Source organism: Lucilia sericata, unplaced genomic scaffold (assembly GCF_015586225.1).
Source record: "Lucilia sericata isolate MDLA Ls3-8-SP2 unplaced genomic scaffold, ASM1558622v1 Contig000592F_arrow, whole genome shotgun sequence".
Taxonomy (NCBI): Eukaryota; Metazoa; Arthropoda; class Insecta; order Diptera; family Calliphoridae; genus Lucilia; species Lucilia sericata.
This window is the reverse complement of record NW_023994599.1, coordinates 51,194-195,372: the sequence shown is the minus strand read 5'-3', so window position 1 is coordinate 195,372 and position 144,179 is coordinate 51,194. Positions and strand designations below refer to the sequence as shown.

General features: G+C 30.3%; 1 protein-coding gene across 1 annotated transcript; it reads left to right on the top strand.

Moving 5' to 3' along the window:
- The first annotated feature begins 25,901 nt into the window (after positions 1-25,901).
- Positions 25,902-135,015, top strand: LOC119606485 (furin-like protease 2). The gene is given in 16 exon segments (XM_037960012.1): positions 25,902-27,186; positions 27,189-27,265; positions 55,164-55,268; positions 55,353-55,607; positions 62,773-62,907; positions 79,664-79,823; positions 91,161-91,464; positions 96,226-97,347; positions 99,132-99,319; positions 99,410-99,566; positions 118,975-119,249; positions 124,130-124,406; positions 125,555-125,754; positions 127,418-127,696; positions 127,851-128,104; positions 134,448-135,015. Coding segments are annotated over 16 exon segments (5,076 nt in total). The 5' UTR covers positions 25,902-26,303; the 3' UTR covers positions 134,853-135,015.
- Positions 135,016-144,179: the final 9,164 nt, after the last annotated feature.

Below are 144,179 nucleotides of genomic sequence, written 5' to 3'. Positions count from 1 at the left end.
AGTTCTAGTTCAGTTCTAGTTCTAGTTTAGTTCTAGTTCAGTTCTACTTCAGTTCTAGTTCAGTTCTAGTTCAGTTCTAGTTCAGTTCTAGTTCAGTTCTATTTCAGTTCTAGTTCAGTTCTAGTTCAGTTCTAGTTCAGTTCTAGTTCAGTTCTAGTTCAGTTCTAGTTCAGTTCTAGTTCAGTTCTAGTTCAGTTCAGTTCTAGTTCAGTTCTAGTTCAGTTCTAGTTCAGTTCTAGTTCAGTTCTAGTTCAGTTCTAGTTTCAGTTCTAGTTCAGTTCTAGTTCAGTTCTAGTTCAGTTAATAGTTCAGTTCTAGTTCAGTTCTAGTTCAGTTCTAGTTCAGTTCTAGTTTCAGTTCTAGTTCAGTTTTAGGTTCAGTTCTAGTTCAGTTCTAGTTCGTTCTAGTTCAGTTCTAGTTCACGTTCTCGTTCAGTTCTAGTTCAAGTTCTAGTTAACTTAGAATACCATTAATATTGGTTTCTAAATTAAATATTAGTTTGTCTTGAATTTTAATAATTTGTTAACAAATTATGAAGGGCAACCAACGTGTTTTCTTCTTTTCATGGGCTGGTCCCAAATTGATTAAATTGTGAAAACAATTATTTTTTTGAAACACAAAACAACAGATTTTAATCTTTAACAGTTTTGTCAACAACATTTAACGTGTGACCTTATAAAAAAGTTGAAATCAAACTATTCTGAAAAAAACACGAAAATAAAATTTGTATTAAATTTTTATTAATGTATTTTATGACTCAACCTAAGGGTATGTATGATGAATGGGTGTCCTTGTGTGATAAATTATACTATTATTTATTCTGAATACCTTTTTTGAAAGGGTTCTGAAGTTTTCAATTGGGTTGCAATATTTATCATTTACTTAGTAATTTCTATTACTACAAGGTGATTGAAATGTGAAAAACTTTAAAAACTAAGTTCGAAAATTTGCTGCATAAAATATTCCTTTAAGAGTATTCCATTTTAGACTTTTGCATACAATAAAGCTACAAAAAAGTTTATGCTATAAACTATGTATTTTATTTATGATTAAATTATTATATATTTTTATACTGATTTCCCAAGAGAATAACCCAAATACTTTAAACTCATACTTATTTAAACCTGTCTGTTGTATTTTCAAAAAAAAAAAAAATAAAATATGTATGTTGTTAATAAATCAACCCTACACCTGGTCAACTGGTGACAAAATAAAATGTTTATTATTTATATATTTTTATATTAAATATTTTGTCTGTTATCAAGGCAACACATCATGCTCTTCTATTTTCTCACATTTTTCCATTAATTTTTATTTTAGTATTTTTTTTTTTTTTTTGAATGACAACATAAACTAGACAGGATAAAAAGAGGTGAAAGTGGAGAAAAAAGGAATGTCAAAAATATGATGTTGCTTATATATAGTACATGTTGTCAGGTAGTCACGAAATGTTGTATGTTTGACTTCTTTCTGCTGCTGTACCTTATGTTGTTGTTGCTGCTGTTAGTCGGTAACCATTTCGCTGCTGTTGTAAATAAATATAAAGCTTTTTTCTGTCCAGATAATAAAAATGTGTTGATATCATTGTGTCATAACGTTTGCTGTTGTTGTGTGTCATATCTTTTGTTTTTGTTGATGAGAGCACATACATACGCTCATGACTATGATGCTGTTGTTGCTGCTGATTCAACTGCTGTTGACAATATCAAATATGGGCCAATGTGAGAGGAATAATTAAAGCCAGACTATAGGTCTTTATTTTCATTGTAGGTCAGTTCTGTATTATAGAACATAAAATGTATATGGCTGTATGTATAAATTAAAGAAATGGAAAGTTAATGGCTGTTGAATTTTTAAAGAATTCGGGAATATTTTAGTTCAGCTCTAGATCTATTTCAGTTTCTAGATCAGTTCTGGTCCAGTTCTTGTTGGTTCTAGTTTGGTTGTAGTTGGTTCTAGTTTGGTTCTAGTTTGGTTCTAGTTCAGTTCTAGTTCAGTTCTAGTTCAGTTCTAGTTCAGTTCTAGTTCAGTTCTAGTTCAGTTCTAGTTCAGTTCTAGTTCAGTTCTAGTTCAGTTCTAGTTCAGTTCTAGTTCAGTTCTAGTTCAGTTCTAGTTCAGTTCTAGTTCAGTTCTAGTTCAGTTCTAGTTCAGTTCTAGTTCAGTTCTAGTTCAGTTCTAGTTCAGTTCTAGTTCAGTTCTAGTTCAGTTCTAGTTCAGTTCTAGTTCTAGTTAGTTCTAGTTTAGTTCTAGTTCAGTTCTAGTTCAGTTCTAGTTCAGTTCTAGTTCAGTTCTAGTTCAGTTCTAGTTCAGTTCTAGTTCAGTTCTAGTTCAGTTCTAGTTCAGTTCTAGTTCAGTTCTAGTTCAGTTCTAGTTCAGTTCTAGTTCAGTTCTAGTTCAGTTCTAGTTCAGTTCTAGTTCAGTTCTAGTTCAGTTCTAGTTCAGTTCTAGTTCAGTTCTAGTTCAGTTCTAGTTCAGTTCTAGTTCAGTTCTAGTTCAGTTCTAGTTCAGTTCTAGTTCAGTTCTAGTTCAGTTCTAGTTCAGTTCTAGTTCAGTTCTAGTTCAGTTCTAGTTCAGTTCTAGTTCAGTTCTAGTTCAGTTCTAGTTCAGTTCTAGTTCAGTTCTAGTTCAGTTCTAGTTCAGTTCTAGTTCAGTTCTAGTTCAGTTCTAGTTCAGTTCTAGTTCAGTTCTAGTTCAGTTCTAGTTCAGTTCTAGTTCAGTTCTAGTTCAGTTCTAGTTCAGTTCTAGTTCAGTTCTAGTTCAGTTCTAGTTCAGTTCTAGTTCAGTTCTAGTTCAGTTCTAGTTCAGTTCTAGTTCAGTTCTAGTTCAGTTCTAGTTCAGTTCTAGTTCAGTTCTAGTTCAGTTCTTTCAGTTCTAGTTCAGTTCTAGTTCAGTTCTAGTTCAGTTCTAGTTCAGTTCTAGTTCAGTTCTAGTTCAGTTCTAGTTCAGTTCTAGTTCAGTTCTAGTTCAGTTCTAGTTCAGTTCTAGTTCAGTTCTAGTTCAGTTCTAGTTCAGTTCTAGTTCAGTTCTAGTTCAGTTCTAGTTCAGTTCTAGTTCAGTTCTAGTTCAGTTCTAGTTCAGTTCTAGTTCAGATCTAGTTCAGATCTAGTTCAGTTTAGTTCAGTTCTAGTTCAGTTCTAGTTCAGTTCTAGTTCAGTTCTAGTTCAGTTCTATTCAGTTCTAGTTCAGTTCTAGTTCAGTTCTAGTTCAGTTTAGTTCAGTTCTAGTTCAGTTCTAGTTCAGTTCTAGTTCAGTTCTAGTTCAGTTCTAGTTCAGTTCTAGTTCAGTTCTAGTTCAGTTCGAGTTCAGTTCTAGTTCAGTTCGAGTTCAGTTCTAGTTCAGTTCTAGTTCAGTTCTAGTCCAGTTCTAGTTCAGTTCTAGTTCAGTTCTAGTTCAGTTCTAGTTCAGTTCTAGTTCAGTTCTAGTTCAGTTCTAGTTCAGTTCTAGTTCAGTTCTAGTTCATTTCTAGTTCAGTTCTAGTTCAGTACTAGTTCAGTTCTAGTTCAGTTCTAGTTCCGTTCTAGTTCAGTTCTAGTTCAGTTCTAGTTCTGTTCTAGTTCTGTTCTAGTTCAGTTCTAGTTCAGTTCTAGTTCGTTCTAGTTCAGTTCTAGTTCAGTTCTAGTTCAGTTCTAGTTCAGTTCTAGTTCAGTTCTAGTTCAGTTCTAGTTCAGTTATCAGTTCAGTTCTAGTTCAGTTCTAGTTCAGTTCTAGTCAGTTCTAGTTCAGTTCTAGTTCAGTTCTAGTTCAGTTCTAGTTCAGTTCTAGTTCAGTTCTAGTTCAGTTCTAGTTCAGTTCTAGTTCAGTTCTAGTTCAGTTCTAGTTCAGTTCTAGTTCAGTTCTAGTTCAGTTCTAGTTCAGTTCTAGTTCAGTTCTAGTTCAGTTCTAGTTCAGTTCTAGTTCAGTTCTAGTTCAGTTCTAGTTCAGTTCTAGTTCAGTTCTAGTTCAGTTCTAGTTCAGTTCTAGTTCAGTTCTAGTTCAGTTCTAGTTCAGTTCTAGTTCAGTTCTAGTTCAGTTCTAGTTCATTTTAGTTCAGTTCTAGTTCAGTTCTAGTTCAGTTCTAGTTCAGTTCTAGTTCAGTTCTAGTTCAGTTCTAGTTCAGTTCTAGTTCAGTTCTAGTTCAGTTCTAGTTCAGTTCTAGTTCAGTTCTAGTTCAGTTCTAGTTCAGTTCTAGTTCAGTTCTAGATCAGTTCTAGTTCAGTTCTAGTTTAGTTCTAGTTTAGTTCTAGTTTAGTTCTAATTTAGTTCTAGTTCAGTTCTAGATCAGTTCTAGTTCAGTTCTTATTCAACATACATACTCTTTCCTTTATTTTTAAACAAAACGAGATAAATTTTCTCTCTTTATTAAGATACCAAGCAAATTTCACTTCAAATATGCAAAAGTGTATAAATTATTGCATAATTTAAGGGATAACAATTTATTCTTACGCCTTTTTAAACATTTCGAAAGGAAAATCCTTTTACAAAAATGTTACCTGTTCAAACTTAATTTGAACAGAAATAAATTTAAAGTTAAAGAAGATAAATATATCAGCACCTTAATGTTTTGTAAAAGAAAAATAAAATATAAGATGTTCTTTTTATATAAACTTGGCAAATAAATTTATAATTATTTAAGTTAATTGAATGTAAATAATATTTACGAAATAAAAATTAAAGATAAAGAATTGTAAAGACTAAACGAAAATAAATACAAAATCGAACAATTCATTTGATTTGAAGTAAAAAAGGATAAAGTTTGTGTTATAAGAAAAAGGAAAATTTAAAAGATAAAAAGAATTTAAAGTCATAATGGAAAGAGATTAGAAGTATCGTTTAAATGTTAAAATGATTAGATAATTTTAAAGTAAAAATTTTTTAAATTCTTGTGTCTATTCTTAAAAATATATCTTCTATCTCGATAATTGTTTTTTTTGTATGATTTTATCTTTCTTAAATTAAAATATCAATGTCACATTCTTATTAGCTGGCTGTAACCTGCAAATGTCTTAACATAAATGGCCAAAAACGAAATCGAAAATAAAATCAAACTTTTCCATTATTGGCAGCAGCAAAACTTTTCCTAACGAAATATTAAATTGTTATAAACACATATTTAAAAGAAAAAATCACAACATAATAAGCAAAAAAAAAAAAAAATAACAACGAGATTTGTAGCCGACACACACACTCATTGATGACAAAAACATATTTAATGGCCATAATTGATTTTCTCCTTCTGCAGACAAACCCGAACGCAAAATATTACTTTTTTTTTTGTATTGGAGACACAAAATAAAAAAATTCACATAAAAAAGAAGAAAGTATGTAAAAAGTCGTAAATGTTTACGATAATTTTTATAATACATTTTTCGAAATAAAAACAAGCTTACAGACATGGAACGAAAAGGAAAGTATACATTTGACAAATGTAAAAAAGTGAAAAAAAATAAAATAAAATTCGCATTTGCTACAATTATTATTATCATCATTTATAAGTGTATTTAGAGCATTTCCTTGTTCGCCAAAAAAAAAATCTATACTGGCAGATGGAAAAAAGGAATGTTGGTATGTGTGAATGTGTGTGTGCTCTTATAGAAACATATTTTTAATACGTATGTGTATATGACATAAGAGTGTTATACAGTCAGTGGCAATAACTATTTGTTATTTTTTGTCTACTATTTTGTAGGAAAATTTTCAATAATTCGCGGATTCAGTTCAAGTCCGAGTTCTGTTCTAGTTCTAGTTCTATTCTGTTCTGTTCTGTTTTGTTTGTTTTGTTTTGTTTGTTTTGTTCTGTCCTGTTCTGTTCAGTGTGTTCTAGTTCTGTTCTAGTTCTGTTCTAGTTCTGTTCTAGTTCTGTTCTAGTTCTGTTCTAGTTCTGTTCTAGTTCTGTTCTTCTAGTTCTGTTCTAGTTCTGTTCTAGTTCTGTTCTAGTTCTGTTCTAGTTCTGTTCTAGTTCTGTTCTAGTTCTGTTCTAGTTCTGTTCTAGTTCTGTTCTAGTTCTGTTCTAGTTCTGTTCTAGTTCTGTTCTAGTTCTGTTCTAGTTCTGTTCTAGTTCTGTTCTAGTTCTGTTCTAGTTCTGTTCTAGTTCTGTTCTAGTTCTGTTCTAGTTCTGTTCTAGTTCTGTTCTAGTTCTGTTCTAGTTCTGTTCTAGTCTGTTCTAGTTCTGTTCTAGTTCTGTTCTAGTTCTGTTCTAGTTCTGTTCTAGTTCTGTTCTAGTTCTGTTCTAGTTCTGTTCTAGTTCTGTTCTAGTTCTGTTCTAGTTCTGTTCTAGTTCTGTTCTAGTTCTGTTCTAGTTCTGTTCTAGTTCTGTTCTAGTTCTGTTCTAGTTCTGTTCTAGTTCTGTTCTAGTTCTGTTCTAGTTCTGTTCTAGTTCTGTTCTAGTTCTGTTCTAGTTCTGTTCTAGTTCTGTTCTAGTTCTGTTCTAGTTCTGTTCTAGTTCTGTTCTAGTTCTGTTCTAGTTCTGTTCTAGTTCTGTTCTAGTTCTTTCTAGTTCTGTTCTAGTTCTGTTCTAGTTCTGTACTAGTTCTGTTCTAGTTCTGTTCTAGTTCTGTTCTAGTTCTGTTCTAGTTCTGTTCTAGTTCTGTTCTAGTTCTGTTCTAGTTCTGTTCTAGTCTGTTCTAGTTCTGTTCTAGTTCTGTTCTAGTTCTGTTCTAGTTCTGTTCTAGTTCTGTTCTAGTCCTGTTCTAGTTCTGTTCTAGTTCCGTTCTAGTTCTGTTCTAGTTCTGTTCTAGATCTGTTCTAGTTCTGTTCTAGATCTGTTCTGTTCTGTTCTCGATCTGTTCTGTTCTAGTTCTGTTCTAGTTCTGTTCTAGTTCTGTTCTAGTCCTGTTCTAGTTCTTTCTAGTTCAGTTCTAGTTCTGTTCTAGTTCTGTTCTAGTTCTTTTCTAGTTCTTTCTAGTTCTTTTCTATTTTTCTAGTTCTGTTCTAGTTCTGTTCTAGTTCTTTTCTAGTTCTTTTCTAGTTCTGTTCTAGTTCTGTTCTACATCAGTGCTTGCTTAATTCTGTTAGCAAGTCGTCTGTTTTTTGTCACTGCCTGTATTCGTGACTCAAAACAGACGCCATCCATTTGAGTGTTTCTGTTTGTGTATGAAGATATGACTTTAAAAATTTCCGTTTCATTTGAGTGCGAATATATTATTTTGGCAATGAATAAGGCTGGGGCAGAGGATACTAAGACATGAGGTGTTATATATTTACAAAAATTCTTTTAAGCTCGAAAATGTTTTAAAAACACCCATCTCTCCTACACAAGCAATCATAGTTAGCTAAGGGCACACACATTACACTAAAAGTGGCTGCGAATGTTTGTTTGTGTGTGTGTATAATTTCCTGTTTACTTTCTTTTATCAACACACATACGCTTATTCATGCTCATTCATTTCATCCTAAAATATGCGCTAAAATGTTTATTAGATTGTAATAAAATGGTTGCTAAATGGAAACGGATATTGTTATTGTTCTCGATATATCGAATGATTTTTATTGTTATTTTACAACAGAACAGCAAAACGGAGGGAGTTTTAAGTTAGAAGCAGAAAGGTATTTCTTTTATGATTTTCTTTTTAAATGATGTTTTGTAAGGAGCCTGTATACAGGTACTGAAGTTTATGTGAAAAGTTATTATTTAGTAGTGAGGAAGAAGTTGTTAGCAGACAAAAAAATATGCTTTGCGTTGGAAGTTCAAAAAAAGTGTTAAGGAGTTTACGACTATGAGTAGATAATGTGTTGAAAATTACATATTTTTTGAGAAGAATACCTTCTTTTTATTGATATTGAAGAGTTATTTAAAGTTGAAAAGACATTTAAATTTTTTATTTTTTTAATATAATAAATAAAATTTAACGTGTTTTTAACGTCACTGCGATGAATGTAAAGTGAAAGAGAACAGAGTGGTAAAACTTTTTATTATTATTATGGTATTTGTTTAATTTTAAAAATGCTAAAAGAGATTATTGTTTAAAGTTTATTTGCTGATGAATGACTGTCATATTTATACGTCTATAAAAGGGTTATTGTTATTTGTAGTTTATTGGTAATATTTTTAGTAAAATTGCTATTTTATTAAGTCTCCAAAATTTTTATGCAGTAATTTTTTTATAAGCTGATATTTCAAGAGTTGCTACAAAAAGAAAAAGTATCTAAAATTTTCCACTAAAAAGTAAATTTTTTAGAATTTTTTCTTTTATAAAAAAAAAGTTCTCAGAAAATTTTCAATATAAACAGAATTTTAAGAAAATTTTAAGAGGAGAAATTGTTGAATATTTTCTATAAAAAGAGAAAAATTTCCGAAAATTTTCTATTAAAAAAAATACTTTTCTGAAAATTTTCTATAAAAAGAGAAGATTCCGAAAATTTCTTAAAAAATCAATTTTCCGAAATTTTTCTAAAAAAAAAAGAGACATTTTCCGAAATTTTGTATAAAAAAGTTCTAGTTCTGTCTAGTCTGTTATAGTTTCTAGTTCTGTTCTATTCTGTTCTAGGTTCTGTTCTAGTTCTGTTCTAGTCTGTTCTAGTTCTAGTTCTGTTCTAGTTCTGTGTCTAGTTCTGTTATAGTTCTGTTGCTAAGTTCTGTTCTAGTTCTGTTCTAGTTCTGTTCTAGTTCTGTTCTAGTTCTGGTTCTAGTTCTGTTCTAGTTCGGTTCTATTCTGTTCTAGTTCTGTTCTAGTTCTGTTCTAGTTTCTGTTCTAGTTCTGTTCTAGTTCTGTTCTACTTCTGTTCTAGTTCTGTTCTAGTTCTGTTTCTAGTTCTGTTCTAGTTCTGTTCTAATTCTGTTCTAGTTCGGTTCTAGTTCTGTTCTGTTCTAGTTCTGTTCTAGTTCTGTTCTAGTTCTGTTCTAGTTCTGTTCTAGTTCTGTTCTAGTTCTGTTCTAGTTTCTGTTCTAGTTCTGTTCTAGTTCTGTTCTAGTTTCTGTTCTAGTTCTGTTCTAGTTCTGTTCTAGTTCTGTTCTAGTTCTGTTCTAGTTCTGTTCTAGTTCTGTTCTAGTTCTGTTCTAGTTCTGTTTCTAGTTTCCTGTTCTAGTTCTGTTCTAGTTCTGTCAGTTCTGTTCTGTTTGTTCTAGTTCTGTTCTAGTTCTGTTCTAGTTTGTTCTAGTTCTGTTTCTAGTTCTGTTCTAGTTCTGTTCTAGTTCTGTTCTAGTTCCTTTCTAGTTCTGTTCTACTCTGTTCTAGTTCTGTTCTAGTTCTGTTCTAGTTCTGTTCTAGTTCTGTTCTAGTTCTGTTCTAGTTCTGTTCTAGTTCTGTTCTAGTTCTGTTCTAGTTCTGTTCTAGTTCTGTTCTAGTTCTGTTCTAGTTCTGTTCTAGTTCTGTTCTAGTTCTGTTCTAGTTCTGTTCTAGTTTTGTTCTAGTTCTGTTCTAGTTCTGTTCTAGTTCTGTTCTATTTCTGTTCTAGTTCTGTTCTAGTTCTGTTCTAGTTCTGTTCTAGTTCTGTTCTAGTTCTGTTCTAGTTCTGTTCTAGTTCTGTTCTAGTTCTGTTCTAGTTCTGTTCTAGTTCTGTTCTAGTTCTGTTCTAGTTCTGTTCTAGTTCTGTTCTAGTTCTGTTCTAGTTCTGTTCTAGTTCTGTTCTAGTTCTGTTCTAGTTCTGTTCTAGTTCTGTTCTAGTTCTGTTCTAGTTCTGTTCTAGTTCTGTTCTAGTTCTGTTCTAGTTCTGTTCTAGTTTGTTCTAGTTCTGTTCTAGTTCTGTTCTAGTTCTGTTCTAGTTCTGTTCTAGTTCTGTTCTAGTTCTGCTCTAGTTCTGTTCTAGTTCTGTTCTAGTTCTGTTCTAGCTCTGTTCTAGTTCTGTTCTAGTTCTGTTCTAGTTCTGTTCTAGTTCTGTTCTATTTCTGTTCTAGTTCTGTTCTAGTTCTGTTCTAGTTCTGTTCTAGTTCTGTTCTAGTTCTGTTCTAGTTCTGTTCTAGTTCTGTTCTAGTTCTGTTCTAGTTCTTTCTAGTTCTGTTCTAGTTCTGTTCTAGTTCTGTTCTAGTTCTGTTCTAGTTCTGTTCCAGTTCTGTTCTAGTTCTGTTCTAGTTCTGTTCTAGTTCTGTTCTATTTCTGTTCTAGTTCTGTTCTAGTTCTGTTCTAGTTCTGTTCTAGTTCTGTTCTAGTTCTGTTCTAGTTCTGTTCTAGTTCTGTTCTAGTTCTGTTCTAGTTCTGTTCTAGTTCTGTTCTAGTTCTGTTCCAGTTCTGTTCTAGTTCTGTTCTAGTTCTGTTCTAGTTCTGTTCTAGTTCTGTTCTAGTTCTGTTCTAGTTCTGTTCTAGTTCTGTTCTAGTTTGTTCTAGTTCTGTTCTAGTTCTGTTCTAGTTCTGTTCTAGTTCTGTTCTAGTTCTGTTCTAGTTCTGCTCTAGTTCTGTTCTAGTTCTGTTCTAGTTCTGTTCTAGCTCTTTCTAGTTCTGTTCTAGTTCTGTTCTAGTTTCTGTTCTATTTCTGTTCTATTTCTGTTCTAGTTCTGTTCTAGTTCTGTTCTAGTTCTGTTCTAGTTCTGTTCTGTTCTAGTTCTGTTCTAGTTCTGTTCTAGTTCTGTTCTAGTTCTGTTCTAGTTCTGTTCTAGTTCTGTTCCAGTTCTGTTCTAGTTCTGTTCTAGCTCTGTTTCTAGTTCTGTTCTAGTTCTGTTCTAGTTCTGTTCTAGTTTCTGTTCTAGTTCTGGTTCTAGTTCTGTTCTAGTTTGTTCTAGTTCTGTTCTAGTTCTGTTCTAGTTCTGTTCTAGTTCTGTTCTAGTTCTGTTCTAGTTCTGTTCTAGTTCTGTTCTAGTTCTGTTCTAGTTCTGTTCTAGTCTGTTCTAGTTCTGTTCTAGTTCTGTTCTAGTTCTGTTCTAGTTCTGTTCTAGTTCTGTTCTAGTTCTGTTCCAGTTCTGTTTAGTTCTGTTCTAGCTCTGTTCTAGTTCTGTTCTAGTTCTGTTCTGTTCTAGTTCTGTTCTAGTTCTGTTCTAGTTCTGTTCTAGTTCTGTTCTAGTTCTGTTCTAGTTCTGTTCTAGTTCTGTTCTAGTTCTGTTCTAGTTCTGTTCTAGTTCTGTTCTAGTTCTGTTCTGTTCTAGTTCTGTTCCAGTTCTGTTCTAGTTCTGTTCTAGTTCTGTTCTAGTTCTGTTCTAGTTCTGTTCTAGTTCTGTTCTAGTTCTGTTCTAGTTCTGTTCTAGTTCTGTTCTAGTTCTGTTCTAGTTCTGTTCTAGTTCTGTTCTAGTTCTGTTCTAGTTCTGTTCTATTTCTGTTCTAGTTCTGTTCTACTCTCTTCTGTTCTAGTTCTGTTCTAGTTCTGTTCTAGTTCTGTTCTAGTTCTGTTCTAGTTCTGTTCTAGTTCTGTTCTAGTTCTGTTCTACTTCTGTTCTAGTTCTGTTCTAGTTCTGTTCTGTTCTATTTCTGTTCTAGTTCTGTTCTAGTTCTGTTTCTAGTTCTGTTCTAGTTCTGTTCTAGTTCTGTTCTAGTTCTGTTCTAGTTCTGTTCTAGTTCTGTTCTAGTTCTGTTCTAGTTCTGTTCTAGTTCTGTTCTAGTTCTGTTCTAGTTCTGTTCTAGTTCTGTTCTAGTTCTGTTCTAGTTCTGTTCTAGTTCTGTTGTAGTTCTGTTCTAGTTCTGTTCTGGTTTTGTTCTAGTTCTAGTTCTGTTCTGGTTCTGTTCTAGTTCTGTTCTAGTTCTGTTCTAGTTCTGTTCTAGTCTGTGCTAGTTCTGTTCTAGTTCTGTTGTAGTTTCTGTTCTAGTTCTGTTCTAGTTCTGTTCTAGTTCTGTTCTAGTTCTGTTCTATTTCTGTTCTGGTTCTGTTCTTAAAAAAATAATGTGGAGCAATAACTGTTTTTCATATTAAATAAGTCGGCATTTTATTTTGCAACTTTCTTTTCCTAATTTTTTTTTTTTCTCAAATTATTTCCAGAATTTATTTCAAATTGTTTTTAGCTTTAATCTAGAACATTTTTTACATACTAACGTTTAACATTTCTCTAGAAATTCTCTTTTTTAGTTGACTAAAGTTGTAGAAAGTAAAACAATATAAAGGTAGAATTTTTCCTAGAATTGCTATTTTCCAAGTTATTCTTCTGGAGGAGGTTTATGCTTGTTTTTTTAAGTAAGTTTTAAGCTTTAGTATGCAATTATTTTTTATTCATTTGTCTTCTAATTTGTCCAACAGAAAAAAGTTTTATTTTTAGTTTTAATTTCTCGAAAATAAAAAAACCTTGAAAAAACTTGTGTTAAAGCATATGAAAAGTAAAAATATTAAAACTTTTTATTGCATTTAAGACTTTAATGTTTTTCCATTTTATTATCCCTATGTTTTGTTGTTTTGATAATTAATTTTTATTTAAAAATTTGTTTGGTTTTATTTTTCTGGCACTTGTTGTCCTTAAATGACATGACAGGACAAAACAACAACAACTACAATAGAAACATTTATTCATATTTATTTGTACGACAGAATTTGAATATTAAATTTAATATGTCATCAACATTTTCTTTTTTTCTTTCTTCCTTCCTCTCTCATTCTCTACTTTAAACAATCAGCATTACAGAAGCTTAACTTTCCAGTTTTTATAGTAGATTTTAGAGAAGGAAAAAAATATTGAAAATCCAGAAAAATGCTATATGAAAGAATTCCATATGAGTGTCTGGGTTCTAGTTATGCTGCCACTTGTGTGCCAAGAAAGTATTTCACAATAAAACGAAATATGCAAAAGAGAGACTAAATCTTGCAAATGGAAAATTTACATCCTTTTGTTTAACACTACATTATTTGTAAACACTTACTTTAAAGTTAATACCATTAAGTATATTACGCTAGAGAAATTTAAATATGTTCGACAATTTTAAAATAATCGCTGAGAATTTATGGAAAATAATATAAAAGAAAAAGAAATTTCTAAAAGTTTTCAACAGAAAGAGAAATTCTCTGAAAAATTGCAATAGAAATAGAAATTTTCCGAAAATGTTCTAAGAAAGAGAACTTTTACGAAAATTTTCTAAAGAAAGAGAACTGTTACGAAAATTTTTAAAGACAGTGAACTTTCCCGAAAATTTTCTAAAAAAAGAGAAATTTCCCGGAAATTTTTTAAAAAATAAGAACTTTTCCAAAAATTTTTTATCAAAAAGAGAATTTTCCGAAAATTTTTTACAAAAGGAGAAGTTTTTCGAATTTTTTTTATAAAAGGATAAATTTTCCGAAAATGTTCTATAAAGGGGTGAAATTTTCCAAAAATTTTCCGAAATTTTTTTTAAAGAGAGAAATTTTCCGAAATTTTTCTATAAAACGAGAAATTTTATAAAAATAGAAATTTTTCGAAAATTTTCTATAAAAATAGAAATTTTTCGAAAATTTTCTATAAAAAGAGAAATTTTCCGTAAATTTTCTATAAAAAAGAGAAATTTTCCGAAAATTAAGAAAAAGAGAATTTTTCCGAAAGTTTTCTATAAAACAGAGAAATTTTCCCAAAATATTCTATAGAAAAGAGAAATTTTCCCAAAATTTTCTATAAAAAAGAGAAATTTTCCGTAAATTTTCTATAAAAAAGAGAAATTTTCCGAATATTAAAAAAAAAGAGAAATGTTCCTAAAGTTTTCTATAAAAAAGAGAAATGTTCCGAAAGTTTTCTATAAAAAAGAGAAATGTTCCGAAAGTTTTCTATAAAAAAGAGGAATTTTCCGAAAATTTTCTGTAGGAAAGAGAAATTTTCCGAAAATTTTCTGTAGAAAAGAGAAATTTTCCGAAAATTTTCTGTAGAAAAGAGAAATTTTCCGAAAATTTTCTATAGAAAAGAGAAATTTTCCGAAAATTTTCTTTAAAAAAGAGAAATGTTCCAAAAATTTAGTTTAAAAAAGAGAAATCTTCCTAAAATTTTTTTAAAAAAGAGAAATTTTCCTAAAATTTTCTTTAAAAAAGAGAAATTTTCCTAAAATTTTCTTTAAAAAAGAGAAATTTTCCTAAAATTTTCTTTAAAAAAGAGAAATTTTCCTAAAATTTTCTTTAAAAAGAGAAATTTTCCGAAAATTTTCTTTAAAAAAGAGAAATTTTCCGAAAATTTTCTTTAAAAAAGAGAATAAAGAGAGAAATTTTCCGAAAATTTTCTATAGAAAAGAGAAATTTTCCGAAAATTTGCTATAGAAAAGAGACATTTTCCGAAAATTTGCTATAGAAAAAAGAAATTTTCCGAAAATTTGCTATAGAAAAGAGAAATTTTCCGAAAATTTGCTATAGAAAAGAGAAATTTTCCGAAAATTTTCTATAGAAAAGATAAATTTTCCGAAAATTTTGTATAGAAAAGAGAAATTTTCCGAAAATTTTCTATAGAAAAGAATTTTCTGTAGAAAAAGAAATTTTTCGAACATTTTCTATTAAAAAGAGAAATTTTACAAAAAATTTTCTATTAAAAAGTGAAATTTTCCAAAAATTCTCTATAAAAAAGAGAAATTTTCTAAAAATTATCTGTAAAAATGAGAAATTTTCCAAAAATTTTCTATAAAAAGGAAAAATATTTCGAAAATTTTTACGAAAAATTTCTATAAAAAAGAGAAAATTTCCGAAAAATTTCTATAAAAATTTAAAAATTAAAGAAGCTTTTGTAAAAAATTGTCATGTGAGCTTTTATATGGCAAGCTTTTTTGATAAGCTTGTAAAAAGTTTCCTTGAGTAAAACTTTTTATAGCAAATAATATCCAAAGTTTACTTGAAAAGAAGCTTTTGATAAAATCTTTCTTGAAATAGGCTTTTGTATAAAACTTTTCATTAAAAGAATGATTCGTAGCACATTTCTTATGAGAGGTAGATGATTTAAAGTAATAGAAATCTTAACTTTTATTATATGATAAATAAAAAGCTTTTATTATTTAATAAAACAAGTTCTTTAATAACAAAAAGGCATGTAAATATATTTTACACGAATAAAAATACTCCTTTTAATAAAGCTTTTTGAGTGATTTCCTCAAAATAAATCATCTTCAACCAACTAAAGCTTCATTCTTTCAGATTTAAACAAATCATCACAGCTTTGGAATTTTGTAACGTATTGAAGCAATTTACAAGAAAATCATTGATGTGATTTACATAGAATCTTGTTCTGGCGTTGATGTTCTTCTTGTTATTTTTCTACTACTTACAAACGAAAATCCTAACATTTCGATGACATTGTCACGTCTGTAGTGATATAATAATGACTTCTAACATTAAACTAATTTCAACTAATCTCTTAAATAAATATTACAATTTTATTAACTACCAAATCTGTGTGCTGAACTCTACTCTCTCATCTTGGTGCTTTTGCAAAAACAACAACAAGTAGTTAGTAATGGAAGGTACAATGTTGTTTTAATGTATTTAGAACAAAAAAAGAAAGAAAATAATCTAAGAAAAAATGTGTCATAGTAAAGTTCGAAGAAAATCATCATCTTCTATCAAGAAACTAATCATGCATCAAAAAAGAAATGTCTTTAGAATTAAATCCGCCCTTACCGCGTTGCTTCATGGAAAAACATATGAAGTGTAAAGCAGATATTTTTTGAGTTGTTCGCCTTTCAATACCAAAGGAATGTATAAAATATGTTAAGGGAAAAAATATTAGTTTAACACGTTTTTGAGATAATACTTAACATAAATGAGGAACACCTTAAAGAAAAAAAATTCTAGAATTTTTCGCACTAGGGAAACTATAGCAGGAAAAACAAAGTATGTGGGTTGCCACTAAAAGTGTTTGAAGTAGTAAATCTTGTTAATAATTATGCTTTTCTCTTAAGACATTTCTTTAATATGTAAATTACTTTTGCTTTCTTAAAATTTTATAGGGTGTCAATAATTCCAATTAGTGTTAAGCATTTATTTACTCCCCCCAAAATAGATTTTTTATGTTAAATTGCTTTGAGAGAGCGTTGTTAAAAATTGTTGAAAAAAAAAACAAATAGAAAGCTTAAGTTGGTTACATGTCATAGTCGTTAAGTAAAAGTGAGTGAATTTTTCAACTTGACATATGGTTAGTCCTAGGGGTGAAACTGTGGGACAGAGAAAATGTGTGACAGAAAAAATTAGCTAAAAAACTACATAACCACATACATTCTTATAAAAAGCTTTTTGTATAATGTTTGATTTTAGTAAGAAATCTTATAATGAAAGCTTTTTTGGAATAAAATCTTCTGACACAAATTTTCCGGGAATAGAAATTGATTTTGTCCATTTCTGACAAGGAATATTGTATTAAAAGCTTTCTTGAATAATAAGCTTAACAAAGTTCTCTTACTTTACTCTGAAGGAATATTTGTAAAAATTGTATATGATTTATTAATTTAATTATGAAGTAAAAGCTTTTAATTTCCATTTGTAAAAGCTTTTTCTGTTAAATGATTTAATGTAAAAAACTTTTTCAATAAAGCTCTAATACAAAAACACTTAATTTTAAAAATATTTCTTGTAAAAGGCTTGTTGTTGAAAAGTATTTTTATAAAAAAGTTTTTATAAAAAAACATAAAAAAAAAATAAGAAAAATATGCTTCTAATAAGCTTTTCATATTAAAAAGCTTTTATAAAAAAGATTTTCTGAGAAAAAAGGCTTTTTGTAGGAAAGTGTTGCTCTAGAAAGATTTTAATAAAAGATTTTTTAAGGAGCTTCTTCTAATAATTGGTCTATAAAAACGCTTTTTTCTTCCAAAAAAAAGTTTTTTTGAAAAGCTTTCTTCAAAAAAAAGCATTTTTATAATAGCTTTCTTTCAAAAAAGCTTTTTAGAAAAGCTTTCTTTCAAAAAAAAGCTTTTTGGAAAAGCTTTCTTCCAAAAAAGCTTCCAGAAAAGCTTTCTTCCAAAAAAAGCTTTTTTTAAAAGCTTTCTTTCAAAAAAAGCTTTTTTTAAAAAAACTTTCTTCCAAAAAAAAAAAGATTTTTAGAAAAGTTTTCTCCCAAAAAAGCTTTCTTCGAAAAAAGCTTTTTTAGAAAAGCTTTCTTTAAAAAAAAGCTTTTTAGAATAGCTTTCTTTCAAAAAAAGCTTTTTTAAGAAAGCTTTCTTCCAAAAAAGTTTTTTAAAAAAGTTTTCTTCCAAAAAAGCTTTTTTAGAATAGCTTTCTTTTAAAAAAGCTTTTTCTTCCAAAAAAAGCTTTTTAGAAAAGCTTTTTTTTTAATTTATTTTAAAGCTAAAGCTCTGTTAGTATTTCTTGTACAGAAGACTTTTTCTTAAAAGTTTATTTTAAAAAACATCTGTCTTTTCTTTAAAAAGTATTTTTGTAAAAATACTTCCTGAAAAAAGTTTTCTTATAAAATGCTAAATGCTTTTTTAATAATGTCTCAAAAAAAATATTGTTAAAAAGCTTTTCTCTGTAGAAAAACTTACTTGTAACATGTTCTTCATTCTTTTTTAAAAAAAATATATTACCTTTAAAACAGTTTTCTTCTAAAAAAGATTTTCTTGTTGAAGTAATTTTCAAGATAAGAACTATGTTGGAGAAAAGATGTTAAAAAATTATTTTTGAAAGAAGCTTTTTGTATAAATACTCGTTGAAAAAGCGTATTTTTTGTAAATAGTCTTCTTATAAGAGCTTTTCTGCTAAATTTTTTTCTATAAAAAAGTTTTTAGAAAAGTTTTACATAAAAGCTTTTCAGCTATTTGGAAAATAAAATTGTATTAAAACTCTTCATAAAACATCTTTTAACTTAAAAGGCCTTATGTGTTAAAAACAACTATTTTCTTATCCCTTCCTTTGACTAATGTGGGATAGACTTTTCTAAATCAAAAAACATCTGTCCTAAATATCACTTATCACTCTGTTAAGTAAATATATGAATGCATAACTCATACATTATTGCCTTAAGAGAAACAGAGAGCGAGCACGCGATTCATTTAGCTTCCGTTAAGGGAACTTTTATGTCTTTTTTTCCACGACTTACACTGACAGATTTTTTCCACTTAAATCACAGCTTTTTATGTAACAACATATGTATGCAAGTGTGTGTGTGTGTGAGTATGTTTAAGAGGAGGGAGTATTTCATATAGTTTTTTGCTTTCTGTTAAAGTATTTTCTTTTTTTCTGCTTCATTGCAATTTTATGACATGATTTTTTTTCTCTTTATTCATTTCTTTCTTCTGTTTTTTGCGATATGTTTCCACTTTTCAGACATTCTGCTGGAAAGTAAATGAGGGATTCTGCTTAGTACTTTTTTATGAAGCATAATTTGTATTTTTTCTTTTTGCGACTTTTGTGCAAGTCTACAGAAATGGGTATCATAAGGTATAAAAGTGTTTGTTTTTATGGCTAAAAAGACAGACAGACATACGCTTTGGAAGAGCAACACGTACTTTAGCAATTTAATATATTGAAAAAAGAATAGAAATATGCATTTATGTGACTGACTTTGTTTCCTTTATTGTAGTACTTATTTTGTTGGAAAAAAAAGATAGCAGGAAATGCTAAAAGCATTAGAATTTTTCATTTCAGTTTTAATAGTCAGCAATATTTTGTTGTAGTTCTTTGACAACAAAGTGTTATATTTTTGTTTTATGTAGGCTAATTTTAATTTTTTTATTTTACTTAATTCAAACATAAATTGAAAATATTTAGATTAGAGTTTTTTCGAGAATATTCCTGGAATTTACTTTTATATTATATTGTGCAATATGTTGCATAGTTTTAGGCTTTAATGAAAAATTAATTGAATATTTTTTTTTATTTTAGAAAAATACCAAATTAAATGGAAGAAATATTTTATTTATTTTTATTTATAAACTCTTGAATAAATATTTACAACAATTTATTGTTGAATATAAAAGAGAATATTTTATTTATTGAATATATTTTCGTGCTTTAACTATTGAACACATTTCACCTTAAATTTAATCGTTTTAAAAGCATTTTTCTTTTTATTTTATCTAAAATTATTCATAATATCAGCAACAATATTATTTGCTATTTGCCAGATAATCATTTGCAAATAAAATTTTTTTATAAATAAAAAATCTAAATGAAAAATATAAAAATCTTTTAACAACTATTTTACATAATTCTCCACATGGAATTCAAGCACCACTTAACACTTTCAACTGCAGACATATACAAAATTTTTGGCTCACTTGTTTACAGCAGGAACAATAACCTTTTTATAATACAAAATCTTTTTCTTTCTACTTTATTTAACAGATCAAAATAAAAGTATATAAAATTAGATTTACCCAGAAAAGTATGCTTTAAAAAAAAATAAAGCAAAAAATATACAGGAAGTCTCAAATACTCAAATAATATTTAAAGGAACATATAAAAATGTTCATACAACAAAAGTATTTATGTATATTTATCCAAAAGAAAAACTCATATGTATATCAAATGATATCCTCAAGGGTTTAGCAGACTAACAAAAAGTAAACTTCATGAGAAAATATTTACATATTTTCTTGCTAAATAAAGTGTTAAGGATGTGTGCAGTTTTTTGGGGTTTTTTGTTAAAATAAATACAAACAGTTAACTTTTGTGTTTTAAATATTTTTCCTAAAAATGTTCATAAACAAAAATTTGAATTTTAAATGCTTTTTAAAATGCCTGAGCTTCCTTTTGAAGGGTATACATTATTATGCATAATTTTATTAAAGATTAAAAGAATTCAAATAGCATTTTGTAAAATGTAAACAAATATACTTATATCGATATTAAAAGCTCCCTGAAACAAACTACAAGGTTAAATGTTAACAGTAAAAAAAAAACTATTTTTAATAATTTTCCTATGAAGGCTGAAGCTATTAAAGTACAAAACGGTTGGTATGAGTAATATTTAATTCATATATAAATTATTCTTGCTTATACGCTCCGGTGCACAAACTTCTACAATGTTTTATTATTTATTTTTCTTAAAATGTTCAATCAAATCTTGATTTTAAATATTTTTGTTGCTTTAATATTATTGCTTCTTACTTAAGTGTATTGCACTTGCGAGTCAAGCCATTGGCCTTTTTAAACACTTAAAAGCTCATTGCTCAAAATATAAAAAAGAACTAAGAAAATACCAGTTCGACAGAAGTCATCTACAAGCCATTGACTTATTTGATGGCTGTTGGAGCTTGCACACTTTGTCGACAGTTTGACCAAAGATAAGAGAAACAAAGAAGTATTACAGATGACTCGTAACCAATCTGTAGACTACAGGTGGAATTTTGAACGTTTAAACTAAATTCTCGTTCAGTTCTAGTTCAGTTCTAGTTCAGTCTAGTTCAGTTCTAGTTCAGTTCTAGTTCAGTTCTAGTTCAGTTCTAGTTCAGTTCTAGTTCAGTTCTAGTTCAGTTCTAGTTCAGTTCTAGTTCAGTTCTAGTTCAGTTCTAGTCAGTTCTAGTTCAGTTCTAGTTCAGTTCTAGTTCAGTTCTAGTTCAGTTCTAGTTCAGTTCTAGTTCAGTTCTAGTTCAGTTCTAGTTCAGTTCTAGTTCAGTTCTAGTTCAGTTCTAGTTCAGTTCTAGTTCTAGTTCTAGTTCAGTTCTAGTTCAGTTCTAGGTTCAGTTCTAGTAGTCAGTCTAGTTCAGTTCTAGTTCAGTTCTAGTTCAGTTCTAGTTCAGTTCTAGTTCAGTTCTAGTTCAGTTCTAGTTCAGTTCTAGTTCAGTTCTAGTTCAGTTCTAGTTCAGTTTCTAGTTCAGTTCTAGTTCAGTTCTAGTTCAGTTCTAGTTCAGTTCTAGTTCAGTTCTAGTTCAGTTCTAGTTCAGTTCTAGTTCAGTTCTAGTTCAGTATCTAGTTCAGTTCTAGTTCAGTTCTAGTTCAGTTCTAGTTCAGTTCTAGTTCAGTTCTAGTTCAGTTCTAGTTCAGTTCTAGTTCAGTTCTAGTTCAGTTCTAGTCAGTTCTAGTTCTAGTTCTAGTTCAGTTCTAGTTCAGTTCTAGTTCAGTTCTAGTTCAGTTCTAGTTCAGTTCTAGTTCAGTTCTAGTTCAGTTCTAGTTTCAGTTCTAGTTTCAGTTCTAGTTCAGTTCTAGTTCAGTTCTAGTTCAGTTCTAGTTCAGTTCTAGTTCAGTTCTAGTTCAGTTCTAGTTCAGTTCTAGTTCAGTTCTAGTTCAGTTCTAGTTCAGTTCTAGTTCAGTTCTAGTTCAGTTCTAGTTCAGTTCTAGTTCAGTTCTAGTTCAGTTCTAGTTCAGTTCTAGTTCAGTTCTAGTTCAGTTCTAGTTCAGTTCTAGTTCAGTTCTAGTTCAGTTCTAGTTCAGTTCTAGTTCAGTTCTAGTTCAGTTCTAGTTCAGTTCTAGTTCAGTTCTAGTTCAGTTCTAGTTCAGTTCTAGTTCAGTTCTAGTTCAGTTCTAGTTCAGTTCTAGTTCAGTTCTAGTTCAGTTCTAGTTCAGTTCTAGTTCAGTTCTAGTTCAGTTCTAGTTCAGTTCTAGTTCAGTTCTAGTTCAGTTCTAGTTCAGTTCTAGTTCAGTTCTAGTTCAGTTCTAGTTCAGTTCTAGTTCAGTTCTAGTTCAGTTCTAGTTCAGTTCTAGTTCAGTTCTAGTTCAGTTCTAGTTCAGTTCTAGTTCAGTTCTAGTTCAGTTCTAGTTCAGTTCTAGTTCAGTTCCAGTTCAGTTCTAGTTCAGTTCTAGTTCAGTTCTAGTTCAGTTCTAGTTCAGTTCTAGTTCAGTTCTAGTTCAGTTCTAGTTCAGTTCTAGTTTAGTTCTAGTTCAGTTTTAGTTCAGTTCTAGTTGAGTTCTAGTTCAGTTCTAGTTCAGTTCTAGTTCAGTTCTAGTTCAGTTCTAGTTCAGTTCTAGTTCAGTTCTAGTTCAGTTCTAGTTCAGTTCTAGTTCAGTTCTAGTTCAGTTCTAGTTCAGTTCTAGTTCAGTTCTAGTTCAGTTCTAGTTCAGTTCTAGTTCAGTTCTAGTTCAGTTCTAGTTCTAGTTCTAGTTCAGTTCTAGTTCAGTTCTAGTTCTAGTTCAGTTCAGTTCAGTTCAGTTCAGTTCTAGTTCAGTTCAGTTCTTGTTCAGTTCTAGTTCAGTTCTAGTTCAGTTCTAGTTCAGTTCAAGTTCAGTTCTAGTTCAGTTCTAGTTCAGTTCTAGTTAAGTTCTAGTTCAGTTCTAGTTCAGTTCTAGTTCAGTTTTAGTTCAGTTTTAGTTCAGTTCTAGTTCAGTTCTAGTTCAGTTCTAGTTCAGTTCTAGTTCAGTTCCAGTCCATTTCTAATACAGTTTTAGACATGATGAATTCAGTTTGGTTTGTAGTGGACAATACAAGAATAAATCTAAGTTTCATATTATTCCAGTTACAGTGTTTAATTTTACATGTTTTTTATACTGTACTCAGTTTCTGTTACACCTGTTGTATTTAAAAACTCATTGTACTTTCTCATTGTTTTCAATGTGTTGTCCTACAAGTACATATTTGTTTCTATGTTATAAAAATGGCTCATTTCTTCACATCAAATAATACATATGTATATATGTTTTTATAAATATGTATTGTAAGCATGAAAGTAGCCATGTATGTATGTTAAATATTAATGTGTCTGTAAAAGCTTGTTGATAGTAGTCGTATTGCTGGTAATGGTAGTTGAAAATGTTGTCATTACTATTGTTATTACCTTTATACATTTGCAAATACTACAAAGTTTATGATCTACATAGACTAATGCTTACATCTGTATGTATACATTTACATGTATGTATACGTATATCTAAAAATAATAAAAGAACATTTCTTGTTGCTTTTTTCTTTGTTAAATTTTCTTTTCTCCACTGCTGCTTTATCTGACACTTTATGTGAAAACATTTTTGCACTTACAACTACACAACATTAGCATTTATAGAAAATGTTAGTACAATAATAAAAGACACAGACACACTTTTAAAAAGGCATAAAAAACCAGGCTCACACCAAGATTTCTTTTAGCAGATATTCAGAATATACATATGTATGTATATAGTAGTTTGAGTCTGTTCAAATGCGTAACGAAAAGGTGAATGTTCTTTTTAGATTACCTACTTATACAATGACATGTAGACGAATATAAATACATACATATGTATGTATGCCATTACACTTGATTTTACATATGTACCTACATATATATATATATACATTTATAGTTTTTCATTACATTGACACAAACGCATAACCCGGCAGCCCGGGGTGTATCTACATAATTTTGAAGATCGACTGAAGCAAGTTCGTAAAAAATACTTTTTAAATATCACATGCCGTCTTCATGTTTTACTGGGAATGTAAGAAAAAGGTGTAATATTTGCTATACACTAACATTTATGTATATTTGATACTTAAATAGTATATTGAAGTAGTAGTACGACTATGTAGAAAATAACAAAACAAGAATGTTAGAAAAAGTATGCTAAATATTTATGTTTCACGCTCATGATGATGTTGATGATTGTTATCTTAGAGTAGAAAAGTTTTACATTGCTATTTTATTTGCGTTCTGTACCCTAAAATAGATGTCGGAGGATGAGAAGCCTTCATATGTTTCAACCGATTCCGCCAACAACTTAAAGTACTCTTACTTATAGCAGGAATTATTTACCTATAGCCCAACTCCTTAAGGAAATTCGATATTAATCTTTAGAATTTTAATGTTGGATTAATATGTCAATACATATATATATATATATTTTTTTTTTTTTTGTTACCTCAATTAAAATTTTACCCAACATTTTAGAGACAGAATTCTAAGCAGTATAGTCCACGTCACATTCTACCTAAACCACTTCTTCTCATAATATAAGATTCTTATTTATTTAAGTTTGTTTTTCCTTTATTTGTTCCTTTTATTATGACACAAACTTTTTTATTTACATTCCTCTTATAATTGTTGCTTTAGTTAAAGTAAGTTGTAAGGAATGCAAATAAAAGATACACAAATTACAAAGGTAATAAAATCTATGAGATTTAAATTGTACCGTTTTTTTTTAATGTTTACAAGTGAAAAACACAAAAAAGAATGCGACTGAAATGTAATAAATAGCCCCAAGGTATGCTGTTAGTTTTGTAGTTATGACACAATTAAGCTGTTGAGAGTTAGGATTCAGTGGAATTTTTGCAAAAGAGTAGTGTGTACTTAGACGTCTATTGAAATGAGTTGTTATTAAAATTCTTAGCCAGAGTAATGGGACTCTAAAGAGAATGACAAAGAACAAAGAAGATGAATTGCAACTGTATTGGAACTATTTAAACTAGAACTGTACTAGAACTGAACTAGAACTATTTACATTAGAACTGTACTAGAACTGAACTAGAACTGAACTAGAACTGAACTAGAACTGAACTAGAACTGAACTAGAACTGAACTAGAACTGAACTAGAACTGAACTAGAACTGAACTAGAACTGAACTAGAACTGAACTAGAACTGAACTAGAACTGAACTAGAACTGAACTAGAACTGAACTAGAACTGAACTAGAACTGAACTAGAACTGAACTAGAACTGAACTAGAACTGAACTAGAACTGAACTAGAACTGAACTAGAACTGAACTAGAACTGAACTAGAACTGAACTAGAACTATTTACATTAGAACTGTACTGAACTAGAACTGAACTAGAACTGAACTAGAACTGAACTAGAACTGAACTAGAACTGAACTAGAACTGAACTAGAACTGAACTAGAACTGAACTAGAACTGAACTAGAACTGAACTAGAACTGAACTAGAACTGAACTAGAACTGAACTAGAACTGAACTAGAACTGAACTAGAACTGAACTAGAACTGAACTAGAACTGAACTAGAACTGAACTAGAACTGAACTAGAACTGAACTAGAACTGAACTAGAACTGAACTAGAACTGAACTAGAACAGAACTAGAACTGAACTAGAACTGAACTAGAACTGAACTAGAACTGAACTAGAACTGAACTAGAACTGAACTAGAACTGAACTAGAACTGAACTAGAACTGAACTAGAACTGAACTAGAACTGAACTAGAACTGAACTAGAACTGAACTAGAATTGAACTAGAAATGAACTAGAACTGAACTAGAACTGAACTAGAACTGAACTAGAACTGAACTAGAACTGAACTAGAACTGAACTAGAACTGAACTAGAACTGAACTAGAACTGAACTAGACTGAACTAGAACTGAACTAGAACTGAACTAGAACTGAACTAGAACTGAACTAGAACTGAACTAGAACTGAACTAGAACTGAACTAGAACTTGAACTAGAACTGAACTAGAACTGAACTAGAACTGAACTAGAACTGAACTAGAACTGAACTAGAACTGAACTAGAACTGAACTAGAACTGAACTAGAACTGAACTAGAACTGAAACTAGAACTGAACTAGAACTGAACTAGACTGAACTAGAACTGAACTAGAACTGAACTAGAACTGAACTAGAACTGAACTAGAACTGAACTAGAACTGAACTAGAACTGAACTAGAACTGAACTAGAACTGAACTAGAACTGAACTAGAACTGAACTAGAACTGAACTAGAACTGAACTAGAACTGAACTAGAACTGAACTAGAACGACTAGAACTGAACTAGAACTGAACTAGAACTGAAACTAGAACTGAACTAGAAATGAACGAGAACTGAACTAGAACTGAACTAGAACTGAACTAGAACTGAACTAGAACTGAACTAGAACTGAACTAGAACTGAACTAGAACTGAACTAGAACTGAACTAGAACTGAACTAGAACTGAACTAGAACTGAACTAGAACTGAACTAGACTGAACTAGAACTGAACTAGAACTGAACTAGAACTGAACTAGAACTGAACTAGAACTGAACTAGAACTGAACTAGAACTGAACTAGAACTGAACTAGAACTGAACAAGAACTGAACAAGAACTGAACTAGAACTGAACTAGAACTGAACTAGAACTGAACTAGAACTGAACTAGAACTGAACTAGAACTGAACTAGAACTGGACTAGAACTGAACTAGAACTGAACTAGAACTGAACTAGAATTGAACTAGAACTTTGCATATTTGTTAAAGGAAGATCAATAAAAATAATTAACCCTTAAAAAGTACAAATAACAAGTTTTTAAGCATTTAAAAAAATTTCTATTATTTAAATTATAATTAAAAATATTTGTTCTATCTCGTTTCAGATTTTACACTCACTAACCAACCAAAATGACTGTCTAAACATATTTGCATAACAACGAAAACCAAAAATCTTAAAAATCAAAATTTTGAAAAGTTTTCTCTTTTCTAGAATTTACTTGAAAACTTATACAAACAAAAATCTGCACGCATGTTGTTGTTATCACTTTTAGATAAAACAAAAACTCTAAACACTCTCCATATGAACTGTTATAAATTTCAACCTATAGAAACCTTATATATCTATTAAAATCCCTACAAAAACCTGGAAGTAATCCTCTTTCCCCCTTCTCCAACGCAAAGTAAGAATAACAATACAAAATTTTGTAACCCTGAAGTAGAAACCATACAAAATTTTTCAACATTAAAACCAGAAAACATATAACCCCTACAAAATCTAACTAGCTATGAATTTACATCATAATCCAAATAACGATGATGAATGTGACAATTCAATATCATCACAAACACAAGAACAGCAGCAACAACAACAACAGCAGCAGCAACATGGCAACACAGTATGTAAGGGCCAACATGTTTACCAAACAGAACACAGGAATAGCAGTAATAGATTTTGCCAAACTGGTCAGTTATTACAAAAGAAAATTATAACAATGTCAAACGCATCCACAACAGCTGAAGTAGCAGCATCATCAACAACAATTAAATTATTAAATAATACCTGCCCCACAGTAGTAGATGAACGACAACAACGACATGGCCAACAGCATCAACATGTTCAACCATTACAAAAGTGGCTACAACGACCACGGGGGCAGACGCTTGCAAAGAATGCACCAGTGATATGGAATTTACTAAATAACAAAATGTTCAAATTACACAACAATGTCTGTAAATATTTCCTAGTGATGTTTGTCGTGATATTAACAAGTTTTCCAGCTGCCACCGTTATGGCTTTGCCCAGTCTACAGGACACAAATACTACTACGAATAATGTTATACAGCAAATACATCACGAATATAAAAATGATAAAATTGCCACAATTAGTCAAAGTGTAAATAGTACTAGTAATTACAACAGCAACAACAACAACAACGATACCACAACAAATTCGGCTGTTAAAATAATATTAAATGATTATAATGATGCATTTTTGCAAATGTTACCCATGACTGAACAGGAGCAACGGCAGCAGGAACAGCATCACTCAAACGCTGCTAAAAATCATTTATTAGAAATGGAGCCGGATGTTACTGTCATACATGATGATCTTTTGGATAGTTTTCGTGGCACACATAGCTTGCCTCAGCAACCCATGTATACGAATGAATTGCTGTTCATATACCGGCTGGCAAAGATATGGCCGATTTGATTGCCGATAAATATGGTTTTATTAATATGGGTCAGGTGAGTAATAGAAATTAGTTTAATTTGTGATTGTATATTTAATGAAGCCTGAAAATATGCAATAATTTTTATATTATTATTACTCCTTGAGATATGCAGTACTTATTAGTACAAAAGAAATATAATTAGAAATGAACTGTAACTGCAACAGTTATTAGTTGTTCTATTTTTACTTTCGAATTTATTTAAAATTTTTCCAATTATTTTTCATTTAAACTTCTATATTCAATTAAACTTTTTCTTTATTGTTTTAAAATCTTCCCCTAGCGATCTCAAACTGTTCATTTTTATACATATATTTCTCCCCCTTAGAAAATGTAAATAATTGCTCAAAAGTTTGAAAATTGATAAAAATCCAAATACCAAATATGTAAAAAAAAAAAAAAAAAAATTTAATATTTTTGTAAACACTCTTTGCAATTCAATTCAATTCTTTGTCTTATTTTCACAATAATAAATTTCCACTTTTAATACCAACACATACATAGAAACCTAACATTTCAAAAACAAGCAGACATACATACCCTAACACATGCATAACATAAAAAGGACTTTATAACATTTATGCCATACCATTTGCACACAAACACTCGAACATACATTGACTTGGACTCATACTTTTCTCGTATTTTATTCCCCAAACAATTGGCGAATAGTATGTGACCGAGTATTTATATGGTTTGTTTGATTGAGGAAAAAACACCAGATATAGCCAATGGTACTAGTAAAGGTACCAAATACTATAAATTTGGTAATTGTACCTAGTTTGGACCATATTTCCATATTGCAACACGATTATGGGTTCGTCTATAGTTTGACCAAAGTATTGCCATGATTATAGTCTAACTAATGAAACGGACTATAATCTGATAGTCTCGGCTTGAAACAGAACTATAGAATGGGTTATAATTCCTATGAATGTCGGGTTATAGTTTGTACTATAGTTCAGACTTTAGTATGAACAATAGTCGGACAAACTATAGTCTAAACTAAAGTCTGAAAGACAATCTCGGTTACAGCCAGAATTATAGTCTGAACTTTAATCTATACTGTGGAATAAACGGAAGTCTGACCTAAAGTCTAGACCTCAATATGGTCTAAAGTCTGAACTATAATCTGAACTCCAGTTTAAACTATTCGGTCTTAAATACAGTATAAATTAACTTTAATCTGAAATATAGTTTAGACAATAGCCATATAGTCTCAACATTAGTCCGAGCCCAATTATGAACTTTAGTCTGAACTATAATCTGGGCTAAAATATAGACTGTAGACTGCAGTCTAGACAATAGTTAACCTATTATACTACTCTGACTTAAAGTTTTGACTAAGATCTGGACTATAAACTCGTCTTTATCCGGTAGTATGACGGAGTCTAGACCTCAATACGGTCTAAAGTCGGAACTATAATCTGAACTTCAAAAAAAGTATTAATTAACTTAAATGTGAACTACAGACCGATAGTCTCAACATTAGTCTGGGTCATTTTATGAACTTTAGTCTGAACTATAATCTGGGCTGAAGTATAGACTGTAGTCTTAACTGCAGTCTAGACTATAGTTAACCTACTACAGTACGGACTTCAGTATGAACTATAGTCTAAACTATGGTCTAAAATATAGTATGGCTTATAGTTTAGACGAAGGACTGGACTTTGAACTCTTCTATATTCGGAATGTATTGTCTCCTCTTTAGTTTCTACTACTTTCATTCTCGACTAAGTACAGTCTGTCATATAGTCTTGCCTAGCCTCTAGTCAAGAATATGACAATATATTTCACACTATAGTTTGGACTACAATCTTGACTTTATTCTGAATTATAATTCAGAAAAATTTTCATAAGTACTTTTCATACATGCAAAAAAGGTACTCACGAAACAAATGTACATGTAATCCCTGATCTGAACACATAACTGCAAGTAAAAGTGTGAGTTCACTTGCCTTGCATGAGTATGTGTATAAAATAAAATATGACTTCCTTTTTATTTCACTCGATGTTGTTGTTGGCATTTTTCTTTGTTTTGTAATAGATATAAAATAAATTTACTGCATTCACTCATATGATGAGAAGTTGAAATTATTGCAAAAAAAAAAAACATATAGGAAAAAAATAAAATAAACAAAAGTTTATTTAAGTTCTAGAAGGCAAGTGTTAAAAAGAGAAGCAAATGGCAGCAAGTAAGACGAAAAAAGAGATGTAAGTGTTGTCTTTTCTTGCTGTTAGAATCTCCCGGGAATGCTTGAGTTTTACTTACAAAGTTATAAATCAGTAAGAAAAATGTTAAGAGACATGTGATAATACTATAACAACAGACATAAAAGTGCTAAAAGAAGAAGAAATATTTTAAACAAATAAAAAGATGAGTAGAAATTTATTGAACTTAAGTAAAATATATCGTTATGGAGAAATATGTATTTTTAACATAATGGAATTGTTATATTTTTCTTGGTAACATATAAGTCATCAGTAAACAGTATTGGATAAAAGGAAATATAAATAAGAATAAAGTGTAATAAAAATTGACAAGAATAGTATAACAATGTCCTCATTATAAAGATTTCAGCAAATTATTCTAGTTCGGTTCTAGTTCAGTTCTAGTTCATTCTAGTTCAGTTCTAGTTCAGTTCTAGTTCAGTTCTAGTTCAGTTCTAGTTCAGTTCTAGTTCAGTTCTAGTTCAGTTCTAGTTCAGTTCTAGTTCAGTTCTAGTTCAGTTCTAGTTTTTAGTTCTAGTTCAGTTCTAGTTCAGTTCTAGTTCAGTTCTAGTTCAGTTCTAGTTCAGTTCTAGTTCAGTTTCAGTTCTAGTTCAGTTCTAGTTCAGTTCTAGTTCAGTTCTAGTTCAGTTCTAGTTCAGTTCTAGTTCAGTTCTAGTTCAGTTCTAGTTCAGTTTTCAGTTCTAGTTCATTCAGTTCTAGTTCGTTCTAGTTCAGTTCTAGTTCAGTTCTAGTTCTAGTTCAGTTCTAGTTCAGTTCTAGTTCAGTTCTAGTTCAGTTCTAGTTCAGCAGTTCTAGTTCAGTTCTAGTTCAGTTCTAGTTCAGTTCTAGTTCAGTTCTAGTTCAGTTCTAGTTCAGTCAGTTCTAGTTCAGTTCTAGTTCAGTTCTAGTTCAGTTCAGGTTCTAGTTCAGTTCTTTCAGTTCTAGTTCAGTTCTAGTTCAGTTCTAGTTCAGTTCTAGTTCAGTTCTAGTTCAGTTCTAGTTCAGTTCTAGTCAGTTCAGTTCTAGTTCAGTTCTAGTTCAGTTCTAGTTCAGTTCTAGTTCAGTTCTAGTTCAGTTCTAGTTCAGTTCTAGTTCAGTTCTAGTTCAGTTCTAGTTCAGTTCTAGTTCAGTTCTAGTTCAGTTTAGTTCAGCAGTTCTAGTTCAGTTCTAGTTCAGTTCTAGTTCAGTTCTAGTTCAGTTCTAGTTCAGTTCTAGTTCAGTTCTAGTTCAGTTCTAGTTCAGTTCTAGTTCAGTTCTAGTTCAGTTCTAGTTCAGTTCTAGTTTAGTTCTAGTTCAGTTCTAGTTCAGTTCTAGTTCAGTTCTAGTTCAGTTCGTTCAGTTCTAGTTCAGTTCTAGTTCAGTTCTAGTTCCGTTCTAGTTCAGTTCTAGTTCAGTTCTAGTTCAGTTCTAGTTCAGTTCTAGTTCAGTCTAGTTCAGTTCTAGTTCAGTTCTAGTTCTAGTTCAGCTCTTGATCTTCTAATTAACGTCTTTATGATTACCATACAAATATATTTTATCCTTTTAACAAGGATTAGTCCAATATTCATACATTTAATACAAAGTGACAGCAACCAAATTCTACATTTCTTATACAATAGTATCAAACAACATTCATTAAAAATGTTGGTTGAAATTTAATCAAAAATGTATAGTTTTGTGATTCTAAAACACTAAATAAGTGTTTTCATGTAAGCATGTTGGGTAAAACTATAGAAATGGACAAAATTTTTCAAATTAATTTAAAAAAACAAGTCATTAAAAATATGTTTTGAGGAAATACAAAAACAAAAAAGGAACTAAATTGCCAAAGCAGTTGAAGAATTTACACATCCATATGTATGCATGTACCTAAGTGTTTGTATATACAAATAAACAATTCTTTAGTAAATGCTGTAGTATTTAGTTTGGTAAATATACAACTACACATACATATATTCACATACGTTTGTTTTCTAAAGTCTGCTAAATAAACCAACAATTTTAGTTGCATATTCAGACATAACTAACATACAAATATACATACATATATGTATGATTGTTGACGAATTCAACAGTAAATATGAACACATGCAATACTATCTAATTTATACATACGGTGTGTGTGTGTGACTCTATACTACAGGAACTTAAACATATACACTCACGTTTGTCTATTTACATACTTAACAAACAACAATGAAAACAGAACAATTTAACATGCACATTTATGCACACAATAATGTTGTAATTGTTGTTGCTGTGTATATGACTGCTTGTATTGCTGTTACACATATACATGTATACTTATAAAAAGTAGTGTCCTTGTTGCATGAGAGTTGTTAAAAGGAAAATACATTAAAACAAATACTAACCGGAAATACGACAAAACTATAGAGAATTCAGCAAATATTTATTAGTATACACATACATATATATTTACATACATATGTATTTACTATTACAGACATACTTGTGTGTAAGTATTATCAACACATTGACAATTACAGCTGCATGCAGTGATATTGGTTGGGGGAAGAAACACCAGAACTGAACTAGAACTGAACTAGAACTGAACTAGAACTGAACTAGAACTGAACTAGAACTGAACTAGAACTGAACTAGAACTGAACTAGAACTGAACTAGAACTGAACTAGAACTGAACTAGAACTGAACTAGAACTGAACTAGAACTGAACTAGAACTGAACTAGAACTGAACTAGAACTGAACTAGAACTGAACTAGAACTGAACTAGAACTGAACTAGAACTGAACTAGAACTGAACTAGAACTGAACTAGAACTGAACTAGAACTGAACTAGAACTGAACTAGAACTGAACTAGAACTGAACTAGAACTGAACTAGAACTGAACTAGAACTGAACTAGAACTGAACTAGAACTGAACTAGAACTGAACTAGAACTGAACTAGAACTGAACTAGAACTAGAACTAGAACTGAACTAGAACTAACTAGAACTAGAACTGAACTAGAACTGAACTAGAACTGAACTAGAACTAAACTAGAACTAGAACTGAACTAGAACTGAACTAGAACTGAACTAGAACTGAACTAGAACTGAACTAGAACTGAACTAGAACTGAACTAAAAACTGAACTAGAACTGAACTAGAACTGAACTAGAACTGAACTAGAACTGAACTAGAAATGAACTAGAACTGAACTAGAACTGAACTAGAACTGAACTAGAACTGAACTAGAACTGAACTAGAACTGAGCTAGAACTGAACTAGAACTCAACTAGAACTGAACTAGAACTGAACTAGAACTGAACTAGAACTGAACTAGAACTGAACTAGAACTGAACTAGAACTGAACTAGAACTGAACTAGAACTGAACTAGAACTGAACTAGAACTGAACTAGAACTGAACTAGAACTGAACTAGAAATATATTGCAAGCAAACAAAAGCTTACACTCATACCCAATATTTACTTCAAATGACAATTATTTTTATTGTCCTTACATACCAATAAACTTATTCAAACATTGTTTATCCCTTTCTCCTTTTTCACTTTCAAACATCACACTGACAGTAATTCAAAATTCATAAAATCTGTTATACAGTAAAAATTGCAGCAGCAAATGAAAAACTACAAAACTTTTGTTGTAATATTGTATGTAACGGAAATGTAATTAAATATTATGCATGTTTTTACACATCTACACAAACAACTTGTTCATTGTACTTTTGGCATAAAAAAGGATAAAAAAATCCTTGAAGACAGAATTTGAAAATTTGAATATTTATATTTCTGTTTGTATAAATTTTCTAAAATTTATTTCAAAACCAAAAAAAAAATCATATTATAAGAAAATATATAAAAGACTAGAATAATTTTGGAAAATATATAAAAAAGAGAGAAAATAAAACAGCATATATCTTCTGGTAGATTAATGTTACGGAAGTGTTGCATATTTATATGCATAAACACTTTTTCATTATGCATACATGCATAATAGTTCAAAAGTTTTACACAAACATACATACATGAAATGTGTATAATGACATATTACTGTGTGGGTGTGAGTGTATGTCATTTGTCTGACTAGGCAAGTTTAAGTTTCTTTTTCTGAGGGTGCCTCTGAGTGAAAAGTTTTAGTTTGCATTAAAAAATACAACAATAATGCTGAAAAACACATACATACATAGTTTTGTTTGAAATCCTTAACATTGTGACAGTTTTAATTATGAAACATTAGTTTTTGTTTTTTAGTTCATTTACTGGATTAGTTTTCTTTTTTGCATTGTGTATGCATATTGTGTCTATGTCAGTCGTAGTAAAAACTTTGACAATTTTGTAGTCAATTTCATATGCTTGGTGTAGTAAGAAGAAAAGTGGAGAGAAGGGATTTGAATTAAAAAAAAAAAAATTATATGCAAGTAATATATTTAATTTTTCAATTTTATATATAGAAATATGTATTTAACTCTAGAATTTTTAATAGAAAATTTGTTACAGTTAATTGACAAGAAACGAGAGAAGTATACAAAGTATTTTAATATTCTTGACATATGCTACAGATGAGGAAAATTTTTTAATATAAAATCTATTATTGCAGGAGAATGACAAATTTGTATTATTATTTTAAATTTAATAGCAATTTGAACTAGAACTAAACCAGAACAATATCCCATCATAACCCTCTCTTCTTGACAATTTAATGAATTATTTTATTTTAATTTTTGTTTTACTTTTAGACCAGAATGAAAATAGGTTTTAAAAATTCAAATCAGTCAATAACGTTTTTAAAATCTTTCAAAAATTGTTATAAAATATAAATCAATTTTAATTTCAATAATTTTCCCGAATATTCTTAGAATTATTCATTATAAAAATCTACAGCAAATGTGAGGCATACTTTTAGGCGAATCTAAAATATTTATATATTTCCATTGCAATATTTTTTTTCTCTCTTTAAAATTTATGAATTCAGCTGAATTCTGCAGCTCTAATAAAAAAATGAATTGTTATTAATTTATTTTTAAAACTACAGCTGTTTTACTAATTAAATAAATCCTTAAGTTAATAAGGTCCAAAGCATTTGTCCTTCATGTATTACTTTAAATAAATGAACTTATTTTTACTACTTTATATTATAACTTACAAATATAAACATGTAGCTACACTATCATTTATTTTTATATATATGTATGAATAAACTATGCATGTATATATGTATACTTTAGGGAAACATTTATAAAAATTTTAAATTATTGTACATTTATTTAAATACATACTTTTTATCTATGACAGCATTATTTACCTTGATTGCACTTTTTCATATTACACTATTAATACATAAATGATAAAAAAAAAACAAAAAATAATAAACTTTAAAAAGTGCAAACATATTTTTTTTAGCAACTTTTTCCCCATTTAAAATTCCCCGAAGTGGAAAAATATGTTAAAATTAAATTCCGGATTTTTTTAATGTATAATTTTTTAATGAAATAATATTTAATATGTGTATTTTAACAATGCAAATTTAGGTTACAGAAGAATTTCCATAGGGCATAATTTTTTGTAAAACAATTATCGATTGATGCTAAAAAAAAGGAAAATTATTACTTTTTTCAGGCAAACTATTTTAATAAATTTTAAATTTACTTTTTTGTGTAAAACAGAACAAGAACAGAACAGAACTAGAACAGAACCAGAACAGAACTAAAACAGAACCAGAACAGAACTAGAACAAAACTAGAACAGAACTAGAATAGAACTAGAAAAGAACTAGAACAGAACTTGAACAGAACTTGAACAGAACTTGAACAGAACTAGAACAGAACTAGAACAGAACTAGAACAGAACTAGAACAGAACTAGAACAGAACTAGAACAGAACTAGAACAGAACAGAACTAGAACAGAACTAGAACAGAACTAGAACAAACTAGAACAAAACTAGAACAGAACTAGAAAAGAACTAGAACAGAACTAGAACAACTAGAACAGAACTAGAACAGAACTAAACAGAACTAGAACAGAACTAGAACATACTAGAACAGAACTAGAACAGAACTAGAACAGAACTAGACAGAACTAGAACAGAACTAGAACAGAACTAGAACAGAACTAGAACAGAACTAGAACAGAACTAGACACTAGAACAGAACTAGAACAGAACTAGAACAGAACTAGAACAGAACTAGAACAGAACTAGAACAGAACTAGAATAAACTAGAACAGAACTAGAATAGAACTAGAACAGAACTAGAACAGAACTAGAACAGAACTAGAACAGAACTAGAACAGAACTAGAACAGAACTAGAACAGAACTAGAACAGAACTAGAACAGAACTAGAACAGAACTAGAAACAGAACTAGAACAGAACTAGAACAGAACTAGAACAGAACTAGAACAGAACTAGAAACTAGAACAGAACTAGAACAGAACTAGAACAGAACTAGAACAGAACTAGAACAAACTAGAACAGAACTAGAACAGAACTAGAACAGAACTAGAACAGAACTAGAACAGAACTAGAACAGAACTAGAACAGAACTAGAACAGAACTAGAATAGAACTAGAAAAACTAGAACAGAACTAGAACAGAACTAGAACAGAACTGCAGAACTAGAACAGAACTGGAACAGAACTAACACTAGAACAAACTAGAACAGAACTAAACAGAACTAGAACAGAACTAGAACAGAACTAGAACAGAACTAGAACAGAACTAGAACAGAACTAGAACAGAACTAGAACAGAACTAGAACAGAACTAGAACAGAACTAGAACAGAACTAGAACAGAACTAGAACAGAACTAGAACAGAACTAGAACAGAACTAGAACAGAACTAGAACAGAACTAGAACAGAACTAGAACAGAACTAGAACAGAACTAGAACAGAACTAGAACAGAACTAGAACAGAACTAGAACAGAACTAGAACAGAACTAGAACAGAACTAGAACAAACTAGAACAGAACTAGAACAGAACTAGAACAGAACTAGAACAGAACTAGAACAGAACTAGAACAGAACTAGAACAGAACTAGAACAGAACTAGAACAGAACTAGCAGAACTAGGACAGAACTAGAACAGAACAGAACAGAAGTAGAACTAAAACACAACTAGAACTGAACTAGAATAAAACTAGAACAGAACTAGAACAGAACTAGAACAGAACTAGAACAGAACTAGAACAGAACTAGGACAGAACTAGAACAGAACAGAACAGAAAAAACAGAACTAGAACTAGAACAGAACTAGAACGAACTAGAACAGAACTAGAACAGAACTAGAACAGAACTAGAACAGAACTAGAACAGAACTAGAACAGAACTAGAACAGAACTAGAACAGAACTAGAACAGAACTAGAACAGAACTAGAACAGAACTAGAACAGAACTAGACAGAACTAGAACAGAACAAGAACAGAACTAGAACAGAACTAGAACAGAACTAGAACAGAACTAGAACAGAACTAGAACAGAACTAGAACAGAACTAGAACAGAACTAGAACAGAACTAGAACAGAACTAGAACAGAACTAGAACAGAACTAGAACAGAACTAGAACAGAACTAGAACAGAACTAGAACAGAACTAGAACAGAACTAGAACAGAACTAGAACAGAACTAGAACAGAACTAGAACAGAACTAGAACATACTAGAACAGAACTAGAACAGAACTAGAACAGAACTAGAACAGAACTAGAACAGCTAGAACAGAACTAGAACAGAACTAGAACAGAACTAGAACAGAACTAGAACAGAACTAGAACAGAACTAGAACAGAACTAGAACAGAACTAGAACAGAACTAGAACAGAACTAGAACAGAACTAGAACAGAACTAGAACAGAACTAGTAACAGAACTAGAACAAACTAGAACAGGACTAGAACAGAACTAGAACAGAACTAGAACAGAACTAGAACAGAACTAGAACAGAACTAGAACAGGACTAGAACAGAACTAGAACAGAACTAGAACAGAACAAGAACAGAACTAGAACAGAAGTAGAACTAAAACACAACTAGAACTGAACTAGAAATAAAATTTGTCCTATAAATCCCTTTCAAAGAAACCCGTTCCCTAAATTTTATATTTTTCGAAATTATTACATTTATTTCTATTAAAATTTACATAACTTTTAAATTATTGAATTTATAAAATTTAAAATTTACCCCTCTAACTATACTATGGTTTTTGATTTTTCTTTTTAGTATTTTAAAAATTAGTGAAGCGTATATTTTGCACTAATGAAACAAATGTTTAGGCAATGCAGTTATTCATATTTATTGTAATTTTTGGTTTTTAAATTTTATTATTTATTTTATTTATATTAAAAATTTATAATTATTGAAGGGGTAAATATTTATATATGCTACAATGAATAGCAAAATTTTCCAATGCAAACAAATGTATATTATTTGTTTGAGTAATTAGCAATGCTGTTAGAATGAGCGAAAATACCTAGGGGACCTTTAGTGTAAATGTAGCATTTAGTAATAGGGAAAAAGTTAACAAAAATTGCTTAACAATTACTTTTGTTGAAATCATACAAATTAATAAAACATGATAAAATAAATATGCCTAAAAGCAGACTTTAATTTAATTTATTTGGAAAAGTTACTAACTAATGAACCCCCGGAAAACTTGTGGAAAAAATGTTGTTACTTTAACTCGTTGCCAAAAACTTAACTTGAGATTAGTCAATAATTTACCAAAGATTAACATAAAATTGTTTTAAATTGGCAAATGAGTTAAAAAGGGCCCCTAAAAGTCGGCTTTAATTTTTTTCATTTAGGTAATTTTCGCCATTGGCTTCATTTTAACTATTCCTTTGATAATTATCATAAACATTAAGCAATCATCACGTAAATAATGTTATACTAATACCCATATTCTTGAAATGTTTTTCCGCTTATTAGAAATGCCACACCAACTGGTGCCAGTTACCAGCAGCACTTAATAAATTTTTATTTTATGTTCTTTAAGGTGTGAAAATGTTTTTAATTTCACGCTAATTTCACAATTTTCACTTAATATAATTGAAGATTTGTTATTCGGCTTCAACCAACTGCCTAACAACGCCACTGAATTTGAAATTAAAATCCAAAAGTTAGTAGTTCGGTTTTTCTGCCAAGTGTATCAAATAAAATGCCATAAAATTACAATTTCTATAATTAGGCTGGAAAAATAAACAAAACAACGAAAAACTTTAATCAAATACACATTTACCGAAACCTACACATTTCGATGGAGTCAATGTTATTTGATAAGGACAACAGCACACACACACAAGTATTCATTTGTTGAGGTAGACATGAACATGGACGGAAAGACATAGATTAGTGTGTTGGTGTAAAATAAGTAGTAGGAGCAAAAACATAGAAATGAAATTTAGCTTAACAAATGACCTATAAATATAAAGTCATAAATTTTTATTTGATAATATTTTATGATCATGTTAACAACCATACCTATAATCAACAAAATAATATGGCTCATTTAATTTTAGCCTTCCATTTTTTGGTAGTAATCAGAGCCAAATAAGGAGTAATTTGGCTACAAAAGATCTAGAATTTTTACTGAAAACCAACTATTTCAGAGTCTGAATATAGGTTACCCTATGAGCTACTCCTTAGTATAGACTATAGACTACTCTATAGACTTGACTACTGTATAGTCTGGCCTATAGACTACTTCAAAGACTACTCTATAGACTATTCTATAGTCTGTAGTATAGACTACTCTATAGTTTGGACTATAGACTACTCTATAGTCTGGACTATAGACTACTCTATAGTCGGGACTATAGACTACTCTATAGTCGGGACTATAGACTACTCTATAGTCTGGACTATAGACTACTCTATAGTCTGGACTATAGACTACTCTATAGTCTGGACTATAGACTACTCAATAGTCTGGACTATAGACTACTCAATAGTCTGGACTATAGACTACTCAATAGTCTGGACTATAGACTACTCTATACGCTCTATAGTCTGAACTATAGACTACTCTATAGTCTGGAACTATAGACTACTCTATAGTCTGGACTATAGACTACTCTATAGTCTGGACTATAGACTACTCTATAGTCTGGACTATAGACTACTCTATAGTCTGGACTATAGACTACTCTATAGTCTGAACTATAGACTACCTCTATAGTCTGGACTATAGACTACTCTATAGTCTGGACTATAGACTACTCTATAGTCTGGACTATAGCTACTCTATAGTCTGGGACTATAGACTACTCTATAGTCTGGACTATAGACTACCTATAGTCTGGACTATAGACTACTCTATAGTCTGGACTATAGACTACTCTATAGTCTGGGACTATAGACTACTCTATAGTCTGGACTATAGACTACTCTATAGTCTGGACTATAGACTACTCTATAGTCTGGACTATAGACTACTCTATAGTCGGACTATAGACTACTCTATAGTCTGGACTATAGACTACTCTATAGTCTGGACTATAGACTACCTGTCTGGCACTAGACTACTCTATAGTCTGGACTATAGACTACTCTATAGTCTGGACTATAGACTACTCTATAGTCTGGTTTTGGCTATAGACTACTTTATAGTCTTATGAAAATATTTATGAAATTTCTCCCTTTTTGAAAAAGGTGTTTCACAGGATTATGACACGTGCTAACCCCTCATTGTGTGAAATTGGTATTTGTGCGTATGATTGAACAATTTATCGAAATACTAAAAATTCATTGGTCATTTTCTTAATGTTAAAAACCATAAAATTAATATTCTTTTATTTGGCCAAATTTTGCCTTCCTCCACACATATGCACACAATAGAAATACCTACACATGTGCTATTATTTATAGTAAATAGGTTACTTCCTCTCAAATATATGTATTTTTATTGTTGCTGTTTTATCCCCTTAATATTTAAGGCAATAAAACATATGCTTCTAACTATGAAATAAAAATATATATATATTTTTTATTAAATTAATAGAAAATTGATTTTATTTTTTATTACTGAACATCAAAAATTCTGATTTTTGCGTGTGAATTTTAGTGGTAGAGAGGTTTTGTTTATGAATATTTAAAAGATTTTTATGGAATATGTTTGCTATAAAAATTTTCTGAACTTTGATATGATTATACATTTGTAGTTATGTTGTGGAATATTTAAAAATATCTATATTTTCTGAATGCTAAATAACAATATAAAAATATTAAACGTTTAACTTTTTCGCGAATAAATCGAGAATTCGTAGACAATTAATTAATACAAAAATAATTGTATACTATTCGGCTTAGCATAAAAACAAATAAAAATCTAATATCTTGATTTTTAAACTTTCGAGTACGGTATTTCAGAATTGTCTTTATCATAGCATTTTTACCATATTAAATAGTTTTTATTAAATTCTGCTGATTGTATTAGTTTTAAAGAGAAAATAACAAATTGTGCTAAATAAAATAAATTTAATTTTTAATTATTTTAATTTGTTTTATGCAAAATATTACAAATGAATGATTTCGTGTTTGTATTTGAGTATGAGATAACAAAAAACCTCAAAACAGCTTAAATTTAAATTAAATATTTTATTATAACCCAAAAATATAATCTTTGTATTAAATATGATATAAACAAACTATTATTTTGGTTATAAAAACAACAAAAATAAAATAATTTTGTTTAAAATCAGATTAGACATTTTTTTAAAAGTTTATTGTTAATTTTGGTGGTATATATTTTTTTGTTTTGAAATTTGTATTAAAAGAGAAATACATAACTTTAACATATAAAGCATTTTTTAAATTTTATTATTGTTATTTGCATAAGCCTACCTAAAACGTTCAATCAGAACACAAAAGTCAAAGCATACTTTAAGGTGTTAGTCTAAATATTTTAAATCCTTTTTTATTTTCAATTTCTTTTACTTATAATCTTAACAATTTCAATAATTTTACACTTTGTTAAAGAAAAAAAATTAACTATAATGGAATTTAATTAAAAATTGCTATTATAGGGACCAAATAAATACATATGAATGTATTTGTTAATAAAATATGTATTATAAATAGAATTTATATACATAAATACATTTATTTTGAACAGGCCATAGACTATAAATTAGTCTAATGTCCAGACTATAGAGTAGTCTATAGTCAAGACTATAGAGTAGTCTAGTCCACACTATAGAGTATTCTATAATCTAAACTATAGATTAGTCTATAGTCCAGACTATAGAGTGTTCTATAGTCCAGACTATAGAGTGTTCTATAGTCCAGACTATAGAGTGTTCTATAGTCCAGACTATAGAGTGTTCTATAGTCCAGACTATAGAGTGTTCTATAGTCCAGACTATAGAGTAGTTTGTAGACCAGACTATAGAGTGGTCTATAGTCCAGACTATAGAGTAGTCCATAGGCCAGACTATAGATTAGTCCATAGTCCAGGCTATAGAGTAGTCTATAGTCCAGACTATGGAGTAGTCTGTAGACCAGACTATAGAGTAGTCTATACTCCAGACTATAGAGTATTCCATAGGCCAGACTGTAGATTAGTCACAGACCAGGCTATAGAATAGTCTATACTCCAGACGATAGAGTAGTCTATAGTCAAGACTATAGCGTAGCCTCTAGTCAAGACTATAGAGTAGGCTATAGTACAGAATTTATAGAAGTTTATAGTCCAAACTATAGAGTAGTCTATAGTCAAGACTATAGAGTAGTCTATAGTCCAGAGTATAGAGTGGTCTATACTCCAGACGACAGAGTAGTCTATAGTCAAGACTATAGAGTAGCCTCTAGTCAAGACTATAGAGTAGGCTATATTCCAGACTATAGAGTAGTCTATAGTCTAGACTAAAGAGTAGTCTATACTCTAAGACTATAGAGTAGTCTATAGTCCAGAATGTAGAGTGGTCTCTAGTCCAGACTATGGAGTAGTCTATAGTCCAGACTATAGAGTAGTCTATAGTCTATAGATAGACTATATAGTCCAGACAATTAACTACTCTAAAGTCTGGACTGTGGACTACTCTATAAAGTAGTATATAGTCTAGAATATAGAGTAGTCGATATTCCAGACTATAGAGTAGTCTATAGTCCAGACTATAGAGTAGTCTATAGTTCAGACTATAGAGTAATCTATAGTCCAGACTATAGAGTAGTCTATAGTCCAGACTATAGAGTAGTCTATAGTCCAGACTATAGAGTGTTCTATAGTCCAGACTATAGAGTAGTTTGTAGACCAGACTATACAGTGGCCTACAGTCCAGACTATAGAGTAGTCCATAGGCCAGACTATAGATTAGTCCATAGTCCAGACTATAGAGTAATCTATAGTCCAGACTATAGAGTAATCTATAATCCAGACTATAGAGTAATCTATAGTAATCTATAGTCCAGACTATAGAGTAGTCTATTGTCCAGACTATAGAGTAGTCTATAGTCCAGACTAGGGAGTAGTCTATAGTTCAGACTATAGAGTAATCTATAGTCCAGACTATAGAGTAGTCTACAGTCCAGACTATAGAGTAGTCTATAGTCCAGACTATAGAGTAGTTTGTAGACCAGACTATAGAGTAGTCTATAGTCCAGACTATAGAGTAATCTGTAGACCAGACTATGGAGTAGTCTTTACTCCAGACTATAGAGTATTCCATAAGCCAGACTGTAGATTAGTCACAGACCAGGCTATAGAGTAGTCTATACTCCAAACGATAGAGTAGTCTATAGTCAAGACTATAGAGTAGGCTATAGTACAGACTTTATAGTAGTCTATAGTCCAAACTATAGAGTAGTCTATAGTCCAGACTATAGAGTAGTCTATAGTCCAGAGTATAGAGTGGTCTATACTCCATGTAGTCTATAGTCAAGACTATAGAGTAGCCTCTAGTCAAGACTATAGAGTAGGCTATATTCCAGACTATAGAGTAGTCTATAGTCCAGACTATAGAGTAGAGTGGACTATAGACTACTCTATAGTCTGGACTATAGACTACTCTATAGTCTGGACTATAGATTACTCTATAGTCTGAACTATGGAGTAGTTTATAGTCCAGACTATAGAGTAGTATATAGTCCAGACTATAGAGTACTCTATAGTCCAGACCATAGAGTAGTCTATAGGCCAGACTGTAGAGTAGTCTATAGGCCAGACTGTAGAGTAGTCTATAGGCCAGACTGTAGAGTAGTCTTTATTCAAGACTATAGAGTAGTCTATAGTCCAGACTATAGAGTAATCTATAGTCCAGACTATAGAGTAGTCTATAGTCCAGACTAGAGAGTAGTCTATAGTCCAGACTAGAGAGTAGTCTATAGTCCAGACTAGAGAGTAGTCTATAGTCCAGACTAGAGAGTAGTCTATAGTCCAGCCTATAGAGTAGTCTATAGTCCAGACTAGAGAGTAGTCTATAGTCCAGACTATAGAGTAGTCTATAGTCCAGACTATAGAGTAGTCTATAGTCTGGACTATAGAGTAGTCTATAGTCCAGACTATAGAGTAGTCTATAGTCCAGACTATAGAGTAGTCTCAAGTCCAGACTATAGAGTAGTCTAAAGTCCAGACTATAGAGTATTCTATAATCCAGACTATAGAGTACTCTATAGTCCTGACTATTGTGGTATTTACTTATTTGGTTTTCTTTTGCTTAAAACCTCATTGAAATATTTATATACATTTAAAGTTTTTTGGTTTAAGCTTTTCACAATAATAACCATTAAGACTTTTTAGGAAATAATTTTTTTTAAAAAATTGTAATCAAATAACAAAATGTTCTTAGAATAGTTTTGCTTGAATTGTTTAAATATTTAAAAAAAAAAGAGTTGTGTTTATTAAGAAGTCCTGTATGTTAAAACCAAATATTTGTCTGTAAATAAATATTTCAGAAATTTACATACTACAAACAGACACTATTTTTACCAGAGAAAGTCGACTTTATGACACTGCTATTTCAAGGCATTCGATTTTCCCTGTAAAACCTTGCTAAAGGACCAATTAGTTCTAAGTTTTACTTGAAATTTTAACTTGATTGAAAATGTTCTTTTAATTTAAACCAATAGTTAGTCAATCTTCAATACAACTTTAAGTTTGCTTTAACTACAGCAAAAATACTTAAAGTTCTAAAGTTTACACAGCAGCAAAATGTAATATTTTTGGAAAAAACACAAAAACATACAAAAGAATCTATGTTGCATATATATCCATACATACGTATGTATGTATGTATGTGTAAGCAAAGATATTTGAACGAGTAGAGTTTATAGTATTTTTCATAGCATACTTTTCGGTTTTGCATGCAGCACACGTAAACAAATATTGTGCAAACATATACAAATAAACAATTCACAGAGAACACATAAACACACAAACTTTCCTACAAATACTTACAAACTGTTGAATAAATACTCAAATATCTTTCATTGCAAATATTTCCTTCTTAGAACCCTGACAGAGATATACTTTCATTTGTATTTAGTTTTCTCTAGTACTTTAAAAATATTTTAGCCTTGTTCCTGCTGATGTATTTACATACGAAGAACACATAGCAACAAATATACATTCATATATAGATATTTGTTGTTTACGTGTATTTCAAATAGCAAGAACAAAAATTGAAAAAGAGAAAATCTTTGTATATTTGCCCAAAAAGAATTTTATTGTTCAGTGTATAAAATTAGAGGTAATGTGTATATAGTACTATTTCAACAGAAATTATTGGTACTACATTTGCTGCTATAGAAACGTGGGTTTTCTAAAAGAAGCAAGTACTTTTTAAATTTAGTTTGTCTGCATTACCCAAAAAAACTTTGAGTCCCACCCTCCCAATATTCCCCGAAAAAATTAACAAAGTTGTTGCTAAAAATATACATTCTTTACAACAAAATATTTTTCCATTCAACAATTCTTCTTTGAAAATAAATATGAAAAAGAAAATGTTACAAGGATTTAAATGCATTTTTGCTATAGCGATAGCAAACACAGAATTTCAACAGAAAGCAAAAACTATTGCAAAATTTATTACCTCAAACACATGAGTTGAAATCAGCGGTACTAGTATTTACGATAAAATGAGGACTTCTTTTTTACATTGTCTACAGGTAGCAGAACTCTACACTAATATAAATTAATTACATACATATACATACAACAAATGTAACAGCAACTTGTAATGTTGCACAGAGAGAGAGAGAGAAAGTGCAGAAAAGCTTTTTATTAACATTCCCTTTGAAAAAAAAGTAAAATATCTTAACTTAATTAAAGCCAGAACAGCAGGTTTTTTCTTCACGAGAGTTGTGGAGGTACCATGCAGGCAATTGAATTTACCATTTGTGTTTTTTTCAAAGACTTTATAAAAACATGTAAAATAGAATTATTTTCCGCGAATTAATTACAAATGTCAGCTAAAAGAATGTGTGTAAAATAATTTATATTGAGGTAGAGAAGAATGTTTATGCAAAGTATTGTAAATGAAAGAAAATGCAGGAAAATATATACATAAATTCAAATTAAAATAACTAAGTAAAGTATGCTGGAGATATTCTTGTCAATTGTTAACAGCGGGTGGGTATGCAATTCTTTTTTACGTTTGAAATTCAATAAAAATCAAGAGATGATTTTTGTTCTTTTTACTTGTTACAAATTCAATACACATACAGCTTAGTTCTAGTTCAAGACTAGTTCAGATCTGGTTCATATCTAGTTTTGTACTAGTTCTGTTCAGTACTGTTCTGTTCTAGTTCTGTTCCGTTCTAGTTCAGTTCTAGTTCAGTTCTAGTTCAGTTCTAGTTCAGTTCTAGTTCAGTTCTAGTTCAGTTCTAGTTCAGTTCTAGTTCAGTTCTAGTTCAGTTCTAGTTCAGTTCTACTTCAGTTCTAGTTCAGTTCTAGTTCAGTTCTAGTTCAGTTCTAGTACAGTTCTAGTTCAGTTCTAGTTCAGTTCTAGTTCAGTTCTAGTTCAGTTCTAGTTCAGTTCTAGTTCAGTTCTAGTTCAGTTCTAGTTCAGTTCTAGTTCAGTTCTAGTTCAGTTCTAGTTCAGTTCTAGTTCAGTTCTAGTTCAGTTCTAGTTCAGTTCTAGTTCATTTCTAGTTCAGTTCTAGTTCAGTTCTAGTTCAGTTCTAGTTCAGTTCTAGTACAGTTCTAGTTCAGTTCTAGTTCAGTTCTAGTTCAGTTCTAGTTCAGTTCTAGTTCATTTCTAGTTCAGTTCTAGTTCAGTTCTAGTTCAGTTCTAGTTCAGTTCTAGTTCAGTTCTAGTTCAGTTCTAGTACAGTTCTAGTTCAGTTCTAGTTCAGTTCTAGTTCAGTTCTAGTTCAGTTCTAGTTCAGTTCTAGTTCAGTTCTAGTTCAGTTCTAGTTCAGTTCTAGTTCAGTTCTTGTTCAGTTCTAGTTCAGTTCTAGTTCAGTTCTAGTTCAGTTCTAGTTCAGTTCTAGTTCAGTTCTAGTTCAGTTCTAGTTCAGTTCTAGTTCAGTTCTAGTTCAGTTCTAGTTCAGTTCTAGTTCAGTTCTAGTTCAGTTCTTCTAGTTCAGTTCTAGTTCAGTTCTAGTTCAGTTCTAGTTCAGTTCTAGTTCAGTTCTAGTTCAGTTCTAGTTCAGTTCTAGTTCAGTTCTAGTTCAGTTCTAGTTCAGTTCTAGTTCAGTTAGTTCAGTCTAGTTCAGTTCTAGTTCAGTTCTAGTTCAGTTCTAGTTCAGTTCTAGTTCAGTTCTAGTTCAGTTCTAGTTCAGTTCTAGTTCAGTTCTAGTTCAGTTCTAGTTCAGTTCTAGTTCAGTTCTAGTTCAGTTCTAGTTCAGTTCTAGTTCAGTTCTAGTTCAGTTCTAGTTCAGTTCTAGTTCAGTTCTAGTTCAGTTTCTAGTTCAGTTCTAGTTCAGTTCTAGTTCAGTTCTAGTTCAGTTCTAGTTCAGTTCTAGTTCAGTTCTAGTTCAGTTCTAGTTCAGTTCTAGTTCAGTTCTAGTTCAGTTCTAGTTCAGTTCTAGTTCAGTTCTAGTTCAGTTCTAGTTCAGTTCTAGTTCAGTTCTAGTTCAGTTCTAGTTCAGTTCTAGTTCAGTTCTAGTTCAGTTCTAGTTCAGTTCTAGTTCAGTTCTAGTTCAGTTCTAGTTCAGTTCTAGTTCAGTTCTAGTTCAGTTCTAGTTCAGTTCTAGTTCAGTTCTAGTTCAGTTCTAGTTCAGTTCTAGTTCAGTTCTAGTTCAGTTCTAGTTCAGTTCTAGTTCAGTTCTAGTTCAGTTCTAGTTCAGTTCTAGTTCAGTTCTAGTTCAGTTCTAGTTCAGTTCTAGTTCAGTTCTAGTTCAGTTCTAGTTCAGTTCTAGTTCAGTTCTAGTTCAGTTCTAGTTCAGTTCTAGTTCAGTTCTAGTTCAGTTCTAGTTCAGTTCTAGTTCAGTTCTAGTTCAGTTCTAGTTCAGTTCTAGTTCAGTCTAGTTCAGTTCTAGTTCAGTTCTAGTTCAGTTCTAGTTCAGTTCTAGTTCAGTTCTAGTTCAGTTCTAGTTCAGTTCTAGTTCAGTTCTAGTTCAGTTCTAGTTCAGTTCTAGTTCAGTTCTAGTTCAGTTCTAGTTCAGTTCTAGTTCAGTTCTAGTTCAGTTCTAGTTCAGTTCTAGTTCAGTTCTAGTTCAGTTCTAGTTCAGTTCTAGTTCAGTTCTAGTTCAGTTCTAGTTCAGTTCTAGTTCAGTTCTAGTTCAGTTCTAGTCAGTTCTAGTTCAGTTCTAGTTCAGTTCTAGTTCAGTTCTAGTTCAGTTCTAGTTCAGTTCTAGTTCAGTTCTAGTTCAGTTCTAGTTCAGTTCTAGTTCAGTTCTAGTTCAGTTCTAGTTCAGTTCTAGTTCAGTTCTAGTTCAGTTCTAGTTCAGTTCTAGTTCAGTTCTAGTTCAGTTCTAGTTCAGTTCTAGTTCAGTTCTAGTTCAGTTCTCAGTTCAGTTCTAGTTCAGTTCTAGTTCAGTTCTAGTTCAGTTCTAGTTCAGTTCTAGTTCAGTTTCTAGTTCAGTTTCTAGTTCATCTCTAGTTCAGTTCTAGTTCAGTTCTAGTTCAGTTCTAGTTCAGTTCTAGTTCAGTTCTAGTTCAGTTCTAGTTCAGTTCTAGTTCAGTTCTAGTTCAGTTCTAGATTCAGTTCTAGTTCAGTTCTAGTTCAGTTCTAGTTCAGTTCTAGTTCAGTTCTAGTTCAGTTCTAGTTCAGTTCTAGTTCAGTTCTAGTTCAGTCTAGTTCAGTTCTAGTTCAGTTCTAGTTCAGTCATAGTTCAGTTCTAGTTCAGTTCTAGTTCAGTTCTAGTTCAGTTCTAGTCAGTTCTAGTTCAGTTCTAGTTCAGTTCTAGTTCAGTTCTAGTTCAGTTCTAGTTCAGTTCTAGTTCAGTTCTAGTTCAGTTCTAGTTCAGTTTCTAGTTCAGTTAGTTCAGTTCTAGTTCAGTTCTAGTTCAGTTCTAGTTCTAGTTCTAGTTCAGTTCTAGTTCAGTCTAGTTCAGTTCTAGTTCAGTTCTAGTTCAGTTCTAGTTCAGTTCTAGTTCAGTTCTAGTTCAGTTCTAGTTCAGTTCTAGTTCAGTTCTAGTTCAGTTCTAGTTCAGTTCTAGTTCAGTTCTAGTTCAGTTCTAGTTCAGTTCTAGTTCAGTTCTAGTTCAGTTCTAGTTCAGTTCTAGTCAGTTCTAGTTCAGTTCTAGTTCAGTTCTAGTTCAGTTCTAGTCCAGTTCTAGTTCAGTTCTAGTTCAGTTCTAGTTCTAGTTCAGTTCTAGTTCAGCTCTAGTTCAGTTCTAGTTCAGTTCTAGTTCAGCTCTAGTTCAGTTCTAGTTCAGTTCTAGTTCAGTTCTAGTTCAGTTCTAGTTCAGTTCTAGTTCAGTTCTAGTTCAGTTCTAGTTCAGTTCTAGTTCAGTTCTAGTTCTTGTTCAGTTCTAGTTCAGTTCTAGTTCAGTTCTAGTTCAGTTCTAGTTCAGTTCTAGTTCAGTTCTAGTTCAGTTCTAGTTCAGTTCTAGTTCAGTTCTAGTTCGGTTCTAGTTCAGTTCTAGTTCTTGTTGAGTTCTAGTTCAGTTCTAGTTCTGCTCTAGTTGTGCTCTAGTTCTGTTCTAGTTCAATTCTAGTTTTTTTATTTCTCATTATTAGCTTTAGAAAATATCATCGTTTCCAATAAACATACCACTTAATTTGTAATTCAATACACGTTTGAATAATAAATAAATACAATAAATAAAAATTAAATAAATATATTTCTGTTAAAAATTCGACAAAAAGGAAAACAAAAAATAAGTAGATACAAATCTTTCAAAAATGTTGTAAGATTTTTAAACAAGATTTGAAGATTTCATTTTATTTGGTTTGTCGTTTTTATTTCCACCAATACATACTAATGCGAAGTTTTGTAAAGATCGAAGTCACATACATACAAAAAAAAAAAAATAACTAAAACTAGTTTCTTTTTTCAGAAAATTTACGCATTTCCCGTTTCTTTTTTGCCATATTTTTAAAATAGACAAAGTTTTTTTGGTTGATTTTCCTCTTTGCAAATCTCTTAAGATTTTAGCACACATTTGTATTGACTTTGGAGCATATACCGGAAAAAAAAGAAAAATATTGTGGATGAAAATATGTTTAGAAAAAATTTTGCTTTAATTCGTTACTTTTTCGTTATGTACATACATATGTATGTGTTAAGAATACTGCTTTGTTAGTATTTGGTATTAAACTCAAAAAAAGAAAGAAAACTTGAAGAAAAAAATTCCCTTTAGAATTTGGTTTCTTTGGAAGTCGATGCTATAATAAAAGTGTCTGTGATTTGTTGGTGGCTTCAAATTTTAGCAATTGTATGTCTTTACCACTAACACTTTCTACTCCAACAACTTTTCCTTTGTTCGAAAAGAGGGTTGCTAAACCAATTTTAATACTCTAGTTATAACTTATTTTTAGTTAAAACTTGTTGTTGCATAGAAAAGCTTTTACTATATTGACCTTTTTTGACAGTATATCTCGAAATACATGCACAGCTATAAAAAAGCAAAGTAAATAGAATAAATACATAGTTAAGGTATTGATGTTTATATGTTTGAATTTAATATTTACTACTAAGTTTTATAAACTACTGTTGCTACTTAGAATAGTTGCGGACAGAGTATGCTAAAAATCGTTACTTAGTTTTGCTTGCCTTTGTCGTAACCCAGCAAACATTTTTTGTAGAAAAGAAAAGTTTCTGTTTAGTTTCCCTTAAGATATTCTTATCTAAGCAATTCTGCACACTTTTTCAAAAAAATGAAAAAAATTTTCAACTTTATTTTGTTGCATATTTTGCTGGGTTATCTTTCCACCCTCTGGTTTTTACCAAACAGTTTTAAAAACACTCCTTCTTTTCCTCTTCTATGACAGTGAAATTAAGTAGCAGTGGAAGGCAAAGAATAAAACTAAAGACAAGTTGCAGTCAAAACTTTGCAGTTGTTAAGGGAATTTTGTTGTGTGTAAAACTTTAGCTTTGAAATCTTCTTTAGTCTTTCGCTCTCTTAATCAATAAGATTTTCTGGTATTTTCAGTTAAGTTATAAAGACATTTTTCTTATTTCTGTTTTTTTTTTTTTTTTTTGTCGTATTTTCTTGTTTTTTTTTCCTTCTTCGAGATAAACGTATAACATGTACAGCTTAAAAAAAGATTTTTAAGAGAGTTATTTTCTGTGTTAAAAGCCACAGAAACAAACTTAATTTGCTTTAATTCAAATATCATTTTGTGGTAAAAGTAAAAATAATATTTACATGTATTTAAAAAAACTAAGGATTTTGCCATCAAGATAACTGACTGGCAGTTACGTTAAAAAGACCAGAGGTTTTGAGTGGGCAATCCTGATTGATAGCCAAATATTAATGTAAGCTTTTGTATAAATATTCCAAAATTTGTTTAACTGCTGGTAAGTTACTGGAAATAAAACTGGCAAAATATCTTCTTTACATAAAAAGCTTTTGTAAAATAATTTTGAGTCTTTTTATAAAAACTTTTTTTCTTAAAAAGCTATGATATTTTTATGAAAAGGTTTTATTTTTATAGAAAGGACTTTTAAAAAACGAATATAAGAGCTTTTTAACAAAAAAAATTATGAAAGCTTTTTTATATTTTTGAAACAAAAAGTATTGTTTACTAAAAAGTAGCTTGCAGTAGGAAAAACACTTTTAAATAAGATTAACAAATGAAAAGCTTTTATATAAAACGAGCTTTTTTACGATTAAAAAAAACAAACATTTATACATTTTTATGAAAAATATTTTTTTCACAAAAATTAGGCTTTTGTACAAAAATTAAACTTTTTTACAAAATTAAACTTTTTTACAAAAATTAAACTTTTTTACAAAAATTAAACTTTTTTACAAAAATTAAGATTTTTTACAAAAATTAAGGTTTTTACAAAAATTAAGTTTTTTTTTACAAAAATTATGCTTTTTTTTACAAAAATTAAGCTTTTTTACAAAAATTAAGCTTTATTTACAACAACATATTTTTTTACAAAAGTAAGCTTTTTTCCACATTTTTAGAAGAAAATAAGCTTTTTTATAAAACGATAAGTTTTACTTTCAAAAATAATGCTTTTATTGAAAATAAGTTTTTTGAATTTTAATTTTTTAGCAGAAAAACCTGTGAAAAAGCTTTTAAAAAAAACTTAACAAAAGAAGAGCTTTTAAGAAGAAATAAGCGTATAAGAATCCTTTTTCAACAGAAATATTTCTTAAGAAAGTAAGTTTTCTTACAACTTTTTTTTACAAAAAAACAGAAGCTTATTTCGCAAAAATTAAGCTTTTTTACAAAAATTAAACGTTTTTACAAAAATTAAACTTTTTTTACAAAAATTAAACTTTTTTACAAAAATTAAGCCTTTTTGCAAAAATATATTTTTTTACAAAATTTACACTTTTTACAACAGCATGTATTTTTTGACAAAAGTAAGCTTTTTTCCAGAAAAATAACCATTTTAAAAGAAAATAACCTTTTTTTTAAAACAATAAGTTTTGCTTTCAAAAAAAAAAAAAAACTTAGCAAAAGTAGAGCTTTTAAGAAAAAATAAACGCATGGAAAAAATTGTCCTACGACAATAATCCTTTTTCAACAGAAAAGCTTTCCTATAAAAATAAGTTGTCTTACAAATGTTTTTACCAAACCGAAAGAAGCTTTTTACAGAAACAGAAACTTAATTAAAATAAATAAGGTTTTGCACAAATAATATGATTTATATATGATATTTCTTAAACAAAAATTAGTTCGTTTATACTAAAAAGCTTTTTTTATTTCAATTTTAAAGGAAAAAAACTGTGAAAAAGCTTTATAAAATAGCTTAAGCTGTTATTTAAACTAAACTTTAAATAATTTTTTATATAAAAAACATTATTTTTACAAAAAAGAAAAAAAACAAAGCTTTTTAAAAGAAGAGAAAGCTTTGTTAAAAGAACTTATTTTTTTTTAGAAATAAGATGCCAAAAAAGTACTTTTTTGCAAAGAAAAGCTTTTTCTTAAAAAATAGAAATAATATTTTTCACAAAAAAAAAAAAAAACAATTTCACAACTTTATAGCAAAAAAGCTTCTTTTACAGAAAAAGCTTTTTGAAACAAAAAAGAGCTTTTTTGATTCTTATTGTTTAAATCGGCATGATTTTTTAATAGTAAATAAATTTATTCCATAGACATTTTTGTAAAGCTTAACAAAAAGAGCTTTTATAAAAAAGCTTTTCCATAAAAGCTTTTTTTCAAAAAAAAAAAAAAAATTCACAAGAAAACCTTACTTACAATTCCCTTTTTTCAATATACACTTCTCCTGCTTCAGTAAAAAGGAAGTTTTAAAATTTTTATAAGAAATTTTTTTTTTTCAATATTTGCGATTGATTATTGATTGTTAAATCTTTAAAGTTGTTTTTTTATTAATTTAACTCTAGAACAAATTGCTATACTAAATTCAATCACTAATAAAAACATAAATAAATTGATTTAAAAAATGAACATGTTGGTTGACGGAAATAAAATATATGTATAAAGATTTTTATATAACATTTCCCTCTCTCAGTGTTTCCGCTCAAAGAAAAAAATCAAAAAAAAAAAGTAAAATAAACTACATGCTAGCAAAAAAGAAAATGAGAAAACAAGTAAGAAATTGTAGTCGGGCCAGGCCGACCATATAATACCCTACACCTGTTACAAAAATAAAATGTGATTTAGTTTTCATAATAAAGCATTTAAATTGAATTGTATGTTGCCTCAGATATACTTATGCCATTTATTGTTGAATAAAATTGTGGACATTTAAGTCAAATTTTGAAGGGGGCTTTGTATAGGAGCTATGGCCAAATGAGACCCTATAATTATAAAATTCATGAGGGTCATCAAGGCTAGTATAGAACTTGATTATACAGCTTTTTGTCGAAATACGAGTATATTAAACATAATTATGAACTTAAGAGCCCTATTCGGCGGGTTCGGTTGTATGGGGGCTAGGTAAAATAATGGTGGGAACATAACCATTTTCAATGGGCTTCGTCTCCGGTATCATAGAAGATCGTGTGCCAAATTTCAGTGAATTATCTGTAGTTTGATTACAAAGTTTAAAAGCAGTATTCGGGGGTTAAGTTGTATGGGGGCTAGGTAAAATAATGGACCGATCTTAACCATTTTCAATAGGCTTCGTCCCTGTGACAATAGAAGATCATGTAACAAATTTCATTGAATTGTCTTCAAAATAGCTACCTGTAGTTTGATTACAAGGTTTAGATGGACAGACGGACGGACGGACAGACGGACGGACATAGCTAAATCGAGTCAGAAAGTGATTATAAGCCGATTGGTATACTTGGGTATAGGACCAATATTATTGCACATCAGCACAAACCCAATATACCCTCCCCAATAAAGTGGTGTAGGGTATAAAAAATCCTGTTGAAACAGAAAAATTCTCATTAAATTTTTAAGAAAATAATTCTTTAAATTTTTATGGTCTACATTTTCTATCAAGGGTTTCAAAACAATTTTATGTTTTTTTCGAACCACAATTGCTTTCAGCTTTATTATTACTTTTTTTGTTATTGTTCACAGTAATATTTACCTGATGACATTTTTAACAATTTAATTAACTTTTTTGTTGTTGCTGTTGTCGTTACATAATGTTGTTTACTTGTGGCTGGGTCAGTTTTTCTTGAAATTCATTTTATATTTTTTGTTAAAAGTGTAAGTATTAGGTATGTTTTACAATCATATTTTGTAAGTTTTCATTTAATTTGAAATTGATTTTCTTACATACATTCTTTCCATGTTCTAGCTATAAATTCTTCTTGGCAATAATTATAACTTAATTAAAAAGGAAATTATATAAAAAGAAAATAGATAAGGAAATCGAAGAGCAGGAAATTGTAAAATATCGTGAAGAAAGTATAGCATACTTTGAGGTTGTTTTTTTTTTTACTTATTTTAGGAATTTTTTCGTTTAATTGTTTTAGCAAAAATAATTAAAAACAAATGAAAATGTTTGTTAATATAATAATAGAAATTTTAAATAGAAACCTTAAATATTTCAAATATTGGGTCAAAAAAAGGACAGATTTACAATATGTTTTGTGTATCATTTCAGTAAATCATTTTAATTAAAAATATATTAATATAGGTTTTCCTTATTGCTGGAAAATATATGTATTTCTATTATCTAAATAAAGTCCTTTGTGAGATTTTTCTTTAAATATTGCATACTTTTAGGTTAACATAATTTATAACTTAAATATAAAGCATATTGTTAGAGTATTTTTCTAAACATTTTAATATAAATTTATTTTCCTTTAATAACTTACAGATTGGTTCTCTACAAGACTACTATTTATTCCATCATAAACGCATCTCAAAACGTTCCCTAAGAACTAGTGATGAACACCATAGCGCCTTAAATGCTGAACCTGAAGTAAGTCTTCTTAACATTTCTTACAATATTTTAAAAACATTCAACAATTTCAAATATTTATTTTTAAAACCCCTCCCCCTACAGGTTAGATGGTTAGAACAGCAACATGAAAAAATCCGCCAGAAACGTGATGGCTCCTTTAGCAGTATAGCCGGCTATAGTCCCTACGATGTTGTACGTCCCTCGACTGGTTTTGGCAGTATGCCCACTACACGTTTATCATATCATCCCACCTCGGTGTATCGTCCGTTAGTACCGCGGGCACCACGCATACAATACCGTGATGCCGGACCACACAATATCTTTCCCGATCCCTTGTTCAAGGAACAATGGTACTTGGTGAGTAAAGTATGTGTAAGATTTGATTTCTATCATTTTTGTTTGCTATCGTAGAAGAAGAAAAACGCACAAATTTAAAATATAGAAAAATATGCAAAACAGAAAATTAAAGGGTTGGCAATGGAATTCCTTAACACCATAGTGGTAAAATGTTATAAAACTGTTAATACACGGTATGCTTTTTGAAATAGAAATAACTATAATTATAATATAAATAGTAAGAACTAATACTTTTAAAGGTCTTCTTTTAATAATTTGATAACTATTAAAAAACGTACACAAATTATAATATTTATTTTAATAATCCTGAAATTAATAAAATAGTAAAATCAAATAGTTAATATGGAAAACTAATCGAAAATTAACAAACTATAGGTGTTACAGCAAATCCCTTAACATATGCAACACATAGATATATTTTATCTTAAATGTATACTTTACAGTTCCAGTTCAGTTCTAGTTCAGTTCTAATTCAGTTCTAGTTCAGTTCTAGTTCTAGTTCAGTTCTAGTTCAGTTCTAGTTCAGTTCTAGTTCAGTTCTAGTTCAATTCTAGTTCAGTTCTAGTTCAGTTCTAGTTCAGTTCTAGTTCAGTTCTAGTTCAGTTCTAGTTCAGTTCTAGTTCAGTTCTAGTTCAGTTCTAGTTCAGTTCTAGTTCAGTTCTAGTTCAGTTCTAGTTCAGTTCTAGTTCAGTTCTAGTTCAGTTCTAGTTCAGTTCTAGTTCAGTTCTAGTTCAGTTCTAGTTCAGTTCTAGTTCAGTTCTAGTTCAGTTCTAGTTCAGTTTCTAGTTCAGTTCTAGTTCAGTTCTAGTTCAGTTCTAGTTCAGTTCTAGTTCAGTTCTAGTTCAGTTCTAGTTCAGTTCTAGTTCAGTTCTAGTTCAGTTCTAGTTCAGTTCTAGTTCAGTTCTAGTTCAGTTCTAGTTCAGTTCTAGTTCAGTCTAGTCAGTTCTAGTTCAGTTCTAGTTCAGTTCTAGTTCAGTTCTAGTTCAGTTCTAGTTCAGTTCTAGTTCAGTTCTAGTTCAGTTCTAGTTCAGTTCTAGTTCAGTTCTAGTTCAGTTCTAGTTCAGTTCTAGTTCAGTTCTAGTTCAGTTCTAGTTCAGTTCTAGTTCAGTTCTAGTTCAGTTCTAGTTCAGTTCTAGTTCAGTTCTAGTTCAGTTCTAGTTCAGTTCAGTTCTAGTTCAGTTCTAGTTCAGTTCTAGTTCAGTTCTAGTTCAGTTCTAGTTCAGTTCTAGTTCAGTTCTAGTTCAGTTCTAGTTCAGTTTTAGTTCAGTTCTAGTTCAGTTCTAGTTCAGATCTAGTTCAGTTCTAGTTCAGTTCTAGTTCAGTTCTAGTTCAGTTCTAGTTCAGTTCTAGTTCAGTTCTAGTTCTGTTCTAGTTCGTTCTAGTTCAGTTCTAGTTCAGTTCTAGTTCTAGTTCAGTTCTGGTTCAGTTCTAGTTCAGTTCTAGTTCAGTTCTAGTTCAGTTCTACTTCAGTTCTAGTTCAGTTCTAGTTCAGTTCTAGTTCAGTTCTAGTTCAGTTCTAGTTCAGTTCTAGTTCAGTTCTAGTTCAGTTCTAGTTCAGTTCTAGTTCAGTTCTAGTTCAGTTCTAGATCAGTTCTAGTTCAGTTCTAGATCAGTTCTAGTTCAGTTCTAGTTCAGTTCTAGTTCAGTTCTAGTTCAGTTCTAGTTCAGTTCTAGTTCAGTTCTAGTTCAGTTCTAGTTCAGTTCTAGTTCAGTTCTAGTTCAGTTCTAGTTCAGTTCTAGTTCAGTTCTAGTTTAGTTCTAGTTTAGTTCTAGTTCAGTTCTAGTTCAGTTCTAGTTCAGTTCTAGTTCAGTTCTAGTTCAGTTCTAGTTCAGTTCTAGTTCAGTTCTAGTTCAGTTCTAGTTCAGTTCTAGTTCTAGTTCAGTTCTAGTTCAGTTCTAGTTCAGTTCTAGTTCAGTTCTAGTTCAGTTCTAGTTCAGTTCTAGTTCAGTTCTAGTTCAGTTCTAGTTCAGTTCTAGTTCAGTTCTAGTTCAGTTCTAGTTCTGTTCTAGTTCTGTTCTAGTTCAGTTCTAGATCAGTTCTAGTTCAGTTCTAGTTCAGTTCTAGTTCAGTTCTAGTTCTGTTCAAGTTCTGTTCTAGTTCTGTTCTAGTGCTGTTCTAGTGCTGTTCTAGTGCTGTTCTAGTGCTGTTCTAGTGCTGTTCTAGTTCTGTTCTAGTTCTGTTCTAGTTCTGTTCTAGTTCTGTTCTAGTTCTGTTCTAGTTCTGTTCTTGTTCTGTTCTAGTTCTGTTCTAGTTCTGTTCTAGTTCTGTTCTAGTTCTGTTCTAGTTCTGTTCTAGTTCTGTTCTAGTTCTGTTCTAGTTCTGTTCTAGTTCTGTTCTAGTTCTGTTCTAGTTCTGTTCTAGTTCTGTTCTAGTTCTGTTCTAGTTCTGTTCTAGTTCTGTTCTAGTTCTGTTCTAGTTCTGTTCTAGTTCTGTTCAAGTTCTGTTCTAGTTCTGTTCTAGTTCTGTTCTAGTGCTGTTCTAGTTCTGTTCTAGTTCTGTTCTAGTTCTGTTCTAGTTCTGTTCTAGTTCTGTTCTAGTTCTGTTCTAGTTCTGTTCTAGTTCTAGTTCTAGTTCTGTTCTGTTCTTTTCTGTTCTAGTTCTAGTTCTGTTCTGTTCTAGTTCTAGTTCTAGTTCTGTTCTGTTCTGTTCTGTTCTAGTTCTAGTTCTGTTCTAGTTCTGTTCTAGTTCTGTTCTGGTTCTGTTCTAGTTCTGTTCTAGTTCTGTTCTAGTTCTGTTCTAGTTCTGTTCTAGTTCTGTTCTAGTTCTGTTCTACTTCTGTTCTAGTTCTGTTCTAGTTCTGTTGTAGTTCTGTTCTTAGTTCTGTTCTAGTTCTGTTCTAGTTCTGTTCTAGTTCTGTTCTAGTTCTGTTCTAGTTCTGTTCTAGTTCTGTTCTAGTTCTGTTCTAGTTCTGTTCTAGTTCTGTTCTAGTTCTGTTCTAGTTCTGTTCTAGTTCTGTTCTAGTTCTGTTCTAGTTCTGTTCTAGTTCTGTTCTAGTTCTGTTCTAGTTTAGTTCTGTTCTAGTTCTGTTCTAGTTCTGTTCTAGTTCTTTCTAGTTCTTTTCTAGTTCTGTTCTAGTTCTGTTCTAGTTCTGTTCTAGTTCTGTTCTAGTTCTGTTCTAGTTCTGTTCTAGTTCTGTTCTAGTTCTGTTCTACTTCTGTTCTAGTTCTGTTCTAGATCTGTTCTAGATCTGTTCTAGTTCTGTTCTAGTTCTGTTCTAGTTCTGTTCTAGTTCTGTTCTATTTCTGTTCTAGTTCTCTTCTAGTTCTGTTCTAGTTTTGTTCTAGATCTGTTCTAGTTTTGTTCTAGTTCTGTTCTAGTTTCTTTTCTAGTTCTGTTCTAGTTCTGTTCTAGTTCTGTTCTAGTTCTGTTCTAGTTCTGTTCTAGTTCTGTTCTACTTCTGTTCTAGTTCTGTTCTAGATCTGTTCTAGATCTTAGTTCTTTCTAGTTCTGTTCTAGTTCTGTTCTAGTCTGTTCTAGTTCTGTTCTATGTTCTGTTCTAGTTCTGTTCTAGTTCTGTTCTAGTTCTGTTCTAGTTCTGTTCTAGTTCTGTTCTAGATTCTGTTCTAGATCTGTTCTAGTTCTGTTCTAGTTCTGTTCTAGTTCTGTTCTAGTTCTGTTCTAGTTCTGTTCTAGTTTCTAGTTCTGTTCTAGTTCTCTTCTAGTTCTGTTCTAGTTTTGTTCTAGATCTGTTCTAGTTTTGTTCTAGTTCTGTTCTAGTTCTGTTCTAGTTCTGTTCTAGTTATGGTCGAGTTATACGTCAGTCCTCTTTACAAAATCGAGAATGAAATAGCAAATACAAGTAATTAAATTTGACTACACATCTTAAGAAAATTAAATATCTGGTCTGTCTCTGCTTGTATTTGTCTCAGCTGTCTGTCTCTATTATTTAGTTTATATGTCAAATGCAAAATAACAATTGAACATTTCTATTTTTCATACGTATGTATGTACGTATTTTTTTTCTAAAATAATGTTTTACCAATTGTTGTTTTTGTTAAATTTTGAAAAACATATTAACATTTTTATATGCAACTCACATTCAGACCCACACACAGAAATGTACCAAAAACACATTTGTAATTCATTTGAAGTTTTTTTGATTTTCTTCAGCACTTTAGTAAAATATTTAACAAGAAAATTTCATTTCGAAAACCACAGACTACATGCTGGTAACAAGACCACATAATATGTATTTACTACATACCTATGTATGTGTATGTATTTAAGTATAACATTACATACATATGTACATAACTATGTACTTAAAATTCTACAAATACAAAAAAGTTGGTACATCTACACAAATAGAAGTACAAACTTACATATAGTTAGTTATAACTCTCGTTTAATATATTGATTATATTAATTTTTAATATATTGATTAATTATATTGATTAAATATACATTTAAAGGAATATAAAGGAATCTAAGAATAATATGTGTACTTTAGATTGCTTTTAGAATCCGTTTTTGTCTTATAATTTTTATATAATTTCAGTTACTAGTGGTTACTTTCATCAATATAAAATAAAACTCGTACTCTAAAATTGATTATCAAGACTCACAAACAATCGTTGGCCTTTCCATTTTTCTTCGTTATATGTATATTTTAACTTCCATTTTGTCCTTAAACTTCCAACATAAAAAGGAACTGCAAAAAAATTTTAGGACATATGTGGTGCCTTTATTATGTAAATCATAAATTAGTCAAAGCAGACTTACTTCTTATTATACTCACATTTTTATAGTCAAGCATATTTTTGTCTTCTTGTTCTAGTACCCACTTAAAACTTTTAAGTTATTAAAAATCTTTTTCCTCTTTTGTATTAAGTATAGTAATACATTGCAGTCATAATACGATTGCATATTGAAAGTTGACTACCACAACTATAAAAGCATTATGTTTTTTATTAGTTTTTTTATCTGCATTCCCTGCAGGAAGTAATAAACAAATATAATCATATGCATTTACATTAGTATGCATTAGTAAACGAAGGATAATAACAAACTGATTAATAAACAAATGAAGTACAAAACAAATTTAAATTGTATTGTATTGTATTGTAATTTGCTTGTTACTTTAAAAAAGCTGTAGAAATATTTTGAAATCTATTTCATTTTCGACGAAAATAGTAGAACAGAATTAGAACTGGAACAGAACCATAACAGAGGCAGAACCGGAACAGAAAAAGAACAGAACCAGAACAGAACCAGAACAGAACAGAACCAGAACAGAACCAGAACAGAACCAGAACAGAACCAGAACAGAACCAGAACAGAACCAGAACAGAACTAGAACAGAACCAGAACAGAACCAGAACAGAACCAGAACAGAACCAGAACAGAACCAGAACAGAACCAGAACAGAGCCAGAACAGAACCATAACAGAACCAGAACAGAACCAGAACAGAACCAGAACAGAGCCAGAACAGAACCAGAACAGAACCAGAACAGAACCAGAACAGAACCAGAACAGAACCAGAACAGAACCAGAACAAACCAGAACAGAACCAGAACCAGAACAGAACCAGAACAGAACAGAACAGAAACCAGAACAGAACAGAACAGAACCAGAACAGAACCAGAACAGAACCAGAACAGACCCAGAACAGAACCAGAACAGAACCAGAACCAGAACAGACACCAGAACAGAACCAGAACCAGAACAGAACCAGAACAGAACCAGAATAGAACCAGAATAGAACCAGAACTAGAACAGAACTAGAACAGAACTAGAACAGAACTAGAACAGAACTAGAACAGAACTAGAACAGAACTAGAACAGAACTAGAACAGAACTAACAGAACAGAACTAGAACAGAACTAGAACAGAACTAGAACAGAACTAGAACCAGAACTAGAACAGAACTAGAACAGAACTAGAACAGAACTAGAACAGAACTAGAACAGAACTAGAACAGAACCTTAGAACAGAACTAGAACAGAACTAGAAACAGAACTAGAACAGAACTAGAACAGAACTAGAACACAGAACTAGAACAGAACTAGAACAGAACTAGAACCAGAACTAGGAACAGAACTAGAACAGAACTAGAACAGAACTAGAACAGAACTAGAACAGAACTAGAACAGAACTAGAACAGAACTAGAACAGAACTAGAACAGAACTAGAACAGAACTAGAACAGAACTAGAACAGAACTAGAACAGAACTAGAACAGAACTAGAACAGAACTAGAACAGAACTAGAACAGAACTAGAACAGAAGTAGAACAGAACTAGAACAGAATTAGAATAAAACTAGAACAGAACTAGAACAGAACTGAATACAAAATTTAACCTTTTTTAAATAATTTAAAAAAGTTCCTTTATAAATTTAATTCTTCTTTGAAACAAATTCTATCTTTCAATTACATTTTATCTCTTTTACAAAAGCCTTAACGTAAGCACTAGACTAAACATGTAATTAAAAAGAATTTCTGCGAAAATATTTATATTTACGCTAATTAACGTTTTGGCAAAGTGACACTAAGAATCGTGTACTTTGTAAACATTACAAAATTAAAAGAAAATAATAATATTTATTTACAAACAAAAAGCAAAACGAGAAGATGTATAAGAAAAAAGATGCTAAAAGGGATTGTTTTAGTTGTCTGTTTGATAACATTATTTACTAACGAACAATACTGCTGCTAACTGTAGTCACGGAAGATGCTACTACTGCTAGTGGTGTAAAGTAATTAAAAACGTATTAGTAAAAAAGCAACAATGATAGAAAGTAAAAAATCCAACTACAAGAACAACACAACTACACTAACAAACAGACACATACTAAAATATAAAAGGGTTTTTGTTACTTTAAAAATGTGTTTTTATAAAAGAATTATACTAAAAAACTAAAACTTTTTTACACATACATATAAGTAGTGACTTTAACAAATAAATTAGTTTTTAATTTATATATTTTACAAGTTTCTTTTACATATTCCCTCTCTAAATTTTCTCTTTTTTCTCCCCCTATTTTTCATACAATCAATTTAATTTATTAATGCATACACAACCACGTTGACGACAATGTTGGCCACTGGTAACGGTACTTCATACCACTCGTTCTTACTATGTGATGTTTGTCTATATTGTTGGCTCGCTCTCTTAACCGGATGTGCTCAATTATGTGTGTATTTATGAATGTAAACAAAACAGAATGGTGGCGCCAAAGATGGTTTGGACATGAATATTGGACCTGCTTGGCAAAAAGGTTATACCGGCAAGGGTGTAGTTGTTTCAATCTTGGACGATGGCATACAAACAAATCATCCTGACCTTGCTCAAAACTATGTAAGTTTTTATATACAAACATACATACATATATATATTTTTTTTTTGCAAATTTTTCTAGGAAATAGTTTCATTTATAATTTTTCTCCACGATGCAAAAACATGAAACAAATCTGAAAAACTAACACTAAGCTGTTAAATATAGTTTTCATAAGTAAAGGTAGTAAATTTATTCAGAAGAAAATTATCTTTAACGCAACAACAACAAAATGGAATCGTGGGGAGAAGAAGATAATTGAAAATAAATTGATAGTTATATCGCTCATTTACTACTCGTATAATCCAAAAAGACGTTTCGAGAAAAACAGATTTAAATCTTTTATGATATTTTACTATTTATAAAATAACCTTTTAAACTAATTATCAGAATTCAAATATAAAACCAAGAGTTTTTATTTTTTAAATATTTTTAAAATACATAAACTGAACTAGAACTGAACTAGAACTGAACTAGAACTGAACTAGAACTGAACTAGAACTGAACTAGAACTGAACTAGAACTGAACTAGAACTGAACTAGAACTGAACTAGAACGAACTAGAACTGAACTAGAACTGAACTAGAACTGAACTAGAACTGAACTAGAACTAGAACTGAACTAGAACTGAACTAGAACTGAACTAACTTGAACTAGAACTGAACTAGAACTGAACTAGAACTGAACTACTGAACAGAACTGAACTAGAACTGAACTAGAACTGAACTAGAACTGAACTAGAACTGAACTAGAACTGAACTAGAACTGAACTAGAACTGAACTAGGACTGAACTAGAACTGAACTAGAACTGAACTAGAACTGAACTAGAACTGAACTAGAACTGAACTAGAACTGAACTAGAACTGAACTAGAACTGAACTAGAACTGAACTAGAACTGAACTAGAACTGAACTAGAACTGAACTAGAACTGAACTAGAACTGAACTAGAACTGAACTAGAACTGAACTAGAACTGAACTAGAACTGAACTAGAACTGAACTAGAACTGAACTAGAACTGAACTAGAACTGAACTAGAACTGAACTAGAACTGAACTAGAACTGAACTAGAACTGAACTAGAACTGAACTAGAACTGAACTAGAACTGAACTAGAACTGAACTAGAACTAAACTAGAACTGAACTAGAACTGAACTAGAACTGAACTAGAACTGAACTAGAACTGAACTAGAACTGAACTAGAACTGAACTAGAACTGAACTAGAACTGAACTAGAACTGAACTAGAACTGAACTAGAACTGAACTAGAACTGAACTAGAACTGAACTAGAACTGAACTAGAACTGAACTAGAACTGAACCAGAACTAGAACTGAACTAGAACTGAACTAGAACTGAACTAGAACTAGAACTGAACTAGAACTGAACTAGAACTGAACTAGAACTAGAACTGAACTAGAACTGAACTAGAACTGAACTAGAACTGAACTAGAACTGAACTAGAACTGAACTAGAACTGAACTAGAACTGATCTAGAACTGAACTAGAACTGATCTAGAACTGAACTAGAACTGAACTAGAACTGAACTAGAACTGAACTAGAACTGAACTAGAACTGAACTAGAACTGAACTAGAACTGAACTAGAACTGAACTAGAACTGAACTAGAACTGAACTAGAACTGAACTAGAACTGAACTAGAACTGAACTAGAACTGAACTAGAACTGAACTAGAACTGAACTAGAAGAACTAGAACTAGAACTGAACTAGAACTGAACTAGAACTGAACTAGAACTGAACTAGAACTGAACTAGAACTGAACTAGAACTGAACTAGAACTGAACTAGAACTGAACTAGAAAGAACTAGAACTGAAACTAGAACTAGAACTGAACTAGAACTGAACTAGAAACTGAACTAGAACTGAACTAGAAACTGAACTAGAAACTAGAACTGAACTAGAACTGAACTAGAACTGAACTAGAACTGAACTAGAACTGAACTAGAACTGAACTAGAACTGAACTAGAACTGAACTAGAACTAAACTAGAACTGAACTAGAACTGAACTAGAACTGAACTAGAACTGAACTAGAACTGAACTAGAACTGAACTAGAACTGAAAACTAGAACTGAACTAGAACTGAACTAGAACTGAACTAGAACTGAACTAGAACTAGAACTGAACTAGAAAAACTGAACTAGAACTGAACTAGAACTGAACTAGAACTGAACTAGAAACTGAACTAGAACTGAACTAGAACTGAACTAGAACTGAACTAGAACTGAACTAGAACTGAACTAGAACTGAACTAGAACTGAACTAGAACTGAACTAGAACTGAACTAGAACTGAACTAGAACTGAACTAGAACTGAACTAGAACTGAACTAGAACTGAACTAGAACTGAACTAGAACTGAACTAGAACTGAACTAGAACTGAACTAGAACTGAACTAGAACTGAACTAGAACTGAACTAGAACTGAACTAGAACTGAACTAGAAAAACTGAACTAGAACTGAACTAGAACTGAACTAAAACTGAACTAAACTGAACTAGAACTGAACTAGAACTGAACTAGAACTGAACTAGAACTGAACTAGAACTGAACTAGAACTGAACTAGAACTGAACTAGAACTGAAAAGAACTAGAACTGAACTAGAACTGAACTAGAACTGAACTAGAACTGAACTAGAACTGAACTAGAAACTGAACTAGAACTGAACTAGAACTGAACTAGAACTGAACTAGAACTGAACTAGAACTGAACTAGAACTGAACTAGAACTGAACTAGAACTGAACTAAACTGAACTAGAACTGAACTAGAACTGAACTAGAACTGAACTAGAACTGAACTAGAACTGAACTAGAACTGAACTAGAACTGAACTAGAACTGAACTAGAACTGAACTAGAACTGAACTAGAACTGAACTAGAACTGAACTAGAACTGAACTAGAACTGAACTAGAACTGAAACTAGAACTGAACTAGAACTGAACTAGAACTGAACTAGAACTGAACTAGAACTGAACTAGAACTGAACTAGAAAAACTGAACTAGAACTGAACTAGAACTGAACTAGAACTGAACTAGAACTGAACTAGAACTGAACTAGAACTGAACTAGAACAACTGAACTAGAACTGAACTAGAACTGAACTAGAACTGAACTAGAACTGAACTAGAACTGAACTAGAAGTGAACTAGAACTGAACTAGAACTGAACTAGAACTGAACTAGAACTGAACTAGAATTGAACTTGAGCTGAACTAGAACTGATTAAGATTTGAACTTAAGTCTACACATTTTACACCTCACCCTCGCTTCGCAAAATCTTCATATACATATAAAACAAACCCAGAACATACATATTTAATTTAGCTACATTGAATTATTCGGTTATATAAAAAAGAAGAAAATTGATTTATTGCTTCTTTTGCTCTTCATATCCAAACACATTTCCCCATTTCAGCTTATTTCCATTTTTCTGTCACTTTTATCAAAGTGTATTTGCCAGTTCGATATATTTTCTTTTCGCCCGTCACGCCCTTGAAAATCAATGTTCTTCATTATTTGTTTACAAACTATGAAATTCCTATATCCTGCTGTGTCTGTCACATCCTTTCTCTACATACAGCTTTTGCTGCTGCCGCTGCTACGAATGTAGATAGCTTTTGAATTGTTGCAAATGAAACTTTTTCCTAATAAAAATTCGTATTTGTATATTGAGTTTTATTTTTGTTTCTTTTTTTAATCTAACAGACAGCATGATAACTTTATTTATAATGTAAATGTTGAATGTATTACACTAAGTCGGGAAGAAAGGATGTTGATGATTTGTTGCTGTTTACGTTATCTTTCTTTGTGTGTTTGCTATAGCTAAAAGGAGCTTTGTACAGTGGAGATGATAATGCATAAAGAGAAAAGTTGACAAATTTGCAAAAAAAAGTAGATGTTATTTCGGATTTTTATAAATAAAGACGAATTTTTTAAAAATAAGTTCTCAAATATTTCCTAAAAACAAACTAAAAAGTATTCTGTAAAAAATTTTTGGAAATTCTCTCATTTTATAGAACATTTTCAGAAAATTTCTAATTTCATAAAAAATTTTCGGATAATTTTACTTTTTATAAAAAATTTCTCTTTCTGTAAAAAATATTCGGAAAATTTTCGGAAAATTTCTCTTTCTTATAGAAAATTTTCGGAAAATTTCTCTTTCTTATAGAAAATTTTCGGAAAATTTCTCTTTCTTATAGAAAATTTTCGGAAAATTTCTCTTTCTTATAGAAAATTTTCGGAAATTTTTCTTTCTTATAGAAAATTTTCGGAAAATTTCTCTTTCTTATAGAAAATTTTCGGAAAATTTCTCTTTCCTATAGAAAATTTTCGGAAAATTTCTCTTTCCTATAGAAAATTTTCGGAAAATTTCTCTTTCTTATAGAAAATTTTCGGAAAATTTCTCTTTTTTATAGAAAATTTTCGAAAAATTTCTCTTTTTTATAGAAAATTTTCGAAAAATTTCTCTTTTTTATAGAAAATTTTCGAAAAATTTCTCTTTTTTATAGAAAATTTTCGAAAAATTTCTCTTTTTTATAGAAAATTTTCGAAAAATTTCTCTTTTTTATAGAAAATTTTCGAAAAATTTATCTTTTTTATAGAAAATTTTCGAAAAATTTATCTTTTTTATAGAAAATTTATCTTTTTTATAGAAAATTTCTCTTTCTTATAGAAAATTTATCTTTTTTATAGAAAATTTTCGGAAAATTTATCTTTTTTATAGAAAATTTCTCTTTCTTATGGAAAATTTTCGGAAAATTTATCTTTCTTATAGAAAATTTTCGGAAAATTTATCTTTCTTATAGAAAATTTTCGGAAAATTTATCTTTCTTATAGAAAATTTTCGGAAAATTTATCTTTCTTATAGAAACTTTTCGGAAAATTTATCTTTTTTATAGAAACTTTTCGGAAATTTATCTTTTTTATAGAAAATTTCTCTTTCTTATTGAAAATTTATCTTTTTTATAGAACATTTTCGGAAAATTTATCTTTTTTATAGAAAATTTTCGGAAAATTTATCTTTTTTTAGAAAATTTCTCTTTCTTATGGAAAATTTTCGGAAAATGTCTCTTTCTTATAGAACATTTTCGAAAAATTTATCTTTCTTATAGAACATTTTCGAAAAATTTATCTTTCTTATAGAACATTTTCGGAAAATTCATCTTTCTTATAGAAAATTTTCGGAAAATTTATCTTTCTTATAGAAAATTTTCGGAAAATTTATCTTTCTTATACAAAATTTTCGGAAAATTTATCTTTCTTATAGAACATTTTCGGAAAATTTATCTTTCTTATAGAACATTTTCGGAAAATTCATCTTTCTTATAGAAAATTTTCGGAAAATTTATATTTCTTATAGAAAATTTTCGGAAAATTTATCTTTCTTATAGAAAATTTTCGGAAAATTTATCTTTCTTATAGAAAATTTTCGGAAAATTTATCTATCTTATAGAAAATTTTCGGAAGATTTATCTTTCTTATAGAAAATTTTCGGAAGATTTATCTTTCTTATAGAAAATTTTCGGAAGATTTATTTTTCTTATAGAAAATTTTCGGAAAATTTATCTTTTTATAGAAAATTTTCGGAAAATTTATCTTTTTATAGAAAATTTTCGGAAAATTTATCTTTTTATAGAAAATTTTCGGAAAATTTATCTTTTTATAGAAATTTTCGGAAAATTTCCCTTTTTTATAGAAAATTTTCGAAAAATTTCCCTTTTTCATAGAAAATATTCAAAAAATTTCCCTTTTTTATTGAAAATTTTCGGAAAAATTCCCTTTTTTATAGAAAATTTTCGGAAAAGTTTCCTTTTTTATAGAACATTTTCGGAAAATTTCCCTTTCTTATAGAACATTTTCGGAACATTTCCCTTTCTTATAGAAAATTTTTAATTTTATAGAAAATTTTCGGACAATTTCTCTTTTTTATAGAAAATTTTCGGAACATGTTATCACATTGTACTAAACCTAACTTTTTTGCGTTACGTTTTAATACTCTTTAAAACCAACTTGCTCCCATTATTGCTATTACTAGGAAGAAAACATTTGATTGTCCATTTTTTATGGCTTAAATAATAATAATGCTACTTAAATTCTAGCTTTCAAAAAAATGTATAATTCAGAAGCAGAAGAATGAAAAAAATAGAAAAATCCAGATAATTCCCTTACGTGGGAATTCATCATATTGTCAAGAATTGTCTTCTCAAGTTTAGCAACAATGTCGTAGTAATATATTCTTCTAGAAAGCTGTCCGGTTCTGGCTACATTCAGTTAAAGTCCTGGCCCTACAACCTTCTTATACTTAGCCTTTATGTTAAGTTGTGATTTGTGTCAATAATGCTGCTTTAAATTGTCTTTAAGTTTTTGTTTTCACTCTAACCCCCATCGAAAACATTTGTAAATAAAAAAATGGACAACTAACATTTCGTAAACATAACTGGCAGTAAAAAGTTGGAAAAAATGGACAAAAAAAGAGAAGGATAAATATACATATATAAACCAAAATAGCATAAAATATTGTAACATGTTTGCAATGGAAGAGAATAGGAATTTTTAATAGTATCCAGGGAATAATATGCATCATTGACATAAATATCAACATTTTACAGAAGAGAAAACAGACAAAAAACTAAAGTTGTTTATAGTTATCTGTGTATTTTCTCTGTATTGTCTACAATTTGAAATGAGACGATTATTTTGCAATGTAAAAGTATGTAGCATAAAAAAATAGACAAATCAGTGGTCGGCTTAAAGATAATTAAACATTTTTTTTTTTTTTCAAAGCTATTTTTGTTTTAGAATGTCCAGTATCATATGCCTATTTTTTATTAACAATAGGCCCTTGTTGTGTATTGCTGCCGACCGCTGCTCAAGTACATACTTACATATGTTGCTGAAGCCAACTTAAAACAACGTAACAAATATTTCATTTAAAAGGGCACTTAATACATTTTTTTCCAGAGTTTTCATTTGTTTCTTTGTAATTTGCTACAAAATTGTACTTTGGAATGTTTAGTAAAAGATAAAATGACAAAAAAAAAAGTTTATCCAAGTTCCTTTTTTGAAATCTGGAAAATGTTGTCATTTGGAATTTTGTAAATGTTGAGGTATTTATAATTTAAACGAACTTGACGTTATTAGATGATAACTTTTTTTCAACATTTTCATGAAAATTACTCTCTTCAACTTTTCTTTTAAGAAGATTTCTCTTTTTTATAGAACACTTCGGAAAATTTTCGGAAATTTTCTCTTTTTTATAGAAATTTTTCGGAAAATTTCTCTTTTTTATAGAAAATTTTCGGAAAATTTCTCTTTTTTATAGAAAATTTTCGGAAAATATCTCTTTTTTATAGAAAATTTTCGGAAAATCTCTCTTTTTTATGGAAAATTTTCGGAAAATCTCTCTTTTTTATAGAAAATTTTCGGAAAATCTCCCTTTTTTATAGAAAATTTTCGAAAATTTCTCTTTTTTTATGGACAATTTTCGGAAAATCTCTCTTTTTTATAGAAAATTTTCGAAAAATCTCTCTTTTTTATAGAAAATTTTCGGAAAATCTCTCTTTCTTATGGAAAATTTTTGGAAAATCTCTCTTTTTTATAGAAAATTTTCGGAAAATCTCCCTTTTTTATAGAAAATTTCCGAAAATTTCTCTTTTCTATAGAAAATTTTCGGAAAATTTCTCTTTTCTATAGAAAATTTTCGGAAAATTTCTCTTCTATAGAAAATTTTTCGAAAATTTCTCTTCTATAGAAAATTTTTCGAAAATGTCTCTTTTCTATAGAAAATTTTCCGAAAATTTCTCTTTTCTATAGAATATTTTCCGAAAATTTTTCTTTTCTATAGAATATTTTCCGAAAATTTCTCTTTTCTATAGAAAATTTCTGAAAATTTCTATTTTCTATAGAAAATTTTCCGAAAATTTCTCTTTTCTATAGAAAATTTTCCGAAAATTTCTCTTTTCTATAGAAAATTTTCCGAAAATTTCTCTTTTCTATAGAAAATTTTCCGAAAATTTATCTTTTCTATAGAAAATTTTCCGAAAATTTCTATTTTTTATAGAAAATTTTCGGGGAAATTTCTATTTTTTATAGAAAATTTTTCGAAATTTTTGTCTATTTATTGAAAATTTTGTCTTTTTATAGAAAATTTTTATAGAAAATTTTCAAAAAAAATTTCTCTTTTTATAGAAAATTTTCCAAAAATGTCTCTTTTTATGAAAAATTTTCGAAAAGTGCCTCTTTTTATGGAAAACTTTCGAAAATTTTCGAAAATTTTCTCGTTTTATAGAACATTTTCGGAAAATTCCTCTTTTTATAGAACATATTCGGAAATTGTCTCTTTTTAGAAAATTTTAGGAAAATTTCTCATTTCTTTTATAGATCTTTTTATAAATTTTTTATTTTCATGGAAATTTTGAAAATTTTCCCTTTTTACGTAAAATTTAGTAAATTTACTCCTGTAGAAAACTTTTGATAAATGCTCACTTTTTAATATTTTTTAAATATTGTAATATGTATATCAAAATATGTATTTCCTTTTAAAATTTAATAATTCAGTGTCAAATTTCCTTTTAAAATAGCTTAAAGCATAATATTCCATTTATCAGGATTTTTAGTTTGAAAATTTACTGTCATCTTTTCTACAGTATCAATTTTACTTTTCATATACAGTTTTTTTTTAACAAGCCGTTGTCAGTTTCATGTTTATATGTACTATGTGCAGTAAAAAGTAAGAAGTAAGTCTTTCAGTAATGCAAAATCAAAAAGTTTTAATCAATTCAATTAGTAAAGCAGCCAGTTTGAATTTTCCTAAAGGAAAGTAATGTGAGTAACAAGTAGCAAAGAGAAAATATGATATGGTAAAGAAAATAAGTTTTGAAATTTTACATAGAAAAGTTTCAACAATTTAAATTTAAGTAAAAAGTTTTAATAAAATAACAAGTAATTGAAAAATTAAAGAAATGCTTATGTTGAGAAACAGAAGAATTTTATTAATACACATACATACATATGTACGTACACATATGCAAAATGAAGGGATACATTGTATTTATGCATTCAACATGTCGCTAAACCATAGTTCCGTTTCAGTACTTGGTGTATTACAGTTTTTATCTAAAAAACTTTCTACACTTATATTTCTTCTAATAAACATACTGGATCTATTGCCAATTTTACCAATTTCATTTAATCAAAATACATATTTACTAAAATTTTCATCAAATATAATTTAATTATCACATTAATAACATTAAAACTTATACAATACTCAAAAACTCTTCCTTCATCTTCAAACATAATTAACGACAACTGTGAAATTCTTTGTCTTTTCATAAATTGTTTTAAACAAAGTTTTCCTTTTTGCAAACAAATTTTCAATTTAACTATTTTCCATTAAAAAAATTTCTGGCAATGCAGAAACAATTTAGTGAAGAAACGAAAACTTTTATTTCCACTTAAAAATTATATGCCAAATATTTATGTTTGTATGTGTATGCAGATCGTATCACTGAAAGTTGCACATTATGATGAAAGCAAAAAATAATGTTGCAAATAGTGTTGAATGAACGTCATGATATGCAATTGAGTAAATAGCATGTTGAAGAAGGACTTAAAATTAATATTTTATTTTAATAAGAAAAATTATTTAAAAAAATATGATATAAAAGTAGAGAATTATGTTAAAGTTAAGTCCTACTTCAATTTTAGATAAGCTCCACTATAATTTTAGTTTTAGGTATAGTTCAGCTCAGTTCTAGTTCAGTTCTAGTTCAGTTCTAGTTCAGTTCTAGTTCAGTTCTAGTTCAGTTCTAGTTCAGTTCTAGTTCAGTTCTAGTTCAGTTCTAGTTCAGTTCTAGTTCAGTTCTAGTTCAGTTCTAGTTCAGTTCTAGTTCAGTTCTAGTTCAGTTTAGATCAGTTCTAGTTCAGTTCTAGTTCAGTTCTAGTTCAGTTCTAGTTCAGTTCTAGTTCAGTTCTAGTTCAGTTCTAGTTCAGTTCTAGTTCAGTTCTAGTTCAGTTCTAGTTCAGTTCTAGTCCAGTTCTAGTTCTAGTTCAGTTCTAGTTCAGTTCTAGTTCAGTTCTAGTTCTAGTCAGTTCTAGTTCAGTTCTAGTTCAGTTCTAGTTCAGTTCTAGTTCAGTTCTAGTTCAGTTCTAGTTCAGTTCTAGTTCAGTTCTAGTTCAGTTCTAGTTCAGTTCTAGTTCAGTTCTAGTTCAGTTCTAGTTCAGTTCTAGTTCAGTTCTAGTTCAGTTCTAGTTCAGTTCTAGTTCAGTTCTAGTTCAGTTCTAGTTCAGTTCTAGTTCAGTTCTAGTTCAGTTCTAGTTCAGTTCTAGTTCAGTTCTAGTTCAGTTCTAGTTCTAGTTCTGCTCTAGTTATATTTTAGTTAATTTCAAGTTCAGTTTTAGTACCGTTCTAGTTTTGTTCTAGTTCAGTTCTAGTTCTGCTCTAGTTATATTCTAGTTAATTTTAAGTTCAGTTTTAGTTCCGTTGTAGTTATGTTCTAATTCGGTTCTATTTCTGTTCTTGTTCAAGTTCAGTTCTTTTCTTTGTCTTCAGCAAATATTTTAGAAATTTTTTTATTTTTATAAAAATTGCGCAATAATTTGCATTTACTGCTGTCAAATTCCTCCTTACACAGTATCAAGTTAAAAGCTTAAAACCTCTAAATCATTATGGATATTTCAGAATATATAAAACAATTCCCATATCAATCATATTGACAGTTTAGCTAGACCTAACCAGTATTTTAGCACACAATAATGAAAAGGAATAACCTCCAAAATTTTGAATCAACCCATTGACAGACACACTTTTGTTTTTAAACATGTGTAAGTGGTGGTTTACATTTAAATGTATAAGTGTGCGTGTGTGTGTCGGTATTTTTTTGGCTTTAACCAACAAAACAACCCTTTATTTACGACCATCATATAAATAAATTGAAAGCTTTCAAAATAAATTTTATTGTTTTAGTAAAAGTTTGGAAATTTTTGGTTATATTTTTTCTGTTCTCTTTTTTTTTTTTTTTGGCAAACCACATAAACAATCAATTTTTGTGTTTTAGTCTATTGATTGGGAGAGTGTGCGTGTATGTGAGAGAGCTTATGTGTTTATGTAGATGTGAACAATAGAATATTGAGTTATATTTGCTAAAATACCATTATTGCACTTTTTCTCCCTCTGTCTTTGTATGCCTGCTGCTCTGTAGCCACATACAAATAACATTTATATTTATTATAACTGTAACAACATATCCGTTATTTAGAGTTATAAATTTTTAGGTGTGTGCGTGGGTGGGAGAGGAGTTTAGGGCCCTGCAGTTGAGCGTATAAAATTACTCCTTTCTCAAAGACAATATAAAATAAAAATTAAAGTAATGGGTAACCTGTTTAGTAATGTAAGGATTGACTTTTGAAAGGATATATTGATTTTCTGTAAAACTGCCGGGTAGGACTGTGTTTGAATGTTTGTTAGAATTTGTATGTTTTTGTTGATGTGCTAGTTAGTGTGGTTAGTATCAAGGGATGTATGTGTGTGAAATATTTCTGATGATAAATTGAAAACAATTGAAAATTCAATTTCGATTATTGAATGTTCATTTTTTCACAAATACGAACACTTCAGTTAAGCAGTTATCAGTGGTGTTAACACATTGGTAAAATTTTGGGGTTTTTTTGTTTTGGAATATCATCAAATTTACTACATTTGCAGGTATTTGGAAATCTTAGGTTAGTAATGAACATTTCTTAAATTCTCTAAAATAGTCTATGGACAATAAAATGCATGTGTGTAGACAAATCTATCCTCTAAGTTGCTGGTGGACATTAGAGTGACGAGTATATTAACCAATAAGAATTTTCTCTTTTTGTCGAATTGCTATAGTGTTGCCCATCACTGTTCAAGATTAATTCATATCGTGTTATGAAATCTTTAAAACTTTTTGACTTTTTGGAAATTAGCTGCCAATCATTAACTTTAATTAAACTTCTTTTAATTATCTTTAACATTTCCCACCCGCTGTTTAATAAGGAAATCTACAAATATCAATTTCACCCGATTCAGTTACATTAATAAAAGCCATAAATATTGTTAAAAAAATCCGTTAATATTAAATAAATACAGGTTCAAAATAAATATTTTATTTATTTTGTGATATTTTCCTTTGTGTGTGTGTATTTTTTATAAATATAATTTTTAATAATTATAAATACATATGATTGTTATTGCAATTATTCATTAACATATGTAAATAAAAAGACATAATACAGACATTATAGATTTAAAAAAGATACACATACAGACGGATAAAGATAAATACCTACAGTATTGATCGAAACAGATGTAATTCTTAATACGATTTCCCACTTTTCCCACATTAAACAAAATTAACTTCACCGATTCATAACCTCGCGTGATAACATTAGTTCCTTTTGAACTGAAGATATCGTTCTATTATGTACTATGCCTGCCATTCGAATTTTAAGTTGAGAAAGTCTTCCTTCTTCAATTCTCGTTTCTGCTGCACAATTCAAAGTTTTTTATCTTTACGTAAATCATTTTTATGTAAGTTTAGAGACATGTTTTGTATCATAATCATTTTTTAAACCTTCTCAAAGTGTATGTTTTCAACTCACCTTTAATAATTCCTCATCATCAAATGTTGCTTATGTTTCGAACAATGCAGTACATTCCAATAAATACTTATATAAGTACTTATGTATACGTATTATACGTTCATTCTTTTTCATATAAATTCATTAATATAAATATTAATTTTGTAAATATATAATTTTTTAACATAAACATTAGGGTTTTCTTATATTAAATCTTGTGTTTGGGAATTTCCATTTTGTGTTGTTGCAATAAAGAAAATAATAGGTCAGTGAAAATTTCAGACAAATTGGATCGTTATTGTAGTATAGACTATAATCTTTTGTCTCGTCAATAAGCTAGTCGGAAAGATATACACACTAATAGATTAGAACATAGACGATACGCTAAACTATACGCTAGACTATAGACTAGACTAGACTATAGACTAGACTATAGACTAGACTATAGACTAGACTATAGACTAGACTATAGACTAGACTATAGACTAGACTATAGACTAGACTATAGACTAGACTAGACTATAGACTAGACTATAGACTAGACTATAGACTAGACTATAGACTAGACTATAGACTAGACTATAGACTAGACTATAGACTAGGACTATAGACTATACTATAGACTAGACTATAGACTAGACTATAGACTAACTATAGACTAGACTATAGACTAGACTATAGACTAGACTATAGACTAGACTATAGACTAGACTATGACTAGACTATAGACTAGACTAGACTACTATAGACTAGACTATAGACTAGACTATAGACTAGACTATAGACCTAGACTATAGACTAGACTGATAGGACTAGACTATAGACTAGACTATGGACTAGACTATAGACTAGACTATAGTACTAGACTATAGACTAGAATATAGACTAGACTATAGACTAGACTAGACTAACTATAGACTAGACTATAGACTAGACTATAGACTAGACTATAGACTAGACTATAGACTAGACTATAGACTAGACTATAGACTAGACTATAGACTAGACTATAGACTAGACTATAGACTAGACTATAGACTAGACTATAGACTAGACTATAGACTAGACTATAGACTAGACTATAGACTAGACTATAGACTAGACTATAGACTAGACTATAGACTAGACTATAGACTAGACTATAGACTAGACTATAGACTAGACTATAGACTAGACTATAGACTAGACTATAGACTAGACTATAGACTAGACTATAGACTAGACTATAGACTAGACTATAGACTAGACTATAGACTAGACTATAGACTAGACTATAGACTAGACTATAGACTAGACTATAGACTAGACTATAGACTAGACTATAGACTAGACTATAGACTAGACTATAGACTAGACTATAGACTAGACTATAGACTAGACTATAGACTAGACTATAGACTAGACTATAGACTAGACTATAGACTAGACTATAGACTAGTCTATAGACTAGACTATAGTCTAGACTATAGACTAGTCTATAGACTAGACTATAGACTAGTCTATAGACTAGTCTATAGACTAGACTATAGACTAGTCTATAGACTAGACAATAGACTAGTCTATAGACTAGACTATAGACTAGACTATAGACTAGACTATAGACTAGACTATAGAATAGACTATAGACTAGACTATAGACTAGACTATAGACTAGACTATAGACTAGACTATAGACTAGACTATAGACTAGACTATAGACTAGACTATAGACTAGACTATAGACTAGACTATAGACTAGACTATAGACTAGACTATAGACTAGACTATAGACTAGACTATAGACTAGTCTATAGACTAGACTATAGACTAGTCTATAGTCTAGTCTATAGTCTAGTCTATAGTCTAGTCTATAGTCTAGTCTATAGTCTATTCTATACTCTAGTCTATAGTAAAGTCTATTATCTAGTCTATAGTGGACTATAGACTAGACTATAGACTAGACTATATACTAGACTATAGACTAGACTATAGACTAGACTATAGACTAGACTATAGACTAGACTATAGACTAGACTATAGACTAGACTATAGACTAGACTATAGACTAGACTATAGACTAGACTATAGACTAGACTATAGACTAGACTATAGACTAGACTATAGACTAGACTATAGACTAGACTATAGACTAGACTATAGACTAGACTATAGACTAGACTATAGACTAGACTATAGACTAGACTATAGACTAGACTATAGACTAGACTATAGTCTAGACTATAGACTAGACTATAGACTAAACTATAGACTAGACTATATACTAGGCTATATATATAGACTAGACTATAGACTAGACTATAGATTAGACTATAGACTAGACTATAGACTAGATTATAGACTAGACTATAGACTAGACTGTAGACTAGACTTTAGATTAGACTATAGACTAGACTATAGATTAGACTATAGACTATACTATAGACTAGACTATAGACTAGACTATAGACTAGACTATAGACTAGACTATAGACTAGACTATAGACTAGACTATAGACTAGACTATAGACTAGACTATAGACTAGACTATAGACTAGACTATAGACTAGACTATAGACTAGACTATAGACTAGACTATAGACTAGACTATAGACTAGGCTATATATATAGACTAGACTATAGACTAGACTATAGACTAGACTATAGACTAGACTATAGACTAGACTATAGATTAGACTATAGACTAGACTATAGACTAGGCTATAGATTAGACTATAGACTAGACTATAGACTATAGATTAGACTATAGACTATACTATAGACTAGACTATAGACTAGACTATAGACTAGACTATAGACTAGACTATAGACTAGACTATAGACTAGACTATAGGCTAGACTATAGACTAGACTATAGACTAAACTATAGACTAGACTATATACTAGGCTATATATATATAGACTAGACTATAGACTAGACTATAGACTAGACTATAGACTAGACTATAGACTAGACTATAGACTAGACTATAGACTAGATTATAGACTAGACTATAGACTAGACTATAGACTAGACTATAGATTAGACTATAGACTAGACTATAGACTATAGATTAGACTATAGACTATACTATAGACTAGACTATAGACTAGACTATAGACTAAACTATAGACTAGACTAGACTAGACTAGACTATAGACTAGACTATAGACTAGACTATAGACTAAACTATAGACTAAACTATAGACTAAAGTATAGACTAGACTATATACTAAACTATAGACTAGACTATAGTTCTTGTTAAAGGCTCGCCTATAGCATCGATATTGGTTAGACCTTAGTCCAAAATATATACCAGACCATAGTCAAGATTACATTCTAGATTATAGTATAGATTATAGACTAAAGAGTAGCCTACAGCTCCGATACAGACTAGCCTATTGTCCAGACTATAGACTAGACGATATTGTCGACTATAGACTGGACCAGTGTCCAAAGTATAGACTGGACTATAGTACAAATTACAGACTTGATTATAGTCTAGGCTATGGACTAGATAGAATAGAATATAGTCCTGACTGTAGACTACACTATAGTCACTTCTGTAGACTAGAATATACTCCCGCCTATAGATTAGTCCAGACTATAGAGTAGAGTGTTGTCCATACTATACACTAGACTATAGTGACTATGGTCTATACAATAGTCCTGACTATAGGCTTGACAATAGTCCGGGCTATAGGCTTGACAATAGTCCGGGCTATAATTCCGACTATGGACTAGACTGTATTCAGACTTTGGACTAGACTGTATTTAGACTATAGCCTGGATTATAGTCTAGTCTATAGTTTGGGCTAAACAATAGTACACACTAAGGGCTAGACTATAATACTATACTGTCTACCGTCTGGGCTGCAGTCTAGTCTATAGTCTGGACTACAATATAGTCTATAGTGTGGACTATATTCTAGTCTGAGTGAGGACTATAGGCTAGCCTATAAGGTGGACTATTGTCCACCCTATAGTGTGTACTATAGTATAGTCTAGCCTGTAGTGTGAACTATAGTCTAGCCTATAGCAAGGAATCATTTCATTTAATAATTTCCTTGAAAACCTCCCCCTAATAATATTTTTAAAAAATTTCTGTCTATATGTGTATGCACTTTTATACATTCAATGTTTATTATTAATATTATCTGTTATGTTTACTCAACAGGATCCAGATGCATCATTTGACATTAACGGCAATGATTCCGATCCAACGCCACAGGATAATGGCGATAACAAGCATGGTACCAGATGTGCTGGTGAAGTTGCTGCCGTTGCCTTCAATAATTATTGTGGTGTAGGTGTAGCATATAATGCTAGTATTGGTGGTAAGTACATACTATTATTATCATTATTATAATTATTTTTATTACAATAAATATGCAACAAACTGAAAAAAAAAATATGAAATTTTTATGTAAGCATATGTTTAAATGAGCATGAAAAAATGTATGTAGTAAAAATCATTAAAATTAATTAATTTTAAGATTAAAATGTTTGTGCAAGATTAAAAATTATGTAGAGGTGGGTTATGGTAATAAGGTTACAGCGTAAAGTTAAGTTGTGTTTTTTTTTAATAAAATGTACGTACATATTGTAATGTCTATAGGACAAAGTAGATAATTTTACGTTTAAAGATTTTAGTAAAATTTCTATAACATATCAAATTATTAACTGAGTTATACTCCCCAAAATTTTCAAAATGAGAGGTTTTGTGCATATAAAATCATGTTTATGCTTGCTTAAGCATGCACATTAATACATAAAATAATTTAAACAAATATCAATAACACGTTCACTGCATATATAAGTATTTATAAATACATAGACAAACATTTATGCAACACTCACACTATTTAATGAAACCAAACCAATACCCGTTCAAAAGCAAAAGAGTAAATCTCCATGGAAATAGTGGTACCAACCGATAACAAACAATAACACCCACTTCACTACTTACCCGCTCCCTTTATACTCTTTTTCCATATCACTCTTGAATTAAGCCCACAAATAAGAATTTATGTGCCCTCACCACAGTTGTTGCTGCAACAACAATTCGTTCAGCAAAAAATTTCAAATTTCATTAAATATTGTGTTTTTTTTTTAGCACCATAACCATAGAACGGTTGATAATGAAAAGAAAAAGAGTGGAAAAATTCTGAATCCCAAAATCAAACAATAGCAGCAACTTTATTTTTATAAGCATCATGCAAACAGCTAGCAAAAGCAATGACAATATCGCGCGTTACTCTATGGTAACATCGTTATGTCTCAAATGTACAAGTATGGAAGTGGTGTAGTGCTTATATAAAGCAAGTGTCTGCAGTTTGTAGACACTAGAGATAAATATAGGAAAAAATAACATTAAAATGGTGGGATTTTAGGGAGCATATAGCATATTTTTGCTTAAAAATTCGTAATACTAAAAATCAATACAGATGGAGTTTGCTGGCTACAAAAAGATGAGATATAAACAGTTTCGGAGTCTCGAAGAGATAACCGACACTATTGACTTTTTGACTATAGTATAGTCGATACTATAAGCCTTTCTATAGTCGGTATTATAGACTACACAGTGAAAAAACCTGGTAGAAAAGTTGCAATATTGTGCATATATTTTGATTAACACCTAATTATGTTTTTGACAACCATTGTTATCATTTTAACCACTAATAGTTGTAATTTTTACAAACAATTGTTGTTTTTGTGACAACGCTTAGTTGTCATTATGACAACTAAGCGTTTGTTGTTATTATTACAATGCGTAGTGGTTTTTGTGACACATTGTTGTAATTTCTCGACGATATAGACAGAACCTGATTATAGTCGAGACAATAAACTGAACTGCAGTCGATACTATAGACTGAACTATAGTTGATATTGGTATATACTAACCAAAATATAGATTGGTCGACAATCGACAATACACTGGAGACAATAGACTGGACTATGGTCCAGAAATATCTAAACTATAGTTCAGAATATAGACTAATATATAGACTTTAAACAAGTCAAGATATAAACTGGACTAGGCTAGATTATACTAGAGATTATAGACTGAAATATAATCGAGAGTAAAGTCGAGTCTATAGTCTAAATAGTCTTGATTAGGTTACGGTCCGGAATATAGACTAGACTATAGTCCAGACTAAAGATTAGCCTATAGCCCTGATGTAGACTAGCCAATAGTACGGCCTCGACGAGTTTCCAGACAATAGAAATATAATCCAGATTAAAGTCTATAAACTCCACTGTAATCAAAACTAGTCGTAGAGACAAGATAATGTATTGAACTATAGTTAAAGCCGTATACTGGGCTATAGTAAAGACTATAGTCGAGACCTTAAACTAGACTTTTGTCGGGACTATTGCGAGGTCTATAAACCACATAATGAACTTTAAATAAGACAAGAGTGCGGACTGGATTATAGTCGTAACTACAGATAGGACTTTAATAGATAAGACTATAGACCGAAGAGTCGAGATTAAAATCTGGACTATAGCCTAAACTCTACATAAGACTATTGCGAATTATAGTTGAGACTATATACTATAGACTAAACTATAGCTGAGACTCATATAGTGACCTATTACTTAGACTTAAGTGTAATGACTGACTGTCGTCTATAACATAAAGCTGTGGACAGAACTCTAGTGTAAATTAAAGACTGAACTGTAGACTTAGGATTAAACAAATATTAATACTTCAGAATAAATTTCTAAAATTTCTTTAAATTTCAGATATAAATAAGTACAGCAATAACTCCCATTAGATTAAAACCAAAATTTTGTATGCATTTCTAAGAATTACCACAAACTTGAAACACACAAAAACACATACAGAAAAAGTACTTGGTCGTGCAAATATCCCCATAAATATACAACTATAATTCCAGATATTTATAACAAAAAGTACTCATACAAGTACTACTACAACAATAATGATTTCCAAACATCCACTCATCACATTCTCGCTTTCATATTTAGATGCAAATGTTTGAAACAATGCTCAACACTTTATACCAAGTGTTTTTGAACAATTTCAGTATTTAGACTATTTTATCTCTTAACTCAGCGACTGAAAGACTGGCAAACAAAAAAAAAAAAAACTCTGGCTCATTCATACACACATAATTTTTGACGACATGGCTGGCGAAAAATTCATTTAAACACTATTTACATATAGATAAAAATACATCTATATACAGATGGTGTAGAGACTGCTGATAATGATGAAGCAGACAACAGTGCTTTGTTGCAAGTGCAAAAAGTATATGTTCAACCATAATTGTTGGCTGCTTAAATAACCCTGGTTATGGTAGATTTTACACAGACCATCATGTATTAAGGCAAAAATGTAATTTGGGTAATTACTATGGACTAAGGTTTTCGTATTTTTAACTTTTTAAAATTTTTATTTTGTTGGAATATATGAATGAAGCCTTGTTATAAGCGAAAAACTTAAATGGTTTTGCAAATGATGAAACATGTTGCATTGATGTGGAATAATACTAAATGATAAATATTTTTTTAAATTTTATTAAATACAAAAATTTGTGAACAATAATTTCGTTTTTACGTATTTTAATTTATTTCGAACTAAAATTTAATACTCATACGCTAAGGGGGTTGCGTACAAATAAATCCATAGTCAAATAATAAATATTAATCATACGTACAGTTTAGAAAATATTTTAAACTATTTCTGTAAAATTTTCTTAGATTTGAAATAAAAACCATCAACCAACAAAACTACTAACATTTTCAAACCGTTTCCTTTTCCTCCACAAACTCCTCGTTCATTACTTAACACTGCTGGTTTTTTCAAGCAAATATTGACAAAAACCAAACAACAGGATTAAAAATTGTAAAAAATATAAAAAAAAACGTTGAAAGTTTAACAGTATAAATTTTGTAAACAACCACAACAACCGCCAGCTCTACATGTCGCCGGTTCAACACAATATAAATAAATAAAGTTGCAAATTTAAACATAAATACTCAACAGCGCGAATAAAACTACATACGTATGTATGTATATAAAATAACTTCAGGGAGTTACTGGGAAATAGATTTGGTTGAAAATATTCTTTAAAAGAGGCCAAAGTCAAACTGGAGATGATGAGTACGAAAATTCATAATGAAAATGTGTGGGGAATTTTCAAAGAATAAATACACACTTGATATTTATAAACTAGGGTGCTGAACTAGAACTGAACTAGAACTGAACTAGAACTGAACTAGAACTGAACTAGAACTGAACTAGAACTGAACGAACTGAACTAGAACTGAACTAGAACTGAACTAGAACTGAACTAGAACTGAACTAGAACTGAACTAGAACTGAACTAGAACTGAACTAGAACTGAACTAGAACTGAACTAGAACTGAACTAGAACTGAACTAGAACTGAACTAGAACTGAACTAGAACTGAACTAGAACTGAACTAGAACTGAACTAGAACTGAACTAGAACTGAACTAGAACTGAACTAGAACTGAACTAGAACTGAACTAGAACTGAACTAGAACTGAACTAGAACTGAACTAGAACTGAACTAGAACTGAACTAGAACTGAACTAGAACTGAACTAGAACTGAACTAGAACTGAACTAGAACTGAACTAGAACTGAACTAGAACTGAACTAGAACTGAACTAGAACTGAACTAGAACTGAACTAGAACTGAACTAGAACTGAACTAGAACTGAACTAGAACTGAACTAGAACTGAACTAGAACTGAACTAGAACTGAACTAGAACTGAACTAGAACTGAAGTAGAACTGAACTAGAACTGAACTAGAACTGAACTAGAACTGAACTAGAACTGAACTAGGACTGAACTAGAACTGAACTAGAACTGAACTAGAACTGAACTAGAACTGAACTAGAACTGAACTAGAACTGAACTAGAACTGAACTAGAACTGAACTAGAACTGAACTAGAACTGAACTAGAACTGAACTAGAACTGAACTAGAACTGAACTAGAACTGAACTAGAACTGAACTAGAACTGAACTAGAACTGAACTAGAACTGAACTAGAACTGAACTAGAACTGAACTAGAACTGAACTAGAACTGAACTAAACTGAACTAGAACTGAACTAGAACTGAACTAGAACTGAACTAGAACTGAACTAGAACTGAACTAGAACTGAACTAGAACTGAACTAGAACTGAACTAGAACTGAACTAGAACTGAACTAGAACTGAACTAGAACTGAACTAGAACTGAACTAGAACTGAACTAGAACTGAACTAGAACTGACTAGAACTGAACTAGAACTGAACTAGAACTGAACTAGAACTGAACTAGAACTGAACTAGAACTGAACTAGAACTGAACTAGAACTGAACTAGAACTGAACTAGAACTGAACTAGAACTGAACTAGACTAGAACTGAACTAGAACTGAACTAGAACTGAACTAGAACTGAACTAGAACTGAACTAGAACTAGAACTGAACTAGAACTGAACTAGAACTGAACTAGAACTGAAATTGAACTGAACTAGAACTGAACTAGAACTGAACTAGAACTGAACTAGAACTGAACTAGAACTGAACTAGAACTGAACTAGAACTGAACTAGAACTGAACTAGAACGAACTAGAACTGAACTAGAACTGAACTAGAACTGAACTAGAACTGAACTAGAACTGAACTAGAACTGAACTAGAACTGAACTATAACTGAACTAGAACTGAACTAGAACTGAACTAGAACTGAACTAGAACTGAACTAGAACTGAACTAGAACTGAACTAGAACTGAACTAGAACTGAACTAGAACTGAACTAGAACTGAACTAGAACTGAACTAGAACTGAACTAGAACTGAACTAGAACTGAACTAGAACTGAACTAGAACTGAACTAGAACTGAACTAGAACTGAACTGAACTAGAACTGAACTAGAACTGAACTAGAACTGAACTAGAACTGAAATAGAACTGAACTAGACTGGATAATTAGAGAATTATAATATTGTAGCAATTAGAGAGCGTCATCATTATTGATAAATGTTTCATGTTATTCATGAACAAGTTTATCGCATTTCCAAAATTTATGTTATATAAAAAAAGTTTATACAAATTTACTTTATGAAAAACCCTTTTAAATGTACGACGTAACACTTATAATTTCCATTTAATATCACATAAATTAGCGTATCCTGTTGTCGGCTTAAAAAGTCTGAAAAAAATCATTTTTAAGCAATGATGTTTGCTGTTGTTGGTAGTTTACTGGGAATTTTGCTATATTACTTATATTGCTTTTTTTTCACTTGCTGTATTTTGAAATATAAAAAAATTTAAAAAATGTTAAATAAACGCAGACACTTTTAAAGGGGGCTGTTGTGATATGTTGACTGGATGATTTTTAACTTTTTTATTAAAGGAATATAAGTATAATATGTATATATGTTTGTAAATGTCAATATAAGATATGGTTAAATGGATGCGAGTTGGAAAATTTGTGGTGTTGACTTAAACACACACAACTAAATACACAAACAAACTCTGAGAGTTACAACACACATGTAAAGTATTATGTGAAGTTCCCTTAGGCACTTTTGTAATCAAAACGACCAACTTAAGGCGTCATGATGAAATTGAAACCCTTTTATAAACATTGACAACAATAACAATAATGAACAAACTCTCGCACATATACTCATACACTTATGTTTTTTTTTTAAACAGACACATGCAAAAGATATTTTATTAGATTTTCTTTTTTTAAGGAAGAAAAGGATAAAAAATAGGAGACCTCTAAACTTAAGCTATATTACAAATATACAAAGAAAGTTGATATATTTTTACACCCAAAGAAAAACAGTAACCATTAAATTGTTACATTTGCTGTAATCTATTTGGTTTCAATCCAGTTTTTTCTCTGCGTGTATATAACAAAGTGTATAAAAAAGTATGCGTGTTATTTTCATCATATTCCTTACTAAATTCATTGTTGTGGTATGTTTTTTTAAGTTGTTAATATTTTTTTCTTTATCTTCCAAAGCTTCAACAGTTAGACAAAGTTTTTTTAGAGGTTTCTTTGAAAAAAAAAATTTGATATACATATCATTTTTTGTGCCTTAAATTACTTTCCTTTTTCACTCATATGTATAAGTTTTAACATAAAGCAACAAAGTTAAAGAAAAGGATATAAGCACCATAACGTTACTAAATATTATTGCAGGAAACATTTAAACCCTTGTTAAAACGTAAATACTTTGAAATTTTTCTCTTTACTTGTTGTGCGTTTCGTTTTTTTACTTATTTGACAGTTATTTAACACTGTATGATTTATAAACTCATTTTATGGATGTTAAAAAGATTTTTTTTTTAGCAGGATTTTATAGTTTTAAAACAGCCTGCATGAATTTTTCCTTCGAAGGACTTTAATATGTTAGGAAAGCAAATTTTATTGAACTTTTTTCTTAACATGTATTGATGATTAAGAGGCTGAAAAAAATGGGGTAAAAAAGCAAAAATGTAACAAGATGTGGCATTAAAATACATTGTTTATTTTGTAGTACTGTCATGAACTTGATGGAAGAGATTTTCATAAAATATAGCAGACAGTCATTATTTACAGAATAAAAAAGTATGAAAGACTATTTAATTTTTTTTCTATAGAATAGTTTTTTTTCAGTTTTAGTTCCAGTTCAGTTCTAGTTCTGTTCTAGTTCAGTTCTAGTACAGTTCTGGTTCAGTTCTAGTTCAGTTCTAGCTCAGTTCTAGTGCAGTTCTAGTTCAGTTCTAGTTCAGTTCTAGTTCAGTTCTAGTTCTAGTTCAGTTCTAGTTCAGTTCTAGTTCAGTTCAGTTCTAGTACAGTTCTGGTTCAGTTCTAGTTCAGTTCTAGTTCAGTTCTAGTTCAGTTCTAGTTCAGTTCTAGTTCAGTTCTATTCTAGTCAGTTCTAGTTCAGTTCCTAGTTCAGTTCTAGGTCAGTTCTAGTTCAGTTCTATGTGTCAGTTCTAGTTCAGTTCTAGTTCAGTTCTACGTTCGGAGTTCAGTCTAGTTCAGTTCTAGTTCAGTCTCTAGTAGTTCTAGTTCAGTCTAGTTCAGTTCCTAGTTCAGTTCTAGTTCATGTCTAGTAGTTCTAGTTCAGTTCTAGTTCAGTTCTAGTTCAGTTCTAGTTCAGTTCTAGTTCATGTTCTAGTTCAGTTTCTAGTTCAGTTCTAGTTTCAGTTCTAGTTCAGTTCTAGTCAGTTTCTAGTTCAGTTCTAGTGCAGTTCTAGTTCAGTTCTAGTTCCAGTTCTAGTCAGTTCTAGTTCGTATAGTTCAAGTTCTAGTTCAGTTCTAGTCGTAGTTCAGTCTAGTTCAGTCTAGTCAGTTCTAGTTCAGTTCTGTTCAGTTCTAGTTCAGTTCTAGTTTCAGTTCCTAGTTCAGTTCTAGTTCAGTTCTAGTTCAGTTCTAGTTCAGTTCTAGTTCAGTTCTAGTTCAGTTCTAGTTCAGTCTATTTCTAGTTCAGTGTCTAGTTCAGTAGTTCTAGTTCAGTTCTAGTTCAGTTCTAGTTCAGTTCTAGTTCAGTTCTAGTTCAGTTCTAGTTCAGTTCTAGTTCAGTTCTAGTTCAGTTCTAGTTCAGTTCTAGTTCAGTTCTAGTTCAGTCTAGTTCAGTTCTAGTTCAGTTCTAGTTCAGTTCTAGTTCAGTTCTAGTTCAGTTCTAGTTCGTTCTAGTTCAGGTTCTAGTTCAGTTCTAGTTCAGTTCTAGTTCCTTCTAGTTCAGTTCTAGTTCAGTTCTAGTTCAGTTCTAGTTCAGTTCTAGTTCAGTTCTAGTTCAGTTCTAGTTCAGTTCTAGTTCAGTTCTAGTTCAGTTCTAGTTCAGTTCTAGTTCAGTTTCTAGTTCAGTTCTAGTTCAGTTCTAGTTCAGTTCTAGTTCAGTTCTAGTTCAGTTCTAGTTTCAGTTCTAGTTCAGTTCTAGTTCAGTTCTAGTTCAGTTCTAGTTCAGTTCTAGTTCAGTTCTAGTTCAGTTCTAGTGTCAGTCTAGTTCAGTTCTAGTTCAGTTCTAGTTCAGTTCTAGTTCAGTTCTAGTTCAGTTTCTAGTTCAGTTCTAGTTCAGTTCTAGTTCAGTTCTTAGTTCAGTTCTAGGTTCAGTTCTAGTTCAGTTCTAGTTCAGTTCTAGTTCAGTTCTAGTTCAGTTCTAGTTCAGTTCTAGTTCAGTTCTAGTTCAGTTCTAGTTCAGTTCTAGTTCAGTTCTAGTTCAGTTCTAGTTCGTTCTAGTTCAGTTCTAGTTCAGTTCTAGTTCAGTTCTAGTTCAGTTCTAGTTCAGTCTAGTCTAGTTCAGTTCTAGTTCAGTTCTAGTTCAGTTCTAGTTCAGTTCTAGTTCAGTTCTAGTTCAGTTCTAGTTCAGTTCTAGTTCAGTTCTAGTTTCAGTTCTAGTTCAGTTCTAGTTCAGTTCTAGTTCAGTTCTAGTTCAGTTCTAGTTCAGTTCTAGTTCAGTTCTAGTTCAGTTCTAGTTCAGTTCTAGTTCAGTTCTAGTTCAGTTCTAGTTCAGTTCTAGTTCATTCAGTTCAGTTCTAGTTCAGTTCTAGTTCTAGTTCTAGTTCAGTTCTAGCTTCACGTTCTAGTTCAGTTCAGTTCAGTTCTAGTTCAGTTTCCTAGTTAGTTCTAGTTCAGTTCTAGTTCAGTTCTAGTTCAGTTCTAGTTCAGTTCAGTTCTAGTTCAGTTCTAGTTCAGTTCTCGTTCAGTTCTAGTTCAGTTCTAGTTCAGTTCAGTTCTAGTTGATTCTAATGCAGTTCTAGTTCAGTTCTGTTGCAGTTCTAGTTCAGTTCTTGTTAGTTAGTTTTATAAATTTAATAAACTTAATTATATTTTAAACAATTTCTTATACATATTTAAGCACCCATTTTAAACGTAAATTTTCATTTCCATTTACTGAGTTTTAATTTGAAAAGTACCAATTTTATATCCTGCATTGCGACATAAAAATAACTTTTGTAAAAACATACCAAGTTTTTTTTACTATAACGCTATTATGTAGCAACAACAAAACTACAGCAGACTTTGCCAAAATAAGAAAAAAAAATTGAGAATAAAGGCGAAAAATACTCAGCAGGGAATTAAATGAAAAAGTTTAAGAATCCTCCAATAAAAATATACAAAGCGGGAGAAAAAGAAAAAAAAACAAATATACAAAAATTAAATTAATTGAACAATGCTTTAACAACAACATAAAAATCAACAAAATGTTGTGAAAAAGTTCATTTGCACCGCAATACTCGCACACACTTAAGTGTACTTCCCATTTCAAACCCACACAAATAAACATATAAACATGTATGTGTATGTATAAATGCAAGGGACTTCTTCTTTCAACCTCTCTTTTACACTTACGTTTGCTTGAAAGAAACTTGAAATATTTAAACGGAAAGCAAACGTTAAGTAAGAATGTACAAAAGTGTAAGAGAGTTAAAATACACTCAAGTGCATTTTGAAAACAAAACTGACAGGACACTTAAAGTAAAACAACAAGAGACAAAGACAATTTTTTTTTTTTTTTGTATAATTTTATATGAAAATAAAAATCAAGAGATTTTTAAATGTTCGTTGAATAAAATAATAGTAAATGAGGGATTGTGCATATGGATGTCCTTCACTTATGAAAAGAAAAACATTGACCAGAAGGACATGTGTGTAGCTGTTGTTGTTTAAATGTTTACATTGACATATGCCGCGAAAAACAAAGAAAAAAACAAGTAAGAAAGTATAGTCGGGCGTGGCCGACCATATGATACCCTACACCAATTATGAATATTAAATGTGATTTATTTTTCATAATAAAGCATTTATCTTCAATATTCCCTTGTTCCGATACATTTAAGCAATTTATGGATGAAAAACTAATTTTCTGAAAGAGGCTTTATATGGGGGCTAGGGGCAAATATGGACCAAGCCCGATAACATTTTGTGAATATATTTATATTTACATAATATTTTATTGTGCTGAATTTCATCGCGATATTTGTGTTTATAAGTTAATTTGGGACATTCAAGTAATTTTCTGAAGGGGACTTTGTATGGGAGCTAGGGTCAAATGGGGTCCGATCTTTATGAAATTTGGCAGGGTCATCAAGACTTCTATAAAACTTAGTTGTGCCGTAATTTATCGATATATCTGTATATTTAACATAATTATGAGCTCAGAAGCCCTTTTCGGGGGGTTCTATTCTATGGGGGCTAGGTGAAATAATGGACCGATTTTAACCATTTTCCTTGGGTCAAATAAAACGTGCGTGCCAAATTTCATCCAATTATCTTGAAAATTGCGACCTGTACCTTGCGCACAAGGTTTACATGGACAGCCAGCCAGACGGACGGACGGACGGACGGACGGACGGACAGACATAGCTTAATCGACTCAGAAAACGATTCTAAGCCGATTGGTATACTTTAAGGTGGGTCTAGGACGAATATTTTTGTATGTTACAAACATCAGCACAAATCCGATATACCCTCCCCACTAAAGTGGTGTAGGGTATAAAAACAAAATTCTGCTAAAGGTTTTTTTACGTTTTGCCCATGGTGGTTGTCTTAAGAGCTGGAAGAGAAAGAGAGAGAGACGCGATCTTTTTTTATAAATTTTTATAATTTTACACAAATTTTCGTTTAATATATTTCCTCGTTTAAGATATAATTAATTATTTTTCTCTTGTTTATTTCGCAGGTGTTCGTATGTTGGATGGCAAAGTTAATGATGTTGTTGAAGCTCAAGCTTTAAGTTTAAATCCTTCTCACATCGATATCTACAGCGCGTCATGGGGTCCTGAGGATGATGGATCGACAGTTGATGGCCCTGGGCCTTTGGCTAGACGTGCTTTTATTTATGGTGTTACCAGTGGTCGTCAAGGCAAAGGATCCATTTTTGTTTGGGCTTCAGGTAATGGTGGACGTTATACGGATTCTTGCAATTGTGATGGTTACACCAATTCCATTTTCACCTTGTCCATCTCTTCGGCCACACAAGGAGGGTGAGTAAAATATACATAATAGAATCTTAATGACAATATAGGCAATTTATGAAAATTCTTTAAAAATGTAGCATTTCCTTCCTTTAATTTTTATTGAATTAATTAATGGCTTTAACACAAAACGATGCTTATAATGAGCTGCAACTAAAATAAAATAATGTTAATATACTAAAATAACAACAACAGAAACAAAATTATGCAAATTATTATAAAATATCAACTTTGTATAATGTTTAATTATGAACACATACATACATACACACCGTTTCACAGACAGACATTTACATTTACAGCAACAATATTTATTTTCAACTTTTTTGTTTTAATTAGTTATTAACAACCGCATAAACATCAATTTTATAGAAATTGTTTTCGAGGAAAAAACTGGTTTAACCAATAAACAATTTTTTTATTTAATAGGTATTATAGTCTATTTGTATTAATTTTAATTTTATTTAAAATGTAATCAACATAAATTTGTAGAGCTTCAAGCTCGGGATGTTGGGCTCTCTTTTCCTCTGCTGTATTTAATGTGTCATTAACATGCAACAACTTGTGCATGTATTAAAACAAATACAAATGCAAATAATTGAAAAAATATATTTTTTCCAATAAAGGTCTTCAAAATATGTATAAACAATATTATATTCATTATTGTATTTAAATAATGGCAGATTTGATCCGCTACGAATGTAGGGAATCCAAAATATAAAATAAATTAAATCTAGAACCGAACTATAACTGAACTAGAACTGAGCTAGAACTGAGCTAGAACTGAGCTAGAACTGAACTAGAACTGAAGTAGAACTGAAGTAGAACTGAACTAGAACTGAACTAGAACTGAACTAGAACTGAACTAGAACTGAACTAGAACTGAACTAGAACTGAACTAGAACTGAACTAGAACTGAATTAGAACTGAACTAGAACTGAACTAAAACTGAACTAGAACTGAACTAGAACTGAACTAGAACTGAAATTAGAACTGAACTAGGAACTGAACTAGAACTGAACTAGAACTGAAACTAGACTGAACGAGAACTGAACTAAACTGAACTGAACTAGAACTGGAACTAGACTGAACTAGAACTGAACTAGAACTGAACTAGAACTGAACTAGAACTGAACTAGACTGAACTAGAACTGAACTAGAACTGAACTAGAACTGAACTAGACTGAAAATAGAATGAACTAGAACTGAACTAGAACTGAAACTAGAACTGAACTAGAACTGAACTAGAACTGAACTAGAACTGAACTAAAGAACTGAACTGAACTAGAACTTAGAACTGAACTAGAACTGAACTAAGACTAGAACTGAACTAAACAGAACTGAACTAGAACTAGAAACTGAACTAGAACTGAAACTAGACTTGATAACTAGAATGACTAGAACTGAAACTAGAACTGACTAGAACTGAACTAGAACTGAACTAGAACTGAACTAGAACTGAACTAGAACTGAACTAGAACTGAACTAGAACTGACTAGAACTGAACTAAAACTGAACTAGAACTGAACTAGAACTGAACTAGAACGAACTAGAACTGAACTAGAACTGAACTGAATAACTAGAACTGAACTAGAAACGAACTAGAACTGAACTAGAACTGAACTAGAACTGAACTAGAACTGAACTAGAACTGAACTAGAACTGACTAGAACTGAACTAGAACTGAACTAGAACTGAACTAGAACTGAACTAGAACTGAACTAGAACTGAACTAGAACTGAACTAGAACTGAACTAGAACTGAATCTAGAACTGAACTAGAACTGAACTAGAACTGAACTAGAACTGAACTGAACTGAACTAGAACTGAACTAGAACTGAACTAGAAATGAACTAGAACTGAACTAGAACTGAACTAGAACTGAACTAGAACTGAACTAGAACTGAAACTAGAACTGAACTAGAACTGAACTAGAACTGAACTAGAACTGAACTAGAACTGAACTAGAACTGAACTAGAACTGAACTAGAACTGAACTAGAACTGAACTAGAACTGAACTAGAACTGAACTAGAACTGAACTAGAACTGAACTAGAACTGACTAACTGAACTAGAACTGAACTAGAACTGAACTAAACTGAACTAGAACTGAACTAGAACTGAACTAGAACTGAACTAGAACTGAACTAGAACTGACTAGAACTGAACTAGAACTGAACTTAGAACTGAACTAGAACGAACTAGAACTGAAACTAGAACTGAACTAGAACGACTAGAACTGAACTAGAACTGAACTAGAACTGAACTAGACTGAACTAGAACTGAACTAGAACTGAACTAGAACTGAACTGAGACTGAACTAGAACTGAACTAGAACTGAACTAGAACTGAACTAGAACTGAACTAGAACTGGAAACTAGAACTGAACGAGAACTGAACTAGAACTGAACTAGAACTGAACTAGAACTGAACTAGAACTGAACTTAGAAACTGAGAACTAGAACTGAACTAGAACTGAACTAGAACTGAACTAGAACTGAACTAGAACTGGAAAACTAGAACTAGAACTAGAACTGAACTAGAAGAACTGAACTAGAACTGACTAGAACTGAACTAGAACTGAACTAGAACTGAACTAGAACTGAACTAGAACTGAACTAGAACTGAACTAGAACTGAACTAGAACTGAACTAGAACTGACTAGAACTGAACTAGAACTGAACTAGAACTGAACTAGAACTGAACTAGAACTGAACTGACTAGAACTGAACTAGAACTGAACTAGAACTGAACTAGAACTGAACTAGAACTGAACTAGAACTGAACTAGAACTGAACTAGAACTGAACTAGAACTGAACTAGAACTGAACTAACTGACTAGAACTGAACTAGAACTGAACTAGAACTGAACTAGAACTGAACTAGAACTGAACTAGAACTGAACTAGAACTGAACTAGAACTGAACTAGAACTGAACTAGAACTGAACTAGAACTGAACTAGAACTGAACTAGAACTGAACTAGAACTGAACTAGAACTGAACTAGAACTGAACTAGAACTGAACTAGAACTGAACTAGAACTGAACTAGAACTGAACTAGAACTGAACTAGAACTGAACTAGAACTGAACTAGAACTGAACTAGAACTGAACTAGAACTGAACTAGAACTGAACTGAACTGACTAGAACTGAACTAGAACTGAACTAGAACTGAACTAGAACTGAACTAGAACTGAACTAGAACTGAACTAGAACTGAAACTGAACTAGAACTGAACTAGAACTGAACTAGAACTGAACTAGAACTGAACTAGAACTGAACTAGAACTGAACTAGAACTGAACTAGAACTGAACTAGAACTGAACTAGAACTGAACTAGAACTGAACTAGAACTGAACTAGAACTGAACTAGAACTGAACTAGAACTGAACTAGAACTGAACTAGAACTGAATAGAACTGAAACTAGAACTAACTAGAACTGAACTAGAACTGAACTAGAACTGAACTAGAACTGAACTAGAACTGAACTAGACTGAACTAGAACTGAACTGAACTAGAACTGAACTAGAACTGAACTAGAACTGAACTAAACTGAACTGAACTAGAACTGAACTAGAACTGAACTAGAACTGAACTAGAACTGAACTAGAACTGAACTAGAACTGAACTAGAACTGAACTAGAACTGAACTAGAACTGAACTAGAACTGAACTAGAACTGAACTAGAACTGAACTAGAACTGAACTAGAACTGAACTAGAACTGAACTAGAACTGAACTAGAACTGAACTAGAACTGAACTAGAACTGAACTAGAACTGAACTAACGAACTAGAACTGAACTAGAACTGAACTAGAACTGAACTAGAACTGAACTAGAACTGAACTAGAACTGAACTAGAACTGAACTAGAACTGAACTAGAACTGAACTAGAACTGAACTAGAACTGAACTAGAACTGAACTAGAACTGAACTAGAACTGAAATAGAACTGAACCAGAACTGAACTAAAAGATTTTTTTGTAAAATGTATGGGCAAAGTATGGCGATGTGTAAAATTTCAAATTCCTTCGTATTTAAAGAAATTTTCAGTAATGTTAACATAGCTTTTTACAGGGTCGTTGTTGATCAACTTTATATTCTGCTATTAGGTTTTTTTTTTCTCAATTTCCTTTAAAATAAAATAATATTTAATACATTTACCATACAGTTAATGAAAACACTAACAACCAAACGCAACGACAATAGCAACAAGAGCTATAACAACAACATCAACATTATCAAAAACATAATACACAATGACCATAAACACCAACAAACCCTAATTGGCAATTATAAGCATTTTAATTTGTTATAAACCAATAAATACGTATTTAATATTAAAATACAAAAAAAAAACACCACAAATATTATAAAAATGAAAATAAATTTTTCGCTTTTTTTAATAAGTAATTAATATGTTAAATGTAAACCTGTGTTATTATAAGAAGGCGAATAAAATGGAACTTTTACAGCAAATTGGGGGGCAAAAGTGTGAAGTACTGAAATTTATACTAATTAATAGTAGCAAACCCTTACCTTAGTCACAATTAAATGTTACATAATATTTTTTTATGTTTTTAATGCAAATTAATTTGCTATCAAAATCCAGCAAATTACGATAAGATTTTATTAAAGCGATTATAAATTTAATGACAATTAAAATGATTAATCTACCATTAATTAATTATACATTTATCTTTGCAAAAACATTGAAACATTAATGAAAACATTAATTAATGCAATTTTATTATTTTTATCAATTTACAGCTTTAAACCCTGGTATTTGGAAGAATGTTCTTCTACCTTGGCTACCACCTACAGTTCTGGTACTCCTGGTCATGACAAGAGTGTAGCTACTGTTGATATGGATGGCCGTCTAAGACCCGATCACATTTGTACAGCCGAGCATACTGGTACCTCTGCATCGGCTCCTTTAGCTGCTGGCATCTGCGCCTTGGCTTTGGAGGCAAATCCCAATCTAACCTGGCGTGACATGCAATATTTGGTGGTCTATACTTCCAGACCTTCACCTTTGGAAAAGGAAGCTGGCTGGATGTTGAATGGTGTAAAACGCAAGTACAGTCACAAATTCGGTTATGGTTTAATGGATGCCGGAGCCATGGTCTCGTTGGCCGAGCAATGGTCTACTGTGCCACCCCAACATATTTGCAAATCGCGTGAGAATAATGAAGATCGTAAAATTGAAGGAACTTATGGTTATACTTTGGCTACTCACATGGATGTTAATGGCTGTGCTGGAACTATTAATGAAGTACGCTATTTGGAACATGTACAATGTAGAATCACTTTGAGATTCTTCCCTCGCGGTAATTTACGCATACTCCTAACCTCTCCTATGGGCACTACCAGTACCCTGTTGTTTGAGAGACCTAGAGATATTGCTAAATCCAATTTCGATGACTGGCCTTTCTTGAGTGTTCATTTCTGGGGTGAAAAGGCTGAGGGTAGATGGACTTTACAGATTATTAATGGCGGTCGTAGACGTGTCAATCAACCGGGTATTTTATCTAAATGGCAATTGATTTTCTATGGTACTGCCGTCCAGCCAATGCGTTTAAAAAGTGATTTAGTTTCCCAGCCTGTTTATACGTATCCCACGGAATCCGATTTGGGACAACCTTTGAGTGCTGATCAGTTTACAAGTTTTTTAAATTTTCAAAATCTCTATACCGGAGCCGGTTCTAATCCAGAGCAGGCTGTAACTACCGTAGATGGTCATAATATTCCCACACCTCAAAGACAAAATGTCATGGCCGATTCGAATAATAAGCTGGTGTTGCATGACTGTGATCCTGAGTGTGATTCGCAGGGTTGTTATGGCCGGGGACCGACTCAGTGTGTGGCCTGTAAACATTATCGTTTGGATAAGTAAGTAGAAAATGATCATATCCCAAAAATATATATAGAATCGTTTCTCTAAAAAGAAACATTTACGAAAATGTTCCATAAAAACAAACGTTCCATAAAAGAAATACGAAAATATTATTTAAAAAGTGAAAATTTGAAACACAAATTTTAAAATTCAAATTTTTCTTTAAAAAGATAAAATTTCCTAAAGTTTTCTGTAAAAAGAAACATTTTCTATAAAAAAAGATTTTTCGAAAATTTACCATAACAAGAGAAATTTGTGAAAATATTCTTTAAAACGAAAGAAATTCTTCGAAACTTCGAAATAAAAGGAATTCTTTGAAAATACGAAATAAAAAGTGAAATTATTCGAAAATTCGGAACAAAAAGGGAAATTCTTCAAAAATTCGGAATAAAAAGAGAAATTTTCCGAACATTTTTCTATAAAAAGAGAAATTTTTTCTATAAAAAGAGAAATTTTCCGAAAATTTTTCTATAGAAAAGAGAATTTTTCCGATAATTTTTTATAGAAAAGAGAATTTTTCGGAAAATTTTCTATAGAAAAGAGAAATTTTCCGGAAATTTTCTGTAGAAAAGATACATACATTTTCTGTAGAAAAGATAAATTTTCCAGAAATTTTCTATAGAAAAGAGAAAAATGTCTATAGAAAAGAGAAGTTTTCCGAAAAATTTCTATAGAAAGGAGAAGTTTTCCGAAAAATTTCTATAGAAAAGAGAAATTTTCCGAAAAATTTCTATAGAAAAGAGAAATTTTCCGAAAAATTTCTATAGAAAAGAGAAATTTTCCGAAAATTTCTATAGAAAAGAGAAATTTTCCGAAAAATTTCTATAGAAAAGAGAAATTTTCCGAAAAATTTCTATAGAAAAGGGAAATTTTCCGAAAAATTTCTATAGAAAAGAGAAATTTTCCGAAAAATTTCTATAGAAAAGAGAAATTTTCCGAAAATTTTCTATAGAAAAGAGAAATTTTCCGAAAATTTTCTATAAAAAAGAGAAATTTTCCGAAATTTTTCTATAAAGAGAAACTTTCCGAAAATTTCATATAAAAAGAAAAATTTTCCGAAAATTTTCTATAAAAAAGGAGAACTTTTCTATAAAAAAAAAAAGAAATTTTCCGAAAATTTTCTATAGAAAAGAGAAATTTTCCGAAAATTTTCTATAAAAAAGAGAAATTTTCCGAAATTTTTCTATAAAGAGAAACATTCCGAAAATTTCCTATAAAAAGAAAAATTTTCCGAAAATTTCCTATAAAAAAGAAAAATTTTCCGAAAATTTTCTATAAAAAATAAAAATTTTCTATAAAAAAGAAAAACTTTTCTATAAAAAAGAGAAATTTTCCGAAAATTTTCTATAAAAAAGAGAAATTTTCCGAAAATTTTCTATAAAAAAGAGAAATTTTCCGAAAATTTTCTATAAAAAAGAGAAATTTTCCGAAAATTTTCTATAAAAAAGAGAAATTTTCCGAAAATTTTCTATAAAAAAGAGAAATTTTCCGAAAATTTTCTATAAAAAAGAGAAATTTTCCGAAAATTTTCTATAAAAAAGAGAAATTTTCCGAAAATTTCCGAACATTTTCTATAAAAAGTGAAATTTTCCGAAAATTTTTTGTAAGAACAGAAATTTTCCGAAAAATTTCTGTAAAAAGAAAGAATTTTCTATAAATAGCGAAATTTTCTATAAAAAGAGACATTTTCTAAGATTTTCTATAATGAAAGATACATAAGCTGTAAATAATTTTATATGAGAAAGAAAAAAATATGTCAACTTTGTCTTTCTTTTTACAGCACCTGTGTCAGCCGTTGTCCTCCGCGTTCCTTCCCCAACCAAGGTGGTGTCTGCTGGCCTTGTCATGAGTCTTGTGAAACCTGTGCTGGTGCCGGTCAAGATAGCTGTTTAACTTGTGCTCCTGCTCATTTGCATGTAACAGATTTGGCTGTTTGTCTACAAGTTTGTCCTGAAGGATATTATGAAAGTAAGTGCAAGTCAGGAAGGAGACAAAAAAAAATCCCATAAATCTTTAATATTTGATAAATTTTACTAAATATATTCTCTTACATTGCAGATTATGATAATAAAACTTGTGTGCCATGTGAAGCTAATTGTGGTTCATGTCAAGATCGTCCCGATTATTGTACATCATGTGAACATCATTTAGTTATGCATGAGCATAAATGTTTCTCCTCGTGTCCTCTGCATACCTATGAAACTGAAGAATACAAGTAAGTTTTCTATTTGAGATACATTATGATTTTATGTTTTAATATTCTATGAAAAGTAAATGATATTCTAAAAGCCAAGGGGTAGAAGGTTTTTGTTAACAAAATATTGCTTTATATTTTGTTATCTTCAGGAGTTTTGCTGGAGATTAAGTATGCGTCTTTTTTAGTCTATAAAATTTATAACAAGTTTGGTGAACAAAATGTTAAGTAATTTATTATAGTTTTGTGCTATTCTTATGAAACATATAGTAGGTGAAGAAGAAATTGAAGTTTTTGTTTATAAATCCTTTGCACTATAAACTTTCTTTATGCATAATTATACATAGAAACTACTTATCTTACACCTTGACACTTTTCCTCTTGCAAAACTTAACTCAAATGTTTTTTTGTAGACATACCTATACCTATACTAGCTAACACATCCTTGTGTATGTGCAAGGATATATACATAAATGTACGCTTAAGTAATAGGAGTACAACAAGTGCCTCATTAGTGTTGGTGGAAAAAGCATTTAATTCTTCAAAAAACACAGTATGCCAGGAGTCATTATACTTACAATAACTACTACTACAACTACTACTTGGAAATAATAACTGAAACTAACACTGCCCTGTAGTAAGAGGAGACTTTCCACATAAATGAAACAAAATTTTCTATAATTTTATAGAAAGTATTGAGAAATTTTAGAGAAGTTTGTATAAAACTAAAAAATTTTCGAAAATTATATAGATGCTTATTTGATATGTATAAAAACCTGGCTAAAAAGGATATATTGACTCTTTGTAAATTTGCTGGGTATAACCTTCAACACTGTGTATGCTTTTTATTATAAAGCGTAATAGTGTGTCTTTGTATATATCATTTGATATAATGTTTGTTTCTATATCATGTTATAATTACTTGAATTTATACACTGTTACCACACCATGTTGATATGTAGTTTCAAATCATTATATTTTATCCACCCAACCATTCGTGTATGTAAAATTATAAACTTCAAACATTTTCATAATTTTACCCCTATAATCTTATAGAGGATCATGTAACTATTGAAAATTACATGATACTCTTACACTATATGAACGTTTAGCCCTGCAGTTAAGGAAAACCTAACCCATGTTCAAAGTGCTGTGTTTATATACTTTAGATTACTTGAGACACCAAAATAAAGATTTATTGAGTTAACTTAGGTTGTAAAAGGAGAGTCAGATGTGTAAAATGTATAAAATCGAACCACCGAAATAATACTTCCTAAACAGATGGTTATCGTTGCTATATATACATATAAGCTTTAATTACAAAGTTTTATACACATATGTACATACTTATGTATAAATATAAGCATGTGTTAGTATGTTTATATAACACGCTTGTTAAGTACAGCTAGAGGTTAAGTTTGTCATTTATACTACAAGTGGAAGTGAGATTCTTAAAAGAAAATTTTAATAGTTGAGTTTTTTAATATTTTCTAAAAGAAAATGGTGAAGAATTAAGATAAAGGAATGTTTGTGGTCCTTTATTAATTACTGTGTCTTTTTAAAAGAAAATTTTTTAAATATTTTCTTCAAAAAAAAAAATAAATATTCAAATTCTCGAAAATGTCTTATTATATAAATTTTCCTAAAATTTACAAAAAACAATTTTCCAAAAGTAAAAAGACATATTTTCTATAAAAAACAGAAATTTTCCAAAAATTTTCTATAAAAAACAGAAATTTTCCAAAAAATTTCTATAGAAAAGAGAAATTTTCCAAAAAAATTTCTATAGAAAAGAGAAATTTTCCAAAAAATTTCTATAGAAAAGAGAAATTTTCCGAATATTTTCTATAGAAAAGAGAAATTTTCCGAATGTTTTCTATAGAAAAGAGAAATTTTCCGAATATTTTCTATAGAAAAGAGAAATTTTCCGAAAATTTTTTATAGAAAAGAGAAATTTTCCGAAAATTTTCTAAAGAAAAGAGAAATTTTCCGAAAATTTTCTATTTCCGAAAATTTTCTATAGAAAAGAGAAATTTTCCGAAAAATTTTCTATAGAAAAGAGAAATTTTCCGAAAAATTTTCTATAGAAAAGAGAAAATTTCCGAAAAATTTTCTATAGAAAAGAGAAAATTTCCGAAAAATTTCTATAGAAATGAGAAAATTTCCGAAAAATTTCTATAGAAATGAGAAAATTTCCGAAAAATTTCTATAGAAATGAGAAAATTTCCGAAAAATTTCTATAGAAATGAGAAAATTTCCGAAAAATTTCTATAGAAAAGAGAAAATTTCCGAAAAATTTCTATAGAAAAGAGAAAATTTCCGAAAATTTTCTATAGAAAAGAGAAAATTTCCGAAAATTTTCCATAGAAAAGAGAAAATTTCCGAAAATTTTCTATAGAAAAGAGAAAATTTCCGAAAATTTTCTATAGAAAAGAGAAAATTTCCGAAAATTTTCTATAGAAAAGAGAAAATTTCCGAAAATTTTCTATAGAAAAGAGAAATTTTCCGAAAATTTTCTACAGAAAAGAGAAATTTTCCGAAAATTTTCTACAGAAAAGAGAAATTTTCCGAAAATTTTCTATAGAAAAGAGAAATTTTCCGAAAATTTTCTATAGAAAAGAGAAATTGTCTATAAAAAAGAGAAATTTTCCAAACATTTTCTATAAAAAAGAGAAATTTTCTGAAAATTTTCTGTAAAAGGGAGAAATTTTCCGAAATTTTTCTATAAAAAAGAGAAATTTTCCGAAATTTTTTATAAAAAAGAGAATTTTTTCGCAAATATTCTATAAAAAGAGAAATTTTCCGAAAATTTAACATAAAAAAGAAATTTCCCAAAAGTTTAAAAAAAAAGCTAAAATTTTTTTTAAATTTTTTTAAACAAAATTTTTTTTTTTGCAAAATTTCTATAAAAAGTGTAATGTTGGACGATAATCTTTTGTAAGTTTATTGCCACACTAATATTCATAAATCTATTATGATTCCTAAAATCGTTTTCTTATTTTTTATTTTTCTTCTATTCTTTTAAACGTCATACCATTTCAATAACAATTTTCCTAGAAATTAATTAATAAATTACAATCATTTTATACATTTCGTACATTTTATTAAAACTAGAATACACTTCAAATATAAATTCAATTATAAAAATAAATTTTCTTTTAATACATACACTCAAATAAATTGGGTTTTTCTTAGTACAACTACAGGAAACAGTTGAACAAACTAACCACAATAAGAAAACAATTAAAATTCAATTACCTGGCAAGAGGGAGTGCAAATGACAACTATGTAGACTTTTAGATTTTTTTTTTTTTTTTCATTTAACGAACACAAACCATAAATTCCTATTAAGTTGCTATATGTCTTAAACACAAACCCACAAAAATTAAAAATAACACACTCACAGAGGAAGGCAATGCAGGTGTTGTCATAATATTTGAGAGTTGCTCTTTTAACAACTTTTCTATAGAAAAAGTTGCTCAGTTGCTGACAACTTTTCTAAGAAAAAGTTGCTTAGTTACAAGGAACTTTTCTATACAAAAAGTTGCAGACAACTTTTCTATAGAAAAATATTAAAATATGCTCTTTCTGATTTCTACAAGAAAAGTGAAAAGTGACAACTTTACTATAGAAAAAGTTGCTCAATTACTGACAACTTTTCTGTAAAAAAAAGTTGATTAGTTACAGGCAACTTTTCTATAGAAAAAGTTGCTTAGTTGCAGCCAAATTTTCTATAGGAAAAGTTGTTCAATTACTCTCATCTTTTCTATACAAAAAGCTGCTTAGTTACAGGCAACTTTTCCATAGAAAAAGTTGCTTAGCTACAGGCAACTTTTCCATAAAAAAGTTGCTTACAGAAAGTTACAGAAAACTATTCTATAGTAGAAGTTGCTTAGTTACAGACATTTTTACTATAGAAAAAGTTATCCAGTTACTGAAAACTCTTCTATAGAAAAAGTTGCTCAATTACTGACAACTTGTCATTGGGACAAATTGCTAAGTTGCTAATAAAGTTGATCATCTATTGGCTACGTTTCTATATAATAAGGTTCATAACTAGAAATAGTTTATTGACGCAATATTTTAGCCTGAGCTGGTTAATATTACCACTAAACCTTATTTATATATTACGGTTCTTTTGTAATTCACATCTCAAGCTAGTCTGACCAGCTGTTAATAAAACAATAAACAGCAAACAATCTGTATAAAATTAACCCATTAAAATCAGACAGAGCAAAAAAATCTAAACTAATAAACTATTTACATTTTCCTTAACCCCAATTAAATCAATGTCAGTTTACTAATATCTGTAACAAAAGAGTTATTTAAAGGGTTAACTTGGGTTCATTTAAAACCATGTGTTAAGTACATATGTATGTATGTAAATTAATTTTTATAAAAAAAATTATGTATGTGTGGACATTCAGTCAGATGCTGGTATCTTTATACTCTCAAATATTTGTGTTTAATTTTATCCATCTCTTCCCGACAACCGACAAAAACGAACCTGCACATGTACAACTTATTCCTTTCTTCATTTACTCACTCGTTCGTTCGCTCATGCATACATTTTGACTTTGAAGAATCTGCATTTGACTGGCATGTTATTTTTCAGTTTTTATACAAGTCTTTGTTTCTTCATTTTTTCTATTTTATGAATTTTTGTTAACCATAATATTTGACATGCAATTTTGCAAATATGTCATATTTATTTAAAATTTTTGTTGTATGTTTTCAATATTTATTCCATACAATCTAAATTATAATGGATTTTCCTTGATTGTTGTTAAATTTTCTATGCAGATTAAAGTTTTAATTAGGGGCTTTCGCCTGAAATACAGACAAGTTTCTCAACTACTTTTCTTTTGAAAAAGTTGCTCAGTTACTGACAACTATTCAATGAAAAAGTTGCTCAGTTACTGACAACTTTTCTATAGAAAAAGTTGCTCAGTTACTAACAACTTTTCTATAGAAAAAGTTGCTCAGTTACTAACAACTTTTCTATAGAAAAAGTTGCTCAGTTACTGACAACTTTTCTATAGAAAAAGTTGCTCAGTTACTGACAACTTTTCTATAGAAAAAGTTGCTCACTTACTGACAACTTTTCTATAGAAAAAGTTGCTCAGTTACTGACAACTTTTCTATAGAAAAAGTTGCTCAGTTACTAACAACTTTTCTATAGAAAAAGTTGCTCAGTTACTAACAACTTTTCTATAGAAAAAGTTGCTCAGTTACTAACAACTTTTCTATAGAAAAAGTTGCTCAGTTATTGGCAACTTTTCTATAGAAAAAGTTGCTCAGTTATTGGCAACTTTTCTATAGAAAAAGTTGCTCAGTTATTGACAATCTTTCTATAGAAAAAGTTGCTCAGTTATTGACAACCTTTCTATAGAAGAAGTTCTTCAGTTACTGACAACTTTTCTATAGAAAAAGTTACATTTCTCTGAGTATCCTTAATATTAAAATACAAAATTGTATAATTAGTTTTATTAAAATTTTATCAATTTAAATTTTTATCATACAATTTCTGTTACGCTTCATGGCTTATTGAAGCTGGCAAAATGTCATTGAATTTATTGTAATATTTTCCACCACTAATACAGCTGCTGTATATGACTTCCTTTCTAAACATTGTATTTATTTAGTTTATTTTTAGTTTTTTTATGATTTTTATTATATTATATGAGAAACAACATCGAATATTATGTATAAGAACATAATTAAATTCATATTAAAATTGAAATTAATTGACAGTTGTTGGGTAATTTAAACAAACCGCTCGTTTGATTTTTTTTTGTCGCACATATTTTATGTACATACACTAGGTAACAAAAACAAGGGAAGTTTAAAAAAGTTTCTACTAATCAAAATTAGTTAAGAGAAGAGAAGAGAGAGATTAGATTTATAGTTATAATTTGTTCTACAAAACTTAAAATGCGTAAATACATTCACAGTTCTGTTACCCAGTGTTTTATTTGTTTTTAACTTTTTTGTCAAATATTTTTCTATACTTTGTTTAACTTTTTTTCGGATTATTTAATCGAATTTCATTATTAATTTATGCATACATTAATTGTGTGTAGAACATAAAATTGATATGTTTATTTACTTTTATATTGTTTATTTGTTTTTTTATTTGTCTACTTAATGAAAATATAAACAATTTTTACAAATATGTCCATTAAGTAAATATAATGTTAGAAAAATATAATTAAATGTGTGTAATCATACGTAATTGAACAGATTTTAATTAAATATTATTAAAATAAATGTGTAACTTAAAAACTTAATAAAGGTAAATAAATTTGAAAAAATTAGAAATTAGAAAAACGAGAAGTATAATGTATGTTGTAGTTGATACTTTTTAAAAAGCATAATTCTTAAATATTAGTTTTACCAATAAATTAGTTAGTATTAATAGAAAAATTCTTCAACCGTAAGAGAAGGTAATCATAGGAACAAAATAGGTACTAAGGCCCATCATAACCTTTAATATTCTAGGGACTTCTTTATATAAAAACTGTAATATCAAACACGACTTATACTCAAGCTGCGAACAAGCTGCTTTCAGTTCTAGTTCAGTTCTAGGTCAGTTCTTGATCAGTTCTAGTTCAGTTCTAGTTCAGTTCTAGTTCAGTTCTAGTTCAGTTCTAGTTCAGTTCTAGTTCAGTTCTAGTTCAGTTCTAGTTCAGTTCTAGTTCAGTTCTAGTTCAGTTCTAGTTCAGTTCTAGTTCAGTTCTAGTTCAGTTCTAGTTCAGTTCTAGTTCAGTTCTAGTTCAGTTCTAGTTCAGTTCTAGTTCAGTTCTAGTTCAGTTCTAGTTCAGTTCTAGTTCAGTTCTAGTTCAGTTCTAGTTCAGTTCTAGTTCAGTTCTAGTTCAGTTCTAGTTCAGTTCTAGTTCAGTTCTAGTTCAGTTCTAGTTCAGTTCTAGTTCAGTTCTAGTTCAGTTCTAGTTCAGTTCTAGTTCAGTTCTAGTTCAGTTCTAGTTCAGTTCTAGTTCAGTTCTAGTTCAGTTCTAGTTCAGTTCTAGTTCAGTTCTAGTTCAGTTCTAGTTCAGTTCTAGTTCAGTTCTAGTTCAGTTCTAGTTGAGTTCTAGTTCAGTTCTAATTCAGTTCTAGTTCAGTTCTAGTTCAGTTCTAGTTCAGTTCAGTTCAGTTCTAGTTCAGTTCTAGTTCAGTTCTAGTTCAGTTCTAGTTCAGTTCTAGTTCAGTTCTAGTTCAGTTCTAGTTCAGTTCTAGTTCAGTTCTAGTTCAGTTCTAGTTCAGTTCTAGTTCAGTTCTAGTTCAGTTCTAGTTCAGTTCTAGTTCAGTTCTAGTTCAGTTCTAGTTCAGTTCTAGTTCAGTTCTAGTTCAGTTCTAGTTCAGTTCTAGTTCAGTTCTAGTTCTAGTTAATTTCTAGTTCTGTAAAAAAAATGGGACAAAAACTTTGATTTGTATTTATTGAAAAGTTTTGGTGTCGTATGAGTGTTATTTTAATGAATCATACGCAATGTAGTATACATACTAATTAGAGATATAGAAAGATTGAAACACTATTATATCTTCCTCTTTATTCGAGATATCTTAACGTTTGAAACCACTATGGATTCCAAAATGTTTTATATTAAAAAAATTGGAATAATTGAATAATATTGTAATGACTACCATATACCGCAAGCATTATTGCAAATACTATATAGCAGTATAGTATTTTTTATACATTACCCAAACCACTTAATTTATGTGATCAAATGATTAATTTAATAAATCATCTTATCAATTGGAATTTATTAAAGTTTTATTTGATTATATATTTTATGATTAAATAACCAGATAAAAACTAATATATATTCCTAAATAAGTATGTGTGTCCAAACATAAATATGATTTACGGAGGCCTAGAAAGACACATTTACAAAAAAAATAAAATAAATTATATACGTCCTGTAACTTGACCTTTAAATCTTATCCTCGCCATAATAATATTATTCTTCTTTCTTTTAAGTCTCATGGTCAAATTTATTATTTTCAAAATATGTAAACAAAATTGCTTTTCCTAGAATTTGTGACACTTCAAGCTTAACAAAGCAAAAGAATTTTATAGAAAACTAAAGAAATAAAGAAAAAAAAGCCTCAAGGAATTGCTGTATTATTTTTTTTTTCCTTTTTGTGTTGGAATTTTTTTCAAGCTGGAGAACAAAAGCTAAAAAGTTTTGTAAGAATTTTATTTTTCACTAGAAATGTAATTTTCTATTGTTTAGTTGTTGCGTTTAAAACAAGAAAAATATTTTGTTAAAGTTTCTGTTATTTTCGTAAATTAGCAAAGATTTGTGTTGAAAATGTTTAAAATATAGCTTAAACTAGATCTGAAATAATTTTTTAAATTTTAGTAAAAAATTAATGTAAATTGTGACTTATTCGTTTATTGCTTGTAACTATACGTCTGGCATTATTTCTTTCGTAGTTGCTCAACAAATTCGTGTACTATTTATTTCCGCCTCTAGATTTGCCATCGCTTCAAATATTCTTAAGCGTGTATTTGTGTTTGTTTTTTATTATTTATCATTTATTTATTAATAAAACACAATTTCTAGTTAAATGTTCAATCAATTTCAAATGCTATAGCTTCCCCAACAACTTCGACTCGTAGAACAATAACGAAATACATACTAAATTCTTTATATTATGTAATATTTGATTATTTATTATTGTATATTTATTATCTTTAGACATCAAGGAAACGTTTGGCTTTTCCTTGGAAAAGCAAAAATAAGGAAAATTGAATTTTTTTCAAGGATATTACAATGTATGAAAAGGAGGTTATTGACACACAATTACACGCACAAAAAGCGCCATGGGAAGTACAGGGAAATAAGAAATTATTTGGACAAAAACTATTTCTCTTACAAGTGTATCCAATTGAAAATTTAAGTGAAAACTGAAATCTAAAAAAACTGAACGATTGTCTTTGATATTTGAAATAAGTTTTTTAATTTTTTTTTTTTTTTTAAACTGCACTTAATGTTGATATTCTTAAATTGCTTTTCGTTCTAGTTCAATTCTAGTTCAGTTCTAGTTCAGTTCTAGTTCAGTTCTAGTTCAGTTCTAGTTCAGTTCTAGTTCAGTTCTAGTTCAGTTCTAGTTCAGTTCTAGTTCAGTTCTAGTTCAGTTCTAGTTCAGTTCTAGTTCAGTTCTAGTTCAGTTCTAGTTCAGTTCTAGTTCAGTTCTAGTTCAGTTCTAGTTCAGTTCTAGTTCAGTTCTAGTTCAGTTCTAGTTCAGTTCTATTCAGTTCTAGTTCAGTTCTAGTTCAGTTCTAGTTCAGTTCTAGTTCAGTTCTAGTTCAGTTCTAGTTCAGTTCTAGTTCAGTTCTAGTTCAGTTCTAGTTCAGTTCTAGTTCAGTTCTAGTTCAGTTCTAGTTCAGTTCTAGTTCAGTTCTAGTTCAGTTCTAGTTCAGTTCTAGTTCAGTTCTAGTTCAGTTCTAGTTCAGTTCTAGTCAGTTCAGTTCTAGTTCAGTTCTAGTTCAGTTCTAGTTCAGTTCTAGTTCAGTTCTAGTTCAGTTCTAGTTCATTCTAGTTCAGTTCTAGTTCAGTTCTAGTTCAGTTCTAGTTCAGTTCTAGTTCAGTTCTAGTTCAGTTCTAGTTCAGTTCTAGTTCAGTTCTAGTTCAGTTCTAGTTCAGTTCTAGTTCGTTCTAGTTCAGTTCTAGTTCAGTTCTAGTTCAGTTCTAGTTCAGTTCTAGTTCAGTTCTAGTTCAGTTCTAGTTCAGTTTCTAGTTCAGTTCTAGTTCAGTTCTAGGTCAGTTCTAGTTCAGTTCTAGTTCAGTTCTAGTTCAGTTCTAGTCAGTTCAGTCAGTTCTAGTTCAGTTCTAGTTCAGTTCTAGTTCAGTTCTAGTTCAGTTCTAGTTCATTCTAGTTCTAGTTCAGTTCTAGTTCAGTTCTAGTTCAGTTCTAGTTCAGTTCTAGTTCAGTTCTAGTTCAGTTTTAGTTTACATCCGTATGGCGAGAATTTATACCAAAAACCTATCTTGCTGATTTGGTTTAGTGAGAATTCACATACCCCATTTAGAACCTACCTTTATGATTTTAACTATTTGGCTCTTAACGCATTTGTTTAATATTGTGCCTTAGTTGCTTGGGAACTTAAGAATAGTTAAGTTAATAAAAATATTTTTAAAAAAGTTTATTGCAAAAAAAATTAACTACTAGGAAGTGTGAAATATGAATAAAAACGTTAATGAACATAGCTGTATTATATTAAATTTAAACAGTAGAAACATTTTAAACAAGACTTATATTAAATATTTGCTTTTCCCATTTGAAATTTTGTTTTAATTAGTTGATTTTGTAGATGATTTTCGCCAATCTCATTAACTGCCACTTATAAATTCATTTAGTGTTTAATCAAGTACTCACTGCTAAATAAAGTTGTTATCTATCTTAGTTCTTGTATTTTTCCATATAACTGATGAATGTTTTTGTAAAGCTATTGGGGGGATTAATAAGCATACAAACAAAATTGTAGACAATTAAATAAATGTTGGCATTAATTTTTCTAAATAAATTTTAATGATATACATATGTAAAAATTCTATTTCAAGCTTTAAGTACCGCTATATACATATAGTTCTGTAATTTATAAAATCAATAACATAGTCTCTTCAAAACGTCCTCATCCGTTATAATTACCAAATGTATTCTCTTGCTGTTTTTCACAGAAATAACTTTAATTCATACCAGATTTTTTTCACTCCATCCACCTAATACCTCAATAACGAGATACAAAATGCATGTGTATTATTAGCAAATTGACACTTGAAGTATTTACGACCATTGTGGGTTAGTTGGGGTTTGAGTGAAAAGTGTTCGAAGGGATGGATGGATGTATGGCGTAGCGATATGGAGTTTCGTACATATTTGATTGGTATTTTCTCTACTGCATCTCATTAATTGAATAGGAAATTAAATGTTCAAGTTTATATTCTTTATGTGTTGTTTTGCTTGATGATATCATCAAAATTGTTAAATTAAATTCAAATTGAATTTAATGGGAATTTGTTAAGTTTCATTTATGACAACAAAAAATATGGAAAATTTCTAGAAACTACCTCAGGGGACTTTTAAGGGGTAAAAAATAAAGAGAAATAATTAGTACTTAATTAAAAAGTAATTGTGAGAAAATTGTGTCTCTAATGAGAAAAAAATTATTTATTATTTTTTAGTTCAGTTCAGTTCTAGTTCAGTTCTAGTTCAGTTCTAGTTCAGTTCTAGTTCAGTTCTAGTTCAGTTCTATTCAGTTCTAGTTCAGTTCTAGTTCAGTTCTAGTTCAGTTCTAGTTCAGTTCTAGTTCAGTTCTAGTTCAGTTCTAGTTCAGTTCTAGTTCAGTTCTAGTTCAGTTCTAGTTTAGTTCTAGTTCAGTTCTAGTTCAGTTCTAGTTCAGTTCTAGTTCTTCTAGTTCAGTTCTAGTTCAGTTCTAGTTCAGTTCTAGTTCAGTTCTAGTTCAGTTCTAGTTCAGTTCTAGTTCAGTTCTAGTTCAGTTCTAGTTCATTCTAGTTCAGTTCTAGTTCAGTTCTAGTTCAGTTCTAGTTCAGTTCTAGTTCAGTTCTAGTTCAGTTCTAGTTCAGTTCTAGTTCAGTTCTATTCAGTTCTAGTTCAGTTCTAGTTCAGTTTAGTTCAGTTCTAGTTCAGTTCTAGTTCAGTTCTAGTTCAGTTCTAGTTCAGTTCTAGTTCAGTTCTAGTTCAGTTCTAGTTCAGTTCTAGTTCAGTTCTAGTTCAGTTCTAGTTCAGTTCTAGTTCAGTTCAGTAGTTCAGTTCTAGTTCAGTTCTAGTTCAGTTCTAGTTCAGTTCTAGTTCAGTTCTAGTTCAGTTCTAGTTCAGTTCTAGTTCAGTTCTAGTTCAGTTCTAGTTCAGTTCTAGTTCAGTTCTAGTTCAGTTCTAGTTCAGTTCTAGTTCAGTTCTAGTTCAGTTCTAGTTCAGTTCTAGTTCAGTTCTAGTTCAGTTCTAGTTCAGTTCTAGTTCAGTTCTAGTTCAGTTCTAGTTCAGTTCTAGTTCAGTTCTAGTTCAGTTCTAGTTCAGTTCTAGTTCAGTTCTAGTTCAGTTCTAGTTCAGTTCTAGTTCAGTTCTAGTTCAGTTCTAGTTCAGTTCTAGTTCAGTTCTAGTTCAGTTCTAGTTCAGTTCTAGTTCAGTTCTAGTTCAGTTCTAGTTCAGTTCTAGTTCAGTTCTAGTTCAGTTCTAGTTCAGTTCTAGTTCAGTTCTAGTTCAGTTCTAGTTCAGTTCTAGTTCAGTTCTAGTTCAGTTCTAGTTCAGTTCTAGTTCAGTTCTAGTTCAGTTCAGTTCTAGTTCAGTTCTAGTTCAGTTCTAGTTCAGTTCTAGTTCAGTTCTAGTTCAGTTCTAGTTCAGTTCTAGTTCAGTTCTAGTTCAGTTCTAGTTCAGTTCTAGTTCAGTTTCTAGTTCAGTTCTAGTTCAGTTCTATGTTCAGTTCTAGTTCAGTTCTAGTTCAGTTCTAGTTCAGTTCTAGTTCTAGTTAATTGCTAGTTCTGTAAAAAAAATGGGACAAAAACTTTGATTTGTATTTATTGAAAAGTTTTGGTGTCGTATGAGTGGTTATTTTAATGAATCATACGCAATGTAGTATACATACTAATTAGAGATATAGAAAGATTGAAACACTATTATATCTTTCCTCTTTATTCGAGATATCTTAACGTTTGAAACCACTATGGATTCCAAAATGTTTTATATTAAAAAAATTGGAATAATTGAATAATATTGTAATGACTACCATATACCGCAAGCATTATTGCAAATACTATATAGCAGTATAGTATTTTTATACATTACCCAAACCACTTAATTTATGTGATCAAATGATTAATTTAATAAATCATCTTATCAATTGGAATTTATTAAAGTTTTATTTGATTATATATTTTATGATTAAATAACCAGATAAAAACTAATATATATTCCTAAATAAGTATGTGTGTCCAAACATAAATATGATTTACGGAGGCCTAGAAAGACACATTTACAAAAAAAATAAAATAAATTATATACGTCCTGTAACTTGACCTTTAAATCTTATCCTCGCCATAATAATATTATTCTTCTTTCTTTTAAGTCTCATGGTCAAATTTATTATTTTCAAAATATGTAAACAAAATTGCTTTTCCTAGAATTTGTGACACTTCAAGCTTAACAAAGCAAAAGAATTTTATAGAAAACTAAAGAAATAAAGAAAAAAAAGCCTCAAGGAATTGCTGTATTATTTTTTTTTTCCTTTTTGTGTTGGAATTTTTTTCAAGCTGGAGAACAAAAGCTAAAAAGTTTTGTAAGAATTTTATTTTTCACTAGAAATGTAATTTTCTATTGTTTAGTTGTTGCGTTTAAAACAAGAAAAATATTTTGTTAAAGTTTCTGTTATTTTCGTAAATTAGCAAAGATTTGTGTTGAAAATGTTTAAAATATAGCTTAAACTAGATCTGAAATAATTTTTTAAATTTTAGTAAAAAATTAATGTAAATTGTGACTTATTCGTTTATTGCTTGTAACTATACGTCTGGCATTATTTCTTTCGTAGTTGCTCAACAAATTCGTGTACTATTTATTTCCGCCTCTAGATTTGCCATCGCTTCAAATATTCTTAAGCGTGTATTTGTGTTTGTTTTTTATTATTTATCATTTATTTATTAATAAAACACAATTTCTAGTTAAATGTTCAATCAATTTCAAATGCTATAGCTTCCCCAACAACTTCGACTCGTAGAACAATAACGAAATACATACTAAATTCTTTATATTATGTAATATTTGATTATTTATTATTGTATATTTATTATCTTTAGACATCAAGGAAACGTTTGGCTTTTCCTTGGAAAAAGCAAAAATAAGGAAAATTGAATTTTTTTCAAGGATATTACAATGTATGAAAAGGAGGTTATTGACACACAATTACACGCACAAAAAGCGCCATGGGGAGTACAGGGAAATAAGAAATTATTTGGACAAAAACTATTTCTCTTACAAGTGTATCCAATTGAAAATTTAAGTGAAAACTGAAATCTAAAAAAACTGAACGATTGTCTTTGATATTTGAAATAAGTTTTTTAATTTTTTTTTTTTTTTTTAAACTGCACTTAATGTGATATTCTTAAATTGCTTTCGTTCTAGTTCAATTCTAGTTCAGTTCTAGTTCAGTTCTAGTTCAGTTCTAGTTCAGTTCTAGTTCAGTTCTAGTTCAGTTCTAGTTCAGTTCTAGTTCAGTTCTAGTTCAGTTCTAGTTCAGTTCTAGTTCAGTTCTAGTTCAGTTCTAGTTCAGTAGTTCAGTTCTAGTTCAGTTCTAGTTCAGTTCTAGTTCAGTTCTAGTTCAGTTCTAGTTCAGTTCTAGTTCAGTTCTAGTTCAGTTCTAGTTCAGTTCTAGTTCAGTTCTAGTTCAGTTCGTAGTCAGTTCTAGTTCAGTTCTATTCAGTTCTAGTTCAGTTCTAGTTCAGTTCTAGTTCAGTTCTAGTTCAGTTCTAGTTCAGTTCTAGTTCAGTTCTAGTTCAGTTCTAGTTCAGTTCTAGTTCAGTTCTAGTTCAGTTCTAGTTCAGTTCTAGTTTCAGTTCTAGTTCAGTTCTAGTTCAGTTCTAGTTCAGTTCTAGTTCAGTTCTAGTTCAGTTCTAGTTCAGTTCTAGTTCAGTTCTAGTTCAGTTCTAGTTCAGTTCTAGTTCAGTTCTAGTTCAGTTCTAGTTCAGTTCTAGTTCAGTTCTAGTTCAGTTCTAGTTCAGTTCTAGTTCAGTTCAGTTCTAGTTCAGTTCTAGTTCAGTTCTAGTTCAGTTCTAGTTCAGTTCTAGTCAGTTCTAGTTCAGTTCTAGTTCAGTTCTAGTTCAGTTCTAGTTCAGTTCTAGTTCAGTTCTAGTTCAGTTCTAGTCAGTTCTAGTCAGTTCTAGTTCAGTTCTAGTTCAGTTCTAGTTCAGTTCTAGTTCAGTTCTAGTTCAGTTCTAGTTCAGTTCTAGTTCAGTTCTAGTTCAGTTCTAGTTCAGTTCTAGTTCAGTTCTTTCTAGTTCAGTTTTAGTTTACATCCGTATGGCGAGAATTTATACCAAAAACCTATCTTGCTGATTTGGTTTAGTGAGAATTCACATACCCCATTTAGAACCTACCTTTATGATTTTAACTATTTGGCTCTTAACGCATTTGTTTAATATTGTGCCTTAGTTGCTTGGGAACTTAAGAATAGTTAAGTTAATAAAAATATTTTTAAAAAAGTTTATTGCAAAAAAAATTAACTACTAGGAAGTGTGAAATATGAATAAAACGTTAATGAACATAGCTGTATTATATTAAATTTAACAGTAGAAACATTTTAAACAAGACTTATATTAAATATTTGCTTTTCCCATTTGAAATTTTGTTTTAATTAGTTGATTTTGTAGATGATTTTCGCCAATCTCATTAACTGCCACTTATAAATTCATTTAGTGTTTAATCAAGTACTCACTGCTAAATAAAGTTGTTATCTATCTTAGTTCTTGTATTTTTCCATATAACTGATGAATGTTTTTGTAAAGCTATTGGGGGGATTAATAAGCATACAAACAAAATTGTAGACAATTAAATAAATGTTGGCATTAATTTTTCTAAATAAATTTTAATGATATACATATGTAAAAATTCTATTTCAAGCTTTAAGTACCGCTATATACATATAGTTCTGTAATTTATAAAATCAATAACATAGTCTCTTCAAAACGTCCTCATCCGTTATAATTACCAAATGTATTCTCTTGCTGTTTTTCACAGAAATAACTTTAATTCATACCAGATTTTTTTCACTCCATCCACCTAATACCTCAATAACGAGATACAAAATGCATGTGTATTATTAGCAAATTGACACTTGAAGTATTTACGACCATTGTGGGTTAGTTGGGGTTTGAGTGAAAAGTGTTCGAAGGGATGGATGGATGTATGGCGTAGCGATATGGAGTTTCGTACATATTTGATTGGTATTTTCTCTACTGCATCTCATTAATTGAATAGGAAATTAAATGTTCAAGTTTATATTCTTTATGTGTTGTTTTGCTTGATGATATCATCAAAATTGTTAAATTAAATTCAAATTGAATTTAATGGGAATTTGTTAAGTTTCATTTATGACAACAAAAAATATGGAAAATTTCTAGAAACTACCTCAGGGGACTTTTAAGGGGTAAAAAATAAAGAGAAATAATTAGTACTTAATTAAAAAGTAATTGTGAGAAAATTGTGTCTCTAATGAGAAAAAAATTATTTATTATTTTTTAGTTCAGTTCAGTTCTAGTTCAGTTCTAGTTCAGTTCTAGTTCAGTTCTAGTTCAGTTCTAGTTCAGTTCTAGTTCAGTTCTAGTTCAGTTCTAGTTCAGTTCTAGTTCAGTTCTAGTTCAGTTCTAGTTCAGTTCTAGTTCAGTTCTAGTTCAGTTCTAGTTCAGTTCTAGTTCAGTTCTAGTTCAGTTCTAGTTCAGTTCTAGTTCAGTTCTAGTTCAGTTCTAGTTCAGTTCTAGTTCAGTTCTAGTTCAGTTCTAGTTCAGTTCTAGTTCAGTTCTAGTTCAGTTCTAGTTCAGTTCTAGTCAGTTCTAGTTCAGTTCTAGTTCAGTTCTAGTTCAGTTCTAGTTCAGTTCTAGTTCAGTTCTAGTTCAGTTCTAGTTCAGTTCTAGTTCAGTTCTAGTTCAGTTCTAGTTCAGTTCTAGTTCAGTTCTAGTTCAGTTCTAGTTCAGTTCTAGTTCAGTTCTAGTTCAGTTCTAGTTCAGTTCTAGTTCAGTTCTAGTTCAGTTCTAGTTCAGTTCTAGTTCAGTTCTAGTTCAGTTCTAGTTCAGTTCTAGTTCAGTTCTAGTTCAGTTCTAGTTCAGTTCTAGTTCAGTTCTAGTTCAGTTCTAGTTCAGTTCTAGTTCAGTTCTAGTTCAGTTCTAGTTCAGTTCTAGTTCAGTTCTAGTTCAGTTCTAGTTCAGTTCTAGTTCAGTTCTAGTTCAGTTCTAGTTCAGTTCTAGTTCAGTTCTAGTTCAGTTCTAGTTCAGTTCTAGTTCAGTTCTAGTTCAGTTCTAGTTCAGTTCTAGTTCAGTTCTAGTTCAGTTCTAGTTCAAATCTAGTTCAGTTCTAGTTCAGTTCTAGTTCAGTTCTAGTTCAGTTCTAGTTCAGTTCTAGTTCAGTTCTAGTTCAGTTCTAGTTCAGTTCTAGTTCAGTTCTAGTTCAGTTCTAGTTCAGTTCTAGTTCAGTTCTAGTTCAGTTTAGTTCAGTTCTAGTTCAGTTCTAGTTCAGTTCTAGTTCAGTTCTAGTTCAGTTCTAGTTCAGTTCTAGTTCAGTTCTAGTTCAGTTCTAGTTCAGTTCTAGTTCAGTTTCTAGTTCAGTTCTAGTTCAGTTCTAGTTCAGTTCTAGTTCAGTTCTAGTTCAGTTCTAGTTCAGTTCTAGTTCAGTTCTAGTTCAGTTCTAGTTCAGTTCTAGTTCAGTTCTAGTTCAGTTCTAGTTCAGTTCTAGTTCAGTTCTCTAGTTCAGTTCTAGTTCAGTTCTAGTTCAGTTCTAGTTCAGTTCTAGTTCAGTTCTAGTTCAGTTCTAGTTCAGTTCTAGTTCAGTTCTAGTTCAGTTCTAGTTTCATTTAGTTCAGTTCTAGTTCAGTTCTAGTTCAGTTCTAGTTCAGTTCTAGTTCAGTTCTAGTTCAGTTCTAGTTCAGTTCTAGTTCAGTTCTAGTTCAGTTCTAGTTCAGTTCTAGTTCAGTTCTAGTTCAGTTCTAGTTCAGTTCTAGTTCAGTTCTAGTTCAGTTCTACTTCAGTTCTAGTTCAGTTCTAGTTCAGTTCTAGTTCAGTTCTAGTTCAGTTCTAGTTCAGTTCTAGTTCAGTTCTAGTTCAGTTCTAGTTCAGTTCTAGTTCAGTTCTAGTTCAGTTCTAGTTCAGTTCTAGTTCATTCTAGTTCAGTTCTATTTCGTCTAGTTCAGTTCTAGTTCAGTTCTAGTTCAGTTCTAGTTCAGTTCTAGTTCAGTTTCTAGTTCAGTTCTAGTTCAGTTTTCTAGTCAGTTCTAGTTTCAGTTCCTAGTTCAGTTCTAGTTCAGTTCTAGTTCAGTTCTAGTTCCAGTTCTAGTTCAGTTCTAGTTCAGTTCTACTTTCAGTTTCAGTTCAGTTCTGTTCAGTTCTAGTTCAGTTCTAGTTCAGTTCTAGTTCAGTTCTAGTTCAGTTCTAGTTCAGTTCTAGTTCAGTTCTAGTTCGGTTCTAGTTCAGTTCTAGTTCAGTTCTAGTTCAGTTCTAGTTCAGTTCTAGTTCAGTTCTAGTTCAGTTCTAGTTCAGTTCTAGTTCAGTTCTAGTTCAGTTCTAGTTCAGTTCTAGTTCAGTTCTAGTTCAGTTCTAGTTCAGTTCTAGTTCAGTTGCAAAGTTCGTGAATTGTTTATATTATGTGCTTTAAAATTGCGGGCATTAATTAGTTAGAACACACACAGATAAATTAAATTGAAAGGTATTCGATTGATATACAAATTTGAAATTAAGAAGGGCTTTAGGTAAGATTTTCCACAAACAAATATAATTTTCCCACACTTGCTAAAGTCCGTTTCCACATACTACAGCCACTATGCCAAAGAGAAAAAATCATGCAAATCAAAAGAATTCTTCAGCTATAATACAACCATCATCATAATGAGAGTATTTTTCTTTTTCTCCATATTTCTATGGTTTCATATTCAATGCAAATTGAATGCAATGAATGAATTGCAATTGAAACTACTACCACGTACAAACATATGTATATGTATACGTAGAAAAAGGATTCGGAAAAAATTACAAACCAAACTTAACAACATCTTTTGTATTCAGTTATTGCAACTGCAGCATCAATGATGATGTGGCAATTGAAAAAAATATTCAGAAATATAAATGTATGTGTATACCCATGTGAAAGTTTTCTCCATATACAAAAGTGCATATACTTCAGTAGTCGATGTTTGGTAATGTATCTTTCTATTCATCTAAGTTAAAACGTGTTTAAAGTTACAATAGAATTTGTTTGGGGTTTAGGTACGAAAAAATAAATTCTGTTTTTTCTGAAAGAATTTTTCATTCTTCATTATTAGTTGAAATATTTTTCAGACTAAAACTTTAAGTAAAATAAAGAAAAATAGCTAAAAATTGCTAGCAATTTGAATTTTTTTAGCATGCAAATATATCTGCTGGATAACATTGCAAAATATTTTGTTTTTTTTCCTGCAAGCTGTTTGGCAATCAAAAAACCATTTGAAATTATAAGGAAAAAATCCCTAACCTATATGCAAATGCTTTCTGAAACAACTTAAACTATGCTACAGGAGGTTTTTCTTATAGTCTACTTTTAGGCTTAAACTAAATTAACTTTTTTGTTACTGTTAAATTCAACTATATGTGTATCTGTTTACACTCTTTTGTAGCCACCCACCAAAATGTTTGGTCCCCTGCTAAATTCTTTTCTTGTTTACTTTTTTTCCTTTTAGCTGCGCTTCATGCCATTCATCTTGTGACACTTGCAACGGTTCGGCGGAATCACAATGCATCACTTGTCGTTCCGGTCGTTATGCCCTCGATGGTAAATGTTTAAATCGCTGTCCAGACGGTTACTATGCTGATAAAAAACGCCAAGAATGTGTAGCGTGTCCGACGGGTTGCGCCACATGTACGACCAATGGTTTTTGTCTAACATGCCTGCAAAATTGGACTCGTAATAAAAAAGGAAAATGTATTATCACCGGCAGTGAAAATTGCGAAGAATGTGAGTATGAATATGAAATGAGAAATGGAGTTGGAATGGGGTGGGAGGTTAAACGATAACTTTTTATCGTTACGTTTTTGTTCTACTATTGGTTTTCTTAGTTTTACACAATTAGCTTGAGGGTATATGTTGGGGAACATGTATACATTAGGAGTGGCTTTTGCGATTTAAGAGTGAAGCACTTCATTTCCTTGCTCCTTGTTTTTCTCAATATTAGAAGAATTGTAAAAACTGATTGACTGAACTTGTACTAAACCAGTACTTAAATCGAACTGAATTAGAAGTGATTCACCAAAATAGAACTCAACAAGAACTAGAACTGAACTAGAACTGAACTAGAACTGAACTAGAACTGAACTAGAACTGAACTAGAACTGAACTAGAACTGAACTAGAACTGAACTAGAACTGAACTAGAACTGAACTAGAACTGAACTAGAACTGAACTAGAACTGAACTAGAACTGAACTAGAACTGAACTAGAACTGAACTAGAACTGAACTAGAACTGAACTAGAACTGAACTAGAACTGAACTAGAACTGAACTAGAACTGAACTAGAACTGAACTAGAACTGAACTAGAACCGAACTAGAACTGAACTAGAACTGAACTAGAACTGAACTAGAACTGAACTAGAACTGAACTAGAACTGAACTAGAACTGAACTAGAACTGAACTAGAACAGAACTAGAACTGAACTAACTAGAACTGAACTAGAACTGAACTAGAACTGAACTAGAACTGAACTAGAACTGAACTAGAACTGAACTAGAACTGAACTAGAACTGAACTAGAACTGAACTAGAACTGAACTAGAACTGAACTAGAACTGAACTAGAACTGAACTAGAACTGAACTAGAACTGAACTAGAACTGAACTAGAACTGAACTAGAACTGAACTAGAACTGAACTAGAACTGAACTAGAACTGAACTAGAACTGAACTAGAACTGAACTAGAACTGAACTAGAACTGAACTAGAACTGAACTAGAACTGAACTAGAACTGAACTAGAACTGAACTAGAACTGAACTAGAACTGAACTAGAACTGAACTAGAACTGAACTAGAACTGAACTAGAACTGAACTAGAACTGAACTAGAACTGAACTAGAACTGAACTAGAACTGAACTAGAACTGAACTAGAACTGAACTAGAACTGAACTAGAACTGAACTAGAACTGAACTAGAACTGAACTAGAACTGAACTAGAACTGAACTAGAACAACTGAACTAGAACTGAACTAGAGCTGAACTAGAACTGAACTAGAACTGAACTAGAACTGAACTAGAACTGAACTAGAACTGAACTAGAACTGAACTAGAACTGAACTAGAACTGAACTAGAACTGAACTAGAACTGAACTAGAACTGAACTAGAACTGAACTAGAACTGAACTAGAACTGAACTAGAACTGAACTAGACTGAACTAGAACTGAACTAGAACTGATCTAGAACTGAACTAGAACTGAACTAGAACTGAACTAGAACTGAACTAGAACTGAACTAGAACTGAACTAGAACTGAACTAGAACTGTACTAGAACTGAACTAGAACTAAACTAGTACTGAACTAGATCTAAAATTGAACTGTAAAGGTATAAAAATTACCTTTTTATGGGACCCACCTAATGCGTATGTTTTTTCAGCGACAATTTTTGTTTGCTGTTCAAGATAACAGCTCTTACAGGGCACTTTTAGCGTCTGTTATACATACATATACACAAATATATATTGCTGTGTATTGGAATTTTATGATGATGGTCCTTCTAATATTTGACCGAGGTGTCAGAGCTTTGTACAATAGAGGTTTCGTATTTGATTTATATGAACGTTTGTTAATCATTTAGGCGTCACGCATTTGTTTGTTCACATTTCCGTTGAGAGTTTTTCTTCTCGTTTTTGTTTTTCTGAAATGAACAAAAGTTGAAATGTGGTTAAAAAGAACTTTTACATCAATCATGTGAAATCAACATTGTACCAAAATCACTAAAATTGAAAGGAGAAAAAAACTCAATATCTTTGTACTCCAAACAGAGTTGTTGACAATTTTCATTGCAGGAAGCTAATAAATCAAGTTAAAGTATGTGTATTTAAATGTAGTTTTCATAAAAAAATGTTGAACAACACTTGAGTTGTTTACAAAATCAGCAAATTTTTAGTTTTAATACTTTTCTTTTGAAACATATTTTTTTTAGAAAAGGTTTAACATTTAAATTTTCCGAAAACATTTTAATTAACTTTCTAATTAAATTGTGTAACCATATTTACATAATAATCTATCTACATTAACCTTTATTACATTGTACCTTTTTATTTTCATTTAAAAAATGTAATTTAAATAAGGAAAATATCTTTTAAATTAAATTTCAAAAGCAAATGTCATTAAAATTACCTTTATCACCCAAAAGTATGCTTTACTTTATAGATTTAATGTAAAAAAATGCAAATACACACACACACATTTACACTACCAAAAAACAACAATCTCTTCAAAAGGTAATTTATCTGCAATAACAACAACATATTGTACGCAATAAAAATGCATAATTTAAATTGGATTTTTATCAGTCATCCAAATAAAACATGAACAATAACAACAACAGCCAAGAGGACTTCCATGCACACACCTACATTTATGTATATACAAAATATTTGACCATAAATTGTTGTTTAAAAAAACATAAAAGGAAAACACAAAAAAAAAAACGCTTTAACTCTTTGTTTGCGATATTGTTATGTGAGCCATTTTTTCGCCTTTCTTGCTCACTCTCGTTCACCTGTCTTTTAAGGTCATTCAATGTAATAGTATGAGTAATTTTAAATGCAAACAATTCATAACTTTTGTTGTTGTTGTGCTCTGTTTTGTTGATACTATAACATGAGAGGAATTTGCTGAATTTTGTTGTTGGTTCTCGTGTTTGGTTTTTTGCTCTTGCCCATTATAAAACGTCCTTGGGCAAATAACGGTATTAAAAGTACTAAATATAGCTAACAACAACAGAAATCAGTAACTACATACGATCTAAATTGTTATTCCTCTCGGAATATATATCAGAACTTTACATAGTATCGTCATAAATACAGATCTGATTCTAGAACTAAACTGAACAGGAACTGAACTAGAACTGAAAACTAGAACTGAACTAGAACTGAACTAGAACTGAACTAGAACTGAACTAGAACTGAACTAGAACTGAACTAGAACTACTGAACTGAACTAGAACTGAACTAGAACTGAACTAGAACTGAACTAGAACTGAACTAGAACTGAACTAGAACTGAACTAGAACTGAACTAGAACTGAACTAGAACTGAACTAGAACTGAACTAGAACTGAACTAGAACTGAACTAGAACTGAACTAGAACTGAACTAGAACTGAACTAGAACTGAACTAGAACTGAACTAGAACTGAACTAGAACTGAACTAGAACTGAACTAGAACTGAACTAGAACTGAACTAGAACTGAACTAGAACTGAACTAGAACTGAACTAGAACTGAACTAGAACTGAACTAGAACTGAACTAGAACTGAACTAGAACTGAACTAGAACTGAACTAGAACTGAACTAGAACTGAACTAGAACTGAACTAGAACTGAACTAGAACTGAACTAGAACTGAACTAGAACTGAACTAGAACTGAACTAGAACTGAACTAGAACTGAACTAGAACTGAACTAGAACTGAACTAGAACTGAACTAGAACTAGACTGAACTAGAAACTGAACTAGAACTGAACTAGAACTGAACTAGAACTGAACTAGAACTGAACTAGAACTGAACTAGAACTGAACTAGAACCTGAACTAGAACTGAACTAGAACTGAACTAGAACTGAACTAGAAACTGAACTAGAAACTGAACTAGAACTGAACTAGAACTGAACTAGAACTGAACTAGAACTGAACTAGAACTGAACTAGAACTGAACCTAGAACTGACTACTGAACTAGAACTGAACTAGAACTGAACTAGAACTGAACTAGAACTGAACTAGAACTGAACTAGAACTGAACTAGAACTGAACTAGAACTGAACTAGAACTGAACTGAACTGAACTAGACTGAACTAGAACTGAACTAGAACTGAACTAGAACTGAACTAGAACTGAACTAGAACTGAACTAGAACTGAACTAGAACTGCACTAGAACTGAACTAGAACTGAACTAGAATGACTAGAACTGAACTAGAACTGACTAGAACTGAACTAGAACTGAACTAGAACTGAACTAGAACTGAACTAGAACTGACTGAACTAGAACTGAACTAGAACTGAACTAGAACTGAACTAGAACTGAACTAGAACTGAACTAGAACTGAACTAGAACTGAACTAGAACTGAACTAGAAACTGAACTAGAACTGAACTAGAACTGAACTAGAACTGAACTAGAACTGAACTAGAACTGAACTAGAACTGAACTAGAACTGACTAGAACTGAACTAGAACTGAACTAGAACTGAATAGAACTGAACTAGAACTGAACTAGAACTGACTAGACTGAACTAGAATGAACTAGAACGAACTAGAACTGAACTGGAACTGACCAAGCAAAACTATAGTATGCTCTGCTGTCTGGAAAATAAGCAAACTTATGAAATATTGTTCATACATATAGCCACTTTATTCGACTTCTTACCAAGATTATAAATTTCGCTAAAGTTAATGAATGACTAAAATTCACCCCATATTCATGAACGCTTTAAGATTTCGTTATTTCCATCCAAACCTTAAGGCTGCTTTTAAAATTCTACTACAATCTATATACATACATATGTTTGGCTCCATTAATGTAAATTGGAAACTATAGTTTCCATTTTTTGTCCACTTTGTTACATAGATTTTCTTTTTTAATTTCCTCTTGTCTTGTTTTCAGCTGAATACTACGATAACAACCATTGTCATCCATGTCATAGCACTTGTGAGACATGTGATGGACCCACCGAATCAAATTGTTTAAGTTGTCCCCAAAGTCTGCTGCTGCAAAACAATCACTGCGTTAGCTCGTGCGATGATGGTTTCTATATGGAGGCTGGCGTTTGTGCTAAATGTCTACATACATGTACTCAATGTGTCTCACGTATGAATTGTACAGCCTGTGCCAAAGGATTACAACTGCAAAGTGGTGAATGTCGTACTACCTGTGCCGATGGGTAAGTATTGTGGGCCATAAAAGATGAAAACTTTTACTATTAACAATATACTTTGTTTCGCTTTTGAAGAGTTTTTTTTTTTTTTTTTTTTTTTTTTTTTTTTTTTTTCTTTTTACAAAATGTTAAAATGAAATCGATTTATAATGGGTTTATTAAATTTTAACATATTGAATTTTGCAAAGAAAATATATTTTTATCTTAATGGACATAAGTGATATCAATAGGCTATTGGTTGTTAAGAGCAACTGATAATTACAATTGATTAAATTAACAATAAAAGAAAAATCTCTTTTTTTTATAAAAATTAAAAAAAAAATACTTTTTTAAATTCTCAATTTTTATAAAAATTTTCTTTATTTCGAAAGTTTCTCTTCTTTATAGAAAATTTTCGAAAGTTTCTCTTCTTTATAGAAAATTTTCGAAAATTTCTCTTCTTTATACAAAATTTTCGAAAGTTTCTCTTCTTGATAGAAAATTTTTGAAAGTTTCTCTTCTTTATAGAAAATTTTCGAAAATTTCTCTACTTTAAGGAAATTTTTCGAAAATTTCTCTTCTTTAAGAAAATTTTTGAAAATTTTTCTACTTTATAGAAAATTTTCGAAAATTTCTCTTCTTTATAGAAAATTTTCGAAAATTTTTCTTCTTTATAGAAAATTTTCGAAAATTTCTCTTCTTTATAGAAAATTTTCGAAAATTTCTCTTCTTTATAGAAAATTTTCGAAAATTTCTCTACTGTTTTCGAATCTATTTATACAAAATTTTCAAACATTTCGAATACGTTCCTTTTTTAAGAATATTTTCATAAAATTTTCTAAACCACCCTACTACTATCATTTATTTTAACAATAACTTTGTTTTGTTATTATATTTTTTCCAAAACTTTTAGACAAATCATAGTTTTTTTCTGAAAACTCTTAACACTGAAAAACTTTGCTGAAACATTTTACAAAAAAAGATAAAATACTTCCAAAGAGAAACTTACCTTTATGAAACATTATGACTATATATATATATATATATATTCTTTAACTTTTATTCACACTTTTTCTTTTCCATACTATTTTATTTTCTTTCTATGAAATTTTCCATTGTTGCCATCATTATCGTGCTTTTCAACGTGGTCATCATCGCGCCATTGCTATGAACAGCTATTATAGCGACCGTGGCACCTGTGCCAAGTGTTATCTCAGCTGTCATACCTGCAGTGGTCCGCGTCGTGATCAATGCGTTCAATGCCCCAGTGGTTGGCAGTTAGCTGGTGGTGAATGTCATCCTGAATGTCCCGAAGGTTTTTATAAGTCAGAGTTTGGTTGTCAAAAGTGTCATCATTATTGTAAAACTTGTAATGGTAAGTGTTGTATACGTTTTTTTGTTTTTTGTTTTATGTCTGTGTGTACCTAACTTTTGTATATGTATGTACGCTTTTTATATGTTTGAGTTGCAATTTGTATGTGTTCAGATTTAAGGTGCAATATGTTGTTCCGTCAATAGCAATTTTTATAGCAAAAAAAAAAACGCAATATTTAAACATGTTTTTTAAGAGGAAATTGACATTTTTATGCTGTGCAAATTTCTTTTTAGCTGTTTTTGTGTCCAATAGTTTATATTGTATGAGTTTTAAATACATATTAATACTGAACATTTTGTGACCAAAATGGGTTCATGACCATGCAGTTTTAGAACTTGGAATAGTATTTTAGAAAGATTTTATATCAAACAACTTTTTATTTATATCAATAGCCGTTTTAAAAGCATTTTTACAAAAAACTAAAAGTTTTTGACCGAAAATGTTTTTTTTTTTTCTAATAAAGCTTTAATAAACAGCTTTCTGTTAAAAAAGCTTATTTCTGTAAAAGTTTTACGCTGAAAATGCTTCGAAAAAAAACTTTTATAGAAACTAAGCTTTTGTAAAAAGATTCTTACTAAAAAATTAAATTTACTGTAAAAGCTTTTAGAGAACTCCTTTGTATGAGCATTTTAGTGGAAAAACAATTACTGAAAAAGCTTTTATAAAAAGAATGTATTTCAAAAAACTTTTTATTAACACCGAAAGCCGTTTTAAAAGGTATTTCACAAAAAAACTTAAGTTTTTATAAAAGCTTTTTTATAAATAGCTTTCTGTAAAAAAGCTTTTTACAGAAAAATACTGTTTCCATTTTTTTCTATAAAAGCTTTGCATTGAAGATACTTTTAAAAAGCTTCTTACAAAAAGCTCGTATCATGTCATCAGTAAGATATTCCATAAAGAGCTTTCCATTTAGAAACCTTTCTAATAAAAGCTTTTATTTACTGAAAAAATTAACAGAAAGCTTTTTACTGTAAAGGCTGAAAGGGTCTTTTACAAAAAACCAAATTTTTTTAAAAGCTTTAATAAATAGCTTTCTGTAAAATAAAGCTTTTTCAAAAAAATACTGACTATTTTTTCTGTAAAATCTTTGCATTGAAAATGTTTTTAAAAGGCATTTTACAAAAAGCTCATATGATGCCATCAGTAAGCTTTTATTTACTGATTTACTGAAAGCTTTTTACTATAAAAGATGTCAAAAAAGTTTCTTAATGTAGAAGTTTTTATAAAAAGCTTTTTCACCAAAATGTTTTTTAAAACAACCTAAGACTTTTATTAAGAAATGTTTTCTCTGAAACTTTCTTAAAAAAATTTTTTTAGAAAAATTTTTAAAAGATTTCTTTCTTTATAAAAAATTTAAAAAATTACTTGGTTTTTACAAAATTTAGTTTTTTATAAAAATATTCGAAAGCTTTTTTTGCTCACACAATTTTCTAAAAATTATTTCTTTATAGAAAAGTTTTGAAAACTTATTTTTTATACAAAACTTTCAAAAAAGGGTCAACAAGATCTTTTTACTTAAAAATCTTTAAAGGAAAGCTTTTTAATAAAAAATAAAAAGCTTTTTCATAATTCTATAATTAAATGTTAAGAAAATATGTATTACATACAATTCATTTCATTAAAACTTTCCCTCTTCAAAACAAAATCATTTCATTCTATTCAGGTGCTGGTCCATTAGCTTGTACCTCATGTCCTGCACACTTTATGTTGGATGGTGGTCTCTGTATGGAATGTTTAGGTTCACAATACTACGATTCACCAACGCAAACGTGCAAAACATGTCATGAATCATGTCGTTCTTGCACAGGACCTGGCCAATATTCCTGTCAAACCTGTGCCTTCCCCCTACATCTAGATCGTCTCAATAATCAGTGTGTACCCTGTTGTGCCAATGATGCTTCGCCCGAGGATCAATCCTGCTGTCACTGTGATAAAGATACAGGTGAGTTAAATAAAATTTAAACTTAATTAATTATATTATAACAGCATACTAGCGGCATATTCCTGTCTGCCCAATTAAGTAAATATTTGATTAAATGTTCCTCCTGTTATGAGTTTTAATCATTTGTATGTTTATTTGTCTCCTATTTTCACAGGTGGTTGTATAAATGCTTCGCCTGCTGGCAAACGTCGCATAGCAGCCGCAGCCGAACAGCAACAATTTGGTAGTTCCTATGGCAATAGTGGCGGTCTTTATGGGAATTTACTAGATGATACAGATGGCTCGTCAACAGGTGTTAGTGGTTTATTCTCACGTGTTGGTTCACCGTTAACAACTATAACAGCAATTGCGGTTGCTGCCTGTCTACTTATTGTTACCGTATTTGCTGTCATATTTGCCGTCTTACAGGTTGGTACATTTTAAGGTGTTTAATAAGGATTTCTTAGTCAAATCTCACCTTCCCCCCTGCTTCTCTTACTAACGTGTTATCTTTCTGTTGCCACTATCTTCAATAAGTTTGTTTTGTTATTAGTTATGTTAGTAGTAGTTTAGCTTGTTGTTGGTAAACTAAGGATTTTGTGGAATATGAATATGTATGGTTTTGCCCACATACGTAAATATGTGTGTGTATTTGTTTGTGTTTGTGAGTGAGCAAATCCTTGTAGGTGGCTTCGTATTGCTGACAAATCAAAAAGCAGATTACACGTGCTGTATATATAGGTTGTCTGCCGTATTTGTTGTTATTTTATTTGACACAAAGCCAGGTCATGTATTCTTACCTAAATACTTAAATGTGTATGAATGTGTGGGATGTTTTCCTCTATTATGTGTCACTTGTCTGCAATATTAAACATACAAGTCACAAATATGAAATCATATTTTTGATTTCCCCCTCGTCTTACTTTGTTTGGTACTCATGGAGGATTATTATTTTCGGGATTTTTCCTGCTCTTTTGTTGACTTTATTTTGTGGAAGATTTGATGTTATGACGTGTTAAGGTCTTAACTACTAGGATAATGTTTTATAAGGTCTATATGAGTTTATGCAGGGACTTTTAATAAAAAGATAAAAATATCAAAAATATTATATTTAAATAATAATTCGAAGGTATGACATGATAAGATTTTTTCTTGCCATATGAGATTATCTATTAATAAATGTCCTTCAAAGTGAATTTAAAAGTTCGACATGAACAGAGTAATTTAGGTAAAGTGTAGAATATATTTTGAAAAACTAGGCTCTAACTAATCCTGGCTAAAGCCTAGTTTTGGCTATAGACTGGTCTATAGTTTTGAAAATGGAATGCTCTATAGTCTTGCCTATGGACTGGTCTAAAGTTTTGCTTATAGACTAGTCTATAGACTTGCCTATAGATCGGTCTATAAACTTGCCTATAGACCGGTCTATAGACATGCCTATAGACGGTTCTATAAACTTGCCTATAGACCGGTCAATAGTCTTGCCTGTAGACTGGTCTATAGTCATGCCTATAGACTGGTCTATAGTTTTGCCTATAGACCGTTCTATAGGTTTGCTCATGGACTAGTCTAGCCTATAAACTAGTCTATAGTCTTACCTATAGACTGGTCTATAGTCATTCCTATAGGCTGGTACATGGTCTTGTTTATAGGTTGGTCTATAATCTTGATAATAAACTGATCTATAATCTTGTTTATAGACTGGTCTATGGTCTTGATTATAGATTGGCCTACAGTCTTGCGTATGGACTTGTCTATAGTCTTGCCTATAGACTGGTCTGTAGCCTTGCCTATAGACTATGACCAGTCTATAGGCAAGGCTACAGTCTTGCCTATAGACTGATCTATAGTCTTCCCCATAGACTGGTCTATAGCCTTGCTTATAGACTAATCTATAGTCTTGCCTATAGACTGGTCTATAGGTTTGCTTATAAACTAGTCTATAGTCTTGCCAATAGATCTTGATAATAGACTGATCTATGGTCTTGCTTATAGACTGGTCTATGGTCTTGATTATAGATTGACCTACAGTCTTGCATATGGACTTGTCTGAAGCCTTGCCCATAGACTGGTCATAGTCTTGCCTATAGACTTACATATCTATAGTCTTGTCCATGGACTGGTCTATAGCCTTGCTTATAGACTCATCTATGGTCTTGCCTATAGAGTGGTCTATAGGTTTGCCTATAAACTAGTCTAAAGTCTTGCCAATAGACTGGTCTATAATCTTTCCTATAGACTGGTCTATAATCATTTATAAAGCCTGGTCTATAGTCTTGCCTACAGACTGGTCTATAGTCTCAATTATAAACTGGTCTCTAGTCCTGACTATAGACTGGTCTATAGTCTTGACTATATACTGGTCTATAGTCTTAACTATGGACTAGTCTATAGTCTTGACTATGGACTGGTCATAGTCTTGACTTTGGACTGGTCTATAATCTTGACTATGGACTGGTCTGTAGCCTTGACTTTTATCTGGTCTATAGTCTTGTCCGTAGCCTTGCCTATAGATTGGTCATAGTCTTGTCTATAGACTGATCTATAGTCTTGCCTATAGATTTACATATCTATAGTCTTGCCCATAGACTGGTCTATAGCCTTGCTTATAGACTAATCTATAGTCTTGCCTATAGACTGGTCTATAGGTTTGCCTATAAACTAGTCTAAAATCTTGCCAATAGACTGGTCTATAATCTTTCCTATAGACTGGTCTATAATCATTTATATAGGCTGGTCTATAGTCTTGCATACAGACTGGTCAATAGTCTTAGTTATAGACTAGTCTCTAGTCTATAATATAGACTAGTATATAGTCCTGACTATAGACTGTGGACTGGTCTATAGCTTTGACTATAAACTGGTCTATAATCTTGACAATGACTGGTCTGTAGCCTTGACTTATATCTGGTCTATGGTCTTTACTATAGTCTGATATATATGTAGTCTTGACTTTAGTATATGGTCTGGGCTATAGTCTAGTCTATGGTATTGACACTCTATTGTATTAACAGTCGGTAGACTGGACTATAATATATGCAGGTCTGTTTTCTGCTATTATGTTGACTATTTTCTAATTTTGTAGTCTGGCGTATGACCTCAACCCTACAAGTAAGCTTGGAGCACATTTTCTTAAATATGACTAAAGGTCAGGTATTTTCATTGAGTTATTTAAACCAAACAAAATATAAATCTTGACATTTTCATATGGCTTATTTGATTTTACTTAATTTAATTTTAATTGATTTCCAACATAAACATGCTCCTTGTAAGTATACTGTGATTAATCAATCAATGTCACCTAATACCTTTAAACACATTTACATACTTTACCAAGACAAGCAAGTAAAGCCAGTTTCAAGGATATTTTCTACAATAATAACAGTTATTTTAGACAATGTTATATGTATGTGTTTTTTAGGTAATTTTAGGATATTATTTATGCCCCAATCAAGCAAATCTAAGGATTAAAAATATAAAACTTTGTCTAGTATGTAATCTCTGTAAAAAACCTTAATTGTTTTTTTCTATGTAAATTTTATGTAAAAATTTTAACAATTGAATTATGCTTCAATAGGTTTGCTAAAAACAACAAGACATTAAAATGGTATTAGTCAGTAAATGTTAAAGGATATGAGTAATTTCATTAGGACACATTCGCATGTGTATGTATGTGTAAATATTAGGAGGTTATTTGGCTTCTAGAAAAATACTGACAAAATATGACGTAAAACAACATATAAAATAATACTACCCTAATATCTACATTTACACTTTTTTGAATAACTATGTACATGTATGCGTGTATGTATTTATATTTGTTTAACTTTATCACCAATACATGTTTTATAGCATGTCAATTGACAAGAACAAAATTTAATCGCTTGTAAAAACATTATGACATAAATACATAGACAAAATAAAATCGTATTCAATTTCTTTTTCTATAATTTTTTTTTCGTTGGCAGAATTTTTATTTTACATTTTTCACATTTAAGGGGCGCCAATTTATCAATGTCTAGTATTAAAACTGTCGTTGTTTTTTTAATATAAATATTTTACATACTACACTCTTCATATAACTAAATAAACACTCATATATATTCCCACATACAATTTGGCATATTTGTATAGCTTAAAATGACTACCAGGACCCTAGTAGCAAAACTGTACATTTTTTATAAATTTGCGAATATTTTAAGCCTTTAAACAAAGAAGCAAAACTCTATAAAAACCAGCAGTAGAAACGGTTTCGAAAAAAAACTTTTTCAACAATTTTGTTGTGTTTTATAAAAAAAATTACGAAAAATTGGATTTTGTACTTGAAAAGCATACACGTACTTTTAAAGACCATTTAAATAAATGATACACAGCCATTTTTTAATAGGCTAAAACATAAAGATAAAATACAGGCATGAAGTCACAGACATTCACTCACTCACGCATTTGTGTTGCATACTTTTATAAGTACATGTCCTGGAAACAATTCCGTTATGAGGACTGTATATGTGCATAGATATTCATATTTATGTAGGTATGTATGTTAATATTTTTGGTACGTAAAATGTCTGGTATCGAAATGTTATGGGTATGAGTCGAAATTTTAGGATCTGTACAATTTGTTGTCAATATTATAAAGTGAAATCATTTCAACAGATCAGCTAAAGGGATCTACTAAAGAGACTTATAGTAAAGCCACGATATCTGCTTTAAAAAGATTGTATTTCGATACAAAAAACCGCAGCTAAAACGAATTTCACTGTACTTTCAAGAATTTTTATAACTAACTGAAAACAGGGTCCGATAGAAACCAGGGTTTCTAACTAGCTAACTAACTAACTACTACTAACTAACTAACTAACTAACTAACTAACTAACTAACTAACTAACTAACTAACTAACTAACTAACTAACTAACTAACTAACTAACTAACTAACTAACTAACTAACTAACTAACTAACTAACTAACTACTAACTAACTAACTAACTAACTAACTAACTAACTAACTAACTAACTAACTAACTAACTAACTAACTAACTAACTAACTAACTAACTAACTAACTAACTAACTAACTAACTAACTAACTAACTAACTAACTAACTAACTAACTAACTAACTAACTACTAACTAACTAACTAACTAACTAACTAACTAACTAACTAACTAACTAACTAACTAACTAACTAACTAACTAACTAACTAACTAACTAACTAACTAACTAACTAACTAACTAACTAACTAACTAACTAACTAACTAACTAACTAACTAACTAACTAACTAACTAACTAACTAACTAACTAACTAACTAACTAACTAACTAACTAACTAACTAACTAACTAACTAACTAACTAACTAACTAACTAACTAACTAACTAACTAACTAACTAACTAACTAACTAACTAACTAACTAACTAACTAACTAACTAACTAACTAACTAACTAACTAACTAACTAACTAACTAACTAACTAACTAACTAACTAACTAACTAACTAACTAACTAACTAACTAACTAACTAACTAACTAACTAACTAACTAACTAACTAACTAACTAACTAACTAACTAACTAACTAACTACTAACTAACTACTAACTAACTAACTAACTAACTAACTAACTAACTAACTAACTAACTAACTAACTAACTAACTAACTAACTACCTAACTAACTAACTAACTAACTAACTAACTAACTAACTAACTAACTACCTAACTAACTAACTAACTCCCAAAGGTTAGGGGCATCTGTGTCTTTTTCGCAAAAAAGGTAATTTTCTCAGGCTCATACTTTGCAAACCTTTCGGATTTTTTATTTACTCTCTTGTAGTCTTCCTTGCTTTTCATTTCAAGTGGAAAGGTTTACATTGTCAAACTGCACTGTTTTTATTGACGACACCTGTACGTATACGTGTTAATGCTTAATCGATAGTACAAATATTAAGTATACGCCTAATTTAGATTTTATACTTGAAGATGAATCGTAATTTTGAAGAAAACAAGAATAAGTTTGGTACAAACGTCGTGTGTTTGCAGAATTTAATACATAGGTTTTTGCTCGTGACGCCTCTGCTTTTTGCTCAAGGATGGAAGATTGTATATGGTGAAAAATTAATATTAAATTCTTTAAAATTAAAAAAAATCCCTAAAAATGTGCATGTTTTAAGGGCTACAATGACCTACAATACACATATGTAAATCCTATAAAAAAACTGATGGTAAAAACCTAGAAATCAAATACTTTGAAACGTTTAGCCTTAAGCATCATGTTGGCATATAAAAAATCCCATTTTATATCCTTTAAACATAGCATATTTGAAGAGAAGTAAAAAAAAAGAGTAAAAACTCATTAAATATGCCGTTTTTAGATAGAAAAACAAGTCAAATAAAACTGAAAAAAATACTAAACGGTATAATTTGGTTGTCTAAAACTACAGCCTATATGTAGAGAGAAATTTTAACAGCATTAAGGACATTTTTTATATGTTTTTTTTTATATAGATCGTTATTTGTTTTAGCAGACAAGCATATTTGAAACTTTTGGGACTGCAACTACAAAACCTTTTTGAAGGTTGAGGGTTTAGGAGGATTCTCTGTGATAAAGTAGAAATCAATAGATACAGACTTTGTAAAGACTTATGTACAAGTTTAATCCATAAGACCACCTAGAAGGTCTTCTCCTTAGATTTTCAACTTTATACAAATTTCATTTTAAAGACTCTCCGAATAAAATCTTTTCTTTTCTTTTTCCAAATCTTTTCTTTTAGCGCTCCACAAACCACCCGGCCCGTAAAACAACCAAGTACAATAAAATACCCACCAATGGACGTCGGAAAAATCGTATTACCTCGTCAAGTACTCTACTAAAGGTTGATGCTGAAGCTAATCTCGGAGAGGAGGATGAAGAAGACGACGACGAAGAAGAAGAGGAAATCGACTATGAAAGACAAGTGCAAACACAGCAGCAGCAACAACAACAACATGGTGAGATAAATATCGAAGATGAAGACGATGATGATGAAGAGGAAGATTTAGAATTATATAATCTGAATAGAAATTCTAAAAAACTAGCCCAACGTTCCAACAAACAAACGGAAGAACTGAATACATTTGTGAGAGTGCCACTGAAGAAAACGAAAAGTCAGGAGCAACGGGAAACACAAAGGACATAGAATTTTCTAAAAAAATTAACTAAATAAATGTTATAAAAATATAAAGGTTTAAAATATTTTAAAAAAAGCCTTATAAAAAAAAATTAAAAGATAATTGAAAAAACAGATTTTTTTAAATAAATAACAAAAAAAAAAAAAAGAAATATTTGTAAATGTAAATTTTGTATAAAGAAAATTGTACCTTATTATATAAAACTTAAAAAATTAAAAAAAAAAAATAAATAAAACAAAAAAATAGGATTAAAAACAGCTCTAAGCTTAATTTAAACAAAAAAAACCCAGATCAACTGAATTTTGTTAAAAAAAATATATATAAAATTTAACATTTTTTTTAAAGAACACTTGTATGTAATAGACAATTTTGTTTTGGTGTAATAAATATCACAATAATTTTTATTTAATTTTAATGATTTCACTTAAAAAAAAAAAAAACAAAAATGAAAATGAAAAAAATAAATATAAATATATTTTGTGTGTAAAGTTTTTATAAAATATATATAATTAACACTGTTTTTAGCCAATTACTTTTAATAAAATTTTTCACTACTTTTTTTTTTTTTAAATATTTTTATTTCAAAACAAAAAAACATATTTTATCAATTTGATTTCAAAAAATAAAAACTTTTACTTTTGATGTTTGTTATAATTTAGTAAAGAAAAAAAATTTATATAATTTTAATTTATGTGTATGTATTGTATATGATGATGATTTATTTTTGTAAACTTATACCCTAGAAGGGTTATGTTTTTTTTTTTTAATATTATTTTATTATTATTATAATTATTGTGTAGTATAATTTGTTTTATATATGTTAATTATTGATAACAATTTGATTAAATTAAAAAATACAAAAAAGAAAATTTAAACCTAAATAAAATAATAAATAAATGATTTTAAAATTATTGTAATCAACATAAAAAAACACAAAGATCCCTTGTATGTTTTAAAAATTATTTTAATTATTTATGTTGTGAATTGTAACAGGGTAAATTTGTGATAAGAAGAAGTTTTGTATCATTAGTTCAATGATTGATATCAAAAATTTTAGAAAATTTGTCAAAATTCTCTTAGATTTTCAAACTTACTAGCAACGTTGTCTTGATTATTTCTGCAAATATTGACATTAGAAAGTAAAGAGTTGAAAAGTTACAATAGCTACAGTACTTACACTTTTACATTTTAATTCGCTAGCTTATACAGCGATGACATGGGGGCAACAAATTGCCAAGTTCGCTTACAAATATGGAGTATAATAAGTACTTATTATTATGTTCGCTTACAAAGTAGTTAACTAAGAAGTTTTGTATTTAAATACCAGAACCAGAGACTTCTCTTGACTGTAATCGTGACAGTAGCATTTACTTTAGACTTTACTATAGTCCTTACTATAGCCTTTACCAGGGTCTTGACTGTAGTCTTTACTAATGTCTGACTATAGTCTTTATCAGTGTTGCTAGGAGCTTCAGAAATTAAAGTCTAAATCGGACATTAAAAAGTTCCAGAAAAGGCTAAAATGCTTAAAAAATACGGCTAGAAAGGGGCTAAGAATAGTGAGTTACCTGGCCCTAAGTAGATGGGATTTTTTGGTCTTGTCAAGGTTTTTTTTTAACTAGATCTTAAAAGGGAGCTTGTAACAGATTCTACAGAGGATCCATTGAAAACACTAGGGACTAACCGAGACATTGCGTCTGCCAGTATATGGTTTGCCTAAGGCATCGGTCACAGAAAATTTCATTCATTCTTACCATTTCTAGTTCTTGGTTCTTTAAAACCTGAATTATTTATCACTGTGGCTGATGATAATGAGGCAGCATCTATCATCATGATGGGATCACCACCAGGCTTTTTAAACATAGTATAAAACCAATATAAAATAGTAGAGGTATATTTAAGATAATAACAGAAATCTTAAATAAAGATACAAATAAACAAACAATTTTAGTCTTTTATTCAGTTCAAGATCTGAAACAATTCCACAGCAGTTTTATACAATTTTCTTCAGTTATAGTTCAGTTTTAGTTCTGTTATGGCCTTGGCTAGCAAATAATTTTCTATAGACAAGATAATTAAATTTCGTAGGAAAATCGCTCTGGTTTCAGGTCTACTATGAGTTCATTTTCGTATTCAGCTTAAGTATTTATCTTGAATGACAAATTTTTACAGCTCTAGACCTGAAAACCACGATATAATACCGCAAATTGCTTAAAATAAAAAAAAAATCGGGTATTTTGACGAAATATTGGTCCCAGGGCCAATCTGAGTCCATTTTTGGTTTCAGCATGGGGTTTTACCAGAAAGATGAGCTTGCAGCCAGATTCGCCCAGTAGTTCCAGAGCTTGAAGCAAAAACAAACTAAAAACTGAAATTTTGAAGAATATTGGACCTAGGACCCATACTAAAACCAAATTTAAAATTTATTTCTTTGTTTGCTTTAATCTCGAAAACTATTGGTCGAATCTGGCTGGAAACACACCTTTCTGGTAAATTCCCATGCTGAATCCGAAAATGGACTAAGAATGGACCTAGGTCTATTGTTTCTTCAAAATTCCCGATATTTTTTATTATGAACAATTTGCACTACTATTTCCTGATCTTCAGGCCGAGGGAAATTGAAATTTGTCATTTAAGACTATAATCTATGCTGAATCCGAAAATGGTTTCAGAATTGAGCTAGGTCCAATATTTCATAAAAATCTCAGCACACAAATTTTGAACCAAATATCCCACGAAATTTCATTTCACATTAACATATTATTAATATGAAAGGTTCTTGTCTTTGCTAGCAAATTTTTGAATAGTCAAGACAATAACCCCCAATTTAAAGGAAATATTGGAAAATTTTGAGATAACATAAAATTTTGTAGCAAAATCGGTCTGAAATTTTGTTCGAAAATTTTCATGAAATATTGGTCTCAGATCCACTAAGAGTTCATTTTCGGATTCAGCTTAAGTTATAATCTTGAATGTCAAATTTTTGTAGCTCTAGACCTCAAGACCCCGATATAATACCACAAATTGCTTAAAATAAAAAATTTTCGGGAATTTTGATGAAATATTGGTCCCAGGTCCATTTCGAGCCCATTTTTGGATTCAGCATGGGATTTTACCAGAAAGGTGAGTTTGCAGCCAGATTCGGCCAGTAGTTCCCGAGTTTGAAGCAAAAATTTAAAAATTCAACATTTTTGATGACCGTTGGGCAAAATTTCAATTTTATTTTTTTGTTTGCTTATATCTCGAAAACTACTGGCCGAATCCGGCTGGAAACTCACCTTTCTGGTAAATTCCCATGCTGAATCCGAAAATGGACTCAGAATGGACCTGGGACCAATATTTCATCAAAATTCCCGAATTTTTTTTACTTTCAACAGTTTGTACTATTATTTCGGGATCTTAAGGCCGAAGGAAACTGAAATTTGTCATTTAAGACTATAATTTATGCTGAATCCGAAAATGGTTTCAGAATTGAGCTAGGTCCAATATTTCATAAAAATTTCGTCACAAAAATTTTGAACGAAATATCCCACGAAATTTCATTTTACATCAAGATTTTACTAAATGTGAGGTTCTGGTCTTGGCTAGCATATTCTTCAATAGTCAAGACAAAAACCCCCAAGTGTAAAAAAAATATTGGAAAATTTTGAGATAACATAAAATTTAGTAGCAAAATCGGTCTGAAATTTTGTTCGGAAATTTTCATGAAATATTGGTCTCAGATCCACTAAGAGTTCATTTTCGGATTCAGCTTAAGTTCTAATATTGAATGTAAAATTTTTGCAGTTCTAGGCCTCAAGACCCCGATATAATACTACAAATACTTTAAAATAAAAATTTTTCGGAAATTTTGATGAAATATTGGTCCCAGGTCCAATCTGATTCCATTTTTGGATTCAGCGTGGGATTTTACCAGAAAGGTGAGTTTGCAGCCAGATTCGGCCAGTAGTTCCCGAGTTTGAAGCAAAAATAAAAAAAATTCAAAATTTTTGATGACCGTTGGGCCTGGGACCCATACTAAAACAAAATTTCAATTTTATTTTTTTGTTTGCTTTAATCTCGAAAACTACTGGCCGAATCTGGCTGGAAACTCACCTTTCTGGTAAATTCCCATGCTGAATCCGAAAATGGACTCAGAATGGACCTAGGTCCACTGTTTCATCAAAATTCCCGAAATTTTTTTGTTTTCAACAATTTGTAGTATTATTTCGGTATCTTAAGGCCGAGGGAAACTGAAATTTGTTATTTAAGACTATAATCTATGCTGAATCCGAAAATGGTTTCAGAATTGAGCTAGGTCCAATATTTCATAAAAATTTCAACACAAAAATTTTGAACCAAATATCCCACGAAATTTCATTTCACATCAAGATTTTTTTAATATGAAAGGTTCTTGTCTTGGTTAGTAAATTTTTGAATAGTCAAGACAATAACCCCCCAATTTAAAGGAAATATTGAGATATTTTGAGATAACATAAGATTATGTAGTAAAATCGGTCTGAAATTTTGTTCGTAAATTTTCATGAAATATTGGTCTCAGGTCCACTAAGAGTTCATTTTCAGATTCAGCTTAAGTTCTAATATTGAATGTTAAATTTTTGCAGCTCTAGACCTCAAGACCCCGATATAATACCACAAAATGCTTAAAATAAAAAATTTTCGGGAATTTTGATGAAATATTGGTCCCAGGTCCAATCTGATTCCATTTTTGGATTCAGCGTGGGATTTTACCAGAAAGGTGAGTTTGCAGCCAGATTCGGGCAGTAGTTCCCGAGTTTGAAGCAAAAATAAAAAAAATTCAAAATTTTTGATGACCGTTGGGCCTGGGACCCTTATTAAAACAAAATTTCAATTTTATTTTTTTGTTTGCTTTAATCTCGAAAACTACTGGCCGAATCTGGCTGGAAACTCACCTTTCTGGTAAATTCCCATGCTGAATCCGAAAATGGACTCAGAATGGACCTAGGTCCACTGTTTCATCAAAATTCCCGAATTTTTTTTGTTTTCAAAAATTTGTAGTATTATTTCGGTATCTTAAGGCCGAGCGAAACTGAAATTTGCCATTTAAGACTAAAATCTATGCTGAATCTGAAAATGGTTTCAGAATTGAGCTAGGTCCAATATTTTATAAAAAATTCAGCACCTATATTTGGAACCAAATATCCCACGAAATTTTATTTCACGTCAAGATTTTTCTAAAATGTGAGGTTCTTGTCTTGGTTAACAAATTTTTCAATAGTCAAGACAATAACCCAGAAATGTAGAGGGAATTTTGGAAAATTTTGAGATAATATAAAATTTTGTAGTAAAATCGGTCTGAAATTTTGTTCGTCAATTTTCATGAAATATTGGTCTCAGATCCACTAGGAGTTAATTTTCGGATTCAGCTAAAGTTCTAATATTGAATGTCAAATTTTTGCAGTTCTAGGCCTCAAGACCCCGAAATAATACCACAAATTGCTTAAAATAAAAAATTTTCAGGAATTTTGATGAAATATTGGTCCCAGGTCCGATCTGATTTCATTTTTGGATTCAGCATGGAATTTTACCAGAAAGGTGAGTTTGCAGCCAGATTCGGCCAGTAGCTCCCGAGTTTTAAGCAAAAAAAAAAATAAACAAATTTTGATGACCGTTGGACTTGGGACCTATAGAATAACAAAATTTCAATTTTATTTTTTTGTTTGCTTTAATCTGAAAAACTATTGGCCGAATCTGGCTGGAAACTCACCTTTCTGGTAAATTCCCATGCTGAATCCGAAAATGGACTCAGAATGGACCTAGGTCCATTGTTTCATCAAAATTCCCGAAATTTTTTTGTTTTCAACAATTTGTACTATTATTTCGGTATCTTAAGGCCGAGGGAAACTGAAATTTGCCATTTAAGTTTATAATCTATGCTGAATCCGAAAATGGTTTCAGAATTGAGCTAGGTCCAATATTTCATAAAAATTTCTTCACAAAAAGTTTGAACCAAAATCTTACAAAATTTCATTTTACATCAAAATTTTACTAACTGTGAGGTTCTGGTCTTGGCTAGCAAATTTTGCAATGGTCAAGACAAAAACTCCTAAATGTAAAGGAAATATTGGAAAATTTTGGGAAAACATAAAATTTTCGCGAATATGCTGAATCCAAAAATGGACTCAGAATGGACCTAGGTCCAATTTCAGATTTTTTTTATTGACTGAAAGTGTCTAGAAACTGTCCGTTTTGGTATCTAATAAAGCTTAGAAACCTTTCAACTTACCTCTGAATGTTTAGATTTTCCAAGAATTAAACTATTTTCATTTTGGATATTAAAAGAAATTCAATTATTTTTCTTTATTTAATATTTGAACTTAATACTAATACATTTGTTATTTCTTAATATTAAAAATAACATTATATTAATAGTTTTATTTAATTAATTAAAATAAATTCCTAGTAAATTATAAAAAGGACATCAAAATTCTTATCTTAAATATACGATAAATCATAATAACATCTTATGGAAGTTTTTATATTAAAGATAAATTTAATTAAGTTATCAACTAATTACACCCTACATCACTATAGGGGGGAGGGAATTATGCGTTTGTGCTGATGTTTGTAACGCTAGAAAATATTGGTCCTACACCCACCTTTAAGTATACCAATCGGCTCAGAATCACTTTCTGAGTCGATTAAGCTACATCCGCTTGTCTGAGATAATATCACAAGTCACTGTAAACAAAAAATGTTCAGGAATTTTGAGGAATTTTTGGTAACTTTTGGTAATTTTTGAGTCCATTTTCGGATTCAGCATGGGGATTTGCCATAAAGGTGAGTCTCCAGCCAGATTCCCCTAATACATAGTTTCTGAGATTAAAGCAAACACAAGAAGAAATAGAAAATTTTGATACAGCAATGGCGCTAGGTCCAACATACATTCGCATGATTTTCCTAAATTTCATTTAAATATGATGGTTCTTGTCTTGACTCATTCTTATAATTACTAGCAGTGTTGCCAGGAGCGGAAAAAGCTAGAAAAATCCAAAAGCTAAAACATAAATTTTTAGGCTAAATGATAAATAAAAAGGCAAAATTTAAGCTAGCCTGACAACACTGGTCTTGACTATATTCTCTACTTTAGTCTTTAATATAGTCTTGACTATAGTATTTGCTATGGTCTTAATTATAGTCTTAACTATAGTCTTGGCTATAGTCTTTACTATAGTATTGACTATATTCTTTACTATAGTCTTGACTATAGTCCTATATTAAAGACTTGACTTTAGACTTTACTATAGTCTTGATCATAGTCTTTACTACAGTCTTGACTATAGTTTTTAATATAGTCTTGACTATAGTCTTCACTATAGTTTAAGTATTATTTCTCTTATCTTTTTCTCTGCCCTATTATCTGAAGTTGGATATGTGATGCTATCTTTTTAGAATATCATTGAATCCGTATTCCCCGTACAAAAGCTTAAGAAGAGAGCTTCCAGATAAAAATAAAATTTTATTTAAAACAAACTGATGGAGTCATTAAATGACTCCTTATAAGTAATACACACGGTATGTAGTTATCATTGAAAAGTAATTTGTTAAGTAAGTACAAGTAGTCCAACAATGATCAGAACTTTATTGGATAGACACACAAAGAAGCACAATATGAACATTCAAATAACTTGCTATAATATATTGTCTCCTGACAATAATCTTGACTCTGGTCTTTTCTATAAACTATAGTCTTGGTTATAGCCCAGCCTATAATATACACGATTGTCTTATCTGGAATCTTGATTCTGTATAAATCTATAGTTTTGTATTTAAACGAATTATTTCATTCTACGATTTGTTTTCTTTCCATCCCTAAGGTATGCTGCATTTTTAGTAAGATCTGTAATGATCGTATGTAAATGTACTTTGACATATAATATGTTTTTCATCCTAAAAGTATGTTGCATTTTTTGTTAGTTTTTAAGTAGCTAATGATCGTGATCAAAATGCCCTATGTAGCTGTTTTCTGTGTTAATTTTGTGGTTTTTAATAAACAAAACAAGTAAATTTTTTAACAAAAATTTTTTTTTTCGGATTTTTTAACATTTTGATTGAAAATTAATTTGCCATTCTGTGGCCACAACTATTTTTTTTAATAAATCATAAATCACTGTAACGTAATTGTAATATAGTAGCCACTAAGTTAATGTAGATAAAAACTATTAGTTAGAATTAGTATTTATAAAAAAAATCTTAAGAAAAATGTACATATAAACTTATTTTACAATTCAAATATGTAAATATTAAAACAAACAATACAAAAATTCTAAAAAAATCAAACAACATTATATATTTTTTAGTAAAAACTACTATGTATACTATGATAAAACACTTCTCTATTTAAAAAAGAAATGTTATATAAAAAATAAATAAACAGCACTTTTTTGTGGAACTTGGTATTAATTATAAAAAAAAAAAAAATTTAATTGTAATTTAAAATTGTTTAAAATTAATTTTCACTAAAATTAACAATTATTTGTGTTTATTACTAAAAAAAACAAAGTTTTGTTTTTTAAACAATTACAGCACTTTATTGAGTTTATTAAAATATAATTTAATTTACAAAAAATTGAAACAAATATTATTTTCAATACAATTAAAAGCGATTTAATTGGAAATGAGAAACCTTTAACTATATTTACATATTTCTTTATAAATAAAAATCTATTATAAATACATATAAATTAAAAAACACACACTCACACATAAATATAATTAAAAATAAAAATATATTATAAATATATACAAAAATTTATAGAACAAACATCCAATTATATTCTTAAGTATTATATAAATATTTAAATATAAAACGAAAAAACACAAACATAATATAATAAATAACAACAATTTTTAATGGTTAATAATTAAAATTTATAATATAACAAAAAAAAAAAAAGCAGCATACACAACAAATGTGAATGAAATTTAATTGATATAATGTAAACAAGTTCAGACTGACATAACCCAAACAGAATCACATTCATAAATTCATACAAATGGACCGACAGACAGACAGACCGAGTTACAATTAACAAACGTACATTTACAGCATACAATTCATGTTGGTATTATTATATAAATATTTATAAATAAAAACAGCAACAACAACAAAATTTATTAATTGTAATAATAACTTAAATATTACAAAAAAAAAAAAAAAAAAGAATAATGAGAAAGTAAATATAACAACTGAAATGTGAAAACAAAAGAAAACTGAAAATAAAAAAAAAAAAAAAATAAAATAAAATTATAAATACTGTGTTTTATTTCAATTTACAGATAAATAAAATAAAATAAATTTAAATTTTGCTTCC